The sequence below is a fragment of the Microcebus murinus genome, chromosome 5 (assembly GCF_040939455.1).
Source record: "Microcebus murinus isolate Inina chromosome 5, M.murinus_Inina_mat1.0, whole genome shotgun sequence".
Taxonomy (NCBI): domain Eukaryota; kingdom Metazoa; phylum Chordata; class Mammalia; order Primates; family Cheirogaleidae; genus Microcebus; species Microcebus murinus.
This window is the reverse complement of record NC_134108.1, coordinates 78379431-78523609: the sequence shown is the minus strand read 5'-3', so window position 1 is coordinate 78523609 and position 144179 is coordinate 78379431. Positions and strand designations below refer to the sequence as shown.

Sequence of the window (144179 nt, the reverse complement as noted above, 5' to 3'; positions counted from 1 at the left end):
AACTTGCAGGCAATGTGAGCAGTGTGACAATCCAGTACAGGAGCATAGCCAGCGCTAATTTGGCCTGGATGGTTCAGGATAATCACCTTGGAAAAAAGATTTGCATTTAGTGTCTCAGACTTTGGGTTCTACATCAACTTACGAGCATAACACATCTTAAATCGTTTTACCTGAGCAGTGAAGCCTGCTGCTTCCATTGGTGGGTCATTTTTGCTGTCACCAGCAACGTTGCCACGACGAACATCTTTGACAGACACGTTCTTGACGTTGAAACCCACGTTGTCCCCTGGAAGAGCCTCACTCAAAGCTTCATGGTGCATTTCAACGGACTTTACTTCAGTTGTAACATTGACTGGAGCAAAGGTGACCACCATGCCAGGTTTGAGAACACCAGTCTCCACTCGGCCCACAGGGACAGTGCCAATACCTAAAATATTTACAGCATAGCATCATAAATACCTTGTGTAAATGTAGATGGCATCTACCCAAGACTAAGTTATGCCCTGGATAGTATCTTAATGAACTTACCACCAATTTTGTAGACATCCTGCAGAGGCAGACGCAAGGGCTTATCAGTTGGACGAGTTGGTGGCAGGATGCAATCCAGAGCTTCAAGCAGTGTGGTTCCACTGGCATTGCCATCTTTACGGGTGACTTTCCATCCCTTGAACCAAGGCATCTGAAACAGAAGATCACCAATTAGTGTCACCATCAAATTGCCATTCCAAGAGCTTTTCAACTGTCTCAAAAGTCACTTACGTTAGCACTTGGCTCCAACATGTTGTCACCATTCCAGCCAGAAATTGGCACAAATGCTACTGTGTCAGGGTTGTAGCCAATTTTCTTAATGTAAGTGCTGACTTCTTTAACAATTTCCTCGTATCTCTTCTGGCTGTAGGGTGGCTCAGTGGAATCCATTTTGTTAACACCAACAATTAGTTGTTTCACACCTAGTGTGTAAGCCAGAAGGGCATGCTCACGGGTCTGCCCATTCTTTGAGATACCAGCTTCAAATTCACCAACACCAGCAGCAACAATCAGGACAGCACAGTCAGCCTTTTAAAGAAAATAATATATCTCGTTAGATGATAAATCAAAGGACAAACCCAGTTTTCCCAACGTAGAAAACAAGTCCAGAATTATTAAAATCCCACAAACCTGAGATGTGCCTGTAATCATGTTTTTGATAAAGTCTCTGTGTCCTGGGGCATCAATAATAGTCACATAATATTTGCTGGTCTCAAATTTCCACAGGGAGATATCAATGGTGATACCACGCTCACGCTCAGCTTTCAGTTTATCCAAGACCCAGGCATACTTGAAGGAGCCCTTTCCCATCTGTTAAGATTAAAAGTGGTTACTAAGACATGATCCAACTTGAAATTCCTTGCTCCCTTACTTGGTAGTATGTATCTGCTTTACAACTGCTATGCCTACACATGGTTTTAACACTGTCAACATGGTAACTGAGCTGAGATTAACAATTTATCATTATTTTACCTATTAACTTCCAAACCTACTACATGACTACTGCTGCCACTTAATATTTTTTACTGGTAGACTCAGTGTTTTAGTTAAACTAGTTTTCCCTTGGTGCTATCATACATACTTCAGCGGCCTCCTTCTCAAATTTTTCGATGGTTCTTTTGTCGATCCCACCACATTTGTAGATCAGATGGCCAGTAGTGGTGGACTTGCCCGAATCTACGTGTCCGATGACGACGATGTTGATGTGGGTCTTTTCCTTCCCCATTTTGGCTTTTATGGGTGGTTTTCACGGCACCTGAAATGCAAGTAAAAAAACCTTTGAACCACTGTCGAAAGGCTTGAGAATAAGCCAGGACCCAAACTCAAAGGGCAAATTCCAAGGAGAATTACAGCCAGTGCCAAGCTGGCCTAACTCTTCAGTCTCCACCCACCAAGTGTGGGGAAACTCCGGCGCATAAAAACCCCTCCCCCACCGCGAGGAAGAGGTTCTCCAAAAGCCGGGAGGAGTAATCGAGGTGCCTGGACGGCGCCTGGGCACACGGCGGGGTCACAGGAAGCGGCGGCAGAGGAGGGAAAGGCCCTTTTCCTTTGTGTGGGTGACTCACCCGCCCCATCTCCCGGGCCGCCGCGTCCTCCATTTTGAGCTCCCTGCAGCAGGCCGGGGAGCGGCCATCTTTCCGCGCACGCAACTGGTGCCGAGCGGGCCGGCCGCGCCGCCGGGGTGGGGCGGCACACGGCGGCGCAAGGCTGGCACCGGAGCCGCCCGGCCCGCTCCTCGCCACCCGCCCCCGACTCGCGGTGGCCGACACTCGTAGGCCCCGCCTCGCCCAACATGTGCGCTGGGACCCGCGCGGTCCCCGCCGCCGCCCGGTGCGCGCCTCGCGGCGGCCCCACAGCCCCAAGGACCGGAGAACGGCGAGCTCGTGGACACCCTGCCCAACATCGCCAAAACCATCCCGGCAGAGCAAAAAAATCGTAGCCGTCCGCCTGAAAATCAAGTGGTCTGAGACGAGAAAGGAGAGCAGGCTCGAAGGTGCGACCGGATTCGCACGCGGCGGCCACGGCGCCCAAGCCAGGCCTCCACGCAAGCACGAGGCGAAGGGGGACTGGGAAAAAGCGCAAGGCCTCGAACTCTCCCACCCCCTTACGGCCGGAAATTCGGGATCGAGAACCTGGTAAAGTGGCCCAAAAAGCATAGCACTAGAGAAAGGCACGCGAGGGCCGCCACCATCTGGACGTGGCCAGGCCCGCGTAAGCCACACCCGGCACTCACCTGTGTTCTGGCGGCAAACCCGTTGCGAAAAAGAACGTTCAGGGCGACTACGGCACTTATATACGGTTCTCCCCCACCCTCGTGAAAAGGGCGGAGCCAGCACACGACACCACTTTCCCAGTTTACCCCGCGCCACCTCCACTAGGCACCGGTTCAATTGCCATCCCCTCCCCCCTACTTCTCGGGGACTGTGGGCGATGTGCGCTCGGCCCACTCAAGGGCACGCCGCTGCTCGCGCATGCTCCTCTCGACCCCGACGCTGATGAGAGCGAGTGGGTGGGAGGCGGGGAGGCGGGGACACCGCGATCTCTCGGTTCTGGGTTAGTGGGAGTTTGACGACGGTCCCTGGGATTCCCTAAGGCCGGGGCGAGTCCTCCTTTTGTATGAATTACACTCTGCTCCAGCTGGGGGCAAGGGGGGGCGCCGGCAAGGAGGCAGCCTGGAGGGGGCGTCCAGAACCTTCCCTCTACCATTCCTGGCTTAGCAGGAAAGGTTGCATCGAGATTGGGGTATACCCTTCACCCCGCAGTCCACCTCCCGCTCGCAGGCTTGCCATCTGGCTGGTCCGGGACAAGCCCCTAGCTTCCTCCTCTGCTCGTCCCAGCCCGGTCCGGGGCTGGCTCCTCCCCGCCCCTCCCGTCTGGAGAGGAGGAGGAGTACCAAGCCCCGGGACCCCGAGGGGGTTGGGGCCCAGGGCTGGGCTGCAGAGCCGCCTTCGCGGCTTCACAATCCAAAGGCGGTTCAGCTCGGTGGCCGAGAGGCGGGAGCGCGACGGGTCTGCTCCTGCGCTGGCCTCTTGGCTCCTGCCATTCAAAGCCAGCTGCTTTTATCGAAGCCTGTGATAAGCGTCACCCCACTGTGGTACTCCAGACGTCCAGGTTTTCAGTTTAGAATAGACTTCAATCCTACGTTAGCTTTACGTCTAATTCCAGTTTTGTTACGCCAAAAAAGATCCTGACTCTGTGTGTGTGTGTGTCTACCCCCTTTTTAAGTGTACAGTCATTTGATTGCAAACATGACAAACCTAAAAAGAATGCTTCAAATTCAGTTTTTCCACATGATCTCATGTAGAGACTGAGATCCACAGCATCAGCAAGCTTATCCTCCCAGTTTCCTACCCTCAATATTTGCTGTGAAATCACTGCTTCTCGTATTTAAATATCTATGCTATCTAGATAAGTGCCTTCGTTTTCTGCCGTCCTATTGATTGTAACTGCGATTCAGCATAAATCTAGGGCGAGATTGGATGAGACGTGGCCTTTTGGATGGCTATCAGGGCAGGCCCTGGGAAATGCTCCTCTGAGGAAAGAGAGATTTTTAATGAGCTAATTACTGGATCAGTATGTTTCTTCTTCCAGGTGTAGAATATCACTGCCCAACTTCTCAAACCAACCTATCGAGAAGTATTTATTTGAGAACCTACTGTGTGTCCAATGCTAAGCAAAGCACTGTGGAGTGTGCAAAAGTATTTCCTTCTGGAGAGGAGGAACCCACGGTCACGTTGGAAGAGGAAAACTAATATATAAAACAATTGGAAAGTAGTTAAGGCAAACTTGTATGGTGCTTACTTGGTTTTTATTTCATCGTATAATAGAGTTCTTCTAATGCTACCTTTCAGTTATTTTTCACAATCCAAACACTTTTTCTTTCTAAGTGAAAGAAGTCCTCTGCAATAGCCTTCCTTTGTCTCCTTGTTGTTAATTGTTTATTTATCAAGAGCAAAACTATTCCTCAGCCCACATATTCATAGCTCAGGAACACAGGTCAGTGCCAAACTACTATGTAAATCAACCCAGAGAAATTCTTTATATTCCAAAATCACTTTGCACTCTGAAACATGCCAGCCTTCCTCATCTCCTCAAAATCTTTCATAGAATCCTGATCTCCGTAAAATCTCCACGTGCTTTCTTTCTTGGTTCAGGCCACCAAACTTACAGAAAGCTGCACCCCCTAGTGATACAACAAATGCTCGGACAATATGAAACCATAGACACCTGGCCAGGAGGCCACACAACTGAGGTTTTGTCAAAGCACTGAAAGCCATGGTAGTTATTGCCATTGATGGGTATGCCGACCTCTACGCGTCCTTCCTGGCTGATGGAGAAATGAATTGCCTTATTTTTTCTTTTTAACCACTTCTTGTAGATAAAATTTCTAAAAATCAGGTTTCTCTATTTTTTCATTAGAAGGTTTCTAGCCTTCTCATTTTCATTTAACTTTGAGATAGTTTTAATGAAAGAATCTAGGCCAAATACAGTTTCCCTGGAAATATATATAACTAATCTATTTCTATCCACAAAAGCCTTTTTTATTTCTACATTTCTAGCTTCTCTCCTTTCACAAATTCTTTTTTTCACATTGAATTTTCCTAGTGCCCTTAACCAATCATATACACGTGGAATAAAATTATCTTGATACCCTAGTCCCTGTTTGTAATAAGAGAAAGATGTAAGTGGTACCAGTGAAAATAAATCACTAGCAATAAAACATTGTAAATACTTCGTTCTCATTTATTTTCTTGGAAATATTCATTAATGGCTATTCCTGGGGACTAGATTCCTAATCAGCTATATTAGTATATCACAGTAATATAAACTGCACACAGGTTTAGAGTGCCATACTACACTTATTTTCCATGCCTTCTTTAACAGTGTATGCCTCAAATGGTACATTGTTGGAGATCATACTAAGGCACATATTTAACAGGAATGGCAATTTTTTTTAATATCTAAAGAAATGGTTATTTTATAACAGGAGGGAAAACAAAGATTAAACAAAGACCAAACAAAGGTCGAATATTTCAAAGTTTTATATGGAATCCAAAATCATAGCTAATACCTAATCTAAAAAAGAAATGAAAAATCAAAATGAAGGTGGTTATTGTTAAGAGGGGAAAGTATCAGAGATAATGTCAGTTTAGTAAAATAAAAGTGAGAAAAGTGATCTCTGTGAAATATGCTCTGTTCATTGAAATGTGACATTGCAAACTTAAGTACTTTTACACAATCCTAAAATTATAATTGAAGATAGGTATATTTTCAGTGGAATTAGTCTGTTTGAATATATGAACCTATTATCATTTAAGCAGTAATTTTTTTTTTTTTTTTTTTTGAGACAGAGTCTCACTTTGTTGCCCAGGCTAGAGTGAGTGCCATGGCGTCAGCCTAGCTCACAGCAACCTCAAACTCCTGGGCTCGAGCGATCCTTCTGCCTCAGCCTCCCAAGTAGCTGGGACTACAGGCATGCGCCACCATGCCCGGCTAATTTTTATATATATATATCAGTTGGCCAATTAATTTCTTTGTATTTATAGTAGAGACGGGGTCTCGCTCTTGCTCAGGCTGGTTTTGAACTCCTGACCTTGAGCAATCCGCCCGCCTCAGCCTCCCAAGAGCTAGGATTACAGGCGTGAGCCACCGCGCCCGGCTTAAGCAGTAATTTTTAATAGGGGTGTGTGTGTATTCAGCATCATGTTGAGATTCTTTAAAAGATGACTGCAAACCTCTCCACAGATGCTTATAAAAACTACAGCTCCTGATTCAAATGTGACCTAAACCTTTTCCTAATACCTCAACTTTACTGTTTTGGATGGTGAAAAGAATCCAACATTCTAAATATAATTAAAGGTCGGGCGCGGTGGCTCACGCCTGTAATCCTAGCTCTTGGGAGGCCGAGGCGGGCGGATTGCTCAAGGTCAGGAATTCGAAACCAGCCTGAGCAAGAGCAAGACCCCGTCTCTACCATAAATAGAAATTAATTGGCCAACTAATATATATATATAGAAAAAAAAATTAGCCGGGCATGGCGGCGCATGCCTGTAGTCCCAGCTAGTCGAGAGGCTGAGGCAGCAGGATCGCTTGAGCCCAGGAGTTTGAGGTTGCTGTGAGTTAGGCTGACGCCACGGCACTCACTCTAGCCTGGGCAACAAAGCGAGACTCTGTCTCAAAAATAAATAAATAAATAAATAAATAAATAAATAAATAAATAAATAAATAAATAAATAAATAAAATTAAAGTAACAAAATGGTCCAAAGGCATTCCTGAGACACAAATAAGAGCAGCCAAATTTTTATCATGATGCTCAGAAAAATTGAAAAAAAAATACGAATCCAAAGCTATCTCAGAATATAGGGAGGTTTTCCCCAAGCCCCTGTGATTGCAGGTAAGAGTAAAACGCTTTATAAACACCTTATTAGAGAATGCTTTTAAAAAACACCATCCCAGGAAAGAGCAAAATCACAGGAGTCCTTGATTTACATCCAAGTAACCTGCGCACAACCACCGGGGTGCTCTCAATGTTGAGATAACGGCCCAGACTTTCTTTGAGGGGCGGGGAGACCGCAATTCTCGTGCTTAAAAAACGAAGACCTTTGAGCCCATCGAAGCCACATTATTGTGCGTTAGGGGTAGACGCTGGCCACGAGCATGTTCCCCAGGGCGGAGAACACGTTTCTTCTCCCGGTCGTGGCCAGAGCTGGCCCTGAACGCGAGACCCCGGAGAAGCCCCGCGCAGCTCGGGGCGCACCCGGCCTGCGAGGAGGGGAGGCTGGGGCGGCGCCCGCAGTGCGCGCCCTTCCCGGGCGGGGAGGCGGCCGCGCGGGGCCCTTCTCCCGCGCCAGCTCCCCGGGCCGCGCCGCGCCGCGGGCAAGCCTGGGCGCTGGGACACCTGCGCGGCGGGCCGCGGGGCGCCACCGAGCAGCCTGCGCCCGGTCGCCGGAGCCCGCCCCCGACACGCCCCCACCTGAGGTCACTTTCTTCCGGCCTCAGACTGCGGAAGGGAAGGCCCAGGAGGACGTAGAAAAACCCCTTGTGGCTCGGGTTTTCGTCACTGTGGGCTGGCTTCTAAAAGACTGGAGCAAATCTTTTCTAAAATCCCTTTCCCCCCATACCCTGTGGTTTGAACCTCGTCCTAACGCATTCCCCCCAGGGCTTTACAGCAGATACAGTGTGCTTTTTACTAACTTAAATGTCAAAACAGTAACATTGTGTAAACGTGGTTTTGGGGCCATAATCTAAGGTCGTATTTTCCTTAAGATTTTCCTCAAAACTTGTTCACACATTTAGAGCGGCAAACTTAAAACAGATTGTAAGTAAACATCAACATGACCCCTTTTAGGAAGAAAACCAAGGATTTCAGTTACGTTGTAAAAGAGTGAACAATATAGGAGTGCTTTCAGATTTTATAATTGTGATTCACCAGGCATCTTTCAGTGTTGGCTAATCACTCTGCTATTGGGCCTAATTTAAAGCGGCTTTAAGTAATTACGTTTTGCTGTGGCTTGCCACACGTTTTCATCTTGTTTGTGCCAATTGAAAATGATTTTTTAAATCTTTTTTTAATCTGCCTTAGCTACCTCTGCAGAGAAAATGACTTTTATTTATTTATTTATTTCAGCATATTATGGGGGTACAGATTTTAAGGTTTCAATAAATGCCCATTTCCCCCCTCCCCCCTATTTATTTATTTTTGAGACAGAGTCTCACTTCATTGCCCAGGCTAGAGTGAGTGCCCTGGCATCAGCCTAGCTCACAGCAACCTCAGACTCCTGGGCTCAAGCAATCCTCCTGCCTCAGCCTCCTGAGTACCTGGGACTACAGGCATGTGCCACCATGCCCGGCTAATTTTTTGTATATATATTTGTAGTTGGTCAATTAATTTCTTTCAATTTTTAGTAGAGACGGGTCTCGCTCAGGCTGGTTTTGAACTCCTGACCTTGAGCGATCCTCCCACCTCAGCCTCCCAGAGTGCTAGGATTACAGACATGAGCTACCACTCCCCACCAGAGAAAATGACTGTTAAAAGGTTACTTTAGGTCAGTGCGGTGGCTCACACCTGTAATCTTAGCTCTCTGGGAGGCTGTGGTGGGAGGATCGCTCAAGGTCAGGTGTTCGAAACCAGACTGAGCAAGAGTGAGATCCATCTCTACTATAAATAGAAAGACATTAATTGGCCAACCAATATATATAGAAAAAAATTAGCCAGGCATGGTGGTGCATGCCTATATTCCCAGCTACTTGGGAGGCTGAGGCATAGGATCAGTAGGATCGCTTGAGCCCAGGAGTTTGAGGTTGCTGTGAGCTAGGCTGACCCCACGGCACTCACTCTAGCCTGGGCAACAAAGCAAGACTGTCTCAAAAAAAAAAAAAAAGGTTATTTTAGAATATGATTACACCAAGGAATTCTTTGGACTGAGAATCAAAATAAAATGGCACTTTGGTGTGACAGGCATTGTTCTAATATTTGCAGTACTTAATGTAATCCTACCACCCACATTTTATAGATGGGGAAGCTATAGGCAACAGATAGTTTATGCATAATCAAATACAGACATATTTTTTTTAAAGTTTTACTTTTTTTGCCCAAAATGTTAAAATACAATATGCCACTTTGCCTTTTCCATTTAATACATCTTGGTGATCTTTTCTTGTGAGTACATTAGGAACCAGCAAAATAGGATGGGTACCCAGGTAATCTCCTCAGAGAGCTATAGTCCTACCCCTTATCAGCAGGTCCAGACAGTCTGGTATAATAAAAATATCAATGGCATTGGAGTCACAAAATCAGAGATTCAGTCCTCACTCTTCTGCTTATAGACCGTGTGACAGCTGGTGCTTCTGAGTCTCTCAGTGCATCTGCAAACGAGTCTGCTCATTGTTCATATTTAGCACCTGCCTCACAATTCTGATATGCAATGACTTAAAAGACATGGGGCCACTTTATGAGCTAGTTAAGACAGTGTTTCTACTGGCTTTTTGGAGAATGCCTTCTCTCAATTGGTATGCTTTGTGATACTAACTCAAGTCAGTAGAGAAAATGAACCCACTATATTAATAACTCACTGCAACATTAAACTCCTAGGCTAAAGTGATCCTCCCACTTCAGCCCTCCAAGTTGACTACAGGCACATGCCACCACATCTGGCTAATTTTTAAATTTTTTGTAGAGATGGGGTCTCGCTGCATTGCCAAGATTGGTCTTGAACTCTTGGGCTCAAGCAATCTGATCTTCCCATCTCAGTCTCCCAAAGTGCTGGGATTATAGGTGTTAGCCATTGTGCCTGGCCCCATTGGTATCATTTTAATTGTAAACATTTAAAAATAGGTAATACATGTACATAGTAAAAAACTGCACAGAGATTATACAGTGAAATGGTACTCTCTCCTTTTTTTTTTCCTTTTTTTTTTTCTTTTTTTTTTTTTGAGATAGAGTCTCACTTTGTTGCCTAGGCTAGAGTGAGTGCCTGTGGCGTCAGCCTAGCTCACAGCAACCTCAATCTCCTAGGCTCAAGCAATCCTTCTGCCTCAGCCTCCCAAGTAGCTGAGACTACAGGCATGCGCCACCATGCCCGGCTAATTTTTTCTATATATGTTAGTTAGCGAATTAATTTCTTTCCATTTATAGTAGAGACGGGGTCTTGTCCTTGCTCAGGCTGGTTTTGAACTCCTGACCTCGAGCAATCCGCCCGCCTCAGCCTCCCAGAGTGCTGGGATTACAGGCATGAGCCACTGCGCCTGGCCTAGTACTCTCTTTTTAGAAATTTAAAGAAATTCTGAAGAATATGTCAGGAAAATTAGGGAAACTAAAGGTATTTCTACTCCTGCTCTCAGAATTCCAAATCCAGTGTCTACCAGTGGTCTCTGATTTGGTGTGAAGGAAAGGATTTTCTTCTCTTGCTTCTTATTTATTAATGATTATGTTTGTTATTTTATTGCTATGTTAGAAATGAAAATAAACTGTGAGAAGCTGCAAAAGCAGGCCACTTCATGAAGATTCTGAAGCAATGGAGGCACCCATTGTAGAATTGGCTTATCCTGTACCAGGAGCAAAGACTACGCACACAAAGGTCATCAGTGGTAAGATTATTGACAGCATCTGCCATCTGGAATTACACACCAATGGAAAGTTTAAAATCGAGCTTAAGGAAACATTGGCTACCCCTGACCTCTTAGCCAGGGTGTATAGGTGAGAAGGCATCAAGAGAGGCCTAAAATCTCTACAACACATGGGTTTACAAAAAACAAGCCTAGAACCAAGATTCTCAGGCAATGTTGAAATTTGCTCTTGGGAGGAGGTCTCCATTTTACAATGTTTGAACAGCCCCTTTTTCCTGCTGGATTTTTTCCCCCGCAGTATTAGTTCTCTTTAGTTTTGACCTATTAAACTTCTTGACTTCTAGTATGTCTGGCTTATCATTCACCTTGACCTTGACTAAAAGAAAGCCGCAAGGCTTGAAGACTTGGGAGGCTGCTACTCTCGATCTGGACCAGGTTAATGTTCCCTTGCAGAACTCTACAGTTACAAGTCCTCACTATTTTAGTGAATCCATATTTTATAAACATTCATTTTCAGCATTTCTGTGTCTTCATAGGTAATGTAGTAGACAGAACACTGGACTGAGGGAAGAGCTGGAATCTATTCCCAGATGTTTTATTAATGTGATCTTGGATAAACCACCTTTGAGCTCAGTAGCCCATCATAAAATAGTGTAACATATATTTTATAGAGCTGATTATGAAGATAAGATACAAAAGACACAAACCAGTTTTACAAATATCAGTGCTCATTATTATTAGAAAATAATCATTAGCTCTTTTAAGCCTGGCGTGGTGGCTCACACCTGTAATCCTAGCACTCTGGGAGGCCGAAACGATCACTCAAGGTCAGGAGTTCGAAACCAGACTGAGCAAGAGTGAGACCTGTCTCTACTAAAAAAAAAAAAAAATAGAAAGAAATTAATTGGCCAACTAAAAATATATAGAAAAAATTAGCCGGCCATAGAAGCACATGCCTGTAGTCCCAGCTACTCGGGAGGCTGAGGCAGAAGGATCGCTTGAGCCCAGGAGTTTGAGGTTGCTCTGAGCTAGGCTGACACCATGGCACTCTAGCTCAGGCAACAGAGTGAGACTCTGTCTCAAAAATAATAATAATGGCCGGGCATGGTGGCTCACGCCTGTAATCCTAGCTCTCTGGGAGGCCGAGGCGGGCGGATTGCTCAAGGTCAGGAGTTCAAAACCAGCCTGAGCAAGAGCGAGACCCCGTCTCTACTATAAATAGAAAGAAATTAATTGGCCAACTGATATATATATATAAAATTAGCCGGGCATGGTGGTGCATGCCCGTAGTCCCAGCTACTCGGGAGGCTGAGGCAAGAGGATCGCTTGAGCCCAGGAGTTTGAGGTTGCTGTGAGCTAGGCTGACGCCACGGCACTCACTCTAGCCTGGACAACAAAGTGAGACTCTGTCTCAAAAAAAAGAAATAATAATAATAGTAATAATATTAATAATAATCATTAGCTCTTTCAAAAAGCAAACATCTGTTCAAAATATAGAGAAACTTACTAATTTAGAAACTTACTAATTACTAACAACATTCACCCTAATAATGAATACTATTTGGTCTATTTCACTTAAGTATTAGAACTATAGATTCACCAATACACATAACATTGTGTGTGTATTCTGTAAGTGGCAAGGGATTTTGAATTATGGCATTCAGTACATGTTGGTAATTGTGCAGGAGTTCAGAGATCAGTCTTTTTTCATCTATTGATTGAACATTTATTGAGCATCTGGTGTAAGCAGGCACTTGGCTAGGCACTGGGGAGACAAAAAGCAATCTCTGCCAAATGACTTACATGGCAGAGCTCTGGAGGGGTAGGGGAGGGAAGACCAACAGTAAACAGATGACTCCAAGGGAGCATGAATGCTGAAACCAGGCAAGCCTAGGGTGCTTTTCAGCACTCAGGAGGGACCCAGACTTCGAGAAGGGATGAGGATGGCAACAGGGAAAACTTCTCAGGGGACAGATAATCTCACCTGGGTTGGGTAAGAACTGTGGGAGTCTGTCAGTGGAAAGAGGCTATGGAGGTGGGCACTTAGGGTGACTGATCTGGGAAAGAAAGTGGATTGGGGAGAGTTTATTCCTCTACAGACAGGGACAGAGAGGAAGATGTATCTAGATATTCACCGAGACCCTCAAGGAGCATGTGAGGCAGGCTGTAGAGGTGGATCAGCTTGGGTTCAAGTCCAGCATCCACCACCTACTGAACGAGCAGCTCTGGGCAAAATATTTGGTTTCTTTAAGCTTCAGCTCCGTTGCCTGTAAAAAGGTGATAGTAACACATACCCCATAAAATGGCCATGAAAATTGAATATGTATCTCAAGTGCTGAGCATGTTTTTTTTGCATCAACTTAAAACAATAATTGGCAGGAAGTTTTTTATTCCCTTTTGTTTGTTTTAATCCATTGTGTATATTCTATAATGGTTTAAAAGTGAGGACGCTGCATCTGCATGGACTAGAAAAAAAGAAAAGAAAAAAGAATATAGTTTGGATAATAAATTTTAAAAAAATACATAAAAAAATAAAAGTGAGGAAGCTCTCAAGTCAGAATGTCTTCACTCAAATCTCTGTTGGCTCTACCACAACTAGTGATGGCATGTTTAGCAAGCAATTTAACCTAACTAAGCCTCAGTTTTCATGTCTTTATAAGAATAAAAATAAATAATACTGGCCAGGCGTGGTGGCTCATGCCTGTAATCCTAGCACTCTGGGAGGCCGAGGCAGGAAGATCACTTTAGACCAGTGTGAGCAAGACCCCGTCTCTACTAAAAATAGAAAAACTTAGCCAAGTGTGGTGTTGCTCACCTATGGTCCCAGCTACTCAAAAGGCTGAGGCAGGCCGGGCGCGGTGGCTCACGCCTGTAATCCTAGCACTCTGGGAGGCCGAGGCGGGCGGATTGCTCAAGGTCAGGAGTTCAAAACCAGCCTGAGCGAGACCTCGTCTCTACCATAAAAATAGAAAGAAATTAATTGGCCAACTAATATATATAACATAAAAATTAGCCGGGCATGGTGGCTCGTGCCTGTAGTCCCAGCAACTCGGGAGGCTGAGGCAGGAGAATCTCTTGAGCCCAGGAGTTTGAAGTTGCTGTGAGCTAGGCTGACGCCACGGCACTCTAACCTAGGTGACAGAGTGAGACTCTATTTTTAAATAAATAAATAAATAAATAAATAAATAAATAAAAATAATACCTACCCCATAGGCTTGTGGTGAGAATTTTTTTTTTTTTTTGAGACAGAGTTTCACTCTGTTGCCTGGGCTAGAGTGCTGTAGGGTCAGCCTAGCTCACAGCAGCCTCAAACTCCTGAGTTCAATCGATCCTCCTGCCTCAACCTCCCGAGTAGCTGCACCACCATGCCCAGCTAATTTTATCTATATATTTTTAGTGGGCCAATTAATTTCTTTCTATTGTTAATAGAGATGGGGAGGGTCTCACTCTTGCTCAGGCTGGTTTCGAACTCCTGACCTCGAGCGATCCTCCTGCCTCGGCCTCCCAGAGTGCTAGGATTACAGGAGTGAGCCACCGCGCCCAGCCATGGTGAGGATTAAATGAGACAATCAGGCCGGGCGCGGTGGCTCATGCCTGTAATCCTAGCACTCTGGGAGGCCGAGGCGGGCGGATTGCTCAAGGTCAGGAGTTCAAAACCAGCCTGAGCAAGAGCAAGACCCCGTCTCTACTATAAATAGAAAGAAATTAATTGGCCAACTGATATATATATAAAAAAAAAAAAAATTAGCCAGGCATGGTGGCGCATGCCTGTAGTCCCAGCTACTCGGGAGGCTGAGGCAGAAGGATCGCTCGAGCCCAGGAGTTTGAGGTTGCTGTGAGCTAGGCTGACGCCATGGCACTCACTCTAGCCTGGACAACAAAGCGAGACTCTGTCTCAAAAAAATAAATAAATAAAAAATAAATAAATAAATAAATAAATGAGACAATCAATGTAGGATACTACTTAACCCAGTGTCTGGCACATGGTAAGCATTCAATAAATCTTAATTGTTCCTTATTGTTTTATTTTATTTTTTGTTATTGAAGATTCCTCGTTAACTAGAATCTTGTTATAGAATGAAGTTCCTTCTTATGCCATAATGACCTTGCTTTGAGCTCTGTGTTTAACATCTCTGTATTTTAGGTTTCCTTATTAATTTTCCTATCAGCTCCATTTTTAGAATCTTAATGATGTCATCTTAGTCTATTTGGGCTGCTATAACAAAATACCTTAGACTGGATAACATTTTTTTTTAAGGCAAGGGCAAAAATGAGGTTTATTGAGGAGAGAAAGATAGGATTATAGGGCAAGAGCAAGATACAGGTTTACAGAGCATGATACATACCCCACTGATGACGACTGGACCCATTGTAGCAGCAAAGGGAGAGCCACAGGAAGGGCAAAAAAGGGCCTGGGTAACTTATAAACAATGACAATTTATTACTGTCAGTTCTGATGGCTGGGAAGTCCAAGATCAAGGCCTCACCAGGCCAGGCGCGGTGGCTCACACCTGTAATCCTAGGACTCTGGGAGGCTGAGGCGGGCAGATTGCTCAAGGTCAGGAGTTCGAAACCAGCCTGAGCAAGAGCAAGACCCCGTCTCTACTATAAATAGAAAGAAAGTAATTGGACAACTAATATATATAGAAAAAATTAGCCAGGCATGGTGGCGCATGCCCGTAGTCCCAGCTACGCGGGAGGCTGAGGCAGGAGGATTGCTTGAGCCCAGGAGTTTGAGGTTGCTGTGAGCTAGGCTGACACCACGGCACTCACTCTAGCTTGGGCAACAGAGTGACACTCTGTCTCAAAAAAAAAAAAAAAAAAAAAAAAAAAAGGCCTCACCAGATTTGGTATCTGGTGAGAGCTTGCTCTCTTCTTCAAAGATGATGCCTCGGTTGCCGTCTGCAGGCACTCAAAATGATCCAGCGTTTGACGTATCATTGTATGTTTCCTACAATACAGCCTCTAACAAAACTAGGCTGTCCCGAACCCCTGGTAATAGAATTGTTTACCCTTCCCAAGAAGGTTGGGAAAGCACCAAAATGTCTGCATGTGGTGTGTGCCCAGGTGGACTTTGAGGGGTTCGTGCTGTGAGACCTAAAGTTCTTATGAGGTTGTCTAAAACAAAAAAAAAAAACAGGTCAGCAGGGCCTATCGTGGTTCCATGTTTGCTAAATGTGTTCTTGACAGGATCGAGCGTGCTTTCCTTATCAAGGAGCAGCAAATCGTTGTGAAGGTGTTGAAGACACAAGCACAGAGGCAGAAAACTAAATAAGACGATGAACCTTTTCTGAGGAACAAAAATTAAAAGGCAAAAAAAAAGATGATGCCTTCTAGCTGTGTTCTAACGTGGCAGAAGGGTGGGGGGACTCCCTCAAACATCTTTAGTATTTATTTATTTATTTATTTATTTGAGACAGAGTTTCACTTTGTTGCCCAGGCTAGAGTGAGTGCCGTGGCGTCAGCCTAGCTCACAGCAACCTCAAACTCCTGGGCTCTAGCAATCCTCCTGCCTCAGCCTCCCGAGTAGCTGGGACTACAGGCATGCACCACCATGCCCGGCTAATTTTTTCTATATATATTAGTTGGCCAATTAATTTCTTTCTATTTATAGTCGCGATGGGGGTCTCGCTCTTGCTCAGGCTGGTTTTGAACTCCTGACCTCGAGCAATCCCCCCCACCCTCAGCCTCCCAGAGTGCTAGGATTACAGACGTGAGCCACCGCGATGGACCTCTTAAACCTCTTTAAAGGCACTAATCCCATTAATGGGGGTAGAGCCGTCATGATTTAATCACTTCCAATGGTCCCAACTCTTAATACTATCACATTACGTTTTAACCCTTTGTACTCGCTTGCTTTTTTCCCCGATTCCTTTATTCTACTGGGGATTTAATTTTTTAAATACCCCAGATTTTACAAAGTTCGGCAGTAGAATAAAAAACTGGAGTTTCATACAAACTTATTTATTTGGATTTTTTTATATTTCAAATTATTGATACATTCAAAGAGTAATTTTAATCTCTATAATTTTTGCTAACCGTGTCGAGTGACACTCGACATCCGAGTGCAAAGGGTTAAGTTCCAACATATGAGTATTTGGGGGGATACCAACATTCAGACCACAGAAGATGCTATGTTTTAAGTAATTATGAAGGTACAAATTTTTTAAGGTTTTTTAAAAAATTGGGACATTTTAAAAATCAAAAGCAGCATAAACAATCACCCCTAATTCTAAAATCCTATCGTGTCCTTGTACTTTCTAAGATTAAATGTTCTTTTTTTTTTTTTTTTCATTTTTAGTATAGTATCTTTTGAGTTGTTGCTATGTCATTGCCTCTGTTTTTCTAGTACCATCTGCTTCCGGTATATCAAGCTGTTCCTGCTGCAAAAGGAATTTTGCAGATTTACTTCTAAAAAATACCCAACTATTTCATATGTCACATAATCATCAATGAAAAGGGAAAACCGGGTCTCAATAACTGGGAAATCACTAGGGTAAGCTCTGAGATCGTTTTCTATTTTATTTTCAGAATAGACTCACTCAACATGATGAAAGAATTTGAAAGCCATCATGTGAATAAAAACTATTGATAAGTCTCTCCATCAATTTGTATACCTGCCACTTGTGGATCTACTGCAAAATAAATACCACTGTCTTTTTTGGGATAGTAGTGTATTATTTCTATACTTGATTTCATTAATTCCAGTTAATATGTACTAGCCTTTGTTCTCCAAGTATAGAATAATATACTCTCCCTGTTGAAAGAGAGCTTAAGCTTCATCTAGTGAAAACTACTAATTTTACAGATGAAAAGTATGACTGAGTGATTTGCCCAGTGCGCATGTGACTAAAGGTAAAGCCTGCCCATCCTATGACCTCCATTTCCTGCCTTCAGTAGATAAAAAACAGTAGGGAGGCCAGGCGCGGTGGCTCACGCCTGTAATCCTAGCACTTTGGGAGGCCGAGGCCAGCGGATTGCTCAAGGTCAGGAGTTCGAAACCAGCCTGAGTGAGACCCCGTCTCTACCAAAAATAGAAATAAATTAATTGACCAACTAAAAATATATATACAAAAAATTAGCTGGGCATGGTGGCGCATGCCTGTAGTCCCAGCTACTCAGGAGGCTGAGGCAGTAGGATCGCTGAGCCCCAGAGATTGAGGTTGCTGTGAGCTAGGCTGACGCCATGGCACTCACTCTAGCCTGGGCAACAAAGTGAGACTCTGTCTCAAAAAAAAAATAATAAACAGTAGGGATTAAAAATATGTATTCTAGAGCCAGACTAGCTGAGTTCGAAGCCCAGTCCTGATATTTACTAGCTGTGTGACCTCAGACATATTACTTAACCTTTTTCTTTTTTTTTTTTTTTGAGACAGAGTCTCACTTTGTTGCCCAGGCTAGAGTGAGTGCCATGACATCAGCCTAGCTCACAGCAACCTCAATCTCCTGGGCTCAAGCGGTCCTACGGCCTCAGCCTCCTGAGTAGCTGGGACTACTCTGGCATGTGCCACCATGCCCGGCTGTTTTTTTGTATGTATATTAGTTGGCCAATTAATTTGTTTCAATTTATAGTAGAGATGGGGTCTCACTCTTGCTCAGGCTGGTTTCGAACTCCTGGCCTCGAGCAATCTGCCCGCCTCGGCCTCCCAGAGTGCTAAGATTACAGGCATGAGCCACCTTGCCTGGCCTACTTAACCTTTTTAAATGTCAGCTTTGGCCGGGTGTGGTGGCTCACGCCTGTAATCCTAGCACTCTGGGAGGCCGAGGCGGGTGGATTGCTCGAGGTCAAGAGTTCGAAACCAGCCTAAGCAAGAGCGAGACCTCGTCTCTACTGTAACTAGAAAGAAATTAATTGGCCAACTAATATATATAGAAAAAATGAGCCGGGCATAGTGGCGCATGCCTGTAGTCCCAGCTACTCGGGAGGCTGAGGCAGGAGGATCACTTGAGCCCAGGAGTTTGAGGTTGCTGTGAGCTAGGCTGACGCCACGGCACTCACTCTAGCCTGGGCAGCAAAGTGAGACTCTGTCTCAAAAAAAAAAAAAAAAAATAAATAAATAAATAAATGTCAGCTTCCTTAGCACTCTGGGAGGCTGAGGCGGGCAGATCACTCAAGGTGAGGAGTTCAAAACCAGACTGAGCAAGAGCGAGACCCCGTCTCTACTAAAAATACAAATAAATTAATTGGCCAACTAAAAAAAAATATATAGAAAAAATTAGCGGGGCATGGTGGCACATGTCTGTAGTCCCAGCTACTTGGGAGGCTGAGGCAGGAGGATCCCTTGAGCTCAGAAGTTTGAGGCTATAGTGAGCTATGATTGTACCCCTGCAATCTAGCCAGCCTGGGTGACAGAGTAAGACCCCATTTCTTAAAAAAATTAGAATAAAATAAAAATAGCAAGACTTTGTTTATGCACATAATAGTCATTAAATTGCTGAAAATAAAAAATCAAGAAAAAAACTGAAAGTGTTCAGAAAAAAATAGCACATTACATACAAGGGAGCAACGATTGAAATGATTGGATGCCTCATCAGAAACATGGAGGCAAGGAGATAGATGAATAACATCTTAAAGTACTGAAAGAAAGAACAAACAAATCTGTCAACCCAGAATTCTATATCTGGTGAAAATAGCCTTCACAAATGAAGACAATAAAATCACAATGAGATACCACTAAACACCCACTAAAGTGGCTAAAATTAAAAAGACTGACAATACCAACTCTTGGCAAGCAATTGGGACTCTTACACAGCTGGTGTAAAATTGTGCAATCTCTTGGGAAAACAGTTTAGCAGTTTCTAAAAAAGTTAAACATACATCTACCATATGACCATCCATTCTGCTTTCAAGTGTTTACCCAAGAGAAATGAAAGCATATGTCCAAACAAAGAATTGGGCCAAAATGTTCATAGCAGCTTTATTTGTAATCATTCAAAACTGAAAACAGCCCAAATAGCCATCAACAGGGGAATGGATAAACAAATGACGGTATATCGATACACTAGAAAGCTAGTTAGCAATAAAGAGGAACGAACTATTGATACATGCAACAACATGAATGACTTTCAAAATAATTCTGCTTCTCAGGGAGGCCGAGGAGGCGGGCGGATTGCTCAAGGTCACGAGTTCGAAACCAGCCTGAGCAAGAGCAAGACCCTGTCTCTACTATAAATAGAAAAGAAATTAATTGGCCAACTAATATATATATATATATATAGAAAAAATTAGCCGGGCATGGTGGCGCATGCCTGTAGTCCCAGCTACTCGGGAGGCTGAGGCAGGAGGATTGCTTGTGCCCAGGAGTTTGAGGTTGCTGTGAGCTAGGCTGACGCCAGGGCACTCACTCTAGCCTGGGCAACAAAGCGAGACTCTGTCTCAAAAAAAAAAAAAAAATTCTGCTGATAGAAGCCATACAAAAAAGAATACATATGGTATGATTCTTCATCTGTATAAAAATTCTTCTATAAAACACAAACTAATCAGTAATGACAGAAAACACATTAATGGTTGCCAGGGGCATGGGAAGAGGCTAGGGAGGAGACAGAAGAAGGGATTACAAAGAGGTATGAGGAAACTTTCGGGGTTAATGAATATGTTTATTTTTATTTTTGAGACAGGATCTTGTTCTGTTGCCTGGGTTAGGGTGCAGTGGCATCATCATAGCTCACTTCATCCTCAAACTCCTGGTCTAAAGGGATCCTCCTACCTCAGCCTCCATAGTGGCTGGAACTACAGGCACATGCCACCATGCCTGGCTAATTTTTTTTTTTTTTTTTGTAGACACTAGGTCTTGCTATATTGCTCAGGATGGTCTTGAACTCCTGGCCTCAAGTGATCCTCCCACCTCAACCTCCCAAAATGCTGGATACAGGCATGAGCCACCGTGCTGAACTATGTTTATTATCTTGATTATGGTAATAGCTTCATGGTTGTGTACTTATGTAAAAACTTGGCCCGGCACAGTGGCTCATGCCTGTAATCCTAGCACTCTGGGAGGCCAAGGCAGGAGGATCCCTTGAGCTCAGGAGTTCGAGACCAGCCTGAGCAAGAGCGAGACCCTGTCTCTACTATAAATAGAAAGAAATTAATTGACCAATTAAAAATACATAGAAAAAATTAGCCAGGCATGGTGGCACATGCCTGTAGTCCTAGCTACTCAGGAGGCTGAGGCAGGAGGATCGCTTTAGCCCAGGAGTTTGAGGTTGCTGTGAGCAAGGCTGATACCACAGCACTCTAGCCCGGGCAACAGAGTGAGACTCTGTCTCAGAAAAAAAAAAACAACAACTTATCAAATTGTATACTTTATTATTTTGTTTTATTTTTTTTGAGACAGAGTCTGACTCTGTTGCCTAGGCTAGAGTGCCGTGGCATCAGCCTAGCTCACAGCAACCTCAAACTCCTGGCCTTAAGCAAACCTTCTGCCTAAGCCTCCCAAGTAGCTGGGACTACAGGCACGTGCCACCATGCCCGGCTAGTTTTTCTATATATTTTTAGTTGGCCAACTAATTTCTTTCTATTTTTAGTAAAGACGGGGTCTCGCTCTTGCTGAGGTTGGTTTTGAACTCCTGATCTTGAGCGATCCTCCCGCCTTGGACTCCCAGAGTGCTAGGATTACAAGTGTGAATCACCGTGCCGGGCCTCAAATTGTACACTTTAAATTTATGCAATGGGCCAAGCGCGGTGGCTCATGCCTGTAATCCCAGCACCCTGGGAGGCCGAGGCTGGAGGGTCGCGCAAGGTCAGGAGTTCGAGACCAGCCTGAGCAAGAGCAAGACCCCGTCTCTACTAAAAATAGAAAGAAATTAGTTGGCCAACTGAAAATATATAGAAAAACTAAACGGGCATGGTGGTACGTGCCTGTAGTCCCAGCTACTTGGGAGGCTTAGGCAGAAGGTTTGCTTAAGGCCTCTGGGAGGCTGAGGCGGGCGGATTGCTTGAGGTCAGGAGTTCAAAACCAGCCTGAGCAAGAGTGAGACCCCCATCTCTACTATAAATAGAAAGAAAACTAATTGGCCAACTAATATGTATAGAAAAAATTAGCTGGGCATGGTGGCGCATGCCTGTAGTCCCAGCTACTTGGGAGGCTGAGGCAGCAGGATTGCTTGAGCCCAGGAGTTTGAGGTTGCTGTGAGCTAGGCTGATGCCACGACACTCACTCTAGCCCGGGCAACAAAGTGAGACTCTGTTTAAAAAAAAAAAAAAAAAAACTTATGCAATGTATCATGATAATCATACCTCATAAAATTGGGAAATAATAGAAAAAAAAAAGAAGGTAAAATAGATATCATTTTGGATAAAATAAAACTAAGAATTTGTCACCAGTAGACTTGTACTGTAAAAAATGCTATAGAATATTTTTCAGGCCAAAGAGAAATAATAACCATAGAAATTCATGCTCTTCCAATGAATCTTTGGATCTAAAACAGAAAAAAAGAGAAAAGAAACTGTTTTTTCTTCAGAACAAATAAATCTTTCCTCTTTTATTAAAGATTTCATAAAAATGTTCATTACATTTTGCAGAGAGGAACAGTTATAATCTTGTAACCAAATTTTTTGAGGCTTTACTTAGGCAGAGCTAAATTTACAACAAAAGAAAAAAATACCAATTGAAAAAGTTTCAGGAAGAAATGAAATAGAAATGATAAATACCTAGGTAAATATAAAAAACAACTTTTTTCTCTTAATGTCTTTACATTACATAAAAATATTGAAAGCAAAAATGGTAACATTGTCTTGTAGGGTTCATAACATGTGGATTAAATATACATAACAATTTTATAGGTTAAAGGACAGGGGCAGGGATATGAATGGGCTTATGGAGTCGTAAGGCTCTAAGTAGATTGTGACAAGTTAAGGATGTGTATTGTAACTGCTAGAGCAAACATGAAAAACTAATGCAGAGAAATATAACTAAAAAGCCAATAGATAGGCCAGGCACGGTGCCTCATGCCTGTAATCCTAGCACTCTGGGAGGCCGAGGCGGGAGGATTGCTCAAGGTCAGGAGTTCAAAACCAGCCTGAGCAAGAGCAAGACCCCGTCTCTACTATAAATAGAAAGAAATTAATTGGCCAACTAATACATACAGAAAATATTAGCTGGGCATGGTGGTACATGCCTGTAGTCCCAGCTACTCGGGAGGCTGAGGCAGGAGGATCGCTTGAGCCCAGGAGATTGAGGTTGCTGTGAGCTAGGCTGATGCCACGGCACTCACTCTAGCCTGGGCAACAAAGCAAGACTCTGTCTCAAAAAAAAAAAAAAAAAAAGCCAATAGATAAAATGAAATTCTAAGAGAATATCTGAATAATCCAAAAGATGAGAAACAAAAAGCAGAAGGGACAATAGAAACAGATAATAAAATGATAGGCCTAAATCCAATTAATTCAATAATCATAATAAATGTTACTTAGGATAAACACACCATTTAAAAAGAAGAATTTTACTTGCTCACACAACTTATGCAAGAAAGAAAGAAAAAAAAATAATTAAAAAGAAGAATTTGTCAGAATGGATTTTCAAAAAGCAAGATCCAGCTATATGTTGTCTACAAGAGACACATTTTAAATATAAGGAAATAGATATGTTGTTATATTAAATAGATTTCACTTATTTTAGTACATTGGAAATGACTTAAACTTTGCTTGTCTCAATCACGATGCCTATTAGACAGGAAATAATTATACTCTCTCCAAGATTAAAAGTAATTAAATGATTATAATGGACTGTGCAAATACTGTTTGGCATTATCATTTCCATATAATAATTACTTTATATATATTATTTTATTATAGTCATTCTAATATTTCTTTCTGAACAGGGTTATCAATGCTTAATATAATGGCCAGGCATGGTGGCTGATGTCTGTAATCCTAGCACTCTGGGAGGACAAGGCAGGAGTATTGCTTGAGGTCAGGAGTTCGAGACCAGCTTTAGCCAGAGCAAGATCCCTGTCTCTACTAAATAATAGAAAGAAATTAGCTGGGCAACTAAAATTAGAATAAGTTAGCCAGGTGTGGTGGTGCATGCCTGTAGTCCCAGCTACTCAGGAGGCTGAGGCAGGAGATTGCTTGAGCCCAGGAGTTGGAGCCCACGCTGAGTGACACAATGAGACTGTTTCAAAAAAAAAGGCTTTTAAGCATTTTTATATTTCTGTTGACACTATCAAGAAATTCATAATTAATTGTACTTAAAAAAAATTCATCCAAAACCAGTAGGTTATGCTTTAAAAAAATAATAAAAAAGAAAAAAAAAACCAAATGAAGCTAAAAAATACCCTAACATATAACAATCCCCTGAATAAGTCTCTAAATAAACAACAACAAAAAAGTATCTCCTACAAAATTAAACCGGTCTCTATCAAGATCTTCCTATGTTTCAAAATATTCTATTCTGACAGTAATCTTTAAGAATCAAATGATGAGGCCCGGCGCGGTGGCTCACGCCTGTAATCCTAACACTCTGGGAGGCCGAGGTGGGCGGATTGCTCGAGGTCAGGAGTTCGAAACCACCCTGAGCAAGAGGGTGTCTGTCTCTACTATAAATAGAAAGAAATTAATTGGCCAACTAATATATATAGAAAAAATTAGCCGGGCATGGTGGTGCATGCCTGTAGTCCCAGCTACTTGGGAGGCTGAGGCAGAAGGATTGCTTGAGCCCAGGAGTTTGAGGTTGCTGTGAGTTAGGCTGAGGCCACGGCACTCACTCTAGCCTGGGCAACAAAGTGAAACTGTGTCTCAAAAAAAAAAAAAAAGAACCAAATGATGCAAATGAGAGCCAGATAGCAGAAGGAGCCTATTATCAGAATCCTTTTTTTTTTTTAATTTTTTTTTTTTTTTTTTTGAGACAGAGTCTCACTCTGTTGCCCAGGCTAGAGTGTGTCAGCCTCACTCACAGCAACCTCAAACTCCTGGGCTCAAAGGATCCTTCTGCCTCACCCTCCCGAGTAGCTGGGACTAGAGGCATGCGCCACCAAGCCCGGCTAATTTTTTCCTATATATTTTTAGTTGTCCAGCTAATTTCTTTCTATTTTTTTAGTAGAGATGGGGTCTCACTCTTGCTCAGGCTGGTAGATTCGTAATCTGAAGTAAAAGTTGCCTACAAAACCCCTCTTTTTTCTTTTGAGACACAGTCTCACTCTGTTGTCTGGGCTAGAGTGCCCCAGTGTCAGCCTAGCTCACAGCAACCTCAAGCTCCTGGGCTCCAGGAATCTTTCTGCCTCAGCCTCCTGAGTAGTTGGGATTACGGGGCCTCACTCTTGTTGAGGCTGGTCTCAAACTCCTGACCTCAGGGGATCCTCCCACCTCAGCCTCCCAGAGTGCTAGGATTACAGGCGTGAGCCATGGTGCCCAGCCAGAAACCCGCTTTAGATGTGGGAATGTCCATCTTGTGACAGGAATGTGGGAGAACTTAAAGAATGCAGATATAGGTTGGAAAATGGGAGCCTTCAGAATCAGAATACTTAATTGGAATTTGAAGACAGGATTCCATGAAAACTGGTGAAAATGCATTTTGTCTTCATTAACTGTCAAAATGTAGTCACTGCAGGAACATTTTTGCCCATGGAACAGTTTTTATTGTACAAATGGCCACGGGAATTGGTAATATGGGCAAAGGAAAGGACTCAGGCATAGCTGCCTCCACCTCCCCCCACAGGTCTCACTTCACGTGCTGCCTTCTCAGTGGAATCCTCTCTGACTACTGCATCGAAGAAAGTCCTCTGTTATTTTCCATTATAGCTCCTTCTTTGTTTCCTTCTTAGCACTTATCACAGCATGTAATTATTACATTCACTTGGCTATTATTACAGTTTTGTCTCCTCTACAAGAATGGAAACTCCATAAGAGCAGAGATCTTTTTGTTTGTTTGTTTGTTTTTTAAAATTTTTTGAAGAAATCAGACCAGTAGGGAGCAGAGATCTTGTCTGACTTTTTTTTTAACTGTGGTATCCAGTGCTTGGCACATAGTAGGTGCTCAGTAAACATCTGTTGAATGAATGAATAGGGAGGGAATCGGGGAATGCAGCCTAGGGAATTTACTCCTCAAGTAAATTTATGTCATTGCCATATGTGCATTGTCCACAAAAACCTGTTTTTTGGTGTTAAACAAAAATCATGTGTTTTCCAGTAGCCCTCCTAATGTGCCTTGGTCTTTCTCCTTCTCTATTTTAGACTTGCATTATGTTTTCTTTGCTTGTTTTTTCAGGTTTGACTAGAAGTAAGGAGTTTCACCCAGGCCCTTGTAAAGGCAGGAAACATTCCTAGATATGGTTGCCTTGATTCCTGCTTAACAAATAGAGAATGGCATTTGCATGTGGCCTAAAAAGAGGATTTGATCACATTCATAAGTAGAATTGGCTTTGAAACGAGTAGGGAGTGGTGAGGGCTGGGGCAACTCATTGAGAACAGAGACACATCTCTGTTTCTTCATCTATCACCCACCCATCCATCCCCCCTTTCAGTAATTATTGTGTTTACTGAGCTCAGACCTAGACCAGAACTGTTGTAAACGTTTCATACACATCAACTAATTTAATCCTTCCAGGTACTATATGGGCAGGGACTATTATTATCCTCAGTTTATAAATGGGTACACCAATAAGCACTTATTAAGCATTTTTGCTCAAAGGTCTTTGAGAAGGAGCAGACAATCATTATAGAGTCACATAATGTAGTCACAAAAAAACTGATAACTTTCCAAATCATTTTTGACGCGTAATCATAACCCAGCAGTATTTAAGCGAAATTACATATACTGTCTTAGAATTATGGAAAGTGCTGTTGCCATATAAAGTACACACGTTTTGGGATGAAGTCAGTGCTAAACAGGAAAAATAAGCGAAGTGCTGTGGCTTGCAGGAAGGAAGCTGGGGGAGGGGAAAGAACATGGTACTGGGGTTGGAGAGACTTGGCATTGAATCAGGTCTGCTCCTCATGAGCTCTGGGATCTTGGGCAAGGGGCGTGAGCTGCAGTTTCTACATCTCTGAAGGGAGAGTGATAAAGCCTCCAGAGGGCTTTCCTGAGTTCCCCAAACTGAGCTGAGTGCCCTTCTCTGTAATTCTCCATCACTGTTTGCAATGTCTTGTGTATCATTTGCCGCATGGAAAGTACTGGATCTGACCGTCTCTTCCCTGGCTTATAAATTCCTTCAGAGCAGCAATATCTGGGGATGCTCCTCACCCACACCCGGACCTGGGTGAAGCCCTCCCTTCTAGTTAAATCTGGGGTTGGTTCTTTAGATCTCAGCTCAGTCACTTTCTCAGGAAGCCTGCCCTGCCCTGCCCTGCCCTGCCCTCTCTCCTCCCGTTCTACCGCCATGGCCTCCCCTCAAAGATAGGACAGTTTCCTTCTCTGAAATGTTTCTGTATTGCCTTCCTTCAGAACACTTAGTTTGTAATTATCCACGGATTATAGTGAATATTTTATAATTTCCCCTCACAAACGCATAGGCCTTGAGAAAGCAAGGACCAGGAAGATACGGTTCACCAATGAATTACCCATGCCTGGGGAATCCTCATGGAGAATATGGGTCTTGAAAGATGTAAACAATTTCTATGGCCATTCAAGACTGTATAAATAGTAGTTTAAGATATGTTAGATCTGCTGGGCCCGGTGGCTCACACCTGTAATCCTGGCACTCTGAGAGGCCAAGGTGGGTGGATTGCTTGAGGTCAGGAGTTCGAAACCAGCCTGAGCAAGAGTGAGACCCTGTCTCTACTAAAAATAGAAACAAATTAATTGGACAACTAATATATATAGAAAAAATTAGCCTGGCATGGTGGCTCATGCCTGTAGTCCCAGCTACTCGGGAGGCTGAGGCAGGAGGATTGCTTGAGCCCAGGAGTGTGAGGTTGCTGTGAGCTGGGGCTGACACCAAGGCACTCACTCTAGCCTGGGCAACAAAGCAAGACTGTCTGAAGAAAAAAAAAAAAATATATATATATATATATATAAAAAATTAGCTGGGCATGGTGGCACCTGCCTGTAGTCCCAGCTACTCGGGAGGCTGAGGCAGAAGGATTGTTTGAGCCCAGGAGTTTGAGGCTGCTGTGAGCTAGGCTGACATCATGACACTCTAGCCCGGGCAACAGAGTGAGACTCTGTCTCAAAAAAAAAAAAAAAAAAAAAAAGTTAGTTCACGTTTTATTTAAGGAAAATTGAGTAGTCCTCTGTGGTCCTCAAATAAGGGTTATTTCATCTTTTTCCCCCACCCTAAGGACAATTGGCAATGGCTGGGAACATTTTTTTTAAAGAGATAGTGTCTTGCACTATTGCCCAGGCTGGAGTGCAGTGGCATGATCATAGTTCACTGTAGCCTCAAACTTCTCAGCTCAAACAGTCCTCACACCTCAGCCTCCCTTAGTAGCTGGGACTACAGGTGTGTGCCACCACATCTGGCTAATTTAAAAAAAAATGTTTTGTAGAGACGGGATCTCCTATGATGCCCAGGCTTGTCTCAAACTCCTGTCCTCAAGCAGTCCTCCAGCCTTGGCCTCCCAAAGTGCTAGAATTACAGATGTGAATTACTGTGCCTGGCCCTTGAAACCATTTTATTGTCATGACTTGAGGATCCTACTGGCAAGTTAGTAGAGGCTAAGAAAGCTGCTCAACATCTTCCGGTGCACAGGACAACACCCTACAACAAAGAACTATCCAGCCCTAAAAGTCCATAGTGCCGAGGTTGAGAAAGCTTATTCTAGAATAAACAAAGCTAGATACACACTTTGTGAATGGATAAACTGATAAGCACTTATTAAGCATTTTTGCTCAGTAGTTTTTGAGAAGGAGGAGACAATCATTATAGAGTCACATAACGTAGTCACAAAAAAGTTTGAAGCTTTATCACAGGGTGCCGAGCCCCTCTTTACAATCTCCAAGACTGATTAGGGCATACTGCTGTGAATAAATACTTGTGGAATGGATTTAAGTCTTGAAAAATCAGTTAAATGTTAAATTCAGGGCAAATGTTGAAGGAAAATTTACCAAATACAAAAAGGAAGAGAAAACACTTTTCAGTGAGGCAGATGTAGGTTGAGTCTCTTTAAACACATGTCATCTTTAAAAAGATCTTCCCCTGATGTGGAACAATTTCTATTTCCATGGAAGGAGGGACATGTTTGAAACTTAATTCAGCAGTTTAAATAATATTTAATTCTTTTAGTTACACTTTCTTGGCAATTTAATTCTATTTGGTTGTCCTGTTTAATCCTGTTTAACTGAGTTTAAGCTAGTTAGATTTCAGGGACGGATAATAGAAACAAAAAGTTCTTGGACATTTAGCTATCCTTAAATTATTTTTTGCAGTTATCTGAGAATGCAGTTGGACTTCTGAGATTAAGAGAAGGGGGTTCCTTTCAGAAGTAAACAGATTACTGAATTAAAAAATAATTAACTAAAAGATACAAATATTAATGTAGAAAAGGCACACAATATCAAACTGAGAATGACAAACAAGGTTCAAAAATAGGGTATACTAGGGCGGGGCGCTGTGGCTCACAACTGTAATCCTAGAACTCTGGGAGGCTGAGGCGGGAGGATTGCTCAAGGTCAGGAGTTCGAAACCAGCCTGAGCAAGAGCAAGACCCCGTCTCTACTATAAATAGAAAGAAATTAATTGGCCAACTAATATATATAGAAAAAAGTTAGCCAGCATGGTGGCGCATGCCTGTAGACCCAGCTACTTGGGAGGCTGAGGCAGCAGATTGCTTGAGCCCAGGAGTTTGAGGTTGCTGTGAGCTAGGCGACTCCATGGCACTCACTCTAGCCTGGGCAACAAAGCGAGACTCTGTCTCAAAAGAGTCACTTTTTGAGACTCTGTCTCAAAAAAAAACAAAACAAAAACAAAAACAGAGTCTCGTAATAATACTTTATAAAGCCTAGATTATTGAGATTATGAAATGCAAATATCTTCAATCAATTGATTTCAACATAAATGTGATTGCTTTGTTCTGGGTTATGGCTATTCTTAGATTGCCTTTTTTGGGAGGATTTATAAGTGATCCTGTGTATTATTTGGAGATTTCAGTAAGAGCAAATGAAAACACAGGACAATCCAGAAATCTAAACACTGCTTTCACTACAGAAAGCTGCTGTAATGCTAGAAGCCAATGAACACAGGTGATCATGCTGAGACTGGAGAAGATGAGCTGCACAGGGAATAGGCAAATGTTCTCACTGTTCTCATAGACCCTGGGCTTCTTTTACACCAGATATTCCATAATTAGTTGTATAGGTGGCTGTTTTAGAGTCAGGCTTCCTTGTTGCAGAAGAGTTTTCTTTTTTAAGAATGCCTCTGTTCTTGAGTCTCTTGCCCACCTTAAACTAGCAGGCCCAAGAAGGTCCTACTTCCTATGATGTGAGTTTACAAATTTCGACTCCCTGATGGATTTTGCTAGACTTCTCACAACTGTGTGTCACATTTGATTGGTGATGTAGCCATGCTAATTGGAATTTAAAAAATAAGTAATTCAATTAAGGGATATTAGAGATTTTTTAAAAATATATTTTGAGCTAGGCAGGATGGCTCTTGTCTGTAGTCTTAGCTACTCCAGAGGCCAAGGCCAGATCATCACTTGAACCCAGGAGTTCGAGACCAGCCTGGGAATCATAGTGAGACTCCATCTCTACAAAAAATTTTTTAAAAATTAGCTGGGAGTGGTGGCCTGTGCTTGTAGTCCCAGCTACTCAGGAGCCTGAGGTGGGAGGATCACTTGACCCCAGGAATCTGAGGCTGCAGTGAACTGTGATCACTTCACCACACTCCAACCCTGGGTGACAGAGTGAGACCCTGTCTCAAAAAACAAAAAGAGCCCTGGGCAAATGTAAAAAGTATAGTTCTCAGTAGTAATAACAATGACTTCCATCACTGAAAGTATGAACAAGATTCATACTTATTTCTTCTTGTAGATGGGTAGACAGATTAAAAGGAAAGCCTGAAATTGTTTGACAACTCATTGACTTGTGTATTTTGAATACTATTTATAGGGCCTATTTAATTGACTATTACTAAACTATCACTTTATGCCTTGAAATAATTTCCTTTTCTGTGTCCCTTTCGATTGTAAGATTGACAAGAGCAGGGGCCAGGCCAATCTTTTTTGTTGTTGTTGTTGTTTTTTGAGACAGAGTCTCGCTTTGTTGCCCAGGCTAGAGTGAGTGCCATGGCGTCAGCCTAGCTCACAGCAACCTCAATCTCCTGGGCTCAAGCAATCCTCCTGCCTCAGCCTCCCAAGTAGCTGGGACTACAGGCATGTTCCACCATGCTTGGCTAATTTTTTCTATATATATTAGTTGGCCAATTAATTTCTTTCTATTTACAATAGAGACGGGGTCTCTCTCTTGCTCAGGCTGGTTTTGAACTCCTGACCTTGAGCAATCCTCCCGCCTTGGCCTCCCAGAGTGCTAGGATTACAGGCGTGAGCCACCGCACCCGGCCAAGGCCAATCTTATTTATGGTTCTTTTTGTGTGCTATGAGGCATAGTAGGCCCTAATTATTATTATTATTATTATTTTATTTCAGCATATTACAGGGATACAAATATTTAGGTTACATATATTGCCTTTGCCCCACCGGAGCCCGAGCTTCAAGTGTGTCTATTCCCCAGATGGTGCGCACTGCACCCATTAGGTGTGACCTAATTATTTTTTGAAAGATGAATAAATGAATGAAATATTCGTTTCCACATAGAATTGTACAACATTAACGTCTAGGCCACAACATTTGTATGAAAAGAGCTTCTTTCATCCATTTTCTCATTTGAGCCCCAGAATACCCGCATTTGGTAGGAGGGACCATTCTCTTTTGAAAGGCTAGGCACAGAGTAAAATGATGATCCCATAACCCATGACTGGCACGATCCAGGAGGATCTTCAACCAGAGTCTGAACTCCAGAGCCCAGGGTCTTTCCCCTAGGTTGTGCTTTCCCAGCACTAACTCTACTTGAGGGACTTTTGTAAGTTAGTAAAATGAAATTGTCTCTGATTGAAATGTTCTAAAATTGGATTGTGGTAACGGTTGCAAAATTTGGTACATTTACTAAAAATCATTAAAATATACACTTAGAAATGAGTGAAGTTTATGTTATGTAGCTGATACCTCAGTAAGTCTATTTTTAAAAAATGAAATTGTCTCAACTACTCATCCCTTTTTCCAAATCATTATAATTTCTTTGACAGGATACTGTTAAAATATCAAATTCTGTTGCAAAAGCCCTTCAGGTCGTTAGGTTGCCATGTGTTTATATGTGCACAAAATGCATACTATTCACGTATAGGTATATAATTTATTTAATTTTAATTTTAATTTTTTTTAATTTTTGAGACCAAGTCTCGCTTTGTTGCCCAGGCTAGAGTGAGTGCCTTGGTGTCAGCCTAGCTCACAGCAACCTCAAACTCCTGGGCTCAAGCAATCTTACTGCCTCAGCCTCCTGAATAGCTGGGACTTCAGGCATGCACCACCATGTCCTGCTAATTTTTCTATGTATATTTGTTGGCCAATTAATTTCTTTCTATTTATAGTAGAGAGGGGACTTGCTCTTGCTCAGGCTGGTTTCAAACTCCTGACCTCGAGCAATCTGCCCGCCTTGGCCTCCCAGAGTGCTAGGGTTACAGGCTCGAGGCACTGTGCCCGGCCACATATAGGTATCTAATTTAATCTAGTGGGCCTCCAGTTATATTTTAGTGACATTTTATTTAATTTTTTTTTTTTTGAGACAGAGTCTCACTCTGTTGCCCCAGCTAGAGTGCTGTGGTGTCAGCCTAGCTCACAGCAACCTCAAACTCCTGGGCTCAAGCGATCCTACTGCCTCAGCCTCCCAAGTAGCTGGGACTACAGGCGCGCGCCACCATGACCGGCTAATTTTTTCTGTATATTTTTAGTTGTCCAGATAATTTCTTTCTATTTTTAGTAGAGACCGGTTCTCAAACTTGCTCAGGCTGGTCTCAAACTCCTGACTTGGAGGGATCCACCCGCCTGGGCCTGCCAGAGTAGTAGGATTACAGGTGTGAGCCACGGCGCCTGGCCTATTTTAGTGACATTTTAAATAAGGATTATATTGCTTAAAATCACATTACCAGTTTTCAGCCACAAAGCTGAAACAGCCTCTTTCTAATAAACAAGGGTGGAAAAGAAGTTCTTAGAATCCAGGAGAAAAAGGAAAATGGCATTCATATTCTTCTCACCACTAACCCCACTTCTCCTCGTTCCTGATTTATTTATTGTGTGGGTTTTTTTTTTTTTTTTTTGGTTTTGCTTTGTTTTTTATCCCGGTACATATTGTTTTGTTTTGTGGTTTGTGGCTGTGAAGCCTGAGTTTAAAAATTAAATTGATTACTACCTCAAGATAGAATTTAAATGACCATAAAGAATGAGCTTGAAAAGGCCAAATATCTTTTCTCCCTTCTGTACTGTACACAAAGCACAGGGTCGGGTACATTCCTTAGAGAAAATAATCAAACTTTTGAAATAGCTCAGACAGAGCTTTTCCCCTCCATCCCCGGGGAGTGGCAATGTTTATTGAGATAAAATACACATAACATAATGTTTGTCATTTAAATCATTCACAGGTATACAACACAGTAACATTAAATACATTCACAATGTATGTGATCCTCACCACTACCTATATCTAAAACTTTTTGAGGCAGGCGGATTGCTCAAGGTCAGGAGTTCGAAACCAGCCTGAGCAAGAGCGAGACCCCGTCTCTACTATAAATAGAAACAAATTAATTGGCCAACTAATATATATAGAAAAAATTAGCCGGGCATGGTGGTGCATGCCTGAAGTCCCAGCAACTCGGGAGGCTGAGGCAGGAGGATTGCTTGAGCCCAGGAGTTTGAGGTTGCTGTGAGCTAGGCTGACGCCATGGCACTCACTCCAGCCTGGGCAACAAAGCGAGACTCTGTCTCAAAAATAATAATAAAATAAAACTTTTTTATCATCTCCGACAAAAACTCTGCACCAGGCCAGGCGTGGTGGCTCACACCTGTAATCCTAGCACTGTGGGAGGCCAAGGCAGGTGGATTGCTCGAGGTCAGGAGTTCGAAACCAGCCTGAGCAAGAGCGAGACCCTGTCTCTACTATAAATAGAAAGAAATTAATTGGCCAACTAATATATATAGAAAAAAATTAGCTGGGCTTGGTGACACAGGCCTGTAGTCTCAGCTACTCAGGAGGCTGAGGCAGGAGGATCGCTTGAGCCCAGGAGTGTGAGGTTGTTGTGAGCTAGGCTGACGCCATGGCACTCACTCTAGCCTGGGCAACAAAGCGAGACTCTGTCTCAAAAAAAAAAAAAAAAAAACCCCAAAACAAAAAAAAAACCCCTCTGTACTTATTAATAACAGCTCTCCCTACTCGGCTCCTTCTACTTTCTGGTAACCTCTTCTCTACCAGAGAGAACTTTTTTTTTTCCAAAGTCTCCATCTGTCCTCCAGTCTATACGGAAGCAGCCTAGCTCACAGCAACCTCAAACTCCTGCAATCCTCCAGCCTCAGTCTCCTGAGTAGCTGGGACTACAGGCATGCACCACCATACTCAGCTAATTTTTTCTATTTTTAGTAGAGATGGGGTCTTGTGCTTGCTCAGGCTGGTCTCAAACTCCTGGCCTCAAGCAATCCTACCACCTCCACCTCCAAAAGTGCTGGGATTACAGGTGTGAGCCACTGCACCCGGTCCAGAGAGAGCATTTTAAATACTGGGTTCCTGAAAGATAATTTATTGAAGCTGTTCAGGAAGGCATTTTTATGTACTTTATCATTAGGAATAAATCTGACATTTAACAAGCCTTTTATACACCATGTTCTGATCTAAGTGCTGGGGATATGACTACATGAGATATATATTATATTGCAGGCTGCAGGATGGGTGAGCCAATCACATAAAAATATAAACAGCTTACTATAATACCAAGTAACATAAAAACAATATATTATATAGAATTCTTCTTGATTCAATGAAATTCAATAGAATATATCGATGACACAGTAAGAACAATATATTTCACTTTAAATCATATATTGAGCTCAAGTTAAGCCTCTATTGTGATCTGTACCAGGAGTTGGCAGACTTTTTCTGTAAAGGACCAGACTGTAAATATTTTAGGTTTTGCTGGGCCTATGATGTCTGTCGCAATTACTCAACTCTGGCATCGTAGTTCCATAGGCAATACATAAATGATGGGTGTGGCTGTATTCCAATATAAGTTATTTAAGCACACTGAAATTATAATTTTCAAAAGTCATGAGCTGATACAGCCCTTGAAGTTTCCTACAAAAAAAGTAAAAAATTAAAAATATTAAATAAAAATAAAAATATTTTTTAAAAAGTCATGAAGTTTTTTTCCTTAAATTTATTTTCAATGATTTAAATATGTTAAAACCTTTCTTAGCTCTCAGGCCCAATAAAAACAGGCGACAGGCTAGATTTGCCCAATGGGCCATAGTGGTTTCACTACCTCTGCTCTTTACTAATACATTTTTTTGCATTGAGGTCTTCAGAGCTTATTTTAAGCCCACTGAGTTTTTTAGCTTTTGAAACATTGTAACATTTCTTTGGAGTGGCAAGTCCCACTTATGTTTGAAGAGTGAAAGTACTTATCAAAAACAAGATCTTTCTACTCTCACTGCTTCACTTGACCAGCCTTTAAAAAAAAAGAAGAGAAAAAAGAAAAACAAAAAACCCCAAGATCTTGCTCAGGCTAAGTTATTATTCTCCAAGATAGAACTCCAAATTGCACCTTTACTAACAGCCTTGCTAATTATTCTTTTCCAAGAGCTCTTTTTGAAGCTACTCATACTGCTGATCACACATTAGGCATGATCTCATCCTCTGTAGTCTCCAAAATCCATTCACAGTTTGTCCTGCTTAATCACCTATCTTTACCTTCATCAGTGTCAAACTTTTCCAGTCTAGGAAGAGCATTTTTGTAAGAGCCTCATTACATATTAAATAGCTAGGGTTTTTTTTTTTTTTTTTTGGAGTTTTTTGTTTATTTATTTGTTTTTTAAGCTGAAACATTACTCAGTTTGCATGACTTACCTTGCAACTGTGAGAGGTGTGGTGAGTCCATATCAGCTCTTGAGTAGCTTTCATTAAAATTCAAATCAGTTAATTTGGAGAACAATAAGGTAGTAATACAGTCAGCTGGAGTTCACTCCCTGCTCAGAGCTGTGATGGGTTCCCAGGGGATACAAAAGAACTACAGTACCTTTGAGGAGCTTGATTTTCAATGGGAAACACAGGATGAATGTAAGAGAAACCATAATGTATTCACTAATTAAGTCAAGAACTCCCATTTGCAGCAAATCGCTGTATTATATATTATGTCATTTAGTCCTTATAACTATTAAGTGAGATGAATATTATAACCATTTCACAGATGAGAAAACTGACGATTTGGGAGATTAAGAAACTTGCTCAAAAAAAAAAGAAACTTGCTCAAGGTAGCAATTCATAAGTGATTGCCTGGCTCCAAAACAAATTATTTTTCCCCTCTTCCACTCAGATTATTTAGTCTACTCTCCTCAATCAAGGAAATAAAGAGTTAACATGGAGAAGATAACTTGTTTACTTCCTAATTCAATTATTTCTAATAATGGTTATTGTTAAATTCAGTATAATAAGAATAATGTGGCCAGGTGAGGTGGCTCATGCTGAGGTAGGAGGATTGCTTGAGGTCAGGAGTTTGAGACCAGCCTGAGCAAGAGCAAGACCCAGTCTCTGTATAAAAAACAAAACAAAGCAAACAAACAAAAGAATAATCTGCTTAGGCAAAAAGGCCATGCTCATACCAGACAGCTCGATCAACAAGGACATATTTTGCATGGGGCTAAGTGCTGTAAAGGAAAAACATTTAAACTAAAATGTATAATATTAATCTAAATTTAATTTAAATTGAAAAATTTTGAATTTAAATCTAAATATATTTGTTAAGGAAAGCTACAGAGCTCGAATCTATCAAGGAAAGTAGACATACAGGTGATTCCGTGCCTATGATGTTTGCAGAGCTCATTTAAATCAGTTCCCAGGCCGGGCGCAGTGGCTCAGGCCTGTAATCCTAGCACTCTGGGAGGCCGTGGTAGGTGGATTGCTCGAGGTCAGGAGTTCGAAACCAGCCTGAGCAAGAGCGAGACCCTGTCTCTACTATAAATACAAAGAAATTAATTGGCCAACTAACATATATATATATATATATATATATATATATAAAATTAGCCGAGCGTGGTGGCGCATGCATGTAGTCCCAGCTACTCGGGAGGCTGAGGCAGGAGGATCGCTCAAGCCCAGGAGTTTGAGGTTGCTGTGAGCTAGGCTGACGCCACGGCACTCTAGCCTGGGCAACAAAGCGAGACTCTGTCTCAAAAAAACCCCAAAAAAAACAGTTCCCAAAGACAAGACAAAGAGCCAAACATTCAAAGTTTGTTTCTGGGAGACTGGGAAGAAACTAGAATGTCTCTTGTTTAGATTTTTTTGAGTGATAGCTCATTTAATTGAGGTTCCTGCTTGTGAGCACCGATAATGTCATTAATAAGTCAAGGCCAGGCTGCCACCAGGGTATTCAACCCAGTACAATTGTCAAAATTCCTAGGACTTAGAATGAAGGGTGGAGAAAGCATTATCATCCCCTGAAGAGTTTTGTCCAGAGAGACAATGAGGTTAGGAAATGATAAAAAAGCAAGGAGGAATCTTGTGTAGGCTGGCCAGCAAAACAAACAAGTCATTAAGATTATGTTACCGGCATGTTGTGATTAATGTTTATATATAACAAAGTACTTAAGGTTATTTTTTAAAATAAATGTACTCTGTGAGTGTATAATGGGAACCCTTTGCAATATCTTTGCAAATTTTCTGTAAACTTAAATTATTCCAAAATATTTTTGTTTTAATTTTTTTTTTTGAGACAGAGTCTCACTCTGTTGCCCAAGGTAGAGTGAGTGCCATGGCATCAGCCTAGCTCACAGCAACCTCAAACTCCTGGGCTCAAGCGATCCTCCTGCCTCAGCCTCCCGAGTAGCTGAGACTACAGACATGTGCCACCATGCCCAGCTAATTTTTTCTATATATATTAGTTGGCCAATTAATTTTTTTCTATTTATAGTAGAGACGGGGGTCTCTCTCTTGCTCAGGCTGGTTTTGAACATCCTGACCTTGAGCAATCCGCCCGCCTTGGCCTCCCAGAGTGCTAGGATTACAGGCGTGAGCCACTGTGCCGGCCATATTCCAAAATATTTGGGAAAAAAATCTTTTTTATGATATATTGACTATCACATTCTTGGTAGGGGGTGGGTGCAACTCCCTTCACCAACAGTGTCTTTTGTAAGTGCCAAGATGTCCTATCAGTCTTTTACTGTGAGAAGTAAAAACACTGCTAGGTTACCAAGAAGCTAACTTTCCTATGTGTAAATCTATAAAATCAGGATTTGTTTTCATGTGGGAATCAATTTTAGTTTCAATTTTATTTACACTGTTGGTGCAATAACTCTTCTTCAAGTTCACCTGCAAAATACAGATTATTAAAAATTACATTATTTACATTTTCAAACAACTGAGGCATTATAATAAGGGAAGTAATAAAGTAAGAGACTTTCTAATGTCTTAAATATAAAACCCAAGTATCCCCTCCCATCAAAAGAGAATAGAGACTTCTCTTTTGATAATGATCTTAAAAAAAATGAGACCAAGCGGTGGCTCACGCCTGTAATCCTAGCACCCTTTGAGGCCAAGGCGGGCGGATTGCTTGAGGTCAGGAGTTCAAAACCAGCCTGAGCAAGAGCGAGACCCTGTCTCTACTATAAATAGAAAAGAAATTAATTGGCCAACTAATATATATAGAAAAAATTAGCCAGGCATGGTGGCGCATGCCTGTAGTCCCAGCTACTCGGGAGGCTGAGGCAGGAGGACTGCTTGAGCCCAGGAGTTTGAGGTTGCTGTGAGCTAGGCTGACGCCATGGCATTCAGTCTAACCTGGGCAACAAAGTGAGACTTTGTCTCAAAAAAAAAATAGAAAGAAAGAAAATCTAAGAAAAAGAAAAGACTAAAAGTCATTTACAGTAGTAATCAACTTTTTCCAGTAAACCACTTATAAAGAGATAAACTTTTGTTAAGGGGGTGAATTAACATGTCTTTACTGTATGTATCCCAGGTGCTTTACAAATGCTGTCTCATTTAATCCTCACAGGAGTGGTTGACAGTGTGGCCAGCATTGTTGTCTCCAGTTTGCCAAGGAGTAAACAATGATTCAGAGACATTAACTAACTTTCTACAGATCTGCAGCCAGTAAAAAAATGGAGGCAAGTTTTTATCCAGATCTGACAGATTCTAATGCCTTTTGCCACTACCCTACATGTTTTAACAAGAAATGTAAAACCTCTCACCCAGCCATTTAAATATATTCTTCCCTACACGTAATTGATTGCAAAATTTTAATGCATGCAGTGTTTCTCAAAGTGTGGTCCATGGCTGACATACATCATCGAAATCACCCAGGCTACAACTGGGTGCAGTAGTTCAGCCTGTAATCCCAGCTACTTGGGAGGCTGAGGCAGGAGGAAAAAAAAAAAAGCAAATTACCCAGACAAGAAACTAAAAATGTAAATGTTGGGGAGCTGCCCAACCGCAGATCAATTGAATCACAATCTCTGAGGTGGGGCCTGGAAATATTCCCATTTTACCCAGTTCCCAGAAGTAATTCTATATGCTTTCAATTATGAAAAGACAGTTGGTACTTTTTAGCATTTCTTGAAATCATGCTCTCCCACAGCTGCTGCCAAGAACTCTCAGAATCAATCACCTCACTTTTTAAATTCACTTTTTTTTTTTTTAGACAGTCTTGCTTTGTTGCTCGTGCTGGGTGGAGTACAGTGACTGCAATCTCCAATCTCCAACTCCTGGGTTTAAGTGATCCTCCTGCCTCAAGATTCCTAGTAGGTGGGACTACAGGCACATGCCACCATACACAGCTAATTTTTTTTTTTTTGGAGAGATGGTGTCTTGCCATTGCCCAGGCTGGTTTCAAACTTACAGCCTCCAGAGATCCTCCCACTTCTGCCTCCCAAAGTGCTAAAGCGTTAGGATTATAGGAGTGAGCTACTACGGCTGGCCCTCAGTCACTTCCCTTTTTTTGATGGAGTTTTGTGGGTGGCCTTGAACTTCAGGTTGTTAAAGGAAGCAACAGTTTCTAGGTTATAAATGCAAATAATAATAGTGAGCAGAGTTAGGAATTACAGATCACATTTTAAATGCAAATGTATACAACTCCTTAGTTTTCACTTTCCACTGCTTCAGAGGATCCTTTTGAGAGCTGAATGTACTTGGCCTTCTTACATAGATAGCACAAAGCTTCCTACACTAATGCTATCAGAATTGTAAATGCTTTCCATCTCTTCCCTCCCCTTTCATTTCCCTTCCTTTTTCCTCCTCTTTTGTTTCTCTTTTTCCTCTCTAGGAATGCTGGAAAAGTGATACACTAAAATGCTAACAGTGGTTATGTGTAGTTTGTGGGACTGTGGATAGGTGATTTTCTTTCTCCTCTCCCCCACTTTCTATTTCCATGTTTGCCAAAGTTAGTGAAACACACATGTATAGGACAAGGAAGAAATCTGTGCAGGGAAACAAACACAAGGTACTTTTACTTTAAAAGAGAAAGTGGGGAGACTAATTACTTTGCATATTTGTGTTTTTTTCCCCAGTTACGTGCTTTTTTTGAAAATAGTAAGGAAAGATTAAAACTGTTTCTCTAGGTTTTTCTTTTTTTTCTTCTGCCTCATTTTTCTCTTTTTCTGGTTGACTCTATCTCCTTGCCCTCCCCAACTGTGAATTCTGTATTAGCAAAGCAGCTGGCTGACACTTGCTGGAATGAAAGAGCCACTGTCCGCTCTTGCTATGTAAGTTTAAACCACACTGTACTTATGTATAGCCTCTTTCTCCTGGAGGATTGAGATACCTCTTTATAATTCCACTGCTATTTTTAACATCCTTTCAGGGTAAGGAGAAAGCCAGTCCCTTCATCTCTGAGCTGGCCATACATTTTCTGAGTCTCGGTTTCCCCAGGGCAGATAACACCAAGCTGAAGGGATCATCCATAGACAGTTTAGAAAGTGGTCTTGGATAATATCTTCTTGCCATACTTCTAAAGAAATCCAGACCTCTTAGTTATTAAAAGGCCATAGGGAAACAAAAAAAAAAAAAACACATTGTCCCCAGAAACCTATCTAATTAAAAAAATAAAAATAAATTAAAAAAAAAAAAAAACACATTGATAGGCTGGGCGCGGTGGCTCACGCATGTAATCCTAGCACTCTGGGAGGCCGAGGTGGGCAGATTGCTTGAGGTTAGGAGTTTGAAACCAGCCTGAGCAAGAGCGAGACTCTGTCTCTACTATAAATAGAAACAAATTAATTGGCCAACTAATGTATGTAGAAAAAATTAGCCGGGCATGGTGGCGCAGGCCTGTAGTCCCAGGTACTTGGGAGGCTGAGGCAGAAGGATTGCTTGAGCCCAGCAGTGTGAGGTTGCTGTGAGTTAGACTGACGCCATGGCACTCACTTTAGCCCAGGCAACAGAGTGAGACTCTGTCTCAAAAAAAAACCCCACATTGATATTATTTTGTATTGGAGGAAAGATCTTATAATCGTTTATAACCTCTGAGGCATCACTCAACTCTGTCTAATCCTGAGTGAAGAATGCCCCAGACAATGAACAGAGTAGTACATCTGGCAAAGGCAGAAAGAAGAAACTCCTGCCCCAACACTCCAGGCTCTCAGTCCCTGGGCCATGTGGCCTTGGTAATTTCCCTGATTACTCCGGAGACTGTTAATTTTTCAGTTTGTACTTGAAACAGAGCTGTAATTGTCCTGTGGTGCAGAGGGAGAAGGTAAGCTAACCCTGGGAGGAGGCACCGCTGAGCACGGCCTGGTTGCCCTAGCTGTGCCCCGGGCACTCCAGCTGCCCCTGAGCTGCTCCCCTTAAGCAGAGAATTGCACCCAAGAACTGGAAACCACTGCAGCTGTGTCGCCTGCACCTTTCTCACTAAGACTGAAATGAATTTTAACTCCCAACACTGAGCTCATTTTTAGCTATAAGGATAATTTTAGCTATCTCCAGCCTGGGTTTTTCTTCGAAGTGTGAAGTCCTCACTTAAATACTTTAAATAGTCCTAACAGCAGAAGTCCCTTGATTCTTGTGAAAAATGGGAAAATAGTTTTAGACATTTTTAACACCATAAATGGCTGTGGCGGTGCCTTCACATTCATAGTTGTCAGTACTGCTTAGGAGCTCATCCTTTATAAAGGTACTAAGGATAGACTTCAGCCACATTTGAACCTGGATTCAAGCAATCCTCTTGCCTCAGCCTCCCAAGTAGTTGGGACTACAGTTGTGCACTACGACACCCAGCTGACTTTTTAAAAATATATATATATATTTTTGTACTAGAGATGGGGTCTTGCTCTTGCGCAGGCTGATCTTGAACTCTTGAGCTCAAGCAATCCTCCTACCTCGGTCTCCCTGAGTGCTAGGATTACACGCGTGAGCCACCACACCCATGGCCAGATAGAAATATTTTAACTTGAATTGTTTAGTATACATATACATAGATTTGCCAAAAGCAATTAGGTTTGGGACCTCAGTATTTGCCATTTATGCATAAGAAAAAGGCCTATATCAGACCAGATTCTCTAATCAACAGTAATCTATATGCTTACTTTTCCAGTTAAAAGCACTTTTTTTTGACACACGTTCCACATTTTATTTACATTTTAAGACTAACTTTAATCTCAAAATCACATATCTGTACACCTATTTCCTTTTTCTTGACTTCACTTAAACTTAAATGTGTGGTTTGTTAAACAAAGACTGTAAACAAATATTTACCATGTCTGTTACATGTATCACACAGGAACAGCTTTTAACAGAAACTCATCACCCCCCCCCACATTTTTTATTATAAATACAGGTATCAAAACAATCCTGAACATATTTTGGATACTACTAGTAGTCAGCACCCACACCGCTTCAAAAATTAACACAATTTGTGACAATATTCATTGTACCTGCTACTTTAAACAATGTCAACTGCAGCTCTTTCACTAAGCAAGATGGATAACGCACGCCAGTTCTCTTTTTCTTTCTTGAGATCTTTACTTTTCAGAAACACACATGCTTCCACTGCCATCTGACACCTCTTCACGCTTTCATCTTGTAAACCTGAATTCTGTCTCGAGTATTCCAGGTTTATGTTTAAATGACGATGCCTTAACAAGAGAAAAAAAATTGTGCTGCATTTTTCCTCCTGTTACCTGAAAACATAATGGGTGTACATATATTAAATATATTCTTATTTAATACAAATGTCCAGGTTATGTTTACCAGGTGGAATTCTTTTACTTAATGTGTGGGTATTTTGCACTGTGATATTTAATCAAGACATTAACATGAGTAGAAGGTTGTTGATTTAAGACAAGTTTGAGATCCACTAAAATTAATTGTTGTATGTTTGTCCTTCTGGTGGCTGTGGAAGTTTCATATTTTATCTGGACATCATTAGACGTCTTAGCTCTTGAAGTACAACTTTAATGCTATATGAATTTTGCCATTTTGCTAACACTGGTATGCTCCTGGCATCCACCATCCCACTGGAATTATTTATTCCATTCATATTAATTTTTGTTACAAATCTAACTGATAGAGGAGCTTCTGGGTATTTAGATCCACATTCTACTTTCAAGCTGTATATTCTGTTTTCATAATTTGTCCTTGGTGGCCCAATAATCATGCCTGTCCACCTTGTAAGTGTCATATCTTCATCATCTTCTAGGCCCCAGCTAACCGTACCATCGCCTACTCCTTTTTGTCTTTCCTCAAGTTCTTCCAACAAGCGAAAATTACGAGGAACTTTAACTCCTGTGGAGACCGCCATCTTCTCCTGCAGCCCCAAAAGCACTTTGGAAAAATAACCTAGTGAACACTCCAGTGAGAGTTGCAATGAATGACTGCTGATGTCATTGAACCATATGAATTCACCCAGTATGTCCTTAGAGCCAGTGATCCAGAAACATAAAAGACAGGTCTTTCGCCTTCTGGAGGGCTGGAGGGGGTGCCCGAGGGCGCTGGAGGAGATGACGGGGAACAGAAAGTGGTATTTTCATATGGTATTAACAGGCCTCTGCTTCCTTCCACCCTGGAGACATGAGGTTTCTGGGCAGCTCAGGGGAGGGATGTCATACAGGGTTGGAGGTGTCTAGGGCCAAGCTCAGGGATTGTCTTGCTTTTCCCAGGACAGCTGCAGGGCCCGGGGGAAAGCCACAACCCCCATCTGAAAGGCGGGGCAACACTTGGGGTCCATGGGGGAGCGGCTCAACTCCACCAGAAGATAGAGGCTGACTTGTCCTCTATTTTTTCCTTTCTTCACTAATTTGACCTCTGCTGTCACAGTTTTGTTCTTTCTCCACCCTAATTTCCTACCCCTTCCCTTCCTATCTTCTCACCAGAGAAAAATGACAAAAGTGCACCACGTTAAGCACTAAACTGGGTTATGTAGCAGTTGGTTGGCTTGGTTAGTTAAGCTTCTAGAGTCTAAGGCTGTACTTGGTCTTGTTTCTCTCATATCAGAAAGCCATTAGGCAAGACTTCCAACTTCTCTACTTGCAAATTTTCACTTCTTACTTTTCTAAGGAAGCCAAAATGATTACCTAACTCTTTTAGCTTAGTTTGGTTACAGACTTTGCCTGGAACCTGATTTTTCCCAGTATTGACTTTTTTTTTTTTTTGAGACAGAGTCTCACTTTGTTGCCCAGGCTAGAGTGAGTGCCGTGGCGTCAGCCTAGCTCACAGCAACCTCGAACTCCTGGGCTCCAGTGATCCTGCTGCCTCAGCCTCCCGAGTAGCTGGGACTACAGGCATGTGCCACCATGCCCCGCTAAATTTTCCTATATATTAGTTGGCCAATTAATTTCTTTCTATTTATAGTAGAGATGGGTCTCGCTCTTGCTCAGGCTGGTTTTGAACTCCTGACCTCAAGCAATCAGCCCGCCTCGGCCTCCCAGAGTGCTAGGATTACAGGTGTGAGCCACCGCGCCCGGCCAGTATTGACTCTTGGCATTAACAAAATGAACAGAAACATATATTCTATTGATACAGAATCTTCAGCATGATCCTCACAAAAACCCAAGAAAAGCCCACAAGTATTTATGAAATAAATTCAAAGGATTTAAAAAAATATATTACTTGGTAAAAGGCCTAGAATACTCGTGAGGTAGGTGATATTGTCCTCTATTTTAAATATCAGAGAACTAAGACCCAGAGGGTTGGCAGGTCAGGCTCATGCCTGTAATCCTAGCCCTCTGGGAGGTCGAGGCAGGTGGATCGCTCAAGATCAGGAGTTTGAAACCAGCCTGAACAAGAGTGAGACCCTGTCTCTACTAAAAAAAAAAATAGAAAGAAATTAATTGGTCAACTAAAAATATATAGAAAAAATATACAGGCTGGCCATGGTGGCACATGCCTATAGTCCCAGTACTTGGGAGGCCGAGGCAGGAGGATCACTTGAGCCCAGGAGTTTGAGGTTGCTGTGAGCTAGGTTGATTCCATGGCACTCTAGCCCAGGCAACAGAGTGAAACTCTGTCTCAAAAAAAAAAAAAAAAAAAAAAGACCCAGAGGGTTGAGGTAATGGTCTCAGGTTTACACACCAGCTGGACATGATGGTTTGTGCCTGTAGTCCCAGCTATTTGGGAGGCTGAGGCAGGCAGCTCCCTTGAGCCCAGGAATTCCAGATCTGCCTTGGCGACTTAATAAGATACACCTTCCCCCCATTAGAAAAATGATTTTCACAACAAAAAGTAGCGGAACCAACAGTCAATGCAAGTCTTTGATTACTAACCTCGGACTATTCCCACTACAATCTCCACCAAGGGTTTTCAACAAAGAATGGTGCATGTGACAAAAATCTATCTGTTTCCTTTTCTTTTTGAATTACTTAACATTTGAATATTCAATCTCTTGTCCTCTTTTGCCTTGTGTTTTGATGCCATCCTATCCTCAAAGAAGGGGAAATACTTATCGTTGATTGGACTTTATATCTACGCACCTAAATGAAGTGCTTAGGAATGATTGCTTTGACTTGTACAAGAAAACTTGGTGGGCATTTTAGGAGAGAGTAGGCTTTGACAGCAAATGGAAATGGAGAGAATCAGGCCCCCAAAGGTGAAATGAGAGAATGAACAGTTTGGAGAATTTTCTACTTCTCTCCTTTCTTCAGAATTGCAAATTTCTGGCTGGGCACTGTGGCTCATGCCTATAATTCTAGCACTCTGGGAGGCCAAGGAAGGAGGATTGCTTGAGGTCAGGAGTTTGAGACCAGCCTGAGCAAGAGTGAGACCCATCTCTACTAAAAAAATATAAAGAAATTAACTGGACAACTAGAAGTATACATATAAAAAAATTAGCTGGGCATGGTGGCACATGCCTATAGTCCCAGCTACTCGGGAGGCTGAGGCAGAAAGATTGCTTGAGCCCAGGAGTTTGAGGTTGCTGTGAGCTAGGCTGACGCCATGGCACTCAAGCCCGGGCAACAGAGGGAGACTCTGTCTCAAAAAAAAAAAAAAAAAGATAGAATTGCAAATTTCCATTGCTTATAACCGTAATAGAAACTAGAGATGTCATAGAGATAGCACTTCTAAAACAAACAAACAAATCAAAGGAATATAACTTGTACTTTTCTTATTTTTGAGAAAGAGTCTCCATTTGTCACCTTGCCCTGGCCACAGTGTCATGGCGTCAGCCTACCTCACAGCAACCTCAAACTCCTGGGCTCACGTGATCCTCTTGCCTCAGCCTCCCTGAATAGCTCAGATTATAGGTGCGAGCCACCATGCTCAGCTAATTTGTTCTATTTTTAGTAGAGACAGGGTTTCACTGTTGCTCAGGCTGGTCTTGAACTCAAGACCTCAAGCAAACATCCTGCCTTGGCCTCCCAGAGTGCTAGGATTACAGGCATGAGCTACTACATCCCACACCCAGCCTCACTTCTACTTTCAAAGTCCCTTTCCAAATCCAGTTTCTAGGACACCACTCTTTGAGCAAACTCCCCTTCCTTCCAATTTCTAATCCTATTTCCATCACTGAAATGGGCAGTCAAATTTTATGTATGATAATTACAGTTCTATAATCCCCTGTGCAAAAATAATTTACAGTACATGAAAGTTAACCTCAACTTGCTAGGAATCAAAATCTCAGGAAACACCCTAATTCCATCACTAGGTCACCTCAGCTTTCCTGATACATGGCTGTTGTGTTTCAGAGAGAAATGCTCACTAATTAAATGTCAGTGCTAATAGCTCAAGTTTATTCTTAAAGTTTAGAATTTTCTAAATCATGAAAGGCTTTAACATTTGAACAATTGACCCCAGACATTTGACAGACGCCCCTTTGTAATTGGAAAACTACAGTTGCTACTTGGAAAATGTTAATGTTCACTTGCCACTGGAAATTTTCAGAGAGATTATTTGAGTTTACCCAAGAGTGCATGAATACCTGGTATCACAGGTGCCAGTTGGGGCCTACGTGGGTACATGTCATGGGCGACAACCATGCTAATCTTACCAGAAGGCAAGTAGAGAATAGGGAAGCAAAGAATGGATCCTGTTCCCCTGCCATGGCCTGATGACTATTCCCCAAACAATGAATAGAATCTCATTCCCATTAGAATTTTGTGGGTTTTTTGAGTGGGTGAATAGTGCAAGGAATGACTTGGATTTCTCCTCCTGGACATTATTGTTTTGGAGATTTTGTCTCTAATCTCTAAAATTCATATCTGTGTTGTGTACATATCAGATATTCTTATTTTGTCTACAGAGAATGTGTGTACAGAGTGAGTACATACTGTGTAGACAAAATTAGTATATCTCAGTTGGGATCTTTTTGTTTTGTTTTGTTTTTGAGACAGAGTCTCACTTTGTTGCCCAGGCTAGAGTGAGTGCCGTGGCATCAGCCTAGCTCACAGCAACCTCAAACTCCTGGGCTCAAGCAATCCTGCCTCACTAGTAGCTGGGACTACAGGCATGCGCCACTATGCCCGGCTAATTTTTTCTATATATATTAGTTGGCCAATTAATTTCTTTCTATTTATAGTAGAGACGGGTCTCACTCTTGCTCAGGCTGGTTTCGAACTCCTGACCTCTAGTGATCCTCCCGCTTCGGCCTCCCAGAGTGCTAGGATTACAGACATGAGCCACTGCGCCCGGCCTATTCAAGTGTTTGTTAGCCATGAAGTTTATAACATATGTCGTGGGGAATTGAGTGGAATAGACTATAGAAAACAATCATTATATTAAGGGCAGTTTTTATGGAGGAGACAGAACTATTAATAGAACTGAACTGGGGGCCAGGCGAGGTGGCTCACACTTGTAACCTAGCACGCTGGGAGGCCGAGGTGGGAGGACTGCTTGAGCTCAGGAGTTCGAGACCAGCCTGAACAAGAGCAAGACCCTGTCTCTACTAAAAATAGAAAGAAATTAGCCAAACAACTAAATATAGAAAAAATTAGCCGGACACGGTGGTGCATGCCTGTAGTCCCAGCTACTGGGAAGGCTGAGGCAGGAGTATCATTTGAGCCCAGGAGTTTGAGGTTGCTGTGGGCTAGGCTGATGCCACGGCACTCTAGCCCGGGCAACAGAGTGAGAGGCTGTCTCAAGAAAAAAGAACTGAACTGGGCCTCAGTGTTTAGCTTGAAGTAAGCAAAAGAGAGAAGCAAGAATATTCCAGTAAGGGGAAAGTGTCACATTAGGCTGAGAACAGTGAGAAATTTGCTTGACTAAGCTGCAGGTGGGAAGTTTCAAGGAATAAAATGGGAAAGCGAGTGAGCTCAGCTCATGCAGGGCCTTGAAGGCCACATGGAAGTGTTTAAACTCGATCCAGTGGGAAACAGGGAGTCTCAGGGGTTTTCATGGGGTGCATAACAATGAGGAAAATAATGTATAAGGAAGTTAGCTGGAAATGCCAATAATATTAGTTTCCTTCTATTGAGGACTTGATGTGCTAAGTGCTAGGCCAACAGCGGAAGAGGATAAGAATTATTGCTTTCTGCTGGGTGCGGCGGCTCACACCTGTAATCCTAGCTCTCTGGGAGGCTGAGGAGGGAAGATTCCATGAGCTCAGAACTTTGAGACCGTCCTGAGCCAGAGCGAGACCCTGTCTCTACTAAAAATAGAAAAATTAGCCCCGTGTTACGGTGTGGGCCTGTTGAGGCAGGAGGATCGCTTGAGCCCAGGAGTCTGAGGTTGCTGTAGCTATGATGATGCCACTGCACTCTAGCCAGTGCAATAGAATAATACTGTATCTCAAAAAAAAAAAAAAATTATTGCTCCCATTCAATAGCTTAGTAAAATGAGACTCTCAGAGGTCAGATGAATTGCTTGAGCCACAGTTAGTAAATGGCTGAGCTAAGACTGACGCTTGGTTCCTTGCCTCCTAAGTGTGTGTTTTGCGGGGTGGGGGTGGGGGGTGGGGGGGTGGAGGGAGTGGTTGGCAAACTTGAGCACACAGGCCATATCTATCTTGCCACCTGTTTTTGTACAGCCTACTAGGTAAGAATGCTTTTTACACTTTTAAGAGGTAGGAAAAAAAAAATCAAGAGTAGAATAAAATTTATTAACATGTGAAAAATTCTATTAGGAATTTTTATTCTGTGAAGTTTACATCTCAGAGTCCATAAATAAAGTTTTATTGGAACATGGCCATACCCACCGTTTCCATACTGTATGCCTACTTTCATGCTATAGCATCAGGATTGTGCAGTTGGACAGTGACCTTATGGTCCAGAAGTCTAAATCTTTACTATCTTGCCCTTCACAGAAAAAAGTCTGCTGACTCCTGCTGTAGAGCCTTGCTCTTCTAAGTGTATTACTTACCTCAGTAGTGTTAACATGAATGAAAAAAAAAAATGAAATAGAATAAAAAAAAAGGAGAAAAAAAAAAGAAAAGAAAAGAAAAACAAAGTGTGGTCTACTGACCAGGAACAAGGGACAGTCTCTAGGAGTTTGTAGAAAGGCAGAATCTCAAGCCCACCCCAGACATGCTGAATTAAAAGCTGCATTTTAGCAAGATATCGAATGATTTGTAAGCACATTGAAGTATAAGAAGCATTGTTAAACTACCTTGCTGTTTTGGCCTAAGAGTTGGAGAAGGACAAGCCTAGCAACTAGGACACTGGGTGGCTTAAGACCAGGAGACAAAGGCAGAGGGACAAGGTCCACAGACATTTAAAGAATGTCTGCCATTTGAGTGTGCTCAGGCAGCCACACATTCCTGCCCCAGGCCCCTGGGATTCCTGCATATTTAGTGCAGAGAATAGGAAGCCATATGGAAGTTAACATAAAAATGCGCATTTCTTATTATTAAAATGTGTTTTGAGGAGGCATTCTGAACTAACGGAAGGATAATCAAATTAGCCAGTATTCAACTTCCCATCTCCCTGACCAGTTACGCCCATTCTGCCAGAAATTGTCCTGAAACACTGCTTTAAGGAAGTTTTAAGAGATAGTAGCTCAAAAATTTTGCTAAAGCATTTTTGCAAATGCTCAAATAGATGTGAATAAGATGGTATAGCCTGCAGTCTTCCTCCCTCAAAGATACTCTGCAAGGAAAGGTGCCATTTGACAGCTTTCTAATTTGCTTTTAATCATTAGTTAAATTCAAGGAAGAATTTACTGGCTCTGCAATTTGAAACCACCCTGGAGTTTATATTTATAAACTCATATTACATGCTGTTAAACATCACAATGTTTCCATTTTCTGTGGTCTGGGCTTAGCACTATGAAATTAACAAACTGCATATTTAAGGATGATTTTGCATTCACTCAACTAACAGAGAATGTGCTAGGCCACAAGGAGATATATATATATATATATATATATATATATATATATATATATATATATGATAGAGCAAAAGGGTCTAAATACAAGAAGATGACAGACTAAAGAGAGATATGTAAAATAATAAACAGAAAAACAACATTTGGGGCCAGCATAGAGAAAGGAACCAGTGAATCTAACTAGAAATACTGGTAAAGACATATATGTATTTCAAATATTTTTATCTTCAAATATTTATTTAACATTTATATATAACTACTGGTGTAAAAAAAGAAAATAATATTCATATTTACTGATATACATATAATTTTAACTTTTTTATTGTGAAAATGTTCAAACATATACAAAAGTAGAAAGAATGAGAATGATTCTTCCTCCACCTCCCATTCCCTATGTACCCATTCATCAGATGCAACTATTAACTCATGGAGGTCTTATTTCATCTTACCCCATCTACTTCCCCCTCTCCAGTTGAATTATTTGAAAGTATTGTAACATTATATGGGGAAGTGATTTTTTTTAATATTATTTGAAAACTTTTTTTTTTTTTTTTTTTTTTTTTAGGATATGGTCTTATTTATTATTTAACTCAAAAAATCTTATTTTTGGCTCGACTCAGACTTAGAAGTAGATGCTCTCAGAGAGGACAGCCTACGTCTCTTGGCAATCTGTTCCTGGTGCTTTTCTTTGGCCTCCTTCATTCTCTTAGCCAAAAGTTTAGCATATTCTGCAGCCTCTTCCTTATTTTTCTTAGTGCGCTGCTTCTTCAGAGCAATACGCCGGCGTTTATGTTGCAGGACACGTGGAGTTACAAGTCGCTGAATCTTGGGTGCTTTGGTCCTAGGTTTCTTACCTTCTTTATTTAAGGGCTTCCTCACAACATACTGGCGAACATCATCTTCTTTAGACAGATTGAAGAGTTTGCGGATTCTGCTAGCTCTTTTGGGCCCCAGACGACGAGGTACTGTAGTATCAGTCAGTCCAGGGATATCCTTCTCTCCTTTTTTTACAATAACCAAGTTGAGAACACTCAGGTTGGCATCCACAATACAACCACGAACAGATTTGCGCTTTCGTTCTCCAGTTCTCCTTGGTCTGTAACAGGAATGCCCCTTACTCAGTAGCAGGCGAACACGGCCATGGGTCAAGACACCCTGCTTCATGGGGAAACCTTGCTTGTCGTTCCCACCACTGATTCGGACCACATAACCCTTCCATTCTTCACCCAGAGCGTCGGCAGCAACTTCCGTGGCCATACGCTTCTCATAGAAAGTACGAAGTTTGCGTTCATCGTCCACTTCAATGAGTTTCTGGCAGCCAGTGGCTGGGAAGGAGATATTCAGCTTCATCGTGAAGCAGCTGATTGCCTCCGAGGCGCCACGAAAAAGAGCTGAAAACATTTTTTGTAGAGACAGGTCTCACTATACTGCCAAGGATGGTCTCAAACTCCTGAGCTCCAGCCATCCTACCATCTCAGCTACCCAAAGGCTGGGATACGCCCAGCTAAAAGGCATGAGCCACTGCACCTGCCAGAAGTTTCTTTGAATTGGGTTGTGCAGGTTGCAGAAACTGACTACATGGAGAAGGAGTAAGTAGCCACCAAGTGAAGGGGCTGGCTTGTCCATCGGCAGAAGGGCAGGAAAGTAAAAGTCCAGACCAGTTTGGCTTGAGGGAACAATTTTACAAGTATTTGTGGGAAATAAGTTTGAAAGGAGAGTTAAGCTAAAATGAGGGCAAGAATCATGCTTCTCTGCTTGGTTCTTGCACACTTTTAATCCCGATAGTGCTTGGGGCAGAATAGTGCTCAAAAACTGTGGGTCGGGTGTGGTGGCTCACTCTTGTAATCCTAGCACTCTGGGAGGCCGAGGCAGGAGGATTGCTCAAAGTCATGATTTGGAGACCAGCCTGAGCAAGAGCGAGACCTCGTATCTACTAAAAATAGAAGAAATTAGCTGGATAACTAAAAATATATAGAAAAAATTAGCCGAGCATGGTGGCCCATGCCTGTAGTCCCAGCTCCTTGGGAGGCTGAGGCAGGAGGATCAAGTAAGCCCAGGAGTTTGAGGTTGCTGTGAGCTAGGCTGACGCCAGGGTACTCTAGCCTGGGCAACAGAGTGAGACTCTGTCTCAAAAAAAAAGAAAAAAAAAAAGAAAAAAAAGAATAAATCAGAGAAGGTAGGGGCAGACAGCAGACGGTGGGGTTTAGAATACTAGGGTCCTATATTTTATTCTGGGGGCTATTGAGTGATTAGTTTAATTGAATTAATTGGGGGGCTATGGATTGTTACATGATGAAATGGTGTTTGTGGAAGATTAATTCATACAAAAACAAATATATGTCACAAGAATGTCAATTTCTACATGGAAATCAGTTCTATAGACTATAGGGCCTCAGAAATAACCTGATCCAATGCAGCTCCCTCTCAGCTGAGCCTGAAGAAATCATGACCCTCACTGATTTTTTTACTTTAAAAATAATGATAATAACCCCTAATTTTTTTTTTTTTTTGGAGACAGAGTCTCACTCTTTTGCCCAGGCTAGAGTGCCATGGCGTCAGCCTAGCTCACAGCAACCTCAAACTCCTGGGCTCAAGCAATCCTCCTGCCTCAGCCTCTAGAGTAGCTGGGACTATAGGCATGCACCACCATGCCCGGCTGATTTTTTCTATGTATTTTTAGTTGTTCAATTCATTTCTTTCTATTTTTAGTAGAGACAGGGTCTTGCTCTTGCTCCGGCTGGTTTCGAACTCCCGACTTCAGACGATCCACCCGCCTTGGCCTCTTAGAGTGCTAGGATTACAGGCGTGAGCCACCATGCCCAACCCGTAACCCCTAATTTTTAAAAACCTATTCCATAGCATCAACCTTAGGATAAAATAAAACATGGAAAATATTCTTAAAGTGTTCTATATGTATAGCCAACAGCAGTATTCCCACAAAATATTTTAATCGTAAGCTATGATTGCTTTGTATAATTCGATATCCCATTACCTCCTCTTTGGTGGCCCCACAACTATTCCCAGGAGAGGGAGCTTCCTGGTGTGTTTCCTCTGTGTCCTTGTTGTGTTCTCGGCTCACAGGGTAGAATCAGGTTTCCCTGTGCTCAGCCAGCATGGTGGCAAATTGAGGTTGTGTAAGAGAGCAGGGTACAAAGTACTTGTCTCAGGCTTCAGTTTGCATCCACTTGGTCTGTTACACATACTCTGTGGAAAATGCTGTGAGGTGGGCGGTGTGCGGGTAGATTGGGAAGAAGAGTTAAGTGCATCAGGAGAAGCTGAGCAGAGGCGGGAAAGGGTCTGGGACTAGCAGCCAAGGATTTAGCATTTAGACTGCCAAGAATTGTGAGCTAAGGTAGAAAGTGGGTTTTTGAAGTGACTATGAATGCAGCAGGCCAACTGGGGATTCCTGATTCCAAATTACATGCCAGCCAGGATGATGAAGATTAGGGTCACGTCTTTATCCTGGAGCTACTGCGGGAGTCCCCAGCACTTTAGAATAGTGTTTGTCATACCTCAATGCTATACCTTCATTACCTGGAGACCCGGTTAAAGCAGTGATTGCTGGGCCCTGGAGTTTCTGATTCTGCACCCGCTGGGTGGGACTCAATAATTTGGATTTTAACAAGTTTCTAAGTGATGTAGATTCTTTGAAATTACTGGTCCCTTGAGAATTGCCTGAATCTGATGACTGGGTTAACAAACTGTCTCAGAGATCAGACTCTGAAACCAAGTGATTCTTTTTTTTCTTTTTAGTTGTCCAGCTAATTTCTTTCTATTTTTTTAGTAGAGATGGGGTCTCACTCTTGCTCAGGCTGGTCTCAAACTCCTGAGCTCCAACAATCCTCCCACCTCAGCCACCCAGAGTGCTAGGATTACAGGCATGAGCCATCTAGCTCAGAATCATTTGGTTTGGCCGAGCGTGGTGGTTCACATCTGTAATCCTAGCACTTTGGGAGGCCAAGGCAGGAGGAACGCTGCTTGAGGTCAGGAGTTTGAGATCAGCATGAGCAAGAAGGAGACCCATCTCTACTAAAAATAGAAAAAAATTAGTTGGTCCTGGTAGCGCTAGCCTGTAATCCCAGTTACTCCAGAGGCTGAGGCAGGAGGATCACTTGAGCCCAGGAGTTGGAGGTTGCAGTGAGCTATGATCAATCCACTGGACACTAACCAGGGTGACAAAGTGAGACTCTGTCTCAAAAAGAAATCAACTCAGAAATTATTTCCCAGTCATTTTGCCCATAAACAAACCTCCAGGTTAGTTAATTCGTAGATTGAGTAAAATAATTGAACAAGTATATTTTTAGCTATGATAATGTATTTGTAAATACAGAATGCTACTTCATACATAGATTGTAGGATAATTTCAAAGAATTCACACTTATAAAATGGAATGTTAGACTGTTCTCCTAATTGGACTACCTTTGGAAAGCAGGTGGTCAAATTCTGTGGTCTCTAGCAGAGCTCCTTGTGCAGCTAATCTTGCTGGGGCCTTCTCATTACATAATCTGCTCTGTTTTCTGGCCCCCTGATGTTGCTGTTTTCTCTCAGCTCACCTGAATATACCCACTGGCCTACAGTAGTAGTAGTCTCTGAAAAAACTTGTGGGAACAGAGCAGTTTGGGAACTGAACAGCAGGATTGTGGCAGGGCATGATGAGTAAGCAGGCTTTCAACCAAAAAAGTCCATTGTTGTAAAAATTACTACTGAGCTTGCTCCAAATGCCAGAGGCACAAAGCTCTAGGGACTCAGAAGGGACTCAAGAACCCCAGCGTGGAAGCCCAGCTCTGTTTGGCACACATAATCTGCATCTCCCTATTTAACTTACATGGATATTTGGTTAAGTGCTTCCTCTTTGGATGTCTATGCATTTTACTGAACCATTTGGCTGTAAGTTCCCTGGTGGCACATAAGCAAATAATTTTAAACACAGCTTTGAGGCCGGGCGCGGTGGCTCACGCCTGTAATCCTAGCACTCTGGGAGGCCAAGGTGGGTGGATTACTTGAGGTCAGGAGTTCGAAACCAGCCTGAGCAAGAGTGAGACCCTGTCTCTACTATAAATAGAAAGAAATGAATTGGCCAACTAATATATATAGAAAAAATTAGCCGGCCATGGTGGTGCATGCCTATAGTCCCAGCTATTCGGGAGGCTGAGGCAGGAGGATTGCTTGAGCCCAGGAGATTGAGGTTGCTGTGAGCTACGCTGACGCCATGGTACTCACTCTAGCCTGGGCAACAGAGTGAGACTCTGTCTCAAAAAAAAAAAAGAATAAACACAGCTTTGTGGTGTCATACGCATTTATTCATTTGTTCAGTCTCAGCCATTTGTCCACTAAACACTCAATCACTCAATATTAAGAAACATATTTGACATTAGAACTACACAAATGAGTAGATTAGTTTCAGACCACTAGGGCTTTGAGGGTACTGGAGGAGACAGATGTGAAAGCAGGTAATTCAGCAAAGATGAAAGTCTTGAAATAGAGGCATGTAAAATGACTGATGGAACAAGAAGTACTCAGAGAAGTTCCCCAGGGGAGGTGACAATGGACATGAGTCTTGGTTCATTCCTGAATTCCTCTAATCCAGGCTGAGGAAACAATATGTGCAAAAGCAAGGAGGTGAAAAAGCAAGTGGCTTACTCAGCATGGCTGCCTTGCAGGGTGTGGCAGAGGAGTGGCAGCAGATGCGGCCAGAAAGGTAAGCAAGGACATCAAATAAAGCAAGTTGCACGCATAACCAGATATACCAGCTTTCAGCCTGGATAACATCATGCAGAATGGATAAAGTAGGGACATACCTATGGAGTGTTTAGCATATTACTTTTAACCTTAAAGGTAATTACCTTTATTTATAATAAAACAGCACAAGCATTCAGCTAAATGTATATTAAGAAGGGGTTTAAGACTCAAAAAAAGAAGCTAAATACTCTGTAGAAATGTGGTAGATAGACGGTTATTTTATTTTATTTTTTTTGAGACAGAGTCTCGCTTTGTTGTCCAGGCTAGAGTGAGTGCCGTGGCCTCAGCCTAGCTCACAGCAACCTCAAACTCCTGGGCTCAAGCAATCCTTCTGCCTCAGCCTCCCAAGTAGCTGGGACTACAGGCATGCGCCACCATGCCCGGCTAATTTTTTCTATATATATTAGTTGGCCAATTCATTTCTTTCTATTTATAGTAGAGACGGGGTCTCGCTCTTGCTCAGGCTGGTTTCGAACTCCTGACATCGAGCAATCCGCCCACCTTGGCTTTCCAGAGTGCTAGGATTATAGGAGTGAGCCACCATGCCTGGCCTTATTTTAGTCATACTGTTTGAATATTATGACTATAATAAGAAAAAAGGTAAGACTCCTATCAGAAGAGGTTTGTTCCCATTGAACAAAACAATCTATATCTTATACAAGTTTGTAGACCTTTTGTCCTCTTAGCAAAGGGACCATGCCTAATTTGGGACTGCTTTGTTGTATTATCAATGTTAAACATTTCCTGTATTTTTCAATTTGTATTTATAGTCTTGAATATCTAGAGAAAGAGTGATGTTCTCATTGAGTTTTCCTTTTCTTTTACATTTTTAGTACAGTATGTATTTATTTTTTATTTTTTTGAGACAGAGTCTCACTCTGCTGGGACTACATGAATGTGCCACCATGCCTGGCTAATTTATATATGTATATATATATGGTTGTCCTGCTAATTTCTTTCTATTTATAGTAGAGACGGGGGTCTCGCTCTTGCTCAGGCTGGTCTCGAACTCCTGAGCTCAAACAATCCACCTGCCTTGGCCTCCCAGAGTGCTAGGATTACAGGCGTGAGCCACCGTGCCGGGCCTTATGAGTAATTTTCTCACTCCTGGGGTGGCATCTCTTCAGTCCATTTTCCTGTTGCTGTTCCTCTTCACTTTCTGGTCCTGCAGTTGTCAGTGCTCCTGTCAATCTTTCCAACAAGTCCTCTAAATACCTCTCGCCAGCAGTTGGCCCAGGACACGCTGATCTTCAGCACGCTGCCAGAAAAGGAGAGTGTGGCTTCCTGGACAGCCTCCTGGCAAAGGGCTCTAGCTTGTCCAGCTCTGGGCCAGCCCCAGGGTCTATCGGTTCCAGGAGAGGTGTTGAAAGGCTGTGACAAATGCCTGCCCTGGCAGATGGAACTAACGCTGGCTAGCTTGAGAGCGCACTGTAATAGCAGCTGTCCTGAGAGGGGACTTCAGGCTGTTCCTGTGCCCTGAAATGCCATCTGCACCTGCACTGACCCACCTGGTGGGTGAGGCCTTCGCAAGCACCAGCATCTTTGGGGGTCTTTCCTTCCAATGAATTGGCAGTTACTACCCCTGTGCCTCGGAAAGAATCTGAGAAGGACCCAAAAGAATTAGCCAAAAATCTTTCTGGAGAGGCAGCCTGGTAGAGAAGGCTGCGTGTAGGAGGCTGTAGACCTGAGTTCAAGGCTTAGCTCTGATGTGGGGACGTCCTTGGGTGCTACAGAAAACTCTGACTCAGTCTGGCTTAAATAAAATGGAAAATTTATTATTTTTCACAACCAGAAGTAGGGTTGGCTCCTGTTTGATCAGTGGCTCAGTGATGTCATTAAGGACTCGGGGTTCTTTCTGTCTCCTCATTACTGTCATCCTCAGTATTGGTATCATTCTGACCCCAACGCTGCTGGTTCTTGCTCGTAGTTCTGAGATGATTTTCACAAAAGCTGCCGGCAGCAATCAGAGTTATAGGTTTCCGTTGCAAACATAAGCAGCAGGCAGAAATCTCTCCCAAACATGGACTATAAATCCTTTGTTTCAGGCTGATCGGCCCAACTCAGGCCTCCAGCCTACCACTCCTGGACCAATAATGGCCACCATGGGAATGTTGTGCTGATCGGCTCAGACCTGCTCTACTCAATATAGAAGTTACTAGCCACATGTGGCTACTGAGCACTTGAAATATGGCTAGTCTGAATTAAGATACGTTGTAAGGGCCGGGAGTGGTGGCCCACGCCTGTAATCCTAGCACTCTGGGAGGTCGAGGCGGGCGGATTGCTTAAGGTCAGGAGTTCGAAACCAGCCTGAGCAATAGCGAGACCCCGTCTCTACTATAAATAGAAAGAAATTAATTGGCCAACTAATATATATATAGAAAAAATTAGCCAGGCATGGTGGCGCATGCCTGTAGGCCCAGCTACTCGGGAGGCTGAGGCAGGAGGATTGCTTGAGCCCAGGAGTTTGAGGTTGCTGTGAGCTAGGCTGACACCACGGCACTCACTCTAGCCTAGGCAACAGAGTGAGACTCTGTCTCAAAAAAAAAACACACAAAAAAAGATACATTGTAAGTGTAAAATACTCATCAGAGTTCAAAAACTTTATATACACATGTAAAATATCTTCTAATACTTTTTATACTGATTATGTGTTGAAATTACAACATTTTAGATATATTGGGTTAAATAAAATGTATTATTAAAACTAATTTTACCTGTTTATTTTTATTTATTTATTTTTTGAGGCAGGGTCTCCCTCTGTTGCCTGGGCTAGAGTGCAGTGGCGTCATCATAGCTCACTGTGGACTCAAACTCCTGGGCTCATATCATCCTCTTGCCTCAGCCTCCTGAATAGCTGGGACCACAGGTATGTGCCACCATGCCTGGCTATTTTTACATTTTTAATGTGGCTACTGGAAAATTTAAAATGACATATGTGACTTGCTTTCTATTGGGTAGCACTGGCTCAGACAAATCAGGGTCTACTTGTGGGACTGGAGAGGAACAGATTCCTGAGCAAAAATCATGTGTGTGTGTGTGTGTGTGTGTTTTAAGGAGGAAGTCTTCTCTTTTTGAAATAATCAGTGCATCATATTTCTTTACAGATATTTAACAGAGAGGATGGATGAAGGGCAAACAATGAGAGGCCATACATTCACTGAGAACTACTTATGTAAAAATGTGCTGTGCTAAGTGTTGTGGGGAAAAGAAATTGCTGACTGAGCAGAGGAGATAAGATATGTAGGCATGTGAGTGGTGTGGATAAAGGCTGTAGGATTTCAAACTTCCGGGGGAGATTCTGTCTTCTTTTTTATTTATTTTTATTTTTTAAATTTTTTTATTCTAATTTTCTTTTTACTTTTATATTTTTATTTCTATTTTCCAGACTTTGATTTTAGGGTAAGATTCTGTCTTCTGTGACAATGGAATGCTAGTTTGATCTGGGCCTTGGAGGTAGACGGGGTTTCAATAAAAAGAAGTCGGGTGCAGAGGGATGGGTTGGGAGGCCTTCCAGAGGGAGGGAAGAGCACAGAGAAAGTGCTGAGGCAGGACAGTACAGACTGGGGTTTTAGTGTAGCTGAAGCTGAGGGCTCCAGAGAAAGAGGACTGGGTTATATCTCTAAAGGCTTTACACTGCCTGCGGGAATTGCTTGAGGCCAGGAGTTTGAGACTAGACTGCGTGATACAGTGAGGCCTTGTCTTTAAAAAAAAAAAATAATAATAATAATAATTATACCCAGACCACAGAAGAAAATCTGTCTTTATTCTGGGCTGGCTGATGGGAACATTTATAAGAGGTATGGGAAGCAATAAAACATGTCATTGAGTATTTCAGCAGAAAAAGCTTCTGTTAAGCCAGGTCACTTCTCACTTATTGCCTTTAGGAAGGCTTCGCAGGTCAAGTCAGGATAAGTGAGTGCTTGGGATCATGAACTCTAGCAGTAGACTGCCTGGGTTCTAAACCCACCTGTGCAATTGATTAGTTTTGAGATTTGGGGCAGTTTACTTAACCTCTTTTTGCCTCAGTTTCCCTATCTATAAAATGGGAATGATAACAATAATACCTACTTTGTAGCTTGTCTTGAGGACTACATGAATTACTATCTGTAAGGTTTTTAGAATACACAGTGTCTGTACACATAGCGTGTGCTACAAGAGCTTGCTACAAAAATTGGTCTGCTATGGCTGACTACACAGAGCTAGACAGCTAGGAAGCCAGAGCCAGAAAAAAAATCTATTTTTTTCAAAATCTGTATCTATATGTAAATAATAACTATATGTGTATAAAGATAATGCACAGAGAGAATCCTGTGGGAAGAGACGCCATTGTTAGGTTAGTCTGGCACAGTGAGGCTAGTTCTACATCCCCTGCAGCACTTGCTAACCCTGCTTTGCTGATGTCGACAGAAATTGTTGCATGCATTCACAAATAAACCTCCCAAGTATTTAGCAAAAGTGGAGCAAAATACACTAACTAGGTCTAAGTATTCTTAACAAATAGAATATTTTTCAAAAAGGCAGTGTTGAATTGGGCTTTCTTTTCTTTTTTTATTTTTTTGAGACAGAGTATCACTCTGTTGCCCAGACTAGAGTGCTGTGGCATCAGACTAGCTCACAGTAACCTCAAAATCCTGGGTTCAAGCGATCCTCCTGCCTCAGCTTCCCAAGTAGCTGGGACTACAGGCATGTCCCACCGTGCCTAACTAATTTTTCTATATATTTTAGTTGGCCAATTAATTTCTTTCTATTTTTTAGTAGAGATGGAGTCTCGCTCTTGCTGGTTTCAAACTCCTGACCTTGAGGGATCCACCCGCCTCAGTCTCCCAAAGTGCTAGGATTACAGGCGTGAGCCACCTCGCCGGGCCTCTTTTCTTTTTAAATTGCTTCTCCTCCTGCCTCCCTCTCTCCCCCCTTCCATTTTACTGGGAGAATGTAAGGAGTAGAAAAATGTTTTCTGAATTTAGATAATTGCTCAAGTTTCCCAAGGTAACTGTATATACTAGTACCCTACTATGCCTGGAACATTTCTTCTGTGGTATGGGTGCAATCATCATTATTTATTTATTTGTTTAATTTTTTTTTTTTTCTTTTGGAGACAGGGTCTTGCTATATCCCGCAGCCTGGTTTCCAACACCTCACTTCCAGCAGTCCTCCTGCCTCATGCTCCTGAATATCTGGGACTACAGGCACCGTGGCCCCAGACTACTGGGTATGATTATTATAATAATAGCATCCTTTTCCCTCTTAAAGGTCTGGATGGCAAACCACATGGTCATCTCACCTATAGGAAAAAGAGAGAGGCAAAGATGGACTTGTGTGTATCAGTGTATCAGGAATTGGGCGCGTTAGTGTATGGGTGTTACTAGTGTATCCCCCGAATAGGAGTCAAGGCAGATACGGAGTGACAACTTGTGAATGTAGATGGCATCCTGGGCTGAAGGGGGGGCAGGGAGCTGTCCCGGGCAAGGCGAAGGATGCTGGCCAGCTGTGGTCTGAAAGCGAGGATGCCTCCCTTCCCTGCCCAGCCGAGCAGGAGTTCTGGAAGCTGAGCCTGGCTGCAACCCACAGAGCTGCGTCTGGCTGCGCTGGGAGCGGCCCCAGGAAACTGCCCGGCCTTGGGGCCCTGGCCACCCTGGGGACGCTGGCGGGGCCTCCCGGAGCTGGTCTGCCCCTGCCTGGACCTCTTTTCATCCCACGCAGCAGCGGCAAACATCCTGGGCACTCCACACATTCTACTGATTTTCTAACGTTGGCTGCAGCCTCTGTATTCCTCGAGAGTAACTGAGTCCCACACAAGAAACCCCAAGCTCAACAGATTCTGATTTCGATGCATTTTCAGAAGGGATCTCCCAACCACCAGGCTTGGGGCCAGCTTCTTCCCGGATTCCCTGTTCCTGCCAGAGAGCGCAGCAAATTCGCATCCTGCGAGGCCAAGCTGGCCCCTGCAACCGTAGCAAAGCCCTTCGCCCCCCCACCCTGGATGCAAAATGTGGCATATATAGCCATGTGGAGCCTCGTGCTTTCTTTTCAGGATAGTTACGTGGTGAGTTAAGAAGACGTGTGTAGGGACCCACCCAGCTCCACCCCGGGCAGGGCATGCATCGATCTGCGGTCCCCTGGCATCTGCTGTTTGCTGCCCGGGGTGACCCTGGCCTCTGGGACTGTGGCCCCGGACCTTTGCTTTTAGGTCCCACAGCTGCTGTGGGTTTTACCAAATTATCATATTTATGTTGCAACCTTAGAGGCTAAAAAGCAAGAAACAGGCGTTAAGAAAGTAACTTTTTGCTTAGCGTCCCCGCTGCCCCCAGCGGCCGGCAGCCCTCCGGCGCGGGCCGGTGTGGACGCGGCTTCCGAGGCCCCGCTGTGACTTTCCATTGTTCCCCGGGTCCCCGCCCGCCGCCCGGCCCGGCCTGAGTCACTCTGAATTCCTTTCTTTGTGTTTTCTCTCTGCGATCGATCGCGCAGAGATGGTTTCTCCAATAGTCATCTTCTTTCCTTAAACCAAAAAAAAAAAAAAAAAAAAAAAAAAAAATCTAGTCTTTGATAGCTCTGATTCACTAGTCAGCTAAAATGTGAGTCAAACTCAAGTTTCCTGAGAGCTATAAATATTTGCTCTACCCCACCCTGCTGGGAAAAGTCCACAGTCAATGTTTCGCCACCAAGTGGCTTAAATCAGGAGGATTTCTTTGGTGTCCAGGGTAAAACGATCTGCGCCCTGGAGTGGTTTTTAGGGCAACGGAACTGCAGGGTGTCCCATGCTTCAGAAGAAAGAGGGAGGGGGTGGGGGTTTGTGCGAGAGTGTTTGCTTTAAAAATCAATTCTTTAAAAAGCATTTTAGACGCATAAAATCCATAAGGGGAAAATTATGGACATTTACACGGGGATAAGGCAGTGGAGAATGTAGAACTAAATGACATACTCCAGAGATGACAGGGGTTTTATTTGGCAAGTAAATATGGGTCATTTGGCATGGCCTGTGGGCTGACATGAATATCAACAAGGGCTACTTTGTAGGCCACAGAAGCCACTTTACTGTCCAGCCTGCAGTGTAAAGTTTGAGGGTGATGGGGTGGGGGACAGGGCACTCCAGCCTGGCCTTCCAGTGTCAGAGACCCTAGGTTTGGGGTTCCAAAGTTGGAGGAACAGTTCTCTGGCTGATCCTGAGTTTTCGTAATTTTTATTTATTTATAGACAGAGTCTCACTCTGTTGCCCAGGCTAGAGTGCCATGGTGTCAGCCTGACTCATAGCAACCTCAAACTCCTGGGCTCAGGCAATCCTCCTGCCTCAGCCTCCCGAGTAGCTGGGACTACAGGCATGTGCCATCATGCCCAGCTAATTTTTTCTATATACATATATTAGTTGGCCAATTGATTTGTTTCTATTTTTAGTAGAGATGGGGTCTCGCTCTTGCTCAGGCTGGTTTCGAACTCCTGATCTTGAGCCATCTGCCCGCTTCGGCCTCCCAGAGTGCTAGGATTACAGGTGTGAGCCACCACGCCGGGCCTGTAATTTTTTTTTTCAATAATAAGTTTTCTCCTACCTAAAGCAATCTACAGATTCAATATAATCCCTATCAAAATACCAATAAGATTCTTCACAGAAATATAAAAAATAAATCCTAAAATATGGGACTACAAAGATCCAAATAATGAAAGCAATGCTGAACAAAAAGAACAAAGCTGGAGATATTACACTACCTGACTTCAAATATACTACAAAGTGATAGTAACCAAAGCAGACACATAGACCAATGGAATAGAATAGAGAATCCAGAAATAAATCAGCATATTTACAGGCAACTAATTTCCAACAGAGATGCCAAGCGCATACATTGGACAAAGGACACCCTAATGCTGGGAAATTGGATATCCATATGCAGAAGAATGAAACTAGACTCATATCTCCCACCATATACAAAACTCAATTCAAAATGTATTAAAGACATAAAAGAAAGACCTGATACTATGAAACTACTGGAATAAAATATAGGGGAAATACTTCAGGACATTGCTCCAAGCAATGATTTTACGGGTAAGACTGCAAAAGCACAGACAACAAAAACAAAAATAGATAAATGGGTCTAATATGAAACTAAAAAGCTTCTGCGCATAAAAGGAAACAATCAACAGTTAAGAAGCAACCTGTAGGCCGGGCGGTGGCTCACGCCTGTAATCCTAGCACTCTGGGAGGCCGAGGTGGGCGGATTGCTCGAGGTCAGGAGTTTGAAACCAGCCTGAGCAAGAGTGAGACCCCGACTCTACTATAAATAGAAAGAAATTAATTGGCCAACTAATATATATAGAAAAAATTAGCAGAGCATGGTGGTGCATGCCTGGAGTCCCAGGTACTCGGGAGGCTGAGGCAGGAGGATTGCTTGAGCCCAGGAGTTTAGGTTGATGCCACAGTACTCACTCTAGCCTGGGCAACAAAGCGAGACTCTGTCTCAAAAAAAAAAAAAAAAAGAAGCAACCTGTAGATTAAGAGAAAATATTTGGAAAGTAGTCATCTGACAAGGGATTAATATCTAGAATATACAAAGAACTCAAACAACTCAATAGCAAAGAACCCCAAATAATCCCATTAAAAAGTGGGCAAAAGAGCTGAATAGACATTTCTCAAAAGAAGACATACAAATGGAAAAGTATCTGAAAAAATGTTCAACACTAATCATCCGCAAAATGCAAATTAAAACCACCACGAGATATCTCACTTCAGTTAGAATGGCTATTATTAGGCTACTATCAAAAAGACATAAAATAGCAAATAGTGGTGAATATGTGGAGAAAAGGGAACTCTTATACGCTGTTGGTGGAAATGTAAATTAGTACAGCCATTATGGAAAAACAGTATGGAGGTTTCACAAAAAACTGAAAATAGAACTACCATATGAACCAGCAATCATATTATTGGGTGTTTATCCAAAGGGAAGAAATCAGTATATCAAAGAGATCTGCACCCCCATGTTTATTGCAGCACTATTCACAATAGCCAAGATATGGAATCATCCTAAATTTCCATGAACAGATGGATGAATAAAAAAAATGTGGCATATATACGCAGTAGAATATTATTTAACCACACACACAAAAATGAAATCCTATCATCCATAGTGACATGGCTGAACCTGGAGGACATTAAGTGAACTAAGTTAGGCAGAGAAAGATGAATACTGCATGTTCTCACTCATACAAGGAAGCTAAAAAAAAATTGAGCTTATAGAAATAGACAGAATTGTAGTTATTACAGACTGGGAAGGTTAGAGGGGGAGGAGATTATAGGGAAAGGTCAGTTAAAGGATACAAGATTATAGCTATAAAGGAGGAATTAGTTCTAGTGTCATATAGCACTGTAGGGTGAATGTAGTTAATAATTTGTTGTATATATTCAAAATTCTAGAAAAGAGAATACGCCCAACACATTATCAGAAATGATAAATGTTTGAGGCGATAGATATGCTAATTACCCTGATTTGATCATTACACATTATATACATATAAGGAAATATCACTCTGCACCCCACAAATATGTACAATTATGACATATCAACTAAAAATAAAGGAAATTTTCTTATTTTTGGAATTTAAGATAGAAAAGCACAAAGGAGAAAAAAATTTAAATTACTTATTATCCCACTATCCAGAAACAATCACTGTTAACATTTTGGTGTATGTGTTCACAGTTATTTTTTAATGCATATTTTATTAAACCAAAGGGAATCACTATATTCAAGAGAATTTTTTTTTTTTTTTTTTGAGACAGAGCCTCACTTTGTTGTTTAGGCTAGAGTGAGTTCTGTGGCATCAGCCTAGCTCACAGCAACCTCAAACTCCTGGGCTCAAGTGATCCTCCTGCCTCAGCCTCCCAAGTAGCTGGGACTACAGCATGCGCCACCATGACCGGCTAATTTTTTCTATATATATATTACTTGGCCAATTAATTTCTTTCTATTTATAGTAGAGTCAGGGTCTTACTCCTGCTCAGGCTGGTTTCGAACTCCTGACCTCGAGCAATCCTCCCGCCTCGGTCTCCCAGAGTGCTAGGATTAGAGGCGTGAGCCACAGCGCACGGTCTTACTCAAAAGAATTGAAAACATGCCCACACAAATCACCTGTATGTGAATGTTCATAGCAGCATTATTCACAACTGCCAAAAAATAGAAACAACCCAAATATGTCCATCAACTGATGAATGGATATATCTATTCAGTGGAATATTATTTTACAATAGAAAGGAAGTATTGATCGTGCTACAACAGATGAACCTGGAAAACGTGCTAAGAGAAAAAAGCTAGTCATAACAGATCATATATGATTCTCTTGGTATGAAATGTCCAGAATAAGCATATCTATAGAGGCAGAAAGTAGGCTAGTGGTTGACAGGGGCTGGGGAGACAGGCAGAATGAGGAGTGGTCTACGGCCATACCACCCTGAACGTACCCGATCTTGTCGGAATGAGGAGTGACTGCTAATGGATATAGGGTTTCTTTTTAGGATGATGAAATGTTTTGGAATTAGATAGTTAGTAGCTTCACAACTCTTAATATACTAAAAAATCACTGAGTTGTACCCTTTTTTTTAGAGATAGGGTCTCACTATGTTGCCCAGGCTGGAGTGCAGTGGCTATTCACAGGTGCTATCATGGTGCAGTATATCTTCAAACTGCTGGCCTCAAGTGATCCTCCTGCCTTGGCTCCCAATATGCTGGAATTATAGGCATGAACCATTGAGCCCAGGTTATTAGATAACTTTTTTCTTTTTTTCTTTCTTTTTTTTTTTTTGAGACAGAGTCTCGCTTTGTTGCCCAGGCTAGAGTGCTAGGCCTCCCAGAGTGCTAGGATTACAGGCGTGAGCCACCTTGCCCGGCCTAGATAACTTTTTTCATTCTCTAATAAAATGTATGAACAGTCTCCCATGTTTCTATCTCAAATCTTTCTCATTCTTTTTGATGGCTGGATAGTATTCTCTCCTCTGAATGGACCATAACTTATTTAACAATTTCCTTATTAATGAAAAATTGACAATATTACAAAAATATTCAGGTGTGTGTTCAATATTTTTAGGATGCATTTCCATAGGTAGAATTGCTCATTCAAAGAATACACATTTATTTTTTACCTACAATTACACTCCAAAATAATATAATGATTTCTATGCACATCAACAGTGTGCAAACATGATTTTTTTTTGAGACGGAGTCTCACTTTGTTGCCCAGGCTAGAGTGAGTGCCTTGGCGTCAGCCTAGCTCACAGCAACCTCAAACTCCTGGGCTCAAGCGATCCTTCTGCTTTGGCCTCCTGAGTAGCTGGGACTACAGGCATGTGCCACCTTGCCCGGCTAATTTTTTTGTATATATTTTTAGATGTCCAGCTAATTTCTTTCTATTTTTAGCAGAGACAGTGTCTCACTCTTGCTCAGGCTGGTCTTGAACTCAAGAACTCAAACAATCCACCCACCTCGGCCTCTCAGAGTGCTGGGATTACAGGTGTGAGCCACGGTACCTGGCCTCAAAGCAGTTCTTCAGCATTAAAGAGACCGCATTATCTATCCTATCCAGATCGTTTTCAATCTCAACTAAACCTTCTGGGGAAAGTTCAAGTCTCAGGCTGTGGAGTGAAAGTTGCAAAGTGCTTAAAACAAGGGCCTATTTGTGGCGCTCTAAAGGAAGGCTGAGACCAATATGCACACTTGATCCTGAGAGGCGATGACACTGTTGGAAATGTTAGCGTATTTCAATCGTTTCTGACAATGAGAGTGCTATCAGGAAAAGATTTAATACAATATACATGTATATTCCCCAGAAAGTCTAGACTGTTATGGCATGAAGGTGTGTGAGGGGGAGCGACAGTTTACATGCTTTTCAGCTTGCATTATTGTGCAATAATGCAATAATGTGCAATAATGGCCTCTCACTTGCAAGCACAGGACCGGCAATGACGTGGAACTTCTAACTTTCCTCCTCCCCCAACATCAAGATAAAGTGAAAGTAAACCGGCGCTTGGAAAATTACTAGTGTTCTTCCTCATCAAGGCACATGAGAAAAGCCGGCAGAAGATTAGATTCATTACATTTCATTTCTTTTCAGCATTGCTTGTGCCCACAGCTTTCCATTGCAGAACTCCTAGAAGGAATTTTCTGTTTTATCCTTTTAGAGTAAAAACTTTTATTGTTGATTTTTCTGCTTATGGTTGCTCTAAAAGGCAGAGACATGTGAAAAAGCTTTGAGATCCACCTTAATTTACATTTCTATAAGAACGATCACTTCTTCTTTAACTGAAATTAGATGATTACCCCTGTTTATTTATTCATTGGAGGCAGGAACATGCTTTCACTGACAGGAACTGGGCCATTTCCTATAGTGTTGTTCTTCCTGCCTTTAAAATTAAGTACGACATCAATATTTTTCTATCTGGGGGAATTTTATTTCGGACAGTTGTGTGCTGCCCTCCAAGAGGAGATTAGATAATTTACTTTGCAACAGGCTGTAAGTGCTAACATCTCTAGTTCTGATTTCTTGAAAAGGAAACAGAGGCTGAAGTAAGAAAGACATTACAATGGTTGATACAGACTGCTGAAATCAGCGTTTATCTCAGTTTCTTTCATACACCTGATTCTCAAAGACAGTTGGCATGCTTATTCCTGCTGGATTTGATTGTTGGGTGGATAATGGTGTTTTGCATGAAAGGTTTCAAAGGCTGGAACTTAGGAAGAAAAGAAAAAAGTTTTGATAAATAAGAATGTGAGCCCTAAGAGAACAGAGACTTGCTTTTTTTTCCCCCCCCCCATTTCTGTATCCCTGGGCAAAGAACAATGCCTGGCACATAATGAATGCTCAATAAATATTTGTCAAATAACTGGAAGAGGAATTATTTTGCCTATGCAGGACTAAGCTATTCTCGAATACTTTCAAAACTATTTAACTTACAGCCTGTTCCACTTGACTCTAAAATAAAACTAAAACATAGAAAAAAACGATTTAACAATCACTGTCACCTAACTTATTTTGAGGTTAGGATATCATTTCTTCATTAAAAGCTATTAGCACATTTAATTAACTATTTTGGGGGGCAGAAGAAACCAACAGATTAAAAAAAATAATATATGAGATAAAAATTTCAATTTATAATCCATTTAGCTAAAGGGTTACTATTTATTAGGCAACAAAAATGAACTAAGCACATGTTGTTAGGCAGGACACCCAGAGGCCTGTGATGACTCTCGCAGGGAGACAGACACAGACACGTGCTCATCATAAGCATTATCAAGGAGGCAGACGCAGCTCCAGGGAGGGAAAGCACTGTGCAAAAGGCATCTTTGTATCCTTATTGCCTAGTAAAGAGTAGAGAATATTTGTTGAACATTTGAATGAAGAAATTATCTCTTCCATAACTAAGCATAAGTCTTTGAGTTTAAAAGAAATGAAAAACACCTAAATAAGTAAATAAACAACGTGGTGTTTTCGTTAGTCAAAGGAAAAGGCCACATCTAGATCAGGGAGGGTGGAAGAAATCAGGGGTCACAAAGGAAGTTGTACCTTCATAATACACTAAAATAAAAAAAAAATAAAAAAAAAAAAGAAAAGAAGACACCCTAGGGCTTATTTTCAGGGGATGTGTTATTTTCCCCTCAAAGCCTCAGCTTGCAGCACGCACAGGAAGGCCGGGACCTGACAGGGGGAGCCGACCTTGTTGGTGGGGCTGCCCTTTCCCGTCACCTCTGGGATAGTGGCTGTCACGCTGGGGCAGATGAAAAGGGCTGCTCCTGTTCTTTACCGCTCTGCGACGAAAAGCATGGTTTTCAGGGTAGGGCTTATATTGCGCGAATGCTTAGAAATCCTGCTAGGGCTTATTTTATGGGTAGGTCTTATTTTCGGGGAAACACGGTAGGTGGAAACAATAGCTTCAATGCCCTTACCTAGTAGATGGCAGAGGGATTAAAAAACACATTCCAGGCCGGGTGCGGTGGCTCACGCCTGTAATCCTAGCACTCTGGGAGGCCGAGGTGGGCGGATTGCTCGAGGTCAGGAGTTCAAAACCAGCCTGAGCAAGAGCGAGACCCGTCTCTACTATAAATAGAAAGAAATTAATTGGCCAACTAATATGTATAGAAAAAATTAGTTGGGCATGGTGGCGCATGCCTGTAGTCCCAGCTACTCGGGAGGCTGAGGCAGCAGGATTGCTTGAGCCCAGGAGTTTGAGGTTGCTGTGAGCTAGGCTGACACCGCGGCACTCACTCTAGCACTCACTCTAAAGTGAGACTCTGTCTCAAAAAAAAAAACAAAACAATTCCAGAGACTTGAAAAAACTGGAATGGAAAGGACAGGTGGTTGCTTAGACACGGGGTAGGGGGTAGGGTGGGAGACTGGGGAGGAGGAACAGAAAAAATGACTCCAGAGCCAAGCCAGCATGACTGGGGAAACTTTTCACAGGAATAAGGAAGGTGGCAGGAAGAGCCATTTTTATTCAGAATGAGGGTGGGGGAGTGAGGTTGGATTGTAAACAGCCTCGGGTGCAAAGGGGATAGCCGGTTGGGGGCGGCCAGTACGCTGTTGAAAACCTGATGGTGATGATACAACAGCTTGAGCAACAGGTGCTTTGTTTTGTTTTTTATAATGATGTATGCATTTGAATAGGTTATACTGCCACATTTGACAATTAATTTGAAAATTAATTTTACTTTCCATCCTTAATTGCTTATTTTATCTCTCCAGAGGTAACCACTTGTTTGCAGAAAAACCATCTCAAATTGTGGCTATTCCCTCACTCAACAAGAATCAGGCTCACGCCTGTAATCCTAGCACACTGGGAGGCCCAGGGGGGTGGATTGCTTGAGGTCAGGAGTTTGAAACCAGCCTGAGCAAGAGCGAGACCCTGTCTCTACTATAAATAGAAAGAAATTAATTGGCCAACTAATATATATAGAAAAAAATTAGCTGGGCATGGTGGCACATGCCTGTAGTCCCTTCTACTCAGGAGGCTGAGGCAGGAGGATTGCTTGAGCCCAGAAGTTTGAGGTTGCTGTGAGCTAGGCTGATGCAACGGCACTCACTCTAGCCTGGGCAACAAAGCGAGACTCTGTCTCAAAAAAACCAAAAAAAAAACCAAAAACAAAAAATCAACAACAATCAACACGGAAGACTTGTGTGACCAAATGTGTAGTTTCTTTCCCCATATACCACATAAGCTGGGTGTCCAATTCAATTTTGACACTATCTACCTGGAGACAGCATCAGGTCCCACAGGGTAAGGCCCACAAGAACCCTCACCCTCCTTGAGACACTAGTCGTAAGTCTGGGCTGGGGTTCCCATAACCCCTCTTTGGGTTTGATTAATTTGCTAGAGCAGCTCACAGAACTCAGAGAAACCCATTTACTGGTTTATTAGAAAGGAGATTACAAAGGATACAGATGAAGAGATGCACAGGGTGGGGTCTACGGGAGGGCACAGAGCTTCCGTCCCCTCCCAGACACGCCACCCTCCGGCAACCTCCGGAAGCTCTCTGAACCCTGTCCTCTTGGGCCTTTTATGGAGACTTCATTGGATAGTCATGATTGACAACTGGGTAGAAATGTGATTGGACAAAAAGAGTATGATCTAACACTAAAAGACTGATGGGGAAACCCAGCAGGGCCTGGCTGTTGAGATTCTTCTTGGCCTTTCTGTGCAGCATTCCTTCCTTCAGGGAATGAGGGGCAAGACCCCTTCTGAAATGGGGGTCTCATGACTTACAATTAAACAAGGGGGGTGGTCAGGGAATTTCTTTATGGCCAGCTCTAAGACAGAAAGGCAGGGGAAGATGCCTGCCTTGGGGAGAAAGCAGCAGGTGAAAGGAGGGCAGGAGACGGTCAGAGAGAGAGAATCTGTTTTCTGAAGCCTGCTCCTGAGGCTTAATGTGCCCCAACATTATAACACGACCTATGGGAGTTATAAGCCAGAAACTGTGGATGAAAACCAATATGTATACATATATTAATGTATACCACACTATTGTTTCCAGTTTCCTGAGTATTATCCTAGAGATATACTGTATATAAATTTTTTATTTTTTTTTGAGACAGAGTCTCACTCCATTGCTTGGGCTAGAGTGCTGTGGCATCAGCCTAACTCACAGCAACCTCAAACTCCTGGGTTCAAGCAATCCTCCTGCCTCAGCCTCCTGAGTAGTTGGGACTATAGGCATGTGCCACCATGCCCAGCTAATTTTTTCTATATATATTAGTTGGCCAATTAATTTCTTTCTATTTATAGTAGAGACAGGGTCTTGCTCTTGCTCAGGCTGGTTTCGAACTCCTGACCTCGAGCAATCCGCCCGTCTCGGCCTCCTAAAATGCTAAGATTAACAGGTGTGAGCCACCACGCCTGGCCTAACTTTTTTCTGTATATTTTTAGTTGTCCAGCTAATTTCTTTCTATTTTTTCAGTAGAGATGGGGTCTCGCTCTTGCTCTGGCTGGTCTCGAACTCCTGAGCTCCAACAATTCGCCCACCTCAGCCTCCCAGAGTGCTAGGATTGACTATAGGCGTGAGCCACTACACCTGGCCTATAAATGTTTTAATAAAAAAGAAAATAAAAAAAAAGTTTCAAAAAAAAAAAAAGAAAAAAAATGTTTCAATATCTCCAGGAGACTTTTGTATTTTTGTTGATAGGCTAAAGAAGACTTGCATATCTCTGAGATCGAAGGAAAAGAACAAGCAGAGAAAGAGATTTAAGAAGCAAATTGAAGAGGAATTGCTGAAGCAAGCTCTGAGAGGAGATAGGAGGGGACGGAATCAGTGATGTTGGTATATGTTTTAGCAAGAAGAGTGGACCCTATTCAGAGGTAGGAAGGGCAGGTTGATGGCAATTGAGATTTCTGATGTCGTATCAATTAGATGGCCCAAATCTCTGGTGGTGGCAGAGATGCATGTTGAATTAGATGCAAAAAAGATTTTTTTTGTATCCTTGAGGAGGATGCAAAAAAGATGTAAAATAGTTACTGTGGACACTAAAAAATAACACAGAACTGTCAGATGCAAATATCAATCTGAAAAGGTTTATTTTGATGATTTATAAAAGAAATATCACCATAGCAACTTAAAGCTATTTACAAATTTAAAAATAAATTTATATAACTGTATTCACATCACATTACATTAAACAGTTTTAGTTACAATGTTTCAGGTAGTGTTGAACAAAAACACAGTACAACATAAACCAAGTTTTAAATCACATAGATGCCCCCGACATGCTTGACAAGCACTGGAAGATGGTCCAGGAAAAAACTGGAAAAATAATGGGAAGCAGCAGTAAAGATGAGTACACACTGGTCCTGGGTGATCTGGCTTTTAAAAGTCACTTTAAACTGCAACCAGAAGCTTACAGGAAGACAGACTGAACAAAAAGTAAGAGTTTAAAACATTTTTTAAATTCTCATGTAGCTTAAAAAACACAGAATTTATATATACTCTGATCCATGTGAGAGTAGTTTTAAACAAGGATGATATTTTCTGTGATTGGGCATCACACTTTTCTTTTGCAGGTTACATGCCAGTCCATATTCTACTGTGCTGGGGAGGGGACAGTAGCTGTGGATGTCAGTGTTTCTGCCTGCTCAGGGCTTTATCTACACATTAATAGCCCTAGGGGGAGAACACTAGCCAGAGACTTGCCACTGGCCCTGGGTGTTGCCTCTGATAAACGCTGGGCCCTCTGTCCCTGAAGCCAGGGAGGGCATGCTTGGCAGCTGCCCAGGCATGCTTTCCTCAGTCCCGTTGCCAGGCCCAATTACACAAGACCAGGCAGCTCCATGGAGAGGCTAAAGTTTGACCTAAGTGTTAGAGCTGATAAATAATTTTTATGAGGAAGGTTGGCTGGGCGCGGTGGCTCATGTCTGTAATCCTAACTCTCTGGGAAGCCGAGGTGGGAGGATCGCTCAAGGTCAGGAGTTACCAGCCTGAGCAAGAGCGAGACCCTATCTCTCCTAAAAACAGAAAGAGAAATTAGTTGGGCAACTAAAAATATATGGAAAAAATTAGCCAGGCAAGGTGGTGTGTGCCTGTAGTCCCAGCTACTCGGGAGGCTGAGGCAGTAGGATTGCCTGAGTCCAGGAGTTTGAGGTTGCTGTGAGCTAGGCTGATGCCACAGCACTCTAGCCCGGGCAACAGAGTGAGACTCTGTCTCAAAAAAAAATAAAAATAAAATAAATAATTTTTATGAGGAAAGTGGACAAAACTAGGTGTTTATCGATAATACCTGAGAATTATTATCTGGTTTCATTAAGCAAAGGTAGTGGGGGTCCCTTTCAGTTCATTCCCTTAAATATGGCCCTTAAAAGAAATAGAACTCCCCTACTTCATGCTTCCTGGCAGCCAGGTATGTGAACCTGAAGTATTAAGTTCCAGCATATATATTATTCATAATTAAAAATAGTTTATTTTACTAATCTGGCAACTAGTGACATTTCATGATTACAAGCTTTAAAAATTTAATACGAGTACAATTTTTAAAAATATATTAATAGAATGCTTACACATTAAAATATCAAAGGCACTTTTAGGGTACATGATAAATAAAAATACATTAAGAGAGACAGGATTATTTATTGGTTCCTTTAGTTTCTGTGTCCATAGTGATCATTGAGAGCCCAGTTTTGCACTTCACCTTTGGCAAACAGTGTAAAGAAAAAGGCACCAAATACATTGATAGCAGCAGCGATGTAGAAAACAATTTGCCATTCTCTAACAGTGTTCTGTAGAGAAAGAAAGAAAAAAATGCAAATGCAAAAAATTTTGTAGTATAGTTTATAAGAAAGGCAGTGTCACAAGACTGTTAAAACAGCAGCATTATTGATAAAAGCCACCATGCTTGAAACAACCCAAATCTTTATCACTAGTAGGATTGTGGTATATCTGTTAAATGAAATACTATACAGGAACGAGAATGAATGAGCCACAACATAAATACCTCTCGAAAACAAAATGTTGTGCAAAAGCAGCCAGGCAAAAAGAGCGGATACTGAATGATTCCATTTATATAAAGCTCAAAGTCAGACAAAACTAATCTCTGGGGTCATAAAGCAGGACAGCGGTTCCTCTCAGTGGGGGTGAGGCAGGAATGTTGGGAAGAGGTACCTGGGGCTTTACTGAGGCAGGTGAGGTTCTGTTTCTTGATTGGGTGCTGGTTACACGGATGTATTAACTTTGTGAAAATTCATCCCGCTGTATACTTGGTATTTGTGCATTTAAAAAATCTGTTACCCTTCAGTAAAAAGTTTATTAAAAATAAAGAGTGTGGCATGTCCCCAAATCACATGTCACTAAGAAGGTGTTATGCCTGGGCGTCATCTCTCAAGTCCTTAGGTGGGTAGTGTCAGGTGGGCCAAGAAAAGACGAGTTATGAGGAGCTCTGAAGTTCAGGTTTGAGGGTCTCTGGGACATTGCATTGTAGGGAGGCCTGGCCAGCATAAAAGATCTTGAATGAAGCCGGGCGCGGTGGCTCACGCCTGTAATCCTAGCACACTGGGAGGCTGAGGCGGGCGGATTGCTCGAGGTCAGGAGTTCGAAACCAGCCTGAGCAAGAGCGAGACCCCGTCTCTACTATAAATAGAAATAAATTAATTGGCCAACTAATATATATATATAAAATTAACTGGGCATGGTGGCGCATGCCTGTAGTCCCAGCTACTTGGGAGACTGAGGCAGAAGAAGGATTGCTTGAGCCCAGGAGTTTGAGGTTGCTGTGAGCTAGGCTGACGCCACGGCACTCACTCTAGCCTGGGCAACAAAGCGAGACTCTGTCTCAAAAAAAAAAAAAAAAAGTAGAGAAAAGATCTTGAATGGCACACAAAGCAAGGTACGCGTGGCATTTGCCAGTAAAAGATTGGCAATTGTTTGGTGTACAAACCAGTTACATAGAAACATGAGACGTTTATCTAAATTTCTGGGTCCTGTGACTACCTTTAACAATCATTTTTTGGATCTTTACAATTTCAATCTAACCAGAGTGCCTGCATTTGCAGCATTTAAACAAAATAAGCAGAACTGGCAATGAGAAAGAAAGAGAAGGCACTGGGAAGCCAGAGTGAGGTTATTTAGAGAAAAAGGAAAAACATGGAGAGAGAAAGGAGGCTTAAGTCCACCTCCTGAAGGAGATGTTCCCACTAGTCCTTTAGATATTTTTAAATGATAGAAAATTGGGAGTTGGAAGGGGCTTTTGAGGCCATTTATTTTGATTTCTTAAACAGTGTAGGCAACTTAAAAATACTCTGCTTACTGACCTGGCCCTGTGCCACCTTCCAGCTTCAGGTCGTGGGCCCACTCTGCCCCAAAGGCTCAGTGCCTGAGCCAGGCTGTGTCCTGCCCTTATCACATCTGGGCTCACTCCTGGAGGGCTCCTTCCCTGCCCCTCCCACTCCAGGAACAGAGAGGTTGTTTCCTCCTGTTTTCCCACAGTACTCTGCATGCATCCTCCCCCCCACCCCCAGCATTTGTCACTGTAACTGTTTGATTACATATAATCTCTAAATGGTGAGTTTCTCAAGTGTAAAAGCAGCTTATCATTTTGCCTTTTACAAATCAATAAGCACTCAAGAAATGCCTGTTAAATAAACATTTGACTATTTTAGGGCTTACTAACTCCTAAGGCAGCTCATTCCATAAAGTAACAGCTTTGAACAGAAAACCTTCCTAACATCTCCTCATAACTTCTCTCCATCTGTCTTTGTGGCACTGCCGAGAATAGGTGTCCATCTTTTATTTAGTAGCCTGTCAGATATGTGAAGAAATCTAGCATGTTTTCCCAAGTCCTCTGACCCTCTAAACATTCTCAGTTATTTTAATTGTTCCTCATTCATTCTCATGTGATTTCCTGACACCTCACCTTCACAGGCCCACTTTTTGAATAATTTTACATTACCAATTTTTATTCATCCAAATCAAAGACACAAATTGTTCTTCTGGTATAATATAACTTTTAACTACCTGTGTGGTTTCAGCTATAAGATCTTAATTTAACTTAGTCCTACTGTTCTGTTTAAAACCCAAAGAGTATTCTTTGAAAATATACTTTCCCATCCATTAAGGCATTTAGTATTTTGTTGCTAAAAAGAATTTCATAAGAATAAACACTCAGAATTTTACCCTTAATTAAAATATACTCAACTTTGACACAGATGTATAGCTCCAAACCCTTTTCAGTTTACGAGCAAATTATCTACTTACATTAGGGGTCAGACTTTTAGCAATGACAGGCCCAACCATTCCTGGAATAGTGCCAAATGTATTTGTGATGCCCAGGAGGATACCAGCATACCTGCAGAAACATTTTCATAGGGGTTTATTATTGTGTTACACATTTAAGCAGCTTCTTTCAGTAGATAGCTATTCTACTACCCAGTTGTGTTCTTATGAAATTTTATGTCTAAATGAAATGTCTCACTGAAATAAGATTTTATATTCAGCTGGTGAAAAACTTGCATTTCAATAGTTAATTAGCCCTTTAACATTACCTAGAAGAACAGGCCATTGAAATGATCCCTTTTAAAGTGATACATTAATAGGAAAGTGCTGAGACATGATTTTCATATATGACTGTATCTGGAGACAAAGCTTGGTGTGTCTAACTTACATTTTTAAGTTTAAAAAAAGAATTTGTTTTGTGATTACAAAATTCAATTATAATTAATTGTTAAAAATTAATAATAAAATAAGAAAAAAACTAAGAAAATGAAATTACTTATTCTTTCGTATAGAGATAATCAACATTAACATTTTGGTAAATATCCTAGTTATTTTTTTGTATATTATTTATTTCTAGTATATTATTATAGACATGAGATAATATTGAACATACAATTTAACTTGTTCCACTAATTATACACTTGCTTGTGGCTAAATCTTTGCATACTTTCTCAAAAGTAGACAAGTTGGGTCTATATTGTGTGTATGACAAAAAGGGCATTTTTATTAAGTTTGGAAAAAGTTTCTCAAATGCAATGATTTGTTTTTATTTCTTTTTTGAGACAGAGTCTCACTCTGTTGCCTGCGTTAGAGTGGCGTGGCGTCAGCCTAGCTCACGGCAACCTCCAACTTCTGGGCTCAAGCGATCCTTCTGCCTCAGCCTCCTGAGTAGCTAGGACTACAGGCACGCGCCACCATGCCCGGCTAATTTTTTCTACATATTTTTAGTTGTCTGGCTAATTTCTTTCTATTTACAGTAGACATAGGGTCTCGATCTTGGTCAGGCTGGTCTTGAACTCCTGAGCTCAAGTAATCCTCTCGTTTCCCAAATGACCAGCCTTAAGTATAAATCTTAGGGGAGTGGGATATTTCTATCTATGTTTAGATGCAAATCTTTGAAGAATTTCTGCCTGTAGTTGGGAAATGCTAATAATCTGTTTTTTCTAATACATAAGCAATGTATGCAGACTAAAGAAGGCTACCATATCCAAGATCTCCAGTAAGTACCATCTTAAAAAGAATGAAATGCTGGGCCAGGTGTGGTGGCTCATGCCTGTAATCCTAGCACTCTGGGAGGCCGAGGCAGGAGGATCGCTCAAGGTCAGAAGTATAAACCTGAGCAAGACCAGCCTGAGCAAGAGTGAGACCTCATCTCTACTAAAAAATAGAAACAAATTAGCATACTCTACTACGTCAGTGTGAATTATACTAAAAAAAATTTTTTTAGTATAAAATACATGAGGAGCCGGGCGCGGTGGCTCACATCTGTAATCCTAGCTCTTGGGAGGCTGAGGCGGGCGGATTGCTCAAGGTCAGGAGTTCAAAACCAGCCTGAGCAAGAGCGAGACCCTGTCTCTACTATAAATAGAAAGAAATTAATTGGCCAACTGATATATATATGTAAAAAATTAGCTGGGCATGGTGGCGCATGCCTGTAGTCCCAGCTACTCGGGAGGCTGAGGCAGAAGGATCGCTGGAGCCCAGGAGTTTGAGGTTGCTGTGAGCTAGGCTGACGCCATGGCACTCACTCTAGCCTGGGCAACAAAGCGAGACTCTGTCTCAAAAAAAAAAAAAAAAAAATACATGAGGAAAAGTACACAAACCATCAGTGTAAAGTTTGCTGAATTTTTTTTTTTTTAGACACTCTGTTGCCCGGGCTAGAGTGCTGTGGTGTCAGCCTAGCTCACAGCAACCTCAAACTCCTGGGCTCAGCAATCCTGCTGCCTCAGCCTCCCGAGTAGCTGGGACTACAGGGATGCACCACTGCTCCCAGCTAATTTTTTCTATTTGTAGTTGTTTGGCTAATTTCTTTCTATTTACAGTAGAGATGGGGTCTCGCTCTTGCTCAGGCTGGACTCCTGAGTTCAAGTAATCCTCTCGCCTCCCAAAATGCTAGGATTACAGGCGTGAGCCAACACGCCCGGCCGAATTTGCTGAATTTTTACAAGGTAAATGACCTAAACACAGCCACATTATTAGTATCTGATCAACAAACAGAACCTTTTGGCATAAAGATTTTTAAGGACATTTAAATATGGTTGAACTGTCTCTCAAACTGTATAGACTTCCATTTGAATAGTTACAATTTTGTCAAGTCACCCCTCTCTACTAAAAAACCTGAATGGATGGTTTAACTCTTACATTCAGAAAACTTCAGTCTTCTGCCTGGTTTGCAATAGCCTGGCTGTGGTCCATCTACCCAGCCTTATGTCCCAGTACTGCACAGTCACACCTTCAGATCCAGACAGCTTTCATTCTGGCGCTCACATCTGCCATGCTCATTCCTGCTACTTACCTTTGCTCACACTATATATCTGGTACCTGAAATCTACACTCCTTCCACGTTAACTGCTCACTTGGGTACTTCCAGGAAGCCTTCTCTGCCTAGCTCAGCTCATATGGAGCAGTCCTCTCAGAATCTTTATTGTCTTTCACGATAGTACTATGTGTTTTTTTTTGTTTTTTTTTTTTTAACTAGCCATCCTCACAGGTGTGAGCTGAAATGTCATCATGGTTTTGATTTGCATTTCCCTATTAGTGATGTTGAAAATTTTTTACATATCCGCTGGCCATGTTTCTTTTAGAGAAGTGTCTATTCAAGTTCTTAGCTTATTTATTTATTTATTTATTTTTTGAGACAGAGTCTCACTTTGTTGCCCAGGCTAGAGTGAGTGCCGTGGCGTCAGCCTAGCTCACAGCAACCTCAAACTCCTAGGCTTAAGTGATCCTCCTGCCTCAGCCTCCTGAGTAGCTGGGACTACAGGCATGTGCCACCATGCCCAGCTAATTTTTTCTATATATATTAGTTGGCCAATTAATTTCTTTCTATTTATAGTAGAGACGGGGGTCTCGCTCTTGCTCAGGCTGGTTTCGAACTCCTGACCTTGAGCAATCCGCCCGCCTCGGCCTCCCAGAATGCTAGGATTACAGGTGTGAGCCACCGCGCCCCGCCTTAGCTTATTTTTTAAATGGGTTATTAGGGTATGTTTGTTTGTTTTTTATTGAGTTGTAAGAGTTACTTATATATTTTTAATATTAACCCTTTAACAGATATATGGTTTGCAAATATTTTCTCTCATTCTGTAAGTTGCCTTTTCTTTCTTTTTTTTATTTCGGCATATTATGGGAGTAAGTACTGTGTGTTTTAAGATGTAATTGTCCTTCTAATTCAAGTTTGCCAAGTCTGACTCCATAGTCTCATTGCAAACTCATGTTTTATTTCCCTTTATTATATCCAGTGCCCAGGATAACACATGTGCCCATTCAATACATGCTTATTAAAGAGAGGTGGCAGGTGACCCACAGTTAATAGAGGTCCCATGCGTAGACTGTGGGGACCACTGGAATGCATTGATCACAGGAGTTTTGTTCCACACAGACTAGCACCTTCTTGGGCATTAAGTTCCAAAGGTTGCCAATTCCTGATCAGAAATTTTATATGAATGAAATCGTATAGTATGCAACATTTTGGATTACATACTAGGGTCATTGAGCATCATTCCAACTTGTTGTGTGTATTAATATTTCATTTTTTTTATTGTTGTCTCTGTTTAATTGAAGAAACCAGGATATTTGTCCTAGAGATAGTCCTAAATTCTGGATTTTGTAGATTATATCCCTGAGGCATCATTTAACACATACTTTTATGTCTCTTGTATTTCCTGTACATTGGTAGTATCTAGACGAGGTCCTTGAGGGTTCATTAAATTTAGGTTTGATATTTTTGGTAGGAAAACTCAAAGTGTGGGATAATGCAATTTCTATTAGGATTTAGAATTCTCAATACCTAGGTTGTAAACTACTGATCTGAAATTCCTCTCCCCATTTTGGATGAAAATGTACCTAAATAAAAAATCCTGGCCGGGCGCGGTGGCTCACGCCTGTAAATCCTAGCACTTTGGGAGGCTGAGGCAGGCGGATTGCTCAAGGTCAGGAGTTTGAAACCAGCCTGAGTGAGACCCCGTCTCTACCAAAAATAGAAATAAATTAATTGACCAACTAAAATATATATACAAAAAATTAGCTTGGCATGGTGGCGCATGCCTGTAATCCCAGCTACTCGGGAGGCTGAGGCAGTAGGATCGCTGAGCCCCAGAGATTGAGGTTGCTGTGAGCCAGGCTGACGCCAGGCACTCACTCTAGCCTGGGCAACAAAGTGAGACTCTGTCTCAAAAAAAAAAAAAAAAATCCTGTTGAACCTAATTCAGTTATCCATAAACATCACAAATTTTTATGTCCAAACTGCTGCATACACAACACAATAATATAACCATGAGGCACAGATCTTTTTCAGTTACCTCCTTTAGAGAGTATATCTTAAATTAACCAAGCTTGGCAGGCCCTATCTTTTTTTTTTTTTCTTTCTTTAAACTATTAACACCTTGGCAGTAGGAGGAACTAACTGCACTGTGCCAGGACTTTCAGTGACAGATATTAAGTGCAGATGAGTGCTGTGAAATTCTAGATGTCAGCACCAAGAAGCTCATTCAAGTATTTAGATTACATCTGGCCAGGAAGGACCATGAAAGATTGATGACTGCTTGGAAGAAAACAAGTTGTACGGACTCAGTCTGGATTCTCTGCTGTTGGAGTACTAGAATTTTGTGGGATTAATAGTGGAAAATCTATCCAATTCCCAGGAATCTGGGCAAAAAATTTACCATGCATACATTTATATGTTAATAGGAATACTATTTATTGAAAAACCTTCTATCAGACATAGTTATAAGTATTTTACATGTATGTTATCTCATTTTAATAGTAAAATCAACCCCATGAGGTAGGATTATCTTCACTTTATAGATGAAGACAGACTAAAAAAATGTTATTCAATTTGTTTGATTCCAAATCAGTACTTAGGATTATAATGTTTTAATCTACAATGCTATCTTGTTAAAAACATAGTGATCACTGAACTCAATCTGTTGGAAAGATGAATTTTCTCATGCTTAATTTTTTACCACAAGTTCTAGTGCTAAATGCTTAAGTGTTTATGGTTCTCAAGTGTTCTTGTTCTAACTAGTAGAGTGTTACACTGAATGGGCACTCGGTTGTTACCAAGACAAAAAGCAACTAAGCAACAACATGGTCATACGATATGTAACCCATTTCCTTAACCAAGACACAGGAAACTAGAAATAACTGGTGTGTTTTGAAGCAATAAATTCCAGTTGGAAAATAACTGAAAGCTCACCTGAAGGGTTGAATCAAAATATAAAGGAGAGAAATAATTTTCACTCTGATGAAATTACCTTACATTTATACAGTTGTATAACTTTTTTATGTTGTTGTTGTTGACAGGGTCTCGCTCTGTGGCCTGGGCTAGGGTATAGTGGTGTTATCATAGCTCACTGCAGCCTCCAACTCCTGGGCTCAAGCAATACTCCTGACTCAGCCTCCTGAGTAGCTGAGATTACAAGCAGGAGCCACCACACACAGCTAATTTTTCTATATATTTCTTGTAGATATGGGGTCTTGTTCTTGTTCAGGCTGGTCTTGAACTCCTGGCCTCCAGCAATCCTCCCGCCTTAGCCTCCCAAAGTGCTAGGATTATAGGCTTGAGCCACCACACCCAGCCCAGGTGTATAATTTTAAAGGTTTGTTCACAGCCATAAATCACAGCCACGATCAGCTGAGCAAGTCGAGCCGGCTTGATTACCTGGGGCATATAGGTGCTTACCATTCTCCTAACTGCTACAACTATTTGCTGGAGTCATTTATGTTACTGAAATGTTTGGCTTCATACCAAATCTGTGTAAGTATCCTTTTTGACCTATAAGACTCACAAAAAATTTCAGGGCCGGACCAGGGTCTTTAAGATGTAGAGTTCAACCACCCCGCTGATGACTGATGCTCAGCCACAGGCTCCCCCTGCTGGCTATTCAGCGTACACTTCATGACATGACCGTTTGTATCACCCTGCAAGCCGGCTTAAGCTTTTACACAGATGCAAGCAGGAATCATGTCACCTTCCTGTTTGTGTCTTCAACGTCTTGTACAGTGACAGGCACAGTGTTTGTTAAACTTGCAGTCCCCAACCCTGTTGGAGACTAAGACCCTCCACATTCCAACGACTTGTCCTACAAACGGGCCTTGGGCCTCGCCCCGGAAAATAGCCTAAGACGAAAATAGCACCCAGCCCTCCAGCTATAGTTCCGAGAAGAATGCATTCCATGACGTGCTTGCTCCAGGGCATGCTACCTGCAATTGTTCCCGACCCCCTGCCAGGTTGGGGTTGAGTGATCAATCACAAACAGCTTCCGGTGCCATTGGGATGCTGATTGGGGCTGATTGGCCCACACCCAAGCCTCATCATCCCTCCACTCTATTTTTCTGTTTCTACTTCCTTGTTTCTGTATATAAAACCTACTAAAAATCCAAGTAAGTAGACCTTGACAACCATTTGCTTGGTCTCGTTCCTTTCTCTCGCCCATCTCTTTCAGGCAAGGTCCCCCTTGACCCCCGCGAGTAACAAAAGGTCCCCGCGGGCCGGGACACAACCCCAGGCCGCAGAGAGGCAGAGGGGTACTAGTCCATGGCCTGTTAGGAACCAGGCTGCACAGCAGGAGGTGAGTGGTGGCGAGCAAGGGAAGCTTCATCTGTATTTACAGCCACCCCCATTGCCATCGCTGGCATCATTGCCTGAGCTCCGCCTCCCCGTCCCCCTCAGGGGGACGCTGTGTTAAATGACTAGGTGCACTAATCAACATGCTATTACACTGAAATTTAGTAATTACAAAATTGCCTACTTGTACATCCAATTCATCTTTCTCCACCTTGTCCAAAAGGGTATCATGGGAGACCTTGCTGAAGTACTGACACACTAAATCTACTGTGCTTTCTCCATTGTATTAGGCTAAAAATGATGCTGAGAAATCAGACTTTTGCCATTTTGGCTTTTAGTGATCCAGCAGTGGCTCCTTAGTGATCAGTATTTTGTTTTCTAAGAACTCATCACTCATCCCTTTAATATTCTATTTATTTATTGTCTATTTATTTTTGTAGAGATGGGGGTCTCGCTATGTTGCCCTGACTGGTCTTGAACTCCTGGTCTCCAGTGATCCTCCTGCCTTACCCTCCCAAAGTGCCTTTAATATTTTACTTGGAGGCCGGGCATGGTGGCTCACGTCTGCAATCCTAGCACTCTGGGAGGCCGAAGCAGGAGGATCGCTCGAGGTCAGGAGCTCAAGACCAGCCTGAGCAAGAGTGAGACCCCATCTCTACTAAAAATAGAAAGAAATTAATTGGCCAACTAAAATATATATAGAAAATATTAGCCGGGCATGGTGGAGCATGCCTGTAGTCTCAGCTACTCAGGAGGCTGAGGCAGGAGGATCGCTTGAGCCCAGGAGTTTGAGGTTGCTGTGAGCTAGGCTTACACCATGGCACTCTAGCCCGGGCATCAGAGTGAGACTCTGTCTCAAAAAATTACATAAAAAACAAAAAATTTTTACTTGGATTGGTTTGTGACCCTGGCCATAACACCTAATTCAAAGTTAGCCAGAAAATAGTAACTACATTTACTGTATTATGTGCAAATGCATTTACTGCATTATAAGCAAAGTGTTGTGGGTGTATGCTCTATTTAATCTTCACAGCAATTTTATAGGATAGGAACTGTGGATGTTTGTTTTTTCCTTTTCCAGCATCGACTTTCATCTTCTTTTGACAATAGCTCTAATTTTTATTTGATGACCCAATTTTCCTCCATTGCCAGTTCAAGAGAGCAGGTGGGGCCCTCACCAGATTCCAGAGCTTCTGACAAGACTTCAGGAACCTGATGAATCCTAAACTACATTTCAGCTCCATGAAATAGAATGGGCGGCTTACCACCTTCCTCTTGCTGGCTGGCTGCTGAGCCAATTTTATGGTTTTTTTTTAATATTTTTTTCTTCTCACCCGCATTTACATAGATTTATGATATATAATACATACATTTAACTAAGGCAACTAGACTATGTGTTCTCTACAATGAGTTCTTTTCCTTGAATTCTCCAAATAATGATTAGTATCTTTGCAATGACTAATTCTTTAAGATTTTAAAATAAGTCATTGTGAGGCAACTTGATGTAGTAGAAAGACCCTCAGACCTTGACTCTGGAAGACATGGATCCAAGTCTTTGGTCTGCCATTTGCTGGCCACATAACTTCTCTGTGACCAAGTTTCTTCATCTTCAAAATGAGTCCTTTATGTCCACATCTTCATGTATCATAGTGGATGTTCTGGAAGGCTTTCTCAGCATCCATTCCCACTCCCAACTGTGTAGCAGTAACAATGTGTAAGGGGCATTGATCCTTTCACTTCTAACTTTAGGGGTGGGTACCGATTGTGCTAAAGTCAAATGGTATTCCCTTGGCCACTGGGGTTGGTTCAGGGTGAATATGTCACTCAGTTTTGTTTAATCAAAACAAAGCCCAGGGCTGGACGTGGTGGCTCACGCCTGTAATCCTAGCACTCTGGGAGGCCCAAGCGGTTGGATCGCTCAAGGTCAGGAGTTCGAGACCAGCCTGAGTAAGAGTGAGACCCTATCTCTACTAAAAAATAGAAAGAAATTAATTGGCCAACTAAAAATATATAGAAAAAAAATTAGCCGGGCATGGTGGCACGTGCCTGTAGTCCCAGCTACTCAGGAGGCTGAGGCAGAAGGATAGCTTGAGCCCAGGAGTTTGAGGATGCTGTGAGCTAGCCTGACACCATGGCACTCTAGCCTGGGCAACAAAGTGAGACTCTGTCTCAAAAAAAAAATGAAGCCCAGGACTTATTTCCGTGATTGGGAAAGGAAAAGATCCTTTTCTTTGTTGCTTGATATGAATGAGGAAGCATGTAGTCCTGCTTATTGCTAGTAATCATTTCATTGTGAATTTTATAAGCGCACCCAATCTTAGGCTAAAACTAGTACCACAAAAGGTGGAGCAGAGGGGCAGGCGCTGTGGCTCATGCCTGTAATCCTAGCACTCTGGGAGGCTGAGGCAGGAGGATCATTTGAGCTCAGGAGTTCGAGACCAGCCTGAGCAAGAGTGAGACCCCCGTCTCTACTAAAAATAGAAAGAAATTAGCTGGACAACTAAAAGAATATATAGAAAAAATTAGCCAGGTATGGTGGCACATGCCTGTAGTCCCAGCTACTTGGGAGGCTGAGGCAGAAGGATTGCTTGAGCCCAGGAGTTTGAGGTTGTGAGCTAGGCTGACACCATGGCACTCTAGCCCGGGCAACAAAGTGAGACTCTGTCTCAAAAAAAAAAAGGTGGAGCAGAGAGTGGGAAGGAAACAATCTGGTGATATCAGTGGGCAGCTGGTTATCAACTCTTGCCTGAAGCCTATTATCTTTTCACTTTACACTGAAGTGAATCAATAGATTATGCTATTTAGCCAGTTTGAGTTATAATTTCTATACTAAAACTAAAAGCATTCTACGAGATAACATAGCCTAGACCTCTTTCTTGCCAAAACTCTCAATTCCCATACCCCTTTGACTGTCCATCAACCCTACACACTTGTCAAAACCTCAAGTCTAGATCAGTCCAACAGTACATTTTCAACCCTATACTTGGGCTGCTAAACGTAACTGGACGAAAAAATAACAACTTTGCAAAATAGTGTGAGTACAAAATTAATCTCCAGCTTTAGCTCATCCTCATCAATGCCAAAAATCTTTTCAATGAGTTTTTTGTGACTATTTTTCTTAATAGCTATTTAGAACCTTTATCTTAAGTTGTTTACGCCACTTATCTTCTTTCTTAGCCTCAGCAATGAACTTGACTCCCGTCTCACAGAGAAATGGAAGACTAGCAGTTAAGATTTTTTCAATAAGTTAATTACCTCAAAAGTTAGCAGCTTAAGACAAACATTTATTGCCTCCTAGTTTCTGTGTGTCAGGAATGTAGGAGCAGCTTAGCTGAGTGGTTCTGGCTCAGGGCCTCTCATGAGGTTTGTTAAGATGTTCGCCAGGGCTGCAGTCATGTGAAGGCTTGACTGGGGCTAGGGGACTGGCTTCCAAGCTCACTCACGTGGCTACTAGCTGGAGGCTCAGCTCTTTCCCACAAGGGCCTTGCTGCAGGGCTGTTGCTTGTCCTTAGAACATGGCAGTTGGCTTCTCCCAGAGTGAGTCATCGAGAGGCACAGAGAACAAGGATGCTGTGATGCCTTTTACGGTCAAGTCAGATATCATTACTTTTGCCATATTTTATTCATTGGAAATAAGTCACTAGGCTGGAATCTCCCTTTTCTTTTTTTGGGATGCCACGCCATCTCCCTGCTCTCCCCTTGCCCCCTCTCTTTCTCATCCTCTCTGTCCTTCTAAAGGATAAAATAAACTATTTTTACTTTTATAACTTAAGAAAAAAAAGAAAAAAAGAAATAAGTCGCTAAATTCAGCCAATACTCAAGGGAATTAAAATAGGCTCCACCTTTTGGAGGGAGGAGTTTTAAAGAATTTGTGGACATATTTTAAGACTAACACAATTCTTAACTTTCTATCTTGCCGGAAGACTTTTCTTCAGCTGAACTCATCTTACTACCTGCCTTGTCTTTTCAGCTGAAAGATAATCCCTCTACTTGGACTCTGGATCTCATTCCTTCCTGCCAATTCGAAATAAGTAACTTTTACTTTTGTTTAAACTTTCAGCTCTCATCATTTTTTGGCCTTCTTTTCTTGGCATATTAACATGCTTGGGGCTCTTTTATCTCAAGAAAAAAAATTCTTTGTCAACATGTGCCTCCAGAATTATGAGAAAATAAATTTCTGTTGTTTTAGCTTGCTAGCCTATGGAATTTTGTTATGGCAGCTTGAGTAGATAAGATACAATAACTCCTTTTTCTTCTCAAATAAATCTTTCTGTCTGGAATACTACTTCCTTTTTTGCCTGCCTAACTTCTTCCTACTCCTTCTTTAGGCTTCAGCTTAAATATCACTTCCTCAGAGACATTTTCTTAGTATACATTATAACCCCTCTATTCTCTCCTTTTGTCTTCAAAAGTCTGTTTTATTTGTGTGATTCTTTCCCTAGACTTCCTCTACCACTCTAGACTAACAGCTCCATAGGCTAGGGCTGTGTCTGTAAGGGCTGCTACTTAGTAGGCATTTGATAAGTACTTGTTGAGTGGTGGCTCATGCCTGTAATCCCAGTACTTTGAAAGGCCGAGGCAGGAGGATTGCTTGAGGCCAGGAGTTTGAGGTTCCAGTGAGCTATGACTGCACCACTTCAACCTGGGCAACAGAGTGAGACTGTCTCTAAGGGGGGTGAGGATAGGGTGCAGGGAAGAATTATCATAGTACATTACAATTGTCTATTTTTTATTGCTTCTTTCCTGAACTAATCTCCCAAGCAGGCGCTGAGTCTTATTTTTTGTAATGTTGTGTAGTGCGCTAAATGTACAGTAGGTACTCCATAAGTGTTTGTTGTAGGAGTGAGAGGACTGCGCTAAACCAGTGCTAAACCAGTGCCTCGTACTTCAGGGTGCCCGAGATTCACCGGAGCATCTTTAAAATGCAGATTCTAGTTCAGCAGGTCTGGGGTGGGCCTGAGATTCTGCATTTCTCACCAGCTCCCAGGTGATGCCACTGGTCTAGGGACCGCACTGAAGTAGCAAGGCAAGAGATTACTTTTGTTGTTGTTTTTGAGACAGAGTCTCACTCTGTCACCCAGGGTAGAGGAGATTCCTTTAAATCCTTCCTCGTTCTAACTTTCTATGATTCTATTAGCTACAATAATTGAACAATGTAATTTGTTTAACTTATTTCAGGTGAAATCCTTTCCAGATTCCTTTATTTGTTTAATCAGTAGCACAAAAGAACATATTTCAGTTCTTTAATTACAGTATTTGCTATTTCCTTGAACCTTTTTTGGGTAATCAAGCCTAGCTCCTATTCTGCAAATTTCAAATACTCAGGTCAAGTCACTGAGCAGCTCTTTGTTAGGCAATGAGGTCTCTCCTCTCCCCGACAGAGATGGCTTCCTGTGCCCCTACTCCTTCAACCCGAAGGGGTTCGGTTTATGTTTGGTTATTTTTGTATCAGGTCTTTCAAATTCTCACAAAATTGAACTGAGTTTTCTTGAAGTAAATTTGCTTTTCAAATATTCTTCTTTTATTATTACATTAAACTCCTTCAGTTCATACCTTACCAATATGTATACTGAGTAAACATTTCCTAGCTTTTAAGATTCATAAAAGCCTTCTATTTTAATATTTTTCTCTCTTTTTTTTTTTTTTAGACAGTCTCACTTTGTTGCCCAGGCTAGAGTGAGTGCCATGGCATCAGCCTGGCTCACAGAAACCTCAAACTCCTGGGCTCAAGCAATCCTTCTGCTTCAGCCTCCCGAGTAGCTGGGACTACAGGCATGCACCACCATGCCCGGCTAATGTTTTCTATATATATTAGTTGATCAATTAATTTCTTTCTATTTATAGTAGAGACGGGGTCTCGCTCTTGCTCAGGCTGGTTTCGAACTCCTGAACTCAAACAATCCGCCTGCTTCGACCTCCCAGAGAGCTAGTATTACAGGTGTGAGCCACCATGCCGGCCTATTTTCTCTTTTTGACAAAAGTCTCCGGTGTACTGTACTTCCGACATCAGACACTTAGTCTTGTGATTAAAAACAGAGACTCATTCATTCAACAAATATTTACTGAACATAGTCTATGTGACAGGCACTGTAATAAGACTTTCATGCATGATCAATCTTGGCTTGTAAAAACACAATTCCTTTGCTAGATGGGATAAGAGATATATTCAACGTTTTTTCACCACAATAGACTTCACACATGCTGTGTGATATTTTTATTATTATTCTGACTATTAGATCCATGTGATTTTTTTTTTTTTTTTTTTTTTTTTTTTTTGAGACAGAGTCTCACTTTGTTGCCCAGGCTAGAGTGAGTGCCGTGGCGTCAGCCTAGCTCACAGCAACCTCAAACTCCTGGGCTCGAGCGATCCTTCTGCCTCAGCCTCCCGGGTAGCTGGGACTACAGGCATGCACCACCATGCCCGGCTAATTTTTTATATATATATCAGTTGGCCAATTAATTTCTTTGTATTTATAGTAGAGACGGGGTCTCGCTCTTGCTCAGGCTGGTTTTGAACTCCTGACCTTGAGCAATCCGCCCGCCTCGGCCTCCCAAGAGCTAGGATTACAGGCGTGAGCCACAGCGCCCGGCCAGATCCATGTGATTTTAAAAACAAATGTAACTCGGTAACTACATTCACATTAAAAACACAAAAGGTTTTATATTTAATAGGGATTAACCCTTTGCACTCGGATGTCGAGTGTGGATAATGTTGAGTGGATAATGAGAAAAAAGCAAGTGAGTGCAAAGGGTTAATTATTAACTTAATTTTCTATTTGAAAAATAAAAATTATATAAGATTGTACAAAGGGTAAGTTCAGACTTGAAAATATAAACAATGCGAAGACTGTATCTGATGGGTTTAATAATTAATTGAATATATTTCTTATTCTGAAACTTTAAATTAAATTTAATTGTATGAAAAATATGACCACAGATAATTAACTAAAAAAGGTATCATTTTATCTGTAAAATGGGTGGCTATTTAGTAGTCAGTATATAACTAATTATTATTATTATTATTTTTGAGACAGAGTCTCACTCTGTTGCCCAGGCTAGAGTGCCATGGCATCAGCCTAGCTCACAGCAACCTCAAACTCCTGGCCTCAAGCAATCCTTCTGCCTCAGCCTCCTGAGTAGCTGGGACTACAGGCATGTGCCACCATGCCCGGCTAATTTTTTCTCTATATTCTTTTAGTTGTCCAGCTAATTTCTTTCTATTTATAGTAGAGACAGGGTCTTGCTCTTGCTCAGGTTGGTCTTGAACTCCTGACCTTGAGCAATCCTACCTCTTCCGCCTCCCAGAGTGCTAGGATTACAGGCATTAGTCACCACTCCTGGCTGAGTAGTCAGTATATAACTAATTATTGTTCCTACAAATTTCTAATTACTAACAAAAATACTAACTTTTTTATTTGTTCTTCTTGATGCTGAAACTCTGAATAAATCAAAATATTACCATTTAAGACAAAGAATGACCACTGTCAAATGAACAACTGCTAGTTTCACACTACACTAAGGAACAATAAGCTCTGTAGGCTTACACAGTATAACTTGTGTTGGAATTCTGAATCTTGGGAAGATTCTTCTGTTCTAGAACAGTGATTTAATTTAATGGGATAAGGTTTAATTTAATGGGATAAGGTAATATGCAGTCATGTCTTAAATTGTTTTGAGATGGGTATAGAGTAGAGAAGTTGAGAGGACAAAAGGTCTTAATGAGCAAAATCTCATTTATATATGCTATTTCCTTTCTGCTCTGAATCTCTGCAAATATTATTTTTTTGACTTCAGTCTTAATGTTATTATTAATATGAACTTACATAGTGTGCTGTGCAATTCACTATTATGAAGACATCTTTTATAGCTTTCTAAACACAGATATGGGCTGGGTGCGGTGGCTCACGCCTGTAATCCTAGCACTCTGGGAGGCCGAGGCAGGTGGAATTGCTCAAGGTCAGGAGTTTGAAACCAGCCTGAGTGAGACCCTGTCTCTACCAAAAACAGAAAGAAATTGACCAACTAAAAATATATATACAAAAAATTAGCTGGGCATGGTGGCACATGCTATAGTCCCACTACTCGGGAGGCTGAGGCAGGAGGATTGCTTGAGCCCAGGAGATTGAGGTTGCTGTGAGCTAGGCTGACGCCATGGCACTCACTCTAGCCTGAGCAACAAAGTGAGACTCTGTTTCAAAAAAATAAATAAATAAAATAAATAAAATAAAAAAATAAAAATAAACACAGATATGCAAACTCAGGTATTTAACCAATCAATTTCTCCAATGAGCAGTTATGGTAATGGAAGTGAAGAAATAACTAAACAAGTGTCATATTTCATTTACTAGGATTAGGAAGTAAAAACATTCATTAAAAGTAATATACAATTAATATACATTTAAAGCTGCCACCTTTTGCAATAACCTGAAAAAAATCTAGCTAATTTTGTGGATAAAGGGGTAACTACAATTCACTCTAAAAAAAAATTGCAAATCTATACTGATAACTTAATAATTCTATGAAGGATTGGAGAATCACTTTTTAAAATCCCAAAGATAAAAAAGTGGCTTAAAACAAAGCCTAGGAGGTAAAGAAATATCTTTAAACAAAAATGGTTAACACAATAGAATATTATTCAGCCATAAAAAGAATGAAATTCTATCATTTGCAGTAACATGGATAAATAAGCCAGACACAGAGAGACAATTATCGCATGATCTCACCCATGTGTGGGAGCCAAAAGAGCTGATCTCATGGAGGTAGTGAATAGAATGAGGTTACCAGAGGCTGGAAAGGGGCGGGGATGGAGAGAGGTTAGTTAATGGGTACACAAGACTAAATTAGATAGAAAGATTAAAGTTCTAGTGTTTGATAGCACAGTCGGGTGACTATAGTTACTAATAATTTATTGTATATTTGAAACTAGTTAGAAGAGAAGATATGGAAGGTTTAACACAAAGAAATGATGAATGTTTGAGGTGCCACATATACACAATTACCCTGGTTTAATCATTACACATTATATATGCATGTATCAAAATATCACATGTATCTCATAAATATGTACAGTTGTTATGTATCAATAAAAAAGTATAGACATATAGTAAGATCAATTACACAAATAGTTGTTTAGAAAGAATTTTAACTGAATATGAATGTCTGAATGCACTGAATATGAATGTCTATTTTCATTCTTCCATTCATGCAGTTGACTGAGCACTGACCATGGTCCAGAGCAAGGCCAGGTGCTGGCACTACTACAGTAACAAGACAGACTTAGTCCCTGCACCGTCAGAGCTTCTAGGCCCAGGACATCTGCTTCAGCTTCCTTTTATTTCAAATGGCTGCTTAGTCTAATGCCTAAGTACTATCAGCTCTCTTTCTTGGTTCCCCACTGTTAAGGGTGCATGTAGCACTGAAGCTCCTACTTTCTTAGGATAATCATATAAATCAACCCTTCAACGGCTGGGTTGCATCCACATTCAAAGAGGCTGGGTGTGCCTCTCCTTCTGCCAGGAGCTATACTGTGGATATATAAGATGTCTCAGGCTGAAAGAGCTTACACCCAAATTGGAGAGATCGGAAAGACAAGAAATAATTATTTATCAAGGTAAGGCAGTAAATACAAATGCATCTAGTACAAAATTATAAATGGAATGCATAGAGAGAAGGAACAGAAAAACGCAGGCAGTGGTGGTGTGGAACGGCTTCATGAATAGGGCACCGGGGCTCATGCCTGTAATCCTCCCACTCTTGAAGCCCAAGGTAGGAGGATCACTTAAGATCAGGAGTTTGAGACCAGCCTGAGCAAGAACAAGACCCCCAGTCTCTACTAAAAATAGAAATTTATCTTTTCTCCAAAGATAAATAAATATGTGGCCCAAAGAATGTTTCCAGAGACCTGTAGAAAGAATTTGGGGCTTAAAAGTAAAAATTTTAGGCTGGGCGCAGTGGCTCATGCCTATAATCCCAGCACTCTGGGAGGTCTATAATCCTAGCACTCTGTGAGGCCGAGGTGGGCGGATTGTTTAAGGTCAGGAGTTCCAAACCAGCCTGAGCAAGAGCGAGACCCCGTGTCTACTATAAATAGAAAGAAATTAGCTGGACAACTAAAAGAATATATAGAAAAAATTAGCTGGGCATGGTGGTACATGCCTGTAATCCCAGACACCTGGGAGGCTGAGGCAGTAGGATTGCTTGAGCCCAGGAGTTTGAGGTTTCTGTGAGCTAGGCTGACGCTATGGCACTCACTCTAGCCCTGGGCAACAAAGCAAGACTGTCTCAAAAAAAAAAAAAAAAAGTAAAAATATTATGTTTACATTTTGGCCCAATCATTTATTAGCTGTGTGGTATAAGACAAATCACTTAAATTGTCTGAACTTGAGTTTCCTTACCCTTAAAATAGGGTAAGAATATCGACTTCATAGGACTGTTTTAAGGATGAAATGAGATAATGTTTGTGAAAGTGATTTGCAAACTACCAAGTACATTTGCATATGTATTTTCACACAGGTAATATTAATCATTGGATAAATTAATTGGCTTCCTCTTTGGCATTCATCCATCCAACTAAATGCCTACCATGTGCCAAGTACCATGGTGAGCCCTGAGGACAAGATAGTTTCTGCTTTCAGAGTTCCTATTGTAGAAATAAGTTATACTGTGTTATTGCAATGTTCTTATAAGAACACTCGGAACAGAGGTGATTTATTTAAAGGTTTAAATTGAAAGGCCGGGCGCGGTGGCTCAGGCCTGTAATTCTAGCACTCTGGGAGGCCGAGGTGGGTGGATTGTTTGAGGTCAGGAGTTTAAAACCAGCCTGAGCAAGAGCAAGACCCCATCTCTACTATAAATAGACAGAAATTAATTGGCCAACTAATATATATACAAAAAATTAGCCGGGCATGGTGGCGCATGCCTGTAGTCCCAGCTACTTGGGAGGCTGAGGCAGGAGAATTGCTTGAGCCCAGGAGTTTGAGGTTGCTGTGAGCTAGGCTGACGCCAGGGCACTCACTCTAGCCTGGGCAACAAAGCGAGACTCTGTCTCAAAAAAAAAAAAAAAAATTAAAAACAATGTCATCCTTTAATTATATATAAATTGAAAATTTTTTTTTAAATTGAAATTTTGTGAAGAATTGAAATCTTTCCAACACTAGTTAAATTCATAGAGGCAGAAAGGAGAATTATGGTTGCCAGGGCCAGGAATAAGGAGGAAATGGGGAAATAGTGTGTGATGGGTAGAGAGTCTCAGCTGGGGAAGATGAAATAGTTCTAGAGATGGTTGGTGGCGATAGTTGCATAACAATGTGAATACTTAATGTCACAGAACTGTACAATTAAAAATGGTGAATTTTATGTCATACATATTTTACCACGATTAAAATAACAGAATTTAAAGTCAATCATCGCAAAACTTTATAATAGTACTCACGAAGGTGCAATATCCAGATGGTTGATAGCAAATCCAGAAGAGCAAAAGCCTCCCAGTGTTGTTGATATAGTTAGGAATGCAACGGCCAAAGAATAATCACAGCCTATATATCCAGCAGCTATTAAGAATACTGCAGGTCCAATCATTCCTGGAGTTAAAAAGTTATAAAAGAAAAAGACGTTGCAGCATTAGTATTTGCTCTACCTTGATATAGTATAAATCTGAAATTTGATATTGCTGCCACCTACTGTAGAAACACTGTACTGCCTAGAACACTAATGAATTTCATGGAAAAAACTGCTGGAAAACATATGGGCAACATACAACTAATATAATAGTAAAAGGAAAATCTCATTATGCAATCTCATTAAATCTGCATGTGATCAAAACTCAGCTAAATTTCTACAGTGCTAGAGAAAAGAGCAAGAAGAAAATGACAAAAATATGCGTCTAGAAAGGAGCAAGAACTGACACAGAATGTAATTTAAAATTCATAGAACTGGGCCGGCCATGGTGGCTAACGCCTGTATTCCTAGCACTCTAGGAGGCTGAGGTGGGTGGATCATTAGAGCTCAGGAGTTCGAGACCAGCCTGAGCAAGAGACCTACTGTCTCTACTAAAAGTAGAAAGAAATTAAATTGGCCAACTAAAAATATACATAGAAAAAATTAGCTGGGCATGGTGGCACATGCCTTTAGTCCCAGCTACTCAGGAGGCTGAGGCAGAAGGATAGCTTAAGCCCAGGAGTTTGAGGTTGCTGTGAGCTAGGCTGACACCATGGCACTCTAGCCTGGGCAACAAAGTGAGACTCTGTCTTTAAAAAAAAAAAAAAAAAAAAAAAAAAATTCATAGAACCAAAGAAGATAAACTAAATAATAAACTCAGTTGGATAAAGTTAGAAAAATACTCCAGTCTGGTTTCAACAATTGACAACAATATGCATTGGTCATTATAGGCAGTTAAGCATAAAAGATGAGTAACATAGGAAGGGACTGAATGAGTGGACAGTTTGTCCTGTGTCTACCACAGTGCTATCCAATAACTCTCTGTGATGATGGACATGTTATATTTGTAGATACTACAACTGAAGAACTTATTTTTAAATTTCAGTTAAATATAAATAGCCACATGTTGGCTGGGCATGAGGCTCATGCCTGCAATCCTAGGACTCTGGGAAGCTGAGGTGAGAGGCTGGCTTGAGGTCAGGAGTTTGAGACCAGCCTGAGCAAGAAAGAGACCCTGTCTCTATAAAAAATAGAAAAAACTAGCTGGGTGTGCTGGTGTACACCTGTAGTCCCAGCTCCTCAGGAGGCTGAGGCAGAAGGATTGCTTGAGCCCAGGAGTTTGAGTTGCTGTGAGCTAGGTTGATGCCACAGCATTGTAGCCTAGACAACAGAGTGATACTGTCTCAAAACAAAAAACAAAACAAAGACAAAAAAATTAAATAGCCATACATGGCTAGTAGTTATTATATTGTACAGGGCAGGTCCACAGAAAGCCACGAAGGAGAAAACCAGATTGACTCTAAAGGGATTTATTTCATTTGCAGATACGGAGTCAAAGTCACCAAGCAGTGGAATAGGACAGCGCAGTCTACTGGCAGGTGCTTAGTAGGTGTTTGTTTGCACCTAAATAAAAATATTTTCTTTGCAAACTTGGAGCTGTAAACAAAGTGATTTATAAAATTCTGGGGGTGATGCTCAGCAAAGCAAACCATCTGTTAACCTGAATATAGGGTCCTTTTGCAATGAAATTACTTAAGTATAACCATTGATGACTTCCAGAGTCTCTAATTACCAGAGACCTTTAAAAAGTTGAATGATTGGTCTGGGTGTGGAGGCCGAGGCAGCAGGATCACTTAAAGCCAGGAGTTCGAGACCAGCCTGGGCAACACGACTACCCCCATCTCTGCATAAAATAAATTAGCCAGGTGTGGTGGCACATTATAGTCCCAGCTACTAAGGCACAAGGATCGCTTGAGCCCTGGAGCTTGAGGTTGCTGTGAGCAACGATGACGCCATTGCACTCCAGTCTAGGTAACAGAGTGTGACTCTGTCTCAAAAAAAAAAAAAAAAGTTGAATGATTATCTTAGTTTTAAAATTTACCTTTTTGAAAGCAGAGATGGAAACACATGATTATTATTATTATTAGTGATGAGATAGTACCCAGGAGTATGAAGAAAAAAAAGATGATTATTGAGTTCTTTGATTCATAGCTCCTCATTTGATATAATGTTAGTAAATAATTTTGGATTTTTGAAATTCAAAATGGCTGGGTGTGGTGGCTCATCCCTGTAATCGCAGCAACTTGCGAGGCTGAGGCAGGAGGGTCCCTCGAGCCTAGGAGTTTGAGACTAGCCTGGCTAAGACAATAAGACCCCATCTCTAAAAAAATGAAAACATTAGCTGGGCATGGTGGAGTGCAGGTATTCCTAGCTACTCAGGAGGCTGAGGCAGGAGGATCACTTGTGCCCAGGCGTTTGAGGCTGTAGTGTGCTATAATTGTGCCACTGCACTCCAGCCTGGGTGACAGAGTGAGATACCCTGTTTCTAAAAAAGAAATGAAAAATGTATTCACTTAGCAAAGAGATAGAGACTTAAAAATATTTTCTTTGCAAACATGGAGCTGTAAACAAAGTGATTTATAAAATTCTGGGGGTGATGCTCAGCAAAGCAAGCCATTTGTAAATAATTATCAACTATGGTGGTGATAATAGGATATTATAAATTTGAATCCTCAAAATGAATGGTTCAGAAAGAACCATGTTGTACTGAAATGCACTAAATGGATCATAGTGTTTTAATATGTGAACAAAATAGGATGACTAATATTACCATTTTTTTTTGCACTGTTGTGATATTGTGATACAATAAGAAATATATATTTGGTCACTGCCCCCAGTTTTTGGTACACAGCTCCTAAAACCCTTGGAATGGCTGGAGTGATGAATTTGTCTTTTGTATGCTAATGAAATGACTGGTGACTGGGGGACCCTGGATAGCTTCAGGAGGGAGGCTGGATTAGAAACGTTGGGACTTTCAGCCCCATGCCCTTCTCTCCCCAACCTCTAGGGAGGGAAGACGGGCTGAAGGTCTAGCCGATCCCAATGGCCAATGATTGAATCAATAATGCCTACCTAACGAAGCATCCGTAAAACCTCAAAAGAACAGGGTTTAGATGAACTTCTGGACAGCAGAACACATGGAGATGGCTGGAGGGTGGTGTTCCCAGAGAGGGCATGGAAACTCCTTACCCCTTCCCACATTTGTAGCCCTACGCATTTCTTCCATCTGTATCCTTTGTAATAAATGCATGCACATAAGCAAAGTGTTCCCTTGAGTTCCGTGAGCTGCTCTAGCAAATGACTCGAACCTGAGGAGGAGGAAGTCGTGGCAATGTTGATTACAGACAGTTTGTCAGAAGTACAGCTCACAGCCTGGGCCTGGTGATTGGCATTTGATGGGAGTGGGGCAGTCCTGTGGGACTGAGCCCTCAACCTGTGGGATCTGACCCAATCTCCAGGTGGACAGTGTCATAGGTGAATTACAGGACACCCAGCTGGTCTCTGCTGCAGAACTGGTTGTGTGTGGGGAGAAATCTCCACCCATGTTGGCGTTACCAGAGTGAAGTGTTCTGTGTTGAGTATTGTGTTAACTGTGAGAGTGGGAAGTACACGTTTTTTCCTGTTTCCAACAACTATAAACACAGTAAATAATTGTAAACCCAAACAAAACCCGATTCACTTTCCTTACCTATAAGGCTAAAAATTCTGCGAACACATATAGTTGAAAAGTTCCATTTTGCCCTTAAATTGTCAGCAGCTTGACCAGACAGGATCATACATAACCAACAGCCGAAATAAGGTAATGCAGATAAAAACCCATTCTGGAAGGAATCAGAAGATACAGGATTAATTATGTGGGAGGAAAAAACAAAATCCACACATATATCACAGCCAGCCATCACCACTTGAAAACAAAGGAAATATATAGCAATATGCTGTTAATTTTCATATGATTATGGTAAATATGTTTGACCTTTAGAAGAATTAAGGGATTCAGTTCAATGTAGTCCCTAACAGCCTGTTTCAAAGAAAAACAAGGCTCATGATATTTTTTCTTATAATTTTATTAATTAAAGAACCTGGGCCTTTTATTTTATTTTATTTTATTTATTTTAATTTTTTTTGAGACAAGAGTCTCGCTTTGTTGCCCAGGCTAGAGTGAGTGCCGTGGCATCAGCCTAGCTCACAGCAACCTCAAACTCCTGGGCTCAAGCAATCCTACTGCCTCAGCCTCCCGAGTAGCTGGGACTACAGGCATGTGCCACCATGCCCAGCTAATTTTTTCTATATATATTAGTTGGCCAATTAATTTCTTTCTATTTATAGTAGAGATGGGGTCTCTCTCTTGCTCAGGCTGGTTTCGAACTCCTGACCTTGAGCGATCCGCTCGCCTCGGCCTCCCAGAGTACTAGGATTACAGGCGTGAGCCACCATGCCCGGCCCACATTTTATTTTAAAAAGATCAGTGCCAAGTAAAACCATAACTCAAAGAAACTATCTTAAAGCTAAAAGTGCATTGCATGTTTACTTACTTACATATATATATATATGTGTGTGTGTGTGTGTGTATTTGTTATAAACCTGAGATTCTTTCTTGATAGTTTCTTCTCATATTTTACCTCCAGTCACCAAGCACTGTCTGTTCTTTTTTTAAATAAAAGCCTAATCTTTCTGGTCTTTCGTGCCTATTCTTCCTGCACCCCATTCTGAGGTCTTCCTCACCTCTTGCTTGGACTACTATAACAGCACCCTAATTCCTGCCTACATCTTTTCATTAACATTAACTTCAACCTTTTCATTATCTCAGTTTCATGCTTCTCACTCTCTGATGAACACCTGTCTTTCCAGCTCATTCTCTCTAGCACCTGACCCCAATCCATTGATCCTACTACCTTTAAAAACTTTATTCTATTTTTATTTATGTAAAACATTTTTTTTTTTTTTCAGACAGAGTCCTGTTCTGTTGCCCAGGCTAGAGTGTCGTGGCATCAGCCTAGCTCACAGCAACCTCAAACTCCTGGGCTCAAGCGATCCTACTGCCTCAGCCTCCCAGTTAGCTGGGACTACAGGCATGCGCCACCATGCCCGGCTAATTTTTTTTCTATATATTTTTAATTGTCCAGCTAATTTCTTTCTATTTTTAGTAGAAATGGGGTCTCACTCTTGCTCAGGCTGGTTTGGAACTCCTGACCCTGAGCAATCCTTCCGCCTAGGCCTCCCAGAGTGCTAGGATTACAGGTGTGAGCCATGGTGTCGGCCAAAACAATTTTTTTAAAGACTAGTCAAGTGAGACAGTGGGAGTGGAGAAGGAACAAAGGAATCTGTAACTGGCTGTGATCTATTAGTTATAAACACCACATACTCATACCAGCCCCTACCAGCTTCTGGTCTCCTTCAGCTCTTTGTTGCTCTCCCTCTTCTCCTAGTATCTTCTATTCCATGGTGAATCATTATAAACAATCCTGTACATAGGCCCTTGACTCCTTGTTCCTCTCCCAGTTCATGTACTTTTCCTACTCTGCACTTGCACTTGAGCAGGTGAAAATGGCTAGAAAAAATCCAACCATGCTTACCTTTCTTTAGGTTTGGTTGCATGATCCTCAAGTGGGCCTCAATGCCAGCAGATAACTGACTCTCCCTGGTTCCTTCTCTCACTCACTAGCAGCTCATCTAATGACTTTTCACAGTGTTCTCTTACCTCTCCCAGCCCTGACACTTCTTCCCTAGGGGTGAATCCAAGTTTCAAATTTAATCGTGCTTAGGAAAGGGACATTTAATGTTTTTCATCATAGTTTGTGATTCTCAGTATTTAGATGTTGTATGCTTCCAGTTCTACTTTTTTTTTTTTTTTTTTTTTTGAGACAGAGTCTCACTTTGCTGCTCAGGCTAGAGTGAGTGCTGTGGCGTCAGCCTAGCTCACAGCAACCTCAATCTCCTGGGCTCAAGCAATCCTCCTGCCTCAGCCTCCTGAGTAGTTGGGACTACAGGCATGCGCCACCATGCCCGGCTAATTTTTTCTATATATATTAGTTGGCCAATTAATTTCTTTCTATTTATAGTAGAGCCGGGGTCTCGCTCTTGCTCAGGCTGGTTTTGAACTCCTGACCTTGAGCAATCCACCTGCCTCGGCCTCCCAGAGTGCTAGGATTACAGGCATGAGCCATTGCGCCCGGCCCCAGTTCTACTTTTGTAGCTGAAAATTTTTGTTTCTTTCTAGTGTTTAGCTGAGTAATTTCCTCTATAAATTTTATTCCATTTAGACTTCTACATAGTAGGATCACATCTATCTTTTTTGTTTTTTTGAGACAGGGTCTCACTTTGTCACTCTGATTAGAGTGCAGTGGCATCATTATAGCTCACAGCAACCTCAAACTCCTAAGCTGAAGGGATCCTCCTGCCTCAGCCTCCCAAGTTAACTGGGACTACAGGCACACACCACCGCACCCAGCTAATTTTTCTATTTTTTGTAGAAACAGGAGTCTCATTTTTGCTCAGGCTGGTCTTGAATCCCTGGTCTCAAGCAATCCTTCTGCCTTGGCTTTCCAAAGTGCTAGAATTACAGGTGTGTGCCCTTGTGCTCTGCCTCATTTTCTTGATAGTGTCCTTTGATGTACAAGAGTTTTTCATTTTGATAAAGTTCAGTTTATCTATTTTTTTCCTTTCGTTACGTGTGCTTTTGGTGTCATATTTAAGAAACCATTGTCTAGGCCGGGCGAGGTGGCTCACGCCTGTAATCCTAGTACTCTGGGTGGCTGAGGCGGGAAGATCGCTCAAGGTCAGGAGTTCGAAACCAGCCTGAGCAAGAGCAAGACCCCATCTCTACTAAAAAGATAGAAAGAAATTAATTGGCCAACTAAATATATAAAAAAAATTAGCCGGGCATGGTGGTACATGCCTGTAGTCCCAGCTACTCGGGAGGCTGAGGCAGGAGGATCGCCTGGGCTCAGGAGTGTGAGGTTGCTGTGAGCTAAGCTGACGCCACAGCACTCTAGCCCGGGCAACAGAGTAAGACTCTGTCTCCAAAAAATAAAAAATAAATAAATTAAAAAAAAGAAACCATTGTCTAGCTCAAGATCACAAAAACATGCACCTTCTAAAAGTTTTATAGTTTTACATTTAGGATTTTGATCTATCCTCTATTTTGAAGACAAAACCCCCCCAATTTTCCTTAGTAACTGCTTCTTTAGGCCTTTTCTCAATTTATTTAAGGATAAAATTTACCTTAAGTCCATCAACATAGAGATAACAGGAACACACTAAATTTGACAAGTTGAGAAGGCAGTTTCAGGTAAGACCCATCTTATACGGCTTTACAGCCATCCCTCTTCCAATGCCTAAAGAACGCTGTAGCGCAACTGTGCACAAGAACCTGTCCCTCGGGCCTCCCTTCTCAGCTCTTTTCAGCTGCAGAGTCCCACACCATCCCTTTAGGAGTGAATATCCGTACCATTTGAATTTGTCATCTGATATCCAGGAATAGTACTAGGTTCTAGAAAAACCATAATGGTTAAAGGAGTATCAGACAAAAGATATCTTTTTTTTTTGAGACAGAGTCTCACTTTGTTGCCCAGGCTAGAGTGCCATAGCGTCAGCCTAGCTCACAGCAACCTCAAACTCCTGGGCTCAGCGATCCTCCTGCCTCAGCCTCCCGAGTAGCTGGGACTACAGGCATGCACCACCATGCCCAGCTAATTTTTTCTATATATATTAGTTGGCCTATTAATTTCTTTCTATTTATAGTAGAGATGGGGTCTTGCTCTTGCTCAGGCTGGTTTTATACTCCTGACCTTGAGCGATCCTCCCGCCTCGGCCTCCCAGAGTGCTAGGATTACAGGTGAGAGCCACCGCACGGCCAGAGAAAAGATATCTTGAAACAGGAGGGAACACACACTGAGAAAAAAAAGAAAATGTGGAGGCCAAAAGGAGAAGTCTCTAAAATTTAGTACAGAAGAGCAAAATGGAAGATAAAAAGAATTGAATTTCACACAGGTAAAAACAAATCTGTGTGTAGTTTTAAAATTATATATACTTTATATAAGAAGTAAATGATTATTTGTTTTCTTACCTCTTGAACATCAAATCTCAGGATATCCTTCATATAAGTTGGCAATAATGTCAATAAAGTATAAAAAGTCCAGTTGTAAGAAAAATGTGCAACTACAATGGCCCAGAGCGGCAGTGATTTTAAAATGGCTACCCACGGCACTGACTTCTGTGAAGAAAGCTGAAGAAAACAGGCTCAGTTAGGATATGCCATAGCTGTACTAATGCTTAGATCCGTACCATATCAGCGACAACTCTATCTAGAACACATATAAAATATCAGCCTTAATTAGTAAACTTCATATTTTTAAGCTGATTCCTCTTAAATATTAAGTAGCAAAATACATGATAAATGTTTAGTTGTTTATTTATTTATCTGAGACAGAGTCCTACTCTGTTGCCCGGGCTAGAGTGCTGTGGTGTCAGCCTAGCTCACTGTAACCTCAAACTCCTGGCCTCAGCCTCTCGAGTAGCTGGGACTACATGCACGTGCCGCCATGCCTGGCTAATTTTTTCTATTTTTGGTAGAGACTGGGTCTCACTCTTGCTTAGGCTGGTCTTGAACTCCTGGGCTTAAGTGATCCCTGCCTCGGCCTGCCAGAGTGCTAGGACTACAGGCATGAGCCACCTTGCCCAGCATGTTTTTTATTTTTTTATTTTTTTTTTTGAGACAGAGTCTCGCTTTGTTGCCCAGGCTAGAGTGAGTGCCGTGGCGTCAGCCTAGCTCACAGCAACCTCAATCTCCTGGGCTCGAGTGATTCTTCTGCCTCAGCCTCCCGGGTAGCTGGGACTACAGGCATGCGCCACCATGCCCGGCTAATTTTTTATATATATATATCAGTTGGCCAATTAATTTCTTTCTATTTATAGTAGAGACGGGGTCTCGCTCTTGCTCAGGCTGGTTTCGAACTCCTGACCTTGAGCAATCCGCCCGCCTCGGCCTCCCAAGAGCTAGGATTACAGGCGTGAGCCACAGCGCCCGGCCTGTTTTTTATTTTTAATAAACGGATTTGTTCTGTACAGTTGTTTGATTTTTTAAAAAATATATTGACTCTTGAGAGTCCATGATTCAGATTAGAGGAAAAAATGGAAATGCAATCTTAGAGCTACAATGTCAACTCTAAACACTCTTTGGGAGGTCCAATGAATTCATATTTCATTATCTAATTCAATTATCTAATTTCATTATCTAATTCAATTGCTCAAGCAATCCTACTGCCTCAGCCTCCCGAGTAGCTGAGACTACAGGCATGCACCACCATGCCCGGCTAATTTTTTCTCTATATATTAGTTGGCCAATTAACTTCTTTCTATTTATAGTAGAGATGGGGTCTCGCTCTTGCTCAGGGTGGTTTCAAACTCCTGACCTGGAGCAATCCGCCCACCTCGGCCTCCCAGAGTGCTAGGATTACAGGCGTGAGCCACCTCACCCAGCCTGCTTACAATGTATTAAATTCTTTTTATCTGTTCCTGAAGGGGAAAAGTGGGTGATTCATCTAATTAATATATAGAATACTGGCCAGGCATGGTGGCTGACGCCTGTAATCCTAGCACTCTGGGAAGCCGAGGTAGGCGGATCGTTTGAGCTCAAGAGTTCGAGACCGGCCTGGGCAAGACACCCGTCTCTACTAAAAATAGAAAAAAATTAATTGGCCAACTAAAAATAGAAAAAAAATAAAGAAATAAAAAATATTAAAAAAATTATATATAGAACACTAAACTCTCAAAGTAACTTTTTTTTGTTTTTTTAAATGAAAAATGGTCTTGCTTTGCTGCCCAGACTGGAGTGTAGTGGCACAACCATAGTTCACTGCAGCTTGAACTCCCAGGCTCAAGGGTCTTCCCATACAGGTACATACCACCACACTACTGGCTAATTTTTAAAATCTTTTTTTGTAGAGATGAGGTCTCACTATGTTGCCCAGGCTGGTCTTGAACTCCCCTCAAGGAATCCTCCCCTGGCTCAATCTCCTAAAGTGCTGGGATTACAGGTATGAGCCACTGTGCTGGGCCTCTCAAAGTAACTTTTTAAATTACATTGCTGATTTCTTCTGTTTCTAAGTTTTTACCAATCTTTGGCAAAGACCAAGAGATGTCATATTTCTTAAAGGTGCTTATAGAGATATTTGTAGCAAAATTTAAAAACTCAAATACAGCTTAGTTATACTATATATAAAAATTTGAAATACAGCTTGGTGTGATCGCTCACACCTGTAATCCCAGAACTTTGGGGGTCTGAGACAGAAGGATTGGTTGAGTCCAGAGTTCAAGACCAGCCTGGCCAATAGAGCAGGATCCCATTTCTAGAAAATATTTTAAAAATATATCAATCATGATAACTTAATGGACAAAAAAATTTTTGGATGAAATATTTAAGGTTCTTAAACTAATAAAGTGATTTGAAGCCAATAAAAATGCTAAAACAGGCCGGGCGCAGTGGCTCACGGCTGTAATCCAAGCACTCTGGGAGGCCGAGGAGGGCGGATTGCTTGACGTCAGGAGTTTGAAACCGGCCTGAGAAAGAGCGAGACCCTGTCTCTACTATAAATAGAAACAAATTAATTGGCCAACTTATATAGAAAAAATTAGCTGGGCATGGTGGCACATGCCTGTAGTCCCAGCTACTCAGGAGGCTGAGGCAGGAGGATCACTTGAGCCCAGGAGTTTGAGGTTGCTGTGAGCTAGGCTGACGCCATGGCACTCTAGCCTGGGCAACAAAGCGAGACTCTGTCTCAAAAAAAAAAAAAGAATGCTAAAACAGACTGTATATATTTTAATTTTTCCTAATGTTTTTATGTTCTTCCTTCATTCTACTTAAAAAGCAAATATTTTTGTTTCTGTGGTATGATAATTTACTATACTGACTTATGACAGTCTTTTATTTCTGATTTGCTTTTGTGCTTAAGTGATACAAACCTAGTTTTAATAAGATATAAATGTTTTTTGCAGGAATGTTTTGGGGCAAAAAAAAGATATAATTTTTTTTTTCTTTTCAAAAGATGACTTATTCTGGAAGAGCAAATAGGCATATATCATATTATTATATCATAATAAATTTGCCATCCTCTTTATTTAATCAATTCATTTAAAATACAAATGCAGGTTGAATATCCTTTATCTGAAATGCTTGCAACCCAAGCATTTCAGATTTCTGATTTTTTTGGATTTTGGAATATTTGCATTGCTTATATTGGTTGAGTATCCCAAATCTAAAAATCTGAAATCTGAAATGCTCCAATGAGCACTTCCTTTGAGCACTATGTCAGCACATAAAACGTTCTGGATTATGGAGCATTTCAGATATTTTATTTATTTTTTTGAGACAGTCTCACTCTGTTGCCCAGGCTAGAGTGAGTGCCACGGCATCAGCCCAGCTCACAGCAACCTCCAACTCCTGGGGCTCAAGTGATCCTTCTGCCTCAGCCTACCGGGTAGCTGGGACTATATATATTAGTTGTATAGCTAATTTTTATTTTTTTTAGTGGAGACAGGATCTCGCTCTTGCTCAGGCTGGTCTTGAATTCCTGAGCTCAAACAATCCACCTGCCTTGGCCTCCCAGAGTGCCAGGATTACAGGTGTGAGCCACCAAGCCCAGTCAGATTTTTGATTTTTAGAGCTGAGATGATCAACCTGTATAAACACACTAATTGGTTTTCCTTCTTTCTTTCTTTTTTTTTTTTTTTTTAGTCACCTAGGTAGTTTTTTCTATTTTTAGTAGAGATGGGGTTTCACTCTTCCTCAGGCTGGTCCTGAACTCCTGACCTCAAGCAATCCTCCCGCCTCAGCCTCCCAGAGCACTAGGATTATAGGTGAGAGCTACCACACCCGGCCACTAATTGGTTTTCTAACAACAGTCAGAATGTAGGTATGAGATTCCTTTCATAAATAACATATTTTCTACTACTAAAGAAGAAAAAACAAATCTATGACTCACTTGATAATCATTACTCTAAAAGTTTTAAAATGACTTTGAGAAGTAATTTTTTGTAGTTTATAAAACTATACTTTCTATAGGAAATAGAATTCCTCAGATAATATTTCATATATTTATTTCATTTGCCTAGGGCATACACAATAGAAATATCTCTATAAAAAATCAATATTTTAATTCTGAAGAAAATAAGGTTCTGAAATTATTTTCAAAATGTTCCAAAGTCCATACCTGATTTCTTAATGATGACATAATGTACTCCTTTTCATAATGGGAGATTGTCTTGTTAGTCTCTGGTGTGTCACTAACTAACCAGATCCATAAAACAAACCAAAATATTCCAAGTAAACCTTAAAATAGAAAAAATAATAGTTAAATAAAATTAGAATGTACCAACAGCAATTTTTACATGTTTTGAAAAAATTATGTAACTAAAATTCAGTGTAAAATTGGTTTCAGTTTAGATTCAATTTCAAATTTGTCTTCTTTTTTTTTTTTTTTTTTTTTTTGAGACAGAGTCTCACTTTGTTGCCTAGGCTAGAGTGAGTGCCATGGCGTCAGCCTAGCTCACAGCAACCTCAAACTCCTGGCTCAAGCAATCCTTCTGCCTCAGCCTCCCAAGTAGCTGGGACTACAGGCATGCGCCACCATGCCCGGCTAATTTTTTCTATATATATTAGTTGGCCAATTAATTTCTTTCTATTTATAGTAGAGCCGGGGTCTCGCTCTTGCTCAGGCTGGTTTTGAACTCCTGACCTCGAGCAATCCGCCCGCCTCGGCCTCCCAGAGAGCTAGGATTACAGGCGTGAGCCACCGCGCCCGGCCTGTCTTAATTCTTTAATGGGATAATTGCTATAATAATAGCAATTGCTATATTTTTCCTATAAATTTTGGAGGAAATAACTTTATTTTATTTTTTTCCTTCCGCAGCTTCCTCCCCCAATAACTTTTTTTTTTTTTTTTTTTGAGACAGAGTCTCGCTTTGTTGCCTAGGCTAGAGTGAGTGCCGTGGTGTCAGCCTAGCTCACAGCAACCTCAAACTCCTGGGCTCAAGCAATCCTTCTGCCTCAGCCTCCCGAGTAGCTGGGACTACAGGCATGAGCCACCATGCCCGGCTAATTTTTTCTATATATATTAGTTGGCCAATTAGTTTCTTTCTATTTATAGTAGAGACAGGGTCTCGCTCTTGCTCAGGCTGGTTTCGAACTCCTGACCTCGAGCAATCCGCCTGCCTCGGCCTCCCAGAGAGCTAGGATTACAGACGTGAGCCACCGCGCCCGGCCCCCCAATAACTTTTAACTATAACAGATAACTCTATCAGCATCTACCAGACAAATCTTCTTCAAAATAAATTTCCACAATCTATATATTTCCATAGGTATTGTCTGTTTTTGTTTGTTGATTTTTGGTTTCAATTGCAGACATAATTCCTGCATGAAATGTCTATGTGAAAATCTAATTTATTAAAACTGTGTATTATCTTGCCAATTAAATCGAGAAATAAAATTCCCTGGGACTAAATAAAAAGAAAAAAAGATTAAAATTACCAAGTGAATACATTCTACTTTGCTTGAGGAGAAATATTTTCAAAATATACATTTTTGTATATATAATACCCAGGATAATAATTTTTCATAGTAAATGTGCCATTAAAGTCTAAGATCTAACAGTAGTTTTTTTTTTTTTTTTTTTGAGACAAAGTCTCGCTTTGTTGCCCAGGCTAGGGTGAGTGCCGTGGCGTCAGCCTAGCTCACAGCAACCTCAAACTCCTGGGTTCAAGCAATCCTACTGCCTCAGCCTCCCGAGTAGCTGGGACTACAGGCATGCGCCACCATGCCCGGATAATTTTTTCCATATATATCAATTGGCCAAATAATTTCTTTCTATTTATAGTAGAGACGGGGTCTCACTCTTGCTCAGGCTGGTTTCGAACTCCTGACCTCAAGCAATCCGCCCGCCTCGGCCTCCCAGAGTGCTAGGATTATAGGCATGAGCCACCACGCCCGGCCTCTAACAGTAGTTTTTATTGAGAAATATTCCAAAACTACCATCAGGTCAACTCAGTTAGGTCACTTTAACCATATCAACTTGAGAAACAGGTTATCAGTAGGAGTTTTAGAACTTTGTGGTTTAGGAAGTGATTGCTTCAGTGATTTGGGGGATATGTGTGAGTGATCTGGGGGAAATGTGTGTGTGCATATATATATATTTTATTTTTTACTTTTTTTTGAGACAGAGTCTTGCTCTGTAGCCCAGGCTAGACTGCAGTGGCATCATCACAGCTCACTGCAACCTCAAACTCCTGGGCTCAAGTGATCCTCCTGTCTCATCCTCCCAAGTAGCTGGGACTACAGACAAGTGTCACTGTGCCCGGCTAATTTTTCTATTTTTAGTAGAGACAGGGTCTTGCTGTTGCTCAGGCTGGTCTCGAACTCCTGAGCACAAGTGATCCTCCTGCCTTAGCCTCCCAGAGTGCTAGGATTACAGGTGTGAGCCACCTTGCCTAGCCTGGAATATATATTTGAAACTAATTATTAGACTACTAATATGTTTGAAAATTATTACATTATAATTTAGGTTAAATTTTTAAACTTACCAAAAAAGTAGAAGACATAAGTCCAATTCATATAGTAGCAAATTATTCCAGAAAGAGGAAGAGATATTACTGTCCCAAGCTGTGCTCCTAGAACAACACATAAGACTTAGTAAACTTTGGAGAGAGAGAAACAAAGAAGGGACAGGTCTATTGCTTAAAGAAGACTGGTAACAGATGATGAAGAAAAGAAAGAACTACTCAAATCCAAAAAAGTTGAATTAGTCATATGTAAATATAAACAATACATTCTCTTAAGGGATTATTGACTAGAAAACCTACAATATATAAAACATATACATTAATATGTAGTTGCATTAGTTACAGCTGTATAGCTACTGATTACTGATGAATTAGGAAGTATCAATCAAAAGAAGACTCCTAATCTTGATAGTAAATACTACTGTTAGAAATCCAGATACCTGGGGAAAGTTTGAAAAGTGGTTACAAGACTTTTTTTTTTTTGGCGGGGGGGGGGGAGTTGTGAGGAGGGGTGCTCAGTTGACTTGTTTGTTTTTGTTGAGATAAGAGTCTCACTCTGTTGTCCTGAGTAGAATGCTGTGACATCAGCCTACCTTACAGCAATCTCAAACTCCTGGGTGCAAGTGATCCTCCTGCCTCAGCCTCCTGAGTAGCTGAGAATACAGGCATGTGCCACCATGCCCGCCTAATTTTTCTATTTTTAGAGATGGGGTCTGGTTCTTGCTTAGATTGGTCTCAAACTCCTGAGCTCATGTGATCCTCCCGCCTCAGCCTCCCAGAGTGTTAGGGTTACAGGCGTGAGCCACCTTGCCTAGCCTCACTGCAACCTCTAATTCCTGGGCTTAGGTGATCCTTCTGCCTCAATCTCCTGGGTAGCTGGGGCTACAGGCATGTGCCTCAAAGCCCAGCTGGGTTTTTTTTTTCCTTGTCTTTTTTGGTAGAGACAGGGTCTCATTCTTGTTCAGGCTAGTCTGGAACTCCTAAGCTCAAGCAATCCTCCTGCCTCGGCCTCCTAGAGTGCTAGGATTATAGGTGTGAACCACCATGCCCAGCCTCCAAGGTTGATTAATACACTGCATCAATCATTTGATGAAACAAGAATGAAGCTTTTAGTAATCTCTGCATAATGACTCTTTTAGTAATCTCCATATATATTACAAACAATTGTTTCAGATAAGTAAATAATGAAATACACTGTAACCATCAAATGTATCAAAGACATCTTAGTAGGTGCTGTGGGAGTTAAAATGATCAATTATATATTGTTTCTGGTCTCAAGTGTTAGTCTCAGGTAGGAGATAAATATAAGCCAATAATTATTACATGTTAGGAAGTTTTAAGGGTCATAGAGCAACATGGATGTTCAAATATGGGAGATATTACTTCTGATTTCCAGAGACCAGCAAAAGATACAAGCAGCAGACTTTGAAAAGATGGTTAAGATATGGTCCTGCATTACATCTGTGCATTGTGGGTTTTGTTGTTGTTGTTGTTTTTTGTTTTTTTTGAGACAGAGTCTCGCTTTGTTGCCCAGGCTAGAGTGAGTGCCGTGGCGTCAGCCTAGCTCACAGCAACCTCAAACTCCTGGGCTCAAGCGATCCTCCTGCCTCAGCCTCCCGAGTAGCTGGGACCACAGGAATGCGGCACCATGCCCGGCTAATTTTTTTCTATATATATTAGCTGGCCAATTAATTTCTTTCTATTTACAGTAGGGACCAGGTTTCGCTCTTGCTCGGGCTGGTTTTGAACTCCTGACCTCGAGCAATACGCCTGCCTTGGCCTCCCAGAGTGCTAGGATTACAGGCGTGAGCCACCGCACCCGGCCTGTGCATTGTGTTTAAAAAAAAAAAAAAGATATTGTCCTGTAGAAACAAGATATAGAGGCAGAGTAACAGGACAAGCACAGGAATGGAAGTTGGAAGGCAGACAGCAGGTTTGGGAACTTTATTTGGGTAAAGGAAAGGAGAAGAAGATAGTGCTGCAAAAATAGGTTGAATAGTCACTGAGTACCTACTCCATGCAAGGTACTATGTGCCAGGGATTAGTATAGCTGCACAAAAGTGGTGAAGACTGTAGAGAATCTTGACCCTTAGTTCGAGCAGTTTGGACTTTATTCAATAGGTAAAGGCGGGCCATAGGCTGGGTGCGGTGGCTCACGCCTGTAATCCTGGCACTCTGGGAGACTGAGGTAGGAGGATTGTTTGAGGCCAGGAGTTTGAGACCAGCCTGAGCAAGAGTGACACCCTGTCTCTACTTAAAAAATAGAAAGAATTAGCTGGGCAACCAAAAATAATAATAAAAAAAAAAATTAGCAAGGCGTGGTGGTGTGCACCTGTAATCCCAGCTACTCTGGAGGCTGAGGCAGGAGGATTGCTTGAACCCAGCAGTTTGAGGGTGCTGTGAGCTAGGCTGACACCACAGCACTCTAGTCCAGGTGACAGAGTAAGACTCTGTCTCAAAAGAAAAAAAAAAAGGAGCCATAGATAGTACCTGTTCTTGAACTTATTATCAGGTTTTTCATGTCAATCTTTACATTGCTACAAGAATGACTTTCTTAAAATGTAAATTGGATTATGTTTTTCACTTGATTGAAAACCTCTGATGTCTTCCCATTACATTTTGGGAAGAAAAATTTATATTCCTTTCTGTAGACTGTAGAGGCTGATATAATCTAGGTCTTGTTCTTTCTTTAACCTCAGCTTATGCCATTATCTTCTTTATTCACTACATTTTAGCCACCCACGGTGGTTTTTTATCTCTTTGAACTCTTTCGTTATTTCCTGCCTGAGAGCCCTTGTACGTGCTGTTCTGAGGGGCTGGGATGCTCTTCTATCTGCTCTTTGCATGGCTGGTTTGTTCTTATGCTTCAGATTTTAGCTTAAAAGTCACCACAGAGAGGCTTTTCTCAACTATATTTAAAAAAAGTCAGGGCAAAAACTTTTCACTTGGAAGAAAGACTAGAAGTTCTTATGTAATCTGATAAAATCATAATTCACATATATAAAACTCATTATCTCACCTATAGATCAAAATGATGGGAAATAAATGCATGGAAAAAAGATGTATGAAGAGAGGGGTTGAGAGTCATGATATCTTCATTTGACAATCAAAATAGAAATCACAATTTAAGGATGCAAGTGCTCAATTTTCTAATTATTTTTACTTTTTTTTTTTTTTCATACAGAGTCACTCTGTTGCCTAGGCTAGAATGCAGTGGTATAACCATAGTTGACTGCAGCCTTGAACTCCTGGGCACAAGCCATCTTCTTGCCTCAGCTTTCTAAGTAGCTGGGACTATAGGCATGCACCACCATGTCCGGCTAATTTTTCCAGTTTTTGTACAGATGGGGTCTTGCTCAGGCTGGTCTCAAACTCCTGGTCTCAAGTGATCTTCCTGCCTCAGCCTCCCAAAGTGCTAAGACTATGGGCTTGAGCTACTGTACTCAGCATGGCTTTTTTTTTTTTTTTTAAATAGCATTACTTATATATGAAATGGCAACATATTTTGAAATGGCAGATGGTGAAAATGGCTTTAGTCAATTATGAGGAAAATAAAGTGGTACCCACAAAAGAGGTACCAATATTGCATGATTCTGGCATGAAGGTACTTTTTCCCCAAGGGTGATACATATGTAACAAATTATGACAAAATTTTTATAAGAATAGTTATCTCACCTGCATATGAAATGCTAAGAAGCTTGCTTCTTTCAAGAGGGGGAGCCCAAGAAGACCACATGGCATGCATGGCTGGATATGTAACACCCTGAAGGGGAGAAAATGATATTTCTGATGAAATATAAGGTAGTTTTGTGAATGTTTTATTTATTTATTTGTTTTGGAGATGGAGTTTTGCTTGTCACCCCAGCCAGAGTGCAGTAGCATCATCACAGCTCATTGCAACCTCAAATTCTTAGGCTCAAGCCATCCTCCCACCCCTGCCTCCCAAGTAGCTGGGACTACAGATGTATACCACCACACCCTGCTAATTTTTCTATTTTTTGTAGAGACAGGATCTCCCTCTTGCTTAGGCTGGTCTCAAACTCCTGAGCTCAAATGATCCTCCAGCCTCGACTTCCCAGAGTGCTAGCATTACAGGCATGAGCCACTTCGCCCTGCCTTTGTTAATGATTTAAAGTAAGCTAAGCATTTTGTTGCAAAAGCATTTTCTGGATAAGAATCAAACTAGAACCAGGCTCCATTAAATGTCTTTACAGTGTTGAGTAAAAATACCTTATCATGAAATACTTTCAAAATTTGAACAAAGATTCATGAATTTGGAAAATACTTTGAGGACTGCAAGGTAAGGGTTACAATAAATCTGAAAGAATGTATTGAGTGGTGACACATCACAAGGTTAGTTTTACTCATTCACTTTATTATTAATGGCCTGAATGAAAAGTGAATGATGCTAATTTATAATTTTTAAAAATACTGAGCTAAGGCCGGGCGCTGTGGCTCACGCCTGTAATCCTAGCTCTTGGGAGGCCGAGGCGGGTGGATTGCTCAAGGTCAGGAGTTCAAAACCAGCCTGAGCAAGAGCGAGACCCCGTCTCTACTATAAACAGAAAGAAATTAATTGGCCAACTGATATATATATATATAAAAATTAGCCGGGCATAGTGGCACATGCCTGTAGTCCCAGCTACTCGGGAGGCTGAGGCAGAAGGATCACTGGAGCCCAGGAGTTTGAGGTTGCTGTGAGCTAGGCTGACGCCACGGCACTCACTCTAGCCTGGACAACAAAGTGAGACTCTGTCTCAAAAAAAAAAAAAAAAATACTGAGCTAATACTTTGAGATACTGGAAGAAAAAAATTCAAGTTGCAATGGTGATATAGCGCCTCTTGTATATTCCTAGATAGAGCTGGAACCCATTCTACTAAGTGAAGTATCTCAAGAATGGAAAAACAAGTACCACATGTACTCACCAGCAAATTGGTATTAACAGGTCAACACCTAAGTGGACATATAGGAGTAACATTTATTGGGTGTCGGGAGGATGGGAGGGGGGAGGAGGGGATGGGTATATACAACTACAATGAGTAAGATGTGCAACGTTTGGGGGATGGACATGCTTGAAGCTCTTATTCGAGGGGGCAGGGGGGCATGGGAAATATATGTAACCTTAACACTTGTACCCCCATAATACGCTAAAATAAAAAAGAAAAAAAATTCAAGTTGCCCTTAATCAACAGAAAAAATGGTTCTGTAATAAAAGGATGAATTCACTTAGACTATTTACAGACTTTTTTCTTGTGTGTGTGTGGGAGGCCCCCTGAGTGATAATTAGCCTAGTAAATGCCAATTACTGATATGGAGAGGCAATGAAATGGGGAGGCAGGGAGGTTCGCAGAGACTTGGTAGATGAGGAGATACTGCAGGAGAGAAGGGAATAGGTTTTTGTAGATTCAAAGCATGAGATTAATAGCTCTCCTTGGCCACTAACTGTGTAACCTCAGAAAGATTAATTAACCTCTTTGAACTTCAGTTTCTTCATCTGTAAAACAGAGATAGTACTTACTATCTTGCACAATTGTTGTAAAGATAAATGGCAGTTAGTGCTATTATTAATGGAATGAATGCTTAAATACTTTGTACTTTTTGCTGATTCTTTCAAAAGAAAAAGGAAGGAAGGAAGGAAGAAACATAAATGGAAGGCAAAGATGATTTAGACCACATTACCAATCAGCAAGAATCCATATCATGGAGCATCCACAGGATGAGTCATTATTGAATAAAACTTAGTCTGTTTGGAAATGCCCACAGAGATTATGTTGTTGAAAACCTTGTTATAAACCCTAGGGACAATGTAGGTATATTCATGGTGAATCAGACAGTAGAAATGAAAGGTGCTGACCTAAGTTTATGGATGAAGCAATACACATGTGATGCATATTGGAAGAATGAAGAAAGATGAAAGAAGCTAAGGACAAACCCAACTTAAATTCTACTTAGAGGCCGGGCACGGTGGCCCATGCCTGTAATCCCAGCACTCTGGGAGGCCAAGGCGGGCCAAGGTCAGCCTGAGCAAGAGGGAGACTCTGTCTCTACTAAAAATAGGAAGAAATTAATTGGCCAACTAAAAATATATAGAAAAAATTAGCCGGGCATGGTGGTGTATGCCTGTAGTCCCAGCTACTTGGGAGGCTGAGGCAGTAGGATTGCTTGAGCCCAGGAGTTTGAGACTGCTGTGAGCCATGGCACTCTAGCCCAGGTAACAGAGTGAGACTCTGTCTCAAAAAAAAAAAAATCTACTTAGAAATAAAATGGTCACCTGAGATAACAACAGTAATACAAGCAATATGCTACAATGTCAAATTAGTGGCATAAAAAGACAGGAAGTTACAATGTAACAATGTATTCAGCAAGGAGATTCAATAATTGGATCAGAGAAAATATACTACAAATTAATATATTTTACTTAAGTAAGGAGAAGAGGAACTTCAAAATAGAGGAGTTATTTTTATTTTGTAAAGTGAGGAAAGAGTTTATTTAATAAATATTGAGGCCAGGCGCGGTGGCTCACGCCTGTAATCCTAGCACTCTGGGAGGCCGAGGCGGGCGGATAGCTCGAGGTCAGGAGTTCGAAACCAGCCTGAGCAAGAGAGAGACCCTGTCTCTGCTATAAATAGAAAGAAATTAATTGGCCAACTAAAAATATATAGAAAAATTAGCCGGGCATGGTGGCACATGCCTGTAGTCCCAGCTACTTGGGAGGCTGAGGCAGGAGGATTGCTTGAGCCCAGGAGTTTGAGGTTGCTGTGAGCTAGGCTGACGCCACGGCACTCACTCTAGCCTGGGCAACAAAGTGAGACTCTGTCTCAAAACAAGCAAACAAACAAACAAACAAAAACACAAAACAATAAACCTTGATAAGGACAAAATACAAACATTTAGGTGAATGATAAAACTTTAAATTTAAATATTAATAGTTCTTGACAATTTCTAGAGTATCCTAGCAATCTTTATTCCATATGTTTCTATTTTGTTACTGAGGACAGGGAAGGTATTCTAGGCCGGGCGCTGTGGCTCACGCCTGTAATCCTAGCTCTTGGGAGGCCGAGGCGGGCGGATTGCTCAAGGTCAGGAGTTCAATACCAGCCTGAGCAAGAGCGAGACCCCGTCTCTACTATAAATAGAAAGAAATTAATTGGCCAACTGATATATATATAAAAAATTAGCCGGGCATGGTGGCGCATGCCTGTAGTCCCAGCTACTCGGGAGGCTGAGGCAGGAGGATCGCTTGAGCCCAGGAGTTTGAGGTTGCTGTGAGCTAGGCTGACACCACGGCACTCACTCTAGCCTGGACAACAAAGTGAGACTCTGTCTCAAAAAAAAAAAAAAAAAAAAAATGATGGAACTGGCCGGGCGCGGTGGCTCACGCCTGTAATCCTAGCACTCTAGGAGGCCGAGGCGGGAGGATTGCTCAAGGTCAGGAGTTCAAAACCAGCCTGAGTAAGAGCGAGACCCTGTCTCTACTATAAATAGAAAGAAATCAATTGGCCAACTAATATATATAGAACTTAGGTGGGCATGATGGCGCATGCCTGTAGTCCTAGCTACTCGGGAGGCTGAGGCAGAAGGATCACTTGAGCACAGGAGTTTGAGGTTGCTGTGAGCTAGGCTGATGCCACGGTACTCACTCTAGCCTGGGCAACAAAGCGAGACTCTGTCTCAAAAAAAAAACCAAAAAAACAATGATGGAACTGATGTCTAGAGGTTAGAACTTACCTAAAGTTTCATTGTTAGATACAATAGAGCTATTATCCAAACTCTGATTTTCTGACTCCAATCTTCTAGTATTCTTTTTCCCACACAACATGATGTAAGAGAGCTCTACACCAAACCCAGAGGTCACCATCTTGCTTGAATTAAAGAAATGCAAAAAAGCAAATAAACCTATGGCTGGGTTTTACTGGTAAAACTTCAAAGTTAGGCCAGGTGCAGTGGCTCACGCCTGTAATCCTAGCACTCCGGGAGGCCGAGACAGGCAGATCGTTTGAGTCCAGGAATTCAAGACCAGCCTGAGCAAGAGCGAGACTCTGTCTCTACTAAAAAAATAGAAATTAGCTGGACAACTAAAATATATGGAAAAAATTAGCCGGGCATGGTGGTGCATGCCTGCAGTCCCAGCTACTCGGGAGGCCAAGGTAGTAGGATTGCTGGAGCCCAGGAATTTGAGGTTGCTGTGAGCTGTGGCACTCTAGCCTGGGCAACAAAGTGATCATTATGTAAAGATGGAGGTACACATGATGAAATAGAAAACAGAAGTGGAAAGAAAAGTAGGGATTAAAATTTTAAAGAATGATACAAATGTTAAGGGGAGGAAAAAACAGGCAACATTTAATAAAAACAATTCTAAAAATAGCAGAAGGGCCAGAATAATCACAGAACTCAGTTATATAAAATCATAAATTATTTGTCTTTACATTAGAGGATCAGAGAAAAGAAAAGAGCAAATGATAAAGAAGAGTTTTTATGAATAACAACAACTTTAAAAGTAAAACAAAGGACTTCAACAGTCTATTGTGCAAAATGTTTTAGATCTGAGAATCAACGATAGAGCAGAGATGAACTGCGGCAAAAGCTCAAGAGGTAAGGATGGCCTAACTTAACCATTTAATAGTGGTTTATTTTCTCCTTTCCTAAAGCAGGAGGCTATGAAGTCTCCCCTGGAAAGGGGAGACTCTCTAGATTTTGAGTAAAGCTTTCTCTAGAAAATCTCTAGATTTTGAGTAAAGCTCTCCAATCAAGACCTCATTGACCACATACAAAATCTGTTTAGGTTATTTTCTTTTTTTTTCTTTCTTTTTTTTTTTTTTGAGACAGAGTCTCACTTTGTTGCCCAGGCTAGAGTGAGTGCCGTGGCGTCAGCCTGGCTCACAGCAACCTCAATCTCCGGGGCTCACCGATCCTACTGCCTCAGCCTCCCGAGTAGCTGGGACTACAGGCATGTGCCACCATGCCCAGCTAATTTTTTGTATATATATTTTTAGCTGGTCAATTAATTTATTTCTATTTTTGGTAGAGACGGGGTCTCGCTCAGGCTGGTTTTGAACTCCTGACCTTGAGCAATCCGCCCGCCTCGGCCTCCCAGAGTGCTAGGATTACAGGCGTGAGCCACCGCGCCCGGCCTTAGGTTATTTTCTTGTTTGTTCTTTCTCTAATTAAAAAATAAATTCCTGTTATTATCTAATATTAATTTTTGGTTTACAGTCATACCAAGGAATGATATCTTTAAGAATAGAAATCGATATAGGGTAAGAAGTAAAAGAGAAAAAAATAAATTACCTCTCCTAGTCCTTCTAGTGCTCTGAGTGCAATGAGAGGTCCAACTCCTAAATCTGCAGCAATGGGGGTGAACAGGGTCAAGACGGCAGTGCCAAGGATCCCAAATCCCAGCAGCAGTTTCCCCCCTATTCTGCTGGCAATATATCCTCCAGGAATTTGTGTGATGATGTAGCCATAAAAAAAAGAACCGAGAATCCATCCTTGAGTTTCTGCATCCCATGGGTACTTTTTACCCTACAAAAAGTAGGAGAAAAAAAAAACACACACACACACACACAACAACAATCCTTTAAGAGCTTGACTAAATGGCTTTTTTCTCTTATTGACACATAAGTACATATAAAAGAACCACTATTTTGGACTGAAGAACATGCAAAACTTTCTAGTAGGTGGGTAAGTCATCACGATACAGAGGCATGCAATTTCTAGAAGTGAAAGGAAAAGAATTAGAAGTCATAAACTTCAAGAAGGTTTGCTATTTTATGAAACTAGAGACCATAGGGTGAGCTTAGAGACTGTGTAATAACCACAACCAAGAAGGCTCATAAAAGAGTCACAGGCTTAATTCAGAAAGCTATTAAACAGGATACTGTAGTAGTTGAGCTAGAATTTGGAGCCAGGCCTGGGTTTAAGTCTAGTTCTCTTACTTATTGGATATGAGATCTGAGAGGATTAAATGAAAAAATGCACATAAAATAAGGCCTGATACACAGTGTTCAGTTAATGTTGGCAATTAACATATATAAATACAGATAATTAATACCTCTCCATTTCAGACCAAGCGCTTAAACAAACATATGGAACAACACAAAAGAGCAAGAATTCAAACCAAGCCATAAAGTTCATGTAAGTAGGACCTGTCTTTTAATTAGTAGCAGGACACCGTAAGGTACTAATGAAGATTTAGTGACTGATCTGAGTATCTGACATTATTAGTGCATGTAGCTGTATAACCAAGCCAACATGTCAAGAACCATTCCAAGATTTCTTTTTACTGTGGACATAAGGCAGATGAAGATAAGTAGCTAGGTCAACAAAGGAAAAGGTACAAAGCAAGTTCCTAGTCCTAATTATCCTTGTTTAGGGTACCAATTTGTAGTTCATCTGTAGAATTCTAGGACTTTATGTATGGTCCAGCAGTACTTCCCCTGAAGGTCATAGGTTGGAGTAAGGAAAGTGGGGAGTGTGTATCCAAATATGTTATTCAGTGACATTATTAAAGTCAAATATAAAGATTTTTTTTTCTCTTCCACCATTTCTACCAATGTCTTAGAATATAAAGATTTTTAATAAATCATTATTTCACTTGGGGAGAAACCGTTTCTCTTCCCTGCTTGAAAGTTCCTGTTTGTAAATGGCAGAAAAGATTCGCCCAAGTATGACCTAGTGCCTTCATGAGCACTGAAAATGGATGAAAATATACTCACAAAAAGAATACGAACCTTTTCTCCCTATACTGTTTCCTTGTGTGATAAGCAAAGTAAAATATTTAAAGGGCATAAAACTTAATTCTAAAGAGATGATGAACGGACATTTATCACACTTCCACTATAACATGAGGCAGGCAAAATGACTTAAGTAGCTTAGGTTAGACATGTATAAATTTGGAAAAGAATGTCCTAAGAAATTAGCCAGCTTTTATTTTTCATCCTGCAGCTGAGATTATATAAACTCTCCTACAACAGTAACCATATAAGTGAAATAGCTATTAAATAATAGTACTATAAAAACTATCTAGAAACATTTGAAACAATCTAGTTTTCTGAGACATAAAATGTGTTTTTCAAATTCTCTTCAAGAATGGTATATTATAGAGGGAACTAAAGAACTACTTTTCAAACAGACCAAGTATAGTGGTAGTAGCTACAGTTACAGGTTATTGTCAAACCAGTTCCCCGGGAAACAAAAAGAAAGTGATTCAGAGTATATGTAAAGAAAGTGTTTGTGGTTTCTGTAGGATGAAGAAAGACCTTTTGTCAAACTACATGAGCTCCAAAAAAAAAAAAAAAAAAAAAAGACCTTTTAATATTTTTCATTGGAATATTTTAGGATTAATTAAGACTGTTTGCTTAAAAAATAACACCTACCGTTTGATTATGAAGAACCTTTATGGGAGCAGAATGCTCTGGACACTCCTTGGAAGTTCTATTATCTGCTAAAGTTGTATTTGAATCTACCATATCCACTAATGCAACACTCAGATTCACACGTAATGCATAGACAACGAAGAAACCCCAAAACGCCAAAATTGCTAAATTGTAACGAGCAGAGCAGCACACTGGAGCTGAAATAAAGATTGGGGGAAAACTTTAATTAAAAGAACAGATTAGATGATATTGTCTAAATGATGGAAAAGGTTACTTTTTAGAAGCTTATACATAAATCAATAATCATAGTTTCCTAAGAATATTCTCAGATTAAGCAAATCTAAAAATATTTGTCAAAGAGAATTTGTTCCCTGTATCTAATTTTCATGCAAATTTAATACATGAGAGCATGAATTGTAAAACAATTCATTAATGGGGGGGGGAGGTGGCAAGGGCAATATATGTAACCTTAATGATACTTATACCCCCGTAATATGATGAAATAGAAACAAAACAAAACAAAACAAAAAAACCCCAATTCATTAAAACACTCAGGTAAAAGTTTCATCAACTTTGCTCAGAAAAATCTCCATGCCAGAGTCAAACTGAACCCCTAATCCCTATCATAAAGATATAGCCTAAGAAAAACAGGTAAGGGAGTTTAATGTTATCAATTCCTGAACAATTATCTAAAACATAGGTCAGTAAGTACCTGAGTACTTACAATGACATAGCATGTGCACTACCGACTGTGAGTCAGTAGTCATCTTGTTGCAAAAAAAATTTACTGCCAAGAGTAGGGCATTAACTTCTCTTGATAAATTTCTTACCTTGAAGCATATCCTCAGCAGCTGGGTTTGAGTCAGAAGCCATGATTAATATTTAAGGCTATTCTAAACTAAATGTATTTAGGACTCTAGAAGCAAATTTGCAGAATCTGTGACAGTGGTAGCATCTGTGACAGTTGCTCAGTAGCTATCATGCCTAGAAGGCCCACAGCAAATAGGGAATAAATGAATGCACCACAATGATTGAAAAAAAAAATAAGGAAGGCAGACTAGGTTGGAGGAACCAATGAAAGATGGATCATGTGAGAGGAGGAGTTTGATCTATTTTTTACTCTAACTGTAGGCTTATGCAAGTAATTTCTCTTTTTTCTTTTTTTACTGAGTTGCAGAATTGGAGAGGGATGGGAATCCAGAAAGCTGACTAAGGGTGATCAGCCGCTTAGTGACAAAGAAAAATTGGCTAATCCAGAGTCTGCACATTTTAAATTTGGTAAATACTGAGTGTTTGATAAATACCTGTTTAAAGATATGAACATGTATTTCATTAGGCAATGGCAAATTAAAATTAAATATGTACATATGAAAATACATGTGCTTTTATTTGGTAATGACATATTAACATTATATAGATGTGCTTGTTTTTCCCCTCCTCAGAAATCGTGGTATTTTCATTGAGCTAACATCAAAGCTAATAAATTTATTAGCTTTGATGCTAATAAATATATAAAGCTAATATATATATTTTTAATATAATATATATATATTATACATATATATATATATATATTTTTTTTTTGAGACAGAGTCTGGCTCTGTTGCCCAGGCTAGAGTGCCGTGGCATCAGCCTAGCTCACAGCAACCTCAATCTCCTGGGCTCAAGCAATCCTTCTGCCTCAGCCTCCTGAGTTGTTGGGACTACAGGCACGTGCCACCATGCCCGGCTAATTTTTTCTATATATTTCTAGTTGGCCAATTAATTTCTTTCTATTTATAGTAGAGACGGGGTCTCACTCTTGGCTCAGGCTGGTTTCAAACTCCTGACCTCAGCCTCCCAGAGTGCTAGGATTACAGGTGTGAGCCACCACACCCGGCCTAAAATGTGTTTTATTTTTTTATTTTTATTTTTTTTTGAGACAGAGTCTCGCTTTGTTGCCCAGGCTAGAGTGAGTGCCGTGGCGTCAGCCTAGCTCACAGCAACCTCAAACTCCTGGGCTCGAGTGATCCTTCTGCCTCAGCCTCCCGGGTAGCTGGGACTACAGGCATGCGCCACCATGCCCGGCTAATTTTTTTTTTTTTTTATATATATATATATTAGTTGGCCAATTAATTTCTTTCTATTTTATAGTAGAGACGGGGTCTCGCTCTTGCTCAGGCTGGTTTTGAACTCCTGACCTTGAGCAATCTGCCCGCCTCGGCCTCCCAAGAGCTAGGATTACAGGCGTGAGCCACAGCGCCCGGCCCTAAAATGTGTTTTAAACTTACCAATGGGGGTCGGTATAACTGAAAGAACACAGACTCATTTAGAGTGGGACTTGGGAGTAAATTTCAGTTCTGATTTTCACTGGCTGTATGTCTTTGTAGAATTGACTTATAGTTTTCATTTTCAGCTTTCCCAGCTCTAAAATGAGAAGACCACTGTGTATCTCACTGGGCTGTGTGGAGAGTAAATTAACTACTGTAGCACACTCAGCAGAACTATATAGCAGGCACTCAATAAACATGAGTTCCTCTCCTCTTCACCCTAGAGAAAGTTATACCAGTAAGATAAAGTACGATGCAACAAGGGACAGAGGGGGCACTTTAATCTGCGTGCAGTCAGGGAAGGCCTCTTGGAGAAGGAATATTTTATATTTATATATTTTTAATTTTTAATTCTTAAAATTGAGAATAAAAAATTACTTAAAAAATTTTTTTTGTAAAAAATTTTTTCCAAACACAAACCTTTACAAGAAAAGGAATATTTGACTGAGTCTTCAATAACGATCAGGAAGTCACCAGATAGGACAGAGGAGGAAGAGCAATCTGAGCAAAGGCAGCAGTGTGTACAGAAGTATGAAGATGAGGAAGATAAGACATGGAGAGAAAGAAATTCTAAATGATCAAAGGTGGCTGGATATGTACGTACTGTAGTAACTCTAAGAACTAACATTACTGAGTAGGACAGTGGGTACTGAAATTTATTTATTCATTCATTCATACATACATACATACAGAGTCTCACTCTGTTGCCCAGGCTAGAGTGCTGTGGCGTCAGCCTAGCTCACAGCAACCTCAAACTCCTGGGCTCAAGCAATCCTGCTGCCTCAGCCTCCCGAGTAGCTGGGATTACAGGCACGCGCCACCATGCCCGGCTAATTTTTTCTATGTATTTTTAGTTGGCCAATTAATTTCTTTCTATTTTTAGTAAAGACAAGTTCTCACTCTTGCTCAGGCTGGTTTCGAACTCCTGACCTTGAGCGATCCTCCCGCCTAGGCCTCCCAGAGTGCTAGGATTACAGGTGTGAGCCACCTCGCCCGGCCTGGGTACTGAATTTAAAAACATAAAATAATGGCTAATTTTTATTGAGGACTTACTATGTGCTAGGTATCAGTCCAAGTGTTTTGCCTGTATCAAGGTTATTTTTTTGATTAACTGATTTAGTACATGTAAAATACTTAGAATTATGCTTAGTACCTAGTAACTGTGATTTGTTGTTATTATTATTATTGCTTTTTCTAGATATTAGGAAATAAGGTTATTTCTTAAGAATTGAGGTTATTTCTCATTTGTGGGAAACTGGGATTTGGGAAAAGTAAGGTGTTAAAGAGAGTGGGAGCATGAAGTAATATTCAACTAGTCCAACCCTACCTATCAGCAATTAATTCCTGATATATACTTATTTCTAGCTCCCAAATTAATACTCACGTATGTGGTATATGAAAACACCAGATTTCATTAAAATGGACCCAGTTATTTCAATATCAAAACTGATTATCGCAATGTGACCCAAGGCCATTTTCCTTCATTTTGTAATATAGTCACTCTCTACCAGCACCCCATACCTCATATTTGACTACCTTCACACACTAAGCATCTTTGTGAAACTCAATGGTTATTATCTGAAATTTAATGTAAATCCTCCACCCCCACAGAAGAGGGAAAAAAAATCAATGAAAACAAAGCAACAGGAATTATAGAAAATCACAGGTTCCGATAGAGTGGGACAATGAAGAATAGGGCCTTCATTTTTCCATGCCTAGCTTTTCTGAGGAATGCAAACTCAAAATGGTCTTCTTTGCTGCTGCTGCTAATGAAAATGATAATAATAGCAACTAACACTATATGCCAGACTCTATTCTGAGTATTTTCCATTAGCTCATTTAATCTTCACAATAACCCTATAATTAAGTATATTATTTTCTCCGATTTAGACACGAGGGAAGCACAGAGAGGTTAGGTAACATGCTAAAGCTCACACAGCTAGTTAGCGGAGCTGTGATTGACAATTAGTAATTAGTCACTCCTCCAGATCTATGCTCTTTCTTCAAACACAAAGAAGTGTCTTAGAAGCCCTAAAACTGATTTGTCCTAACCTGAATAAGCACGTGGTACGAGTGTATTTTGAAAATCCAATTAATCAAATACAAAAGCGATTGCATTTATACAAAAGTAAACTTTCAATAATTGGGAAGTGTGGTGCATGCAGAATTTTTATGTGTGGGAGCAGAAACTTTTGCTCTTCTTCACCTAATTTTCTCACTTCCTCCTACCGAATTAGGCAGAAAAACCTACAGACGTCCTGTTGTTCGTAAGCATAAGCCATCCTCTCCCATGAAAGCAAAAGCTTGAGAGGAAAACCACAGTTGGGTTGCTAAGAATTCTGTCAAATCATACCGAACTGAGAAGTATTAATTCTTTTTTGTTTTGAGACAGAGTCTCGCTTTGTTGCCTAGGCTAGAATGAGTGCCATGGCGTCAGCCTAGCTCACAGCAACCTCAAACTCCTAGGCTCAAGCAATCCTTCTGCCTCAGCCTCCCAAGTGGCTGGGACTACAGGCATGTGCCACCATGCCCGGCTAATTTTTTTTTTTCTATATATATTATTTGGCCAATTAATTTCTTTCTATTTATAGTAGAGATGGGGTCTCGCTCTTGCTCAGGCTGGTTTCGAACTCCTGACCTCGAGCAATCCGCCCGCCTTGGCCTCCCAGAGAGCTAGGATTACAGGCATGAGCCACCGCGCCTGGCCGAGAAGTATTAATTCTTAACACTAAAGAAATATATTTTAACTTTAGCTCTCTTAATAAAGAAGCACTGTGCATACATAATTTAAAACCATGTTCTTTTTTATTCCAGGTGGGGTGGGAAACTTAAAAATTTGTGAAGGATCAAGGAAAAACGATAAAGCATTTTGTAAGTAGAAATTATGTGACTATAAGACAAATGTGGCAATGTTGTGTGTCAAGGAAGGAGGATAGGACTAAAATCCAGGACAACCCTGAGGCCAGACCTTAATAATACCGTTATGTATTAATACAATCTTCCACAACTTAGTTAACACCTATGGCCCTCAGTGGCCTGCATATAAGTGACACTCCACTAGATGGTAGTCTTCGAGGTCTTTTTACTGCTGTAAAATTTTATGACTATGACATTTTACCAGCCTTTCTCTCCTGAAAAACAAAACTATTTACTTAGGCGTAGATAAGGTACAGCTAATTTCACACTGGTTTGTTCCAGAAACAAACATAAAAGGTAAATAAAATGCATCTAAACATATGGAAAGGGAAGTTTTAAGGGTGGCTAAAACCAAAACTTTTAAAAAATAATTCTGATGGAAAGTCTTTTTTTTTTTTTTAAGCACCTACTCATATCTTCTTAAACATGCAAACTAAATACATAAAACATAATTTCATCTTTAAAACATATATCTAAGGGTCATCTTATAGCCAGGCGTGGTGGCTCACGCCTGTAATTCTAGCACTCTGGGAGGCCGAGGCAGGTGGATTGCTCAAGGTCAGGAGTTTGAAACCAGCATGAGCAAGTGCGAGACCCTGTCTCTACTAAAAATAGAAAGAAATTAATTGGCCAACTAAAAATATATATATATGAAAAATTAGCCGGGCATGGTGGCGCATGCCTGTAGTCCCAGCTACTCGGGAGGCTGAGGCAAAAGGATTGCTTGAGCCCAGGAGTTTGAGGTTGCTGTGAGCTAGGCTGACACCATGGCACTCTAGCCTGGGCAACAGAATGAGACTCTGTCTCAAAAAAAAAAAAAAAAAAAGGTCATTTTGTTTCCCTTATTAGACCACACATCGTATATAACTATTACTAAAGCTGGGATAGGGGCATTGCTGAGAGGTAAATGAGGTAACCCCTGGAGTCTTCTATAAAGTTGTTATACTCATAATTGTTTTTTCCACCTCTTTTCTCCTGTCTTGTCCTGCTCACTACACCTCAGACACATGGCTTAATTTAAAATATTGTTGACTAATGCAATACCCTATAACTGTAGGCTCCTTCTTTGTAAAACCTTTATAATTTAATATCAAAAATAATGTGTTCCTACTATTTCTACCTCACTTGCTCTCCAGTGAGTATGCAAACAGTAAAAATAAGAAAGGAAATTGCTATAATGAAGGCAGCCTCATCAAGCCAGGAAGAACAGGGCTAATACCAAAGATCTATACACTCAACTTATAAACCAGGCAGGGATTGTTTATAGAAGTGATGCTATGAGCTAATTTTCTCCTTTTTCAATTAACTTGTCCATCCCAATCAAAGATCAAGATGTAGAACTTTTCTGTCACCCCGAAAAGCACGCTAGTGCCTCTCTTCAGTCCATTCCCTCCTGCCTACACCTTCCAGGCAATCACTGAACTGCTTTCTGTTACCATATATAGTATTTGTTTTGCTTTTTCTAGAACTTCATATTCATGGACTCATACATTAATATGGTGGCTCCTTTTGTTCAGCATGTTTTTGAGAATTATCCATGTTGTTATGAGTATCAGCAGTTTGTTCCTGTTCATTCCATTGTACAGATATATCACAATTTATCATTCACCAATGGATGGCTACCTAGGTTGTTTGTTGTTTTTCACTATTACGAACAAAGCTGCCATAAACATTGTGTGGTCATATGATGATGTATGTTTAACTTTAAAGAAACAGTTCAATAGTTTTCCAAAGTAGATGTACCATTCTACACTGTTATTAGCAATGTAGTAGAGTTCTAGTTATTTCATATCCCTGCATTTGGTGTTCACAGTCTTTTTGGTTTTAGCCATTCTAAGGGGTGCAAAATGGCTCGTTGAGGTTTTAATGTGTATTTTCCAGACAATGTTTTTAACATTTGAGTTAAATTTTGATTATATATACATATTTTCCAGTTGCAACAGAATATAGTAATTTCTAGGGAATATATTATGGCATTTGTTATATTATTTTACAGAGAAATATTATAAAATTCTAACTGTAAATGCCACAGAAAAATATTAGTTTATGAAAATAAGTACAACTTCCAGGTAAAACATCACCATGGTACAGTATTTGGTGCATTGAGAGTTGACTAAAATAAACTCCCAGCTGCTGCATGGAGCTATCATGTTGCTACCTCTACTGCCACCATCTGGTAGCATTAAAAACAAAAAACAAAGACAACACAGAAAACTATTAATGTACTCGGTCAGCAAAAGTCAAATTTCCATTTCGACTCTCATGCACACATCTTTGAAACTATAGAGTACATGGAAACTAATTTGTTATTTAATTTTCATCACTTTTAAAAAAGTTATGTTACAAAAATATCAAAATAAAATGTTTTAATTTCCCCAAATTCAGGGGAGATGCTTTGAGAAGTACCTCCTTTTCGATTTGTTGCAATACCTTTGGCAAATTGCCTTAGGGCTCTTTAGATATCCTATCTCGAGGATAACAGAACTGTTACCTAACTAAAACTGTGGACTGCTAGACGGGGTAAAAAATGAAATGTCTGCAATATTTTAGTCTCTTACTGGACAATGTCAAGATGTTCCCTGGGCTATTGTGCAATAATTGCCCTCCGCATACTCACAAATGTTAACCCCAGTCTTTTTTTTGTCTCCCCTCCCCGCCCTAGGAGCGGCCAGATCACATGCCGACGGATATGCAGTTGCAGAGACCTGGCGGCGACAGGGAAGGAGAGCTAGCAGCTCCACCTGGCCCTAGACCCACTGATTTGCAGACCTCTCCCCCAGTTCGCTCTTACACTGGGGTCCTCCGCCCCGCGCTCTGCCCACTGATTTGAAGGCTCTCTCCCAGTTCCCTCTTTCGCGGGGTCCCCAGCCCAGCACTACCGAAAACCACCGCGAGCCCGGCCCCGCGGGGCTGCACCTGCCGAGGCCCCGCCCGAGTCCCCCGCCCGCCCTCGCCCTCGCAGTCCCCGCCCGCCCCCCGGGGTCCCGTGGGCTTCTGGGCTCCGAGGCGGGCAGAGCCTGAGTGGGGCCCTGAATGGGCTCCCCTTCCTCGAGTCCCCCGGTGGCTCCAGCCCCACCAGCCCAAGATGCGGCTAGCCCGGCCACGCTCGCCCCAGGACCGGCGCCCGACCGCAGCCCCTCGACGGCCCGGCCGCTTACCGGCTTCGGCCCGCGGGGCGCCCTGCAGAAGGGGCGTGCTGTCTGTGCCCTCCTCGCCATCGTTCACGGCCGGGGACCTCATGACGCCCACGGGGAGCAGGTGCGCTCGCGGTCCGGCTAAGAGGAGCGCCCGGCCTCCAGTGCCGCAGCCCCTGTGCCAAGCCGGAGGGGCTGGGCGGGCGGGGGCGCCCGCAGGTACCGCCCCCGGCTTGGCACCGCCCCGGCCACGTCGTGTCGCTGCGGCCCCGCCCCCGCCGCCATCTTAGGTGCGGGCAGCCGTGGCCGGGTCGGCGGGGCGCGGCGCACTTCCGGGAGACCCGGCCCTGCCCGCCGCTGTGCGCTCGCCTGGCGCGCGGTTCTCGGAACTCTGCCCCCTTGGGAGGCGCAGGGGCCGCCCCTCCGGGAGCGAGGATGAGCTGCAGCCTGGCGGCGAGCGGTGGGGACTGGATCTTGCCTAACCACGGGGAGGGCTTCGGTCGAAGTAGGAAGGCGGATGGCGTGCATTTGACGTCCGGTCGTCAGCAGTAAATCGCCACGACTGTTAGCAACCTTTGTTCAGTCTACTACCCCGTGACGGCACCTTGTCCCCGCAAGAGCTCTTGAGGTGGAAAAACAGTAAAGGAGAATATATTTATGTTGTGCCCCATGAAATTGTCGATTTTATAAGTAAAAGTAATCCAGTATGGGCAGTTTCATATGGTTCCAGCTGTAGAGCCCTCCGACGTGCGTGAGTGTGTTATATCCCCCCTGCAGGTTTAATTCCGACAGATTGTGCCAGCATTTGCTGACTCTGAGAAAGTGTAACTAGGAAAATTAAGAAACCGGGAAACTGGCCTTGGCAGGGCAGAGCTGGAGCCGCTGGCAGGACCGAGTGCATTCAGCAGCTGTCTGTCATGGGTAGCATAGGCCATCTCTGGGGAGATAGAAAGTAAGATGTGGGGGTGCTCTCGGGGAGTTCGGGTAGACAGGGAAAACTCGAGCCGATAATTCAGTAAACCAGGCAAGAGGCTTGGCAAGGTCCACGCAGGAATGAAGGGGAGGGTCCTTTGCCCAGCAAGGACGGTGAGGATTTCTGAAGGCATCCCCGACCTCCAGGTCAGTAAATACTGGGGAAGTTTTCAAGTTAAAACAACAAAATCAAGCCTTGTTTCTGAGTTACTGAAATTACCATGCAGATTTTAAACTCCCAGAGGGTTGTGGAAAAATGCCACCCAAACTTGATTATGCTCACAATCACCTGGCAGGTCCTTTTAAAATGTAGATCCAGATTTGGCAGGTCGGGTGTGATGGTTAATTTCATGTATCTACGTGAAGGGTGTTTTTGGATGACGTTAAGTGAGCTTTGAGTAACGCTGGTTTTCCTCCATAATGTGTGTTGGCCTCATTCAATCGAAAGAACAAAAGACTAGCTCCGTGTTTGGAGTCCTCTGGCCTATATTGTGTGAGCCACAACCCTATAATCTCTCTCCTCTCTCCCCTCTTCCCTACCTCCCTCTCCCCCCTCCCTTCAACTATCTCTGTCTCTTATCTCCTATTGGTTCTGTATTAGAAGCCTAATACATTTGGGATGGGCCTGAGATTCTGTATTGCTAACAAGCACCCAAAAGACTAAGGTTGTAGAAGTTACAGAGGAACAGCAAGGTTATAAGGATGTCCACGAAAAAGAAGCTAAACTCTGTAAAATGATTTATTTATTTATTTATTTTTGAGACAGAGTCTCCCCTTGTTGCCCAGGCTAGAGTGCCATAGGGTCAGCCTAGCTCACAGCAACTTCAAACTCTTGAGCTCAAACAATCCTTCTGCCTCAGCACCCCCCTAGAAGCTGGGACTGCAGACATGTGTCACCATGCCTGGCTAATTTTTTCTGATTTTACTTGCCTGGCTAATTTTGTTTCTTTTCTTTTTTTTTTTTTAGTAAAAAAAATAGAGGTCTGGGGTCTCAGTCTTGCTCAGGCTGGTCTTAGACTCTGGAGCTGAAGCGATTTTCCTGCCTCCTAGAGTGCTAGGATTATAGTCATGAGCCACCAGGCTGGCCTCTGTAAAATAATTTAAAGAGGTTTATTCTGAGCCAAATTTGAGAAACATGGCTTAGAGCTACGCTCAAGAAGCCTTGAGGAAGTAGACTTGCTGTGGTTGGGCCATGGTTTTTTTTTTTTCTTTTTGAGACAGAGTCTCACTTTTGTTGCCCAGGCTAGAGTGAGTGCTGTGGCGTCAGCCTAGCTCACAGCAACCTCAAACTCCTGGGCTCAAGCGATCCTCCTGCCTCAGCCTCCCGAGTAGCTGGGACTACAGGCATGGACCACCATGCCTGGCTAATTTTTTGTATATATACTTTTAGTTGGTCAATTAATTTCTTTCTATTTTTAGTAGAGACAGGGTCTCGCTCAGGCTGGTTTCGAACTCCCGACCTTGAGCAATCCGCCCTCCTCGGCCTCCCAGAGTGCTAAGATTACAGGCGTGAGCCACCGCGCCTGGCCACAGTTTGGTTTTATACATTTCAGGGAGACAGGAATTACAGGTAAAGACTTAAATCAATACATGGAAGGCGTCCATTGATTTGGCCTGAAAAGGTGGGACATCTCAAAGTGGGGGCATACAGGTTATAGAAGGGTTTAAAGACTCTTTGATTACTAATTGGTTAAAGAAATAAAGCTTTGTCTAAAGGCTTGGAATGTTTTAAGTTAATACATTGCCACACTAGAAAATATATTTTTTCCTTGTGGCCATGGTGTTTTATTATAAAAATAGAATAAAAATGTCAAAAACAAAAGGATCCTTTCTAATTTAATGAAAAATTTGTTATATTTTATTGTTTTCTGTGCATGAGTTATATGCAACTTGAAAAATAGTTTTCTGGGCTCCCAAGATATAGAGATGTGTAAGTCAGGGGCTCGTGGCAGTTAATGTGTTAAGATAAAAGTCTGTTAATCAGAGACAAGGCTCTGGACATATACCCTGACTCAAGTGATTTTATTATGTATATTGAGGACCTGAAGGTTTGTCTTGCATAACCTTACACTTGTTAATGAGATACACAGGATAACTACAAGAAGAAAGGGGAGCATGATGAGGCGTGTCTGACCTTCTCATGGCTAGCAACTCAGTTTTAGGGAAACCCCTTGCCCAAGAATGGGGTCCATTCAGTCTGTTGGTAGTGGGGGGAGAGTGAGACCCTGTCTCTACTAAAAATAGAAAGAAATTAATTGGCCAACTAATACATATAGAAAAAATTAGCCAGGCGTGGTGGCACATGCCTGAAGTCCCACCTACTGGGGAAGCTGAGGCAGGAGGATTGATTGAGCCCAGGAGTTTCAGGTTCCTGTGAGCTAGGCTGATGCCACGGCACTCACTCTAGCTTGGGCAACAAAACGAGACTCTATCTCCAAAAAAAAAAAAAAAAAAAAAAAAAATACAATTTGTTTTTTTTGAGACAGAGTCTCACTCTGTTGCCCTAACTACAGTACTATGGCGTCAGCCTAGCTCACAGCAACCTCAAACTCCTGGGCTCAAGCGATCCTCCTGCCTCAGCCTCCCGAGTAGTTGGGACTACAGGCATGTGCCACCGTGCCCAGCTAACTTTTTTTTCTATATATTTGTAGTTATCTAGCTAATTTCTTTAAATTTTTTTTTAGTAGAGAGGGAGTCTCGCTCTTGCTCAGGCTGGTCTCAAACTCCTGAGCTCAAATGATCCACCACCTCGACCTCCCAGAGTGCTAGGATTATGGGCATGAATGACCGCACCCAGCCTAAAAATGCAGTTTTTATTTGAGAAGTTTTAGGTTTACAGAAAAGTAGGAAAGATAGCATAGTAAATTCTTTGTACCTTTTGCCTAGTTTGACCTGTTAAGATCTTCTATTATGATATCTTTGGCACAACTAATGAGCTAATATTAGTTGATTATTATTAACTGAAATTCACACTTAATTTGTATTTGTTTAGTTTTTACTTAATGTTCTCTTTCCGTCTCAGGATCCATCCATGACGCCACATTACATTTCATAAGGATAGGTCAGACTTTCCTTGTTTTTTGCTGACTTTGACAGTTTTGTAGAGTACCAGTGAGTTTTATAGAAAATCTCTCAATTAGGGTTTGTCTGGTGTTTTTCTTATAATTAGACTGGGGTTATGGATTTTTAAGGGGAGATCAAAAGGGTAAAATGCCATTCTCACGGTATAATTTCAAGGGAATGTGCTGTCAACATACCTTATCACTGATCATTATCACTGGTAATGATAAGCTTCATCACATCACATGCCTGAGGTAGTGTTTGTCAGGTGTTTTTGCCCTGTAAAGTTACTCTATTTTTCTCCCTTTCCATACTTTTTTCTTTGGAAGGAAGTTAGTATGTATATTCTTCACTTAAGGGAGGGGGAATTATGTATACTCCACCAGTTTGAGGGGCAGAATTCTTTTTTTCTTTTTGAGACAGAGTCTTACTTCGTTACCCAGGCTAGAGTGCTGTGGTATCAGCGTCAGCCTAGCTCACAGCAACCTCAAACTCCTGGGCTCAAGCAATGCTTCTGCCTCAGCCTCCCGAGTAGCTGGGACTACAGGCATGTGCCACCATGCCCCGCTAATTTTTTTTTCTATATTTTTAGTTGGCCAATTAATTTCTTTATTTTTTTTTTAGTAGAGACAGGGGTCTCGCTCTTGCTCAGGCTGGTCTTGAAGTCCTGACCTTGAGCGATCCTCCTGCCTCTGCCTCCCAGAGTGCTAGGATTACAGCCCAGAATTCTTTTATATGGGAGATTTGTCCATTCTCCCTCATTTATTTACTCAATTATTTTTCCCCTGCCCCACCTATTTACTCAATTATTTATTATTATTATTTTTTGAGACAAGGTTGCACTCTGTCCCTTAGGCTAGAGTGCAGTGGCACAGTCATGGTTTACTACAACCTCAAACTCCTGGGCTTAAGTGATCCTCCTGCCTCAGCTGCCCAAGAAACTGGAACTACAGGGGCAAGCCACTATGCTGGGGTAATTTTTTTATTTTTTGTAGAGATGGAGTCTCAGTATGTTTTTCAGGCTGGTCTTGAACTTCTGGCCTCCGGTGATCCTTCTGCCTTGCCCTCCTCCCAAAGTGCTAGTTAGGGTTATAGGCATGAGCCCACTGTGCCTGGCCTAACTCATTGATTTATATTAGTATGAAGTCATGATTATTTATTTTATACTTTGGGGTATAATGCAACACTATGTTTGTTTTTTTTTTTTTCTTGCTCAAATTGTTCCAGTTTTGGTGACTGGGAGCTCTGTCAGTTGTGTCTTCTGTGTCTCTTTCACATGTCCTTGTTGTGTTTTTTGAGCACTACCTTACTTTCTGGTGCAATAAGATGTTTCAGGCTCATCTTGTATGTTCTCTGTCCCTTACATTTCTACAAGGAGAATGATATTAGAAAATTAGACCTGGGCACTGGGTGCACTTCCTACTAGTGTGTCATTAATTCTATGCCTAGAGGGGGAACTTTTGTTGTTTTGTTTTATATTTTTTGTTAATTTTTAAATTTTATTTTAAATTTATTTTTTTTCCAATGTGAGAAAGCAGCATTTTGTTTTTGTTTTGTAATCTTCCCAAGAGGATTTTTATTTTTAATTAATTAGTTAATTATTCTTAACCAGGAGGATGTAGGGAAGGATTTTTTAAAAAGTCTTTGATTCTTTGATGAGGCCGGGCGAAGTGGCTCACGCCTATAATCCTAGCACTCTGGGAGGCCGAGGCAGGCAGATCGTTCAAGGTCAGGAGTTCGAAACCAGCCTGACCAAGAGCAAGACCCTGTCTCTATTATAAATAGAAAGAAATCAATTGGCCAACTAATATATATAGAAAAAATTAGCCGGGCATGGTGGCGCATGCCTGTAGTCCCAGCTATTCAGGCTACTCAGGAGGCTGAGGCAGCAGGGTTGCTTAAGGCCAGGAGTTTGAGGTTGCTGTGAGCTAGGCTAATGCCATGACACTCTAGCCAGGGCAAACACAGTGAGACTCTGTCTCAAAAAAAAAATGTGTTTGATGACACCATGTTCCTTTTTTTTCCCCTGCCATTTACTTCCTGATTGCTTACAACCATAGAAGATTGTTATTGATGCTATTTGATTATTTTTCAGTTGGCAATTCTTTCCTTCACCAATACTCTAGACCAGCACTGTTCAGTAGAAATATAATGTAAAATAACAGATGAAATTAATTTGACTTAAAAAAATTATTGAAATTAATTTTATAATATATGTTATTTAACCCAATGTATCAGTACAACATGTACATGTAATCAATATAAAGTTATTAATGAGATATACTTTTTTCTGGTACTATTAATAAATCTTTGAAACCCCCAATGTGTATTTTGTACTTACAGCACATCTCCCTTAGGACTGTCCATATTTCAAGTGCTCAATAGCCAATAACCGCATGGAGCAGCATAGCACGTGACGGCTGACCTTCCTACCTCCCCTGTCCTGTCTTTGGAAGGGAAAGGAGCATCTTTTGGGCAGAGTGCCTAGTTCAAAAGCCTCTAGCTGTTTTCCTTTTTTGTAAAATGAAGATAGTGATAGAAACAACCTCATAGGGATGTTTTAAGGATTAAATAATCAAATATGATAATGCATGTAAATCACAGTACGGTACCTGGTGAGTAGTAAGTTTCCGCATGTGTTTGTGTTAGCTATTAGCATTTTCTTGGGTTAAATTTGCTTTGCAAAATGACTTTGCCCATCTTAGGAGCTCCCATTTGATTTTCATTGTATCTCTTTTAAGATACATGTCACATTCTAAATGGAATTTTGTAGTTAGTAGTTGTTTGTTTAACTGTTTTTTTTTTGTTGCCCAGGCTAGAATGAGTGCTGTGGTGTCAGCCTAGCTCACAGCAACCTCAAACTCCTGGGCTCAAGCAATCCTCCTGTCTCAGCCTCCTGAGTAGCTGGGACTACAGGCATGTGCCACCATGCTTGGCTAATTTTTTCTATATATATATTAGTTGGCCAATTAATTTCTTTCTATTTATGGTAGAGACAGGGTCTCCCTCTTACTCAGGGTGTTTCGAACTCCTGACCTTGAGCAATCTGCCCGCTTCGGCGTCCCAGAGTGCTAGGATTATAGGCGTGAGCTACTGCGCCTGGCCTGTTTAACTGTTTTAGTTTCCTTTTATGACTGTAGGTTTCTAAGAGCTGGGACCAAGTCTTATTTATCTTTGCAAGCTGAGCAGTTCCTAACACGGGTCCTTGCACTGAGCTCGCTCTCTCTCTCTCTCTCTCTCTCTCTCTCTCTCTCTCTTTCCCAGGCTAGAGTGCCATGGCATCAGCCTAGCTCACAGCAACCTCAAACTCCTGAGCTCAAGCAATCCTCCTGTCTCAGCCTCCTGAGTAACTGGGACTACAGGCATGCACCACTATGCCCGGCTATTTTTTTCTATATATACTTTTAGTTATCTAGCTAATTTATTTCTATTTATAGTAGAGACGGGGTCTCCCTCTTGCTCAGGCTGTTCTGGAACTCCTGAGCTCAAACGATCCACCCGCCTTGGCCTCCCAGAGAGTAGGATTACAGGCATGAGCCACCGAGCTCAGCCTGCAGTATTGGTTTTTCAGCCCCAACAACACAACATGTATATATATTTCTTTATAAATATATATATTTTTTCTTTCTCTCTTTTTCTCTCTCTCATACATATACACACTACAAACACTTTTTCTCTCTCACATACATACACACAATACAAACACTTAGGACTTAAAAAGGATGAACTACAAACTATCTATCAACAACAGATTAATAACCAGAATATGCAAAGAACTCAAACAACTCAATAGCAAAAAACCCAAAAATCTAGGTAAAAAGTGGGCAAAAGACCTGCATAGACATTTCTTTAAAGAAGACATACAGAAGGCCAACAGGTATATGAAAAAAATGCTCGATATCACTAAATCATCTGAGTAATGCAAATCAAAGCCATAATGAGATATTATCTTGCCCCAGCTAGAATTGCTATCATCACAAAGACAAAAAATAACAAATGCTGGTAAGGAATCAGAGAAAAGGGAAGTCTTATACACTATTGGTGGGAATGTGAATTAATATAGCCATTATACAAACAGTATGTAGGTTCCCCAAAAAACTAAAAATAGAACAAATATATAATCCAGGAATCCCACTGCTGGGTATAAAAAACAAGGGAAATTAGTATATCAAAGAGATATCTGCATTTCCATGTTTATTGAAGCATTATACACAATAGCCAAGAAATGGAATCAACCTAAGTGTCTATCAATGGGTGAATGGATAAAGAAAATGTGATGTGTGTGTATATATATATATATATATACACACACAGACATATATATACACACACAATGGAATTTTATTTAGCCATAGAAGAGTATGAAATTCTGTCATTTTCAGCAATAGGGATGAAATTGGAGGTCATGTTGAGTGAAATAAGCCAGACACAAAAAGACAAATATTGTATGTTCTCACTCATATGTGGGAGCTAAAAAAGTGAATGGAGAGAGTTAATGGTAGTTATAGGAGGCTGGAAAGGGTAGAGGGGATGGAGGGATAAAAAAATGTTGGTTAATGGTTTTAAAAATGCAGTTAGAGGGAATAAATTCTAGTATTTATCTAGTTTCTCTCCCCGGTAGGGAGATTATAATTAACAATAATTTATTGTATATTTTCAAATTAGCTAGAAGACAAAAATTGGAATGTTCCTAACACAAAAGATAAATGTTTGAAGTGATGGACATCTGTTACCCTGATTTAATTGTTACTCATTGCTTGCCTATACCAAAATATCACATGTACCCTCAAAATATGTATAACTATTATATATCAATAAAAAACTCATCTACAAAATTAAAAAGGATGAGAAAAGTTAACTATAAATGTTCTGATTTTTTCCCTGGATCATTTCACATATGCTCTTTTTATTTTTGAGACAGAGTCTCCCTTTGTCGCCCAGGCTACAGTGAGTGCTGTGGTGTCAGCCTAGCTCACAGCAACCTCAAACTCCTGGGCTCAAGCGATCCTCCTGCCTGAGCCTCCCAAGTAGCTGGGACTACAGGCATGCGCCACCATGCCTGGCTAATTTTTTCTATATATATATTAGTTGGCCAATTAATTTCTTTCTATTTATAGTAGAGATGGGGTCTCGCTCTTGCTCAGGCTGGTCTCGAACTCCTGACCTCCAGCAATTCTCCCGCCTCGGCCTCCCAGAGTGCTAGGATTACAGGCGTGAGCCACCGCGCCCGGCCCGCATATGCTCTTGGATGAGTGCACCCCACTTTGGAGATCGTTTGTCTAGAGATAGAATGCAAATTCTTTGGTGTAGAACATAAGGCGTTTATAACATGGCCGCATTACATTTCCAGTCTCATCTTCTACCACTGCTACCTCCTGCTCTGCGCTTCACACATTGTTCTACTCATTCAACCTTATGTGTATCATGTTTTCCTTGTGCTGTTCCCTCCACTTGTTTGCTCCTTTTGTGTATGGTAAGCTCTTATTTGTCTTTTTAGGCTAAAATGTCACCTTCCTTTTAATGATTCCTTGCTAATTCCTCTCATACTCTGTGTTCTCATGTATATTAAACATACCTTTGTTTTAGCACATTGTGTTAGGGTTATTTAAGACAGTTTAATAGTGTGTGAGTCATTGTTTGAGAGCAGGGACCTTGACTTATCTTCCACTGCCAGCTTCAAGCAGAGAGAGCAAATATACATGGGGCCCCATATTATATGTGAGGCACGGTCTGGGTTACCATGGGGATATATATACAAGATGTATAAGCATGGTTTCTGCCTTCTAGGATCTTATAAGTGAAAGATACCTTGAAGGAAATATTTCTTCATACCATCCAAAGGAAATATAAAATATTTCCCTGATAGTTATAGAAGTTACAGGACATATTTTTAATTTCTGTTTTCTAGAGAGCTATTGGTATATGATTAATGTCTTCCAGAGGAAGAGTGATCATGTTTTTAGGAAGGACTTTCAAAAATGGATAGTTTGGACATAATTTTCCATATCCTGTTTCCTTTAGGTTGCTGTACTGTCAAATGTCTTCAGTGTTCAAAATATAAACAAAATAAGATAGGCAAATGTGCAGTTTTATGTTTATATTATAGCATGCACTCATTGTTTTCAGAGCAAGAGTTTGAATTTCCTCAGTGCTTTACAACTTAACAATTGGGCAATTCTTTTGACATATCCAAGAGACATGAGTATTATTATAAGCATTTTAAATAGGGAAAGTAAGATGGCAATTGAATGAAGTGATCTGCCGAAGGTCAGTGAGAGCCACTATTACAATTCAGATTATTGCCTTTCCTAGTATTCAAATCCTAGGATGGTACTTCTTCATAATTCCCTTAATTTCCTATACCTTGTATTTCCTGTACCTTTGTATCTTAAAACTTGGAGCACAATTTCACTTAGTCTTGGAAGTCATTTCAATGATAAATATATAATATGTGGTCAATTGCTGATTACAAATTATATGGCTTTCCTTTGTCAATTTCAGTTACTTGCTATAGGGGAGATGAGAAAGTAGCCATTTAAAAAAAAAAGATATAAGTAATATTGCCTCTGTGAAAAGCCTGGAAGAGATTGATATTTAAAATTTTAACATGTTGAAAAATTTAAGAAGACTCGTGATAGTTTTATCTCTTTAACCTCAGGGGATTTAAAATAAATCATATTTTGCAAAGACCATAAAATATCAGTGGAACAGATAGCAAATCAGCTGAGAAAATCACCCAAGAAGCACAAGAAACAGAGTGACCTTGAGAAATGAGCTAGAAGTGCATGCAAAGCAACTCAAAACTAAATGACTCAGACAGATGAGAAGATTAAGGTTCAAACCTGTTCTTCTAATATGTGAAGCCATAGGGTGTTGAGTCAGCCAGTTCTGATCATCCTTTTTGGTTAGAATTCTTTCCACATATACATTCATATTTTCTTTTCTTTTCTTTTTTTTTTTTTTTGAGACAGAGTCTCACTCTGTTGCCCAGGCTAGAGTGAGTGCCGTGGCGCCAGCCTAGCTCACAGCAACCTCAAACTCCTGGGCTCAAGCAATACTTCTGCCTAAGCCTCCTGAGTAGCCGGGACTACAGGTATGGACTATCATGTTCGGCTAATTTTTTCTATATATTTTTAGTTGTCTAGCTAATTTCTTTCTATTTATGGTACAGACGGGGTCTTGCTCTTGCTCAGGCTGGTCTCGAACCCCTGAGCTCAAATGATCCGCCCACCTCGGCCTCCCAGAGTGCTGGGATTACAGGCGTGAGCCGCCGTGCCTGGACAACATTCATATTTTCTGACTAATAAAAGATACAGTGGCTCAGAAACTAATTGTTGTTTTATAACAGAAAAGAATGCCCCAAATCAATGGAATATTTTTAAAAAACCACTGTTCTGAAGTATAATTAATATATTAAAAACTACATATAGGGCCGGGCACGGTGGCTCATGCCTGTTATCCTAGCACTCTGGGAGGCCGAGGCGGGCGGATTACTCGAGGTCAGGAGTTCGAAACCAGCCTGAGCAAGAGCGAGACCCCTATCTCTACTATAAATAGAAACAAATTAATTGGCTAACTAATATATATATATATAAATTAGCCGGGCATGGTGGTGCATGCCTGTAGTCCCAGCTACTCGGGAGGCTGAGGCAGGAGGATTGCTTTAGCCCAGGAGTTTGAGGTTGCTGTGAGCTAGGCTGAAGCCACGGCACTCACTCTAGCCTGGGCAACAAAGCGAGACTCTGTCTCAAAAAAAAAAACAACTACATATAATGTATACAATTTGATGAGTTTAGACATATGCCTACACTTCTGAAACCATCACCACAGTTAAGGTAATAGACATATCCATCTCCTCCAAAAGTTTCCTTATGCCTCTTCAGTTTTGTTTTTGTTGTTGTGAGAATACTTAATCTGAAATCTACCTTCTTTTTTTTTAATTTTTATTTATTTATTTATTTATTTTTTTGAGACAGAGTCTCACTTTGTTGCCCAGGCTAGAGTGAGTGCCATGGCGGCAGCCTGGCTCACAGCAACCTCAAACTCCTGGGCTCAAGCAATCCTCCTGCCTCAGCCTCCCGAGTAGCTGGGACTACAGGCATGCGCCACCATGCCTGGCTAATTTTTTGTATATGTATTAGTTGGCCAATTAATTTCTTTCTATTTATAGTAGAGATGGGGTCTCGCTCTTGCTCAGGCTGGTTTCGAACTCCTGACCTCGAGCAATCCACCGCCTCGGCCTCCCAGAGAGCTAGGATTACAGGCGTGAGCCACCGCGCCCGGCCAAACCTACCTTCTTAACTTTTTTTTTTTATTATTATTTTTAATTTTTTTTTAGCTTCATCTTGTGATTGGCTTACTTAACCTTCTTAACTTTTTAAGTGCACACTACAATATTAATAACTATAGGCACTATGTTTTAAAGAAGATCTCTGGGCAGTTGCAGCCGAGTTTTCAGTGTTCCTGTCTTCTTGCCAGCGTCGCCCGGATGGCCTCACAAACCCGCCACCTGAACCTAGCCTAGCGGGGGAGCCGCCCCGGCCCCGTGGGCAAAAGGTTGCAGCAGGAGCTGATGACCCCCATGATGTCCGGTGACAAAGGAATTTCTGCCTTTCCTGAATCAGACAACCTTTTCAAATGGGTAGGGACCATCCATGGAGCAGCCGGCACAGTATATGAAGACCTGAGGTATAAGCTCTCCCTAGAGTTTCCCAGTGGTTACCTTTCCAACGCACCCACGGTGAAGTTCCTCACGCCCTGCTACCACCCCAGTGTGGACACCCAGGGTAACATCCGCCTGGACATCCTGAAGGACAAGTGGTCTGCCCTATATGACGTCAGGAGCATCCTGCTTCCCATTCAGAGCCTGCTAGGAGAACCCAACACTGATAGTCCTTTGAACACACATGCTGCTGAGCTCTGGAAAAACCCCACAGCTTTTAAGAAGTACCTGAAGGAAACCTACTCAAAGCAGGTGTCCAGCCAGGAGCCCTGACCAGGGCTATCCGGACTCTCCTGTGTTGTCTTTTTTTTTCTTAGATGGTCTGTCCTTTCTAAGATTTCTGTATAGGACTCTGTATCTTGAGCTGTGTTGTTATTATTTTGTTTCTGTTTTTTAAATTAAGTCTCTGGTTGAGCCCTTGTGAGGTATATTAAATAAATACATTTTGGTTGTTTTTTTTTAAAAAAATAAAGAAGATCTCTGGAACTCATTTATATATATCTATATCTATATCTCTATATATTTTTAGACAGAATCTCACTCTGTTGCTCGGACTAGAGTGCCGTGGCGTCAGCCTAGCTCACAGCAACCTCAGACTCCTGGGGTCAAGTGATTCTCCTGCCTCAGCCTCCTGAGTAGCTGGGACTACAGGCATGTACCACCATGCCTGGCTAATTTTTTCTCTATATATTAGTTGGCCAATTAATTTCTTTCTATTTATAGTAGAGACGGGGTCTTGCTCTTGCTTAGGCTGGTTTCGAACCTCTGACCTTGAGCGACAGTCCTACCTTGGCCTCCCAGAGTGCTAGGATTATAGGCGTGAGCCACCGCGCCCGGCCCTGATTAATTGTAAGTCAGAGATTAGTGTCATCATAGAGTTTGGGGTTAGTGATGCTTTTTGAGTACATATAAACTAGAGGTAAAGCTATGAATGGTCCATGAAAGATCTCAACATGGATGGCTTTGCACACACAGGGCTTCAAATTTAAGGCCTGATCCTGATATTTGTACTCAGTACCATTGCAGAATCTGCTTAGTGGCTTGCTGTCTTCCACAGATAGCTACTGCTGCTTCTGGAGATACCTGAAGTTGAGAGATCACTCAAGTCTACCCTGAGAATTTCAGAGGAACCCCTTTCCATAACAAAGGTCTAAATACAATGGAAACTGTTGTGTAATATGAACCTAGTCCTAGTTTCAGGTACTGGAAAATCTGTTCTCTAGGAAGTATAAGTGGAAGTATTTTAGGATGGGTGACATTTGTCATAAGGTTGAGCTTGGCACTGAGTTGAGGTTATCTTCATGTTTTATTGAGGGAAACTGAATTTCTTTTGTCCATAGTGATGTCTACAGTGATGAGTATAAGGTTATTTATGCTCAGGGTAGTAATCCTGAAATCCCTATGGTCTCATTTTGTGTCCTTCCTAGCATTCTGTATGGGTGAGCCAACCATCTA

At 41.6% G+C, this 144179-nt stretch overlaps 3 protein-coding genes and 3 pseudogenes across 4 annotated transcripts in view; 2 read left to right on the top strand and 4 right to left on the bottom strand.

Moving 5' to 3' along the window:
* EEF1A1 (eukaryotic translation elongation factor 1 alpha 1) overlaps positions 1-2883 on the bottom strand; it is a 3541-nt gene extending 658 nt beyond the window's left edge. The window contains exons 1-7 of the mRNA XM_020287101.2: positions 2762-2883; positions 1610-1783; positions 1159-1338; positions 760-1056; positions 529-679; positions 171-427; positions 1-86 (exon numbers count right to left, since the gene is read on the bottom strand). The exon at positions 1-86 is cut by the window's left edge and continues 149 nt beyond it. Coding sequence (XP_020142690.2) covers positions 1-86; positions 171-427; positions 529-679; positions 760-1056; positions 1159-1338; positions 1610-1753 — 1115 coding nt within the window. The 5' untranslated portion in view covers positions 1754-1783; positions 2762-2883. The remainder of the gene's footprint in view (positions 87-170; positions 428-528; positions 680-759; positions 1057-1158; positions 1339-1609; positions 1784-2761) is intronic.
* Positions 2884-15511: 12628 nt separating this feature from the next.
* Positions 15512-15869, top strand: LOC109730836 (large ribosomal subunit protein eL34-like; annotated as a pseudogene).
* Positions 15870-42358: 26489 nt separating this feature from the next.
* On the bottom strand, positions 42359-130299 carry SLC17A5 (solute carrier family 17 member 5). Of its 2 annotated transcripts, none has more exons than XM_076003184.1 (11): positions 129995-130299; positions 121612-121808; positions 119525-119758; positions 113911-113998; positions 110257-110343; positions 107892-108010; positions 103751-103909; positions 99374-99506; positions 95621-95768; positions 77388-77478; positions 42359-42836 (listed from the first exon to the last, which is right to left on the bottom strand). In XM_076003184.1, exons 1-11 carry the CDS (start codon positions 130074-130076, stop codon positions 42777-42779), a joined length of 1398 nt encoding a protein of 465 aa, XP_075859299.1. In that variant the 5' UTR covers positions 130077-130299; the 3' UTR covers positions 42359-42776. The 2 variants fall into 2 exon arrangements, with proteins under 2 accessions (XP_075859299.1, XP_012644229.1); XM_012788775.2 differs by lacking the exon at positions 42359-42836 and adding an exon at positions 73209-74917 and having other exon boundaries at positions 129995-130296.
* Positions 42862-43511, bottom strand: LOC142870959 (ubiquitin-conjugating enzyme E2 variant 2 pseudogene; annotated as a pseudogene).
* On the bottom strand, positions 51022-51837 carry LOC142870958 (small ribosomal subunit protein eS6-like). The gene has a single exon (XM_076003183.1). It carries the CDS (start codon positions 51802-51804, stop codon positions 51055-51057), a length of 750 nt encoding a protein of 249 aa, XP_075859298.1. The 5' UTR covers positions 51805-51837; the 3' UTR covers positions 51022-51054.
* Positions 130300-142437: 12138 nt separating the features above from the next.
* Positions 142438-143177, top strand: LOC142870896 (ubiquitin-conjugating enzyme E2 C pseudogene; annotated as a pseudogene).
* Positions 143178-144179: the final 1002 nt, after the last annotated feature.

Excerpts from the sequence above, each read along its gene's own strand:
- LOC142870958 (XM_076003183.1), bottom strand. The coding sequence starts at position 51,804 with ATGAAGCTGAATATCTCCTTCCCAGCCACTGGCTGCCAGAAACTCATT.
- SLC17A5 (XM_012788775.2), bottom strand. The coding sequence starts at position 130,076 with ATGAGGTCCCCGGCCGTGAACGATGGCGAGGAGGGCACAGACAGCACG. Across the intron at positions 110,344-113,910 it reads TCTTAGCATTTCATATGCAG|GAGCACAGCTTGGGACAGTA; the intron begins GTGAGATAACTA and ends GTGTTGTTCTAG. Across the intron at positions 77,479-95,620 it reads CATCTGGATATTGCACCTTC|GTATGCTGGTATCCTCCTGG; the intron begins GTGAGTACTATT and ends ATGTTTCTGCAG.